The 141,977-nt window shown below is 48.3% G+C and overlaps 5 protein-coding genes and 1 long non-coding RNA gene across 8 annotated transcripts; 5 read left to right on the forward strand and 1 right to left on the reverse strand.

Annotated features, from left to right (window-relative positions):
- The first annotated feature begins 15,318 nt into the window (after positions 1-15,318).
- Positions 15,319-29,135, forward strand: CD300E (CD300e molecule). The gene is made up of 4 exons (XM_004041062.5): positions 15,319-15,470; positions 21,603-21,950; positions 25,035-25,143; positions 26,295-29,135. Exons 1-4 carry the CDS (start codon positions 15,350-15,352, stop codon positions 26,392-26,394), a joined length of 678 nt encoding a protein of 225 aa, XP_004041110.5. The 5' UTR covers positions 15,319-15,349; the 3' UTR covers positions 26,395-29,135.
- Positions 29,136-44,784: 15,649 nt separating this feature from the next.
- On the reverse strand, positions 44,785-54,295 carry CD300LD-AS1 (CD300LD antisense RNA 1). 2 transcript variants are annotated; one of them, XR_010133643.1, is made up of 3 exons: positions 54,061-54,295; positions 48,230-48,456; positions 44,785-47,008 (listed from the first exon to the last, which is right to left on the reverse strand). It is a non-coding gene; the product is annotated as a CD300LD antisense RNA 1 (long non-coding RNA). The 2 variants fall into 2 exon arrangements; XR_008680282.2 differs by lacking the exon at positions 54,061-54,295 and adding an exon at positions 53,986-54,057.
- On the forward strand, positions 46,709-59,609 carry CD300LD (CD300 molecule like family member d). The gene is made up of 4 exons (XM_004041061.4): positions 46,709-46,829; positions 50,120-50,458; positions 56,658-56,751; positions 58,861-59,609. The coding sequence occupies exons 1-4, from the start codon at positions 46,790-46,792 to the stop codon at positions 58,970-58,972; spliced, it is 585 nt and encodes a 194-aa protein (XP_004041109.3). The 5' UTR covers positions 46,709-46,789; the 3' UTR covers positions 58,973-59,609.
- Positions 59,610-72,080: 12,471 nt separating this feature from the next.
- On the forward strand, positions 72,081-79,272 carry CD300H (CD300H molecule). Of its 2 annotated transcripts, XM_019026528.4 has the most exons (4): positions 72,081-72,307; positions 75,290-75,646; positions 76,548-76,611; positions 78,619-79,272. In XM_019026528.4, the coding sequence occupies exons 1-4, from the start codon at positions 72,247-72,249 to the stop codon at positions 78,740-78,742; spliced, it is 606 nt and encodes a 201-aa protein (XP_018882073.3). In that variant the 5' UTR covers positions 72,081-72,246; the 3' UTR covers positions 78,743-79,272. The 2 variants fall into 2 exon arrangements, with proteins under 2 accessions (XP_018882073.3, XP_063562007.1); XM_063705937.1 differs by lacking the exon at positions 76,548-76,611.
- A 14,392-nt stretch (positions 79,273-93,664) lies between these two features.
- CD300C (CD300c molecule) lies at positions 93,665-97,876 on the forward strand. Its single transcript, XM_004041059.4, is given in 4 exon segments — positions 93,665-93,725; positions 94,527-94,865; positions 96,486-96,612; positions 97,729-97,876. Coding segments are annotated over 4 exon segments (675 nt in total).
- Positions 97,877-107,594: 9,718 nt separating this feature from the next.
- Positions 107,595-120,183, forward strand: CD300LB (CD300 molecule like family member b). The gene is made up of 4 exons (XM_004041058.5): positions 107,595-108,017; positions 113,237-113,566; positions 115,651-115,723; positions 116,402-120,183. The coding sequence occupies exons 1-4, from the start codon at positions 107,867-107,869 to the stop codon at positions 116,562-116,564; spliced, it is 717 nt and encodes a 238-aa protein (XP_004041106.1). The 5' UTR covers positions 107,595-107,866; the 3' UTR covers positions 116,565-120,183.
- The last annotated feature ends 21,794 nt before the right edge of the window (positions 120,184-141,977 follow it).

Here is a 141,977-nt window from a genome sequence, read left to right on the forward strand (position 1 = left end):
GACTTCAGGTGATCCAACTGCCTTGGCCTCCCAAAGTGCTGGGATTACAGGCGTGAGCCACCTCATTCGGCCCATGACATGACTTTTAGTATTTTTTGACCATGAGTCACAGTGAGAAAGTTAGTTACTTGGCAGTACTTGTATATGCATACAGAAAAAAAAAATAAAATAAAATCTCAGTGTTTATCATTATAACCTGAGATGTGCTCTGATTGATCCTGACATACCCTGTTATAGACCAAAACATGACTGAGGCAGGTCTCAGTGCATTAGAGGTGTTTAGCCAAGGTTGTCCAGGAAAAAAAAAAAAAAAACAGATCACAGATGCGTTTTCCAAAGGAGGTTTTAGGAACTTTTTTTTTTGTTTTTTGAGACGGAGTCCTGCTCTGTCACCCAGGCTGGAATGCAATGGCATGATCTCGGCTCACTGCAACCTCCGCCTCCCAGGTTCAAGCCATTCTCTTGCCTCAGTTTCCCGAGTAGCTGGGATTACAGGCACATACCACCATGCCTGGCTAATGTTTTTGTATTTTTAGTTGAGACGGGGTTTCACCATGTTGGCCAGGCTGGTCTGAAACTCCTGACCTCAGGTGATCTGCCCGCCTCAGCCTCCCAAGGTGCTGGGATTACAAGTGTGAGCCACTGTGCCCGACCGGGAACTTCAGTCTTTGAAGGGGAAAGAGAAAGCAGGAGGGAAAAAAAGGGAGGGAGGGGAGGCAGGGAAGCAAATGGTTACATTCCCATGAGGCTCTGATTAGCTTTGGTAAAACTACATTTTACACCTGGAAAGAGGAAGTGGAGGGAAAAGTCTGATGTCTTGTGCGCAGTTCAGTAAATCTGCATTTGACTTAAGAAAAAGTAAACATGTGAAGAGCGGGAGTACAGGGTTGTGCCATTGCAGCCATCTGTTTGGGAACAAGAGGAAGACAGCATTGGTGACCCAGTTCCTAAGCTTCTCTTCCCCTTTGGCATAGTGAGTTTGGGAATCTGAGATTCCAATGGTCTCTCACACTACTTGTAAGAAAAAAATCTGCTTAAGACCCACAACCAGGTTGCAACCCTCAGTTTGGACAACACTAGTCTCATCGTTTTTGCTTCCTGCCAGAAAGAGCAAATCTTCTGTGATAACAGTGTCTGGAGCCCCAGAACGGGTCACGCTCCCCTGGTAGCTGAGAAGGGGACAGGAATGACAGAGGATTTCTGCCTTCAGCCTGTCTCAGAGCCTTGATCCAGCAGGGGAAAGGAGCATTCTGACCTTTCTCCTTTTTTTAATATTAATCATTTTTTTTTTCTGGTGCAGGGAATCATAGGACTCAAATGCAACTTCCACCCATGGGGAGGTCTAATGATAACGTTGGTCTCATCTCACAAGGAGGCAAGTTTCTCTCATCTAATTGTGGAGGAAGGGCTGTCCAACAAAAGCAAGTCAGAAGGAATTCCTAACCGAGGGACGTTATGCTGGGGCCTGCACGGGTACTTCCTCTCTCTCGGCACAGACTGTGGTCTCTCACGGGACACTTGAGGTGACCTAGTTCTTCCCTGCTTAAGACCAGTGGCTGCCAGTTTGAGCACGGTGGCTCAGGCCTATAATCTCAGCACTTTGGGAGGCTGAGGCGGGAGGATCACCTGAAGTCAGGAGTTCAAGACCAGCCTGGCCAATATGGTGAAACCCCGACTCTACTAAAAATACAAAAAAAAAAAAAAAAAAAAAAAAATTAGCTGGGCATGGTGGTGGGTGCCTGTAATCCCAGCTACTCGGGAGGCTGAGGCAGGAGAATCGCTTGAACCTGGGAGGCTGAGGTTGCGGTGAGCAGAGATAGCACCACTGCACTTCAGCCTGGGTGACAGAGCAAGACTCCATCTAAAAAAATCCAAACAAAAAACAAAAAACAAAAAAAAAGACCAGTGGCTGCCATCCAAGTCCCGTCTGTGTTTGGAGAAGGTATTACTCCATTTGGCTGTAGTTGGCAGGTCAGGCCTGGCTTGGGATTTTCCAATCATCCCTATCCCTTGGCCTCATTGGAAGCACCACATCTGCTGTCACTTACACACTCCCCCATTGATGGCATGCAGTGATTTAGTTTTCCTGTGCTTATTTCCTGAGAGCAAGACAGCGGGGGTGAGGGTGGGTGTCTCAGATTTCTTTGAATAATGTGAGGTGTTGTATAAGAAACGCAGCCACATATACACGGATTTTATTTTATTTTCTTTTAGACAAAGTCTCACTCTGTGGACCAGGCTGGAGTGCAGTGGCAGGATCTCACCTCACTGCAACCTCTGCCTCAGCCTTGTGAGTAGCTGGGACTACAGGTGCATACCACCACACCTGGCTAATTTTTGTATTTTTTTTTTTTTTTTAGTACGGACGGGGTTTTGCCATGTTGGCCAGGCTGGTCTCAAACTCCTGACCTCAAGTGATCTGCCTGCCTTGGCCTCCCAAAGTGCTGGGATTACAGGAGTAAGCCACTGCACCCAGCCACCAATATCTGGACAAGGATATTGGTGAGTACAATAACCTGGTTTCCTGGTGGAAATGTACAGGGGACCATGGGAATATACAGAAGGGTGGCGTAGCCCAGCGTTGAGACGGGCTTGCAAGCGGGGCTTCGTGGACCCCAGTGGGTGAGGATGTGAATTCCGGCTTCTACTGGGCCTCCATTGATGTGCCCCTGGCCAAGAGGGGTCAAAAGACCTACAGGAAGAAGCTGAGGCACAAAATACAATTTTAAAGAGTTAACTTCAGTTGAAGTGAGGACAGCTGTCGGAGACGCACTTCCAAGTTGCCTTAGGGAGTGGTCTGCTTGGCTTTTGTTACAAGCAGGTTTTTTTTTTTTTTTTGAGACAGAATCTTGCTCTATCGCCCAGGCTGGAGTACAGTGGTGTGGACTCGGCTCACTGCAACCTCTGCCTCCCAGATTCAAGTGATTCTCCTGCTTCAGCCTCCTGAGTAGCTGGGATTACAGGTGTGCACCACCACGCCCAGCTAATTATTGTATTTTTGGTAGAGACAGCGTTTCACCATGATGGGCAGGCTGGTATTGAATTCCTGCCCTCAAATTATTGCCCACCTCAGCCTCCCAAAGTGCTGGGATTCCAGGCATAAGCCACCGCACCTGGCCTAAAAGCAAGTTTTGAAAGGCAAAAGGAAGCAAGGAGGGGCTGACAGTCTGGAGTTGTCTGATGTGAATTCTTACTAGTTCACAGAAATCACATCGGTCGGTGACTGGCTGTGCATTGTTGAGCTCGGGTGTGAGTTATGGCGTCCAGTGCATGGTGTTTACGGTGTTCATGGCTACGTGGTGTCCGTTCGTCTAGGGCCTGCATCGCAGGTGGCTTCAAGAGACAATTATTTCGCTCAAGTGGGGAGTGAGACGTGACTGCTGTCACATCTGAATGCCTCTCTGAGTCTGCCCATTTAAAAGGGCTCGCATTCCTCAGATAAAAAGTCCCTTTTCTTTCTCACTACTCCCCATGTGGCCTGGCTGAGGCCACCCCCGCGGGAGGGAGTTGGGCTTCTCACTGCTGAGCGGGGGTGGAAGTCCAGGTTCCCTACCCAGCCTTCCCTGACAGCACCTGGCAGGGGGATTGGGTGCCTGGTTACAGCTGGGTGGAGGTGGATGTCTAAGCTCCCACTCTGCCTTTGCTGGCCTGGGTGGTGGGGCCATCATTTTTTCTGGGGTGTTCTGTAGGGTAGAGGAGTCATTGTCTAAGTTCTTCTCTCTTGCTAGGTTGCTCGTTCCCTTTTTTTTTTTTTTTTCTAGAGAGAGAGGGACAGCTTTTGTTGTTGTTTTTCTGTGCCTGTTATTGTTTCTGCATTGGTGGCCTCTCCATCAGGGCTGTCTCCAAGTCTGGGATACATAAAGGAAAGAGAAAACCCAGATAACTCATTGCTACATTGTTCCCTGGACCCTACTGTCTGTCCACCTTTCAGTCCCTTCTCATGCTTGTTTTATTTTTATTTTTTATTTTTCGAGACAGAGTCTCGCTCTGTCACCCAGGCTGGAGTGCAATGGTGAGATCTTGGCTCACTGCAACCTCCACCTCCCAGGTTCAAGCGATTCTCCTGCCTCAGCCTCCCGAATAGCTGGGATTACAGGTGCCCGCCACTATGCATACCCGGCTAATTTTTTGTATTTTTAGTAGAGACAGGGTTTTGCCATGTTGACCAGGCTGGTCTCGAACTCCTGACCTCAGGTGATCCACCCGCCTCGGCCTCCCAAAGTGCTGGGATTACAGGTGTGAGCTACCATGCCTGGCCCTCATGCTTGTTTTATACCCAAGATCAGGGCTTAGTTCTACTTGGTGGGAGGGATAGGGAAAAGTCTGGCTACTTCGTCTTCGTGGAAACGTTAAGTGCATGGGATGGTTATAAGGGCCAGGCATACAAGGGCTCACATTGTTTCTGTGACGTCCTACCAGACAGCCTCAGTGTCCTGGTTCCCCTGGATATGGTGGAAGTCTGGTACCCAACTCTGGGCCTGGCCTTAGACACCTGTGCAATTTCTTACATGCTCCATGGTGACCATAGAAACCAGCATGAAGGTGAAGACGCTGATGGAAGGGCCCAGGTCCTCCAGTTGCCACCTAGAGATCTGCCTGACTTTCCTCTGTCTATGATCTGACTGAGAAATACACCTTTATTTTGTTAAGCCACTGAGATGTTAGGGTTGCTTGTCATAGCACTATCTATCCAGACCCTATATCGTTTAAGATCTTTTTTTTTTTTTTTTTTTTTTTTTTTTAGACAGAGTCTCACTCTGGGCCCAGGCTGGAGTGCAGTGGCATGATCTTGACTCACTGCAACCTCTGCCTCCTGAGTTCAAGCAATTCTCACACCTCAGTCTCCTGAGTAGCTGGGACTACAGGCATCTGCCATCACGCCCACCTAATTTTTTGTATTTTTGGTAGAGATGGGGTTTCATCATGTTGGCTGGGGTGATCTCGAACTCCTGACCTCAGGTGATCCACCTTCCTCGGCCTCCCAAAGTGCTGGGATTACAGGCATGAGCCACCGCGCCCGGCCGCAAAATACTTTAAGTGAAGAGTGCAGCTGGTCCTCAAAAGGAGCTATTGCAGGAAGAAGCCTGGAGTCTGAATTGGGGGTGGCTGGGAGTCCTCAGGTCCCCTTGTCCTCCACAACCGTCAGTGTTGTGTTTACAGCAAGAAGTCATTGCTGGCCACGCAGTGGAACGTGGGGAAGATGGCTCCGGCTGTTGCTGTTGAGTCAAACCGAGGATCCTGGCTTGGCCTTAATCTGGACTCAAGGGTCTAGACCGGGGACTCTCAGGAAGGCCCGAGGACTTACTGCATTTTCACCTGACCCAACACACTCATGCCAGGATCAAAGGGAGACTGCACTTCGGGAGCAGTTTGCGAAAAGCCTGCTCTGCTTCATGAAACAGGTTGTGATTGTAGGCTCTGGTCACGAAAGAACGCTCACAAGCCAAGCGTGGCCTTTTTGGAGAGAAATCTGTCAGGCTAAGTGTGTGTTTACCTTGGGACTCAGCAATCCTGCTGAGGCAGGCAGAGCCCAGAAAAACTCTCATGCAGGCCCTCAGAGGCCAGGCTAGAGCATGCTCAGTGCTGTGCTGTCTGGGGAGCAGGGAGCTGGGGGCAGCCCAGGTGTGCAACATGGGGGAGGGGCTGACAAGTAAACCCGGCACCTCCTGTAGTATACAAGCTCCAGTTCTAGTCAACAAACTCTACGGCCCCATGGTAACATGGATGGGGCTTAAAAACCCAGTGCTGAGGCCTGGCATAATGGCTTACACCTGTAATCCCAGCACTTTGGGAAGCTGAGGCGGATGGATCATCTGAGGTCAGAAGTTTGAGACCAGCCTGACTAATATGGTGAAACCTCGTCTCTACTAAAAATACAAAAATTGACTGGGCATGGTGGTGTGCACCTGTAGTCCCAGCTACTTGGGAGGCTGAGACAGCAGAATTGCTTGAATCTGGGAGGCAGAGGCTGCAGTGAGCTGAGATCGCACCATTTCACTCCAGCCTGGGCCACAGGACGAGATAACATAAAAAAAAAAAAAAAAAAAAAATCCAGTGCTGAGTGAAAAAGCTAAAACCAGAATGAGATCGATGGCATAAAGCTGGTTACATAAATTCTTTTTGCCCAGGCTGAAACGCAGTGGTGCAATCATGGCTCACTCCATCCTCAAACTCCTGGGCCTGAGCAATCCTTCTGCCTCAGCCTCCTGAGTAGCTGGGACCATGGGCGTGTGCCACTATGCGTGGCTAATTTTTAAATTTTTTTTGTAGAGATCGGGTCTCACTATGTTACCCAGGCTGGTCTTGAACTCCTGGAATCAAGGGATCCTCCCTCCTCAGCCTCTGTGAGCCACTGCGCCCAGCCAGTTATGTAAACTTAAACACACTCCTACAAAGCCAGCATGTATACCTGACAATCACACAAGTGTACGGATGCAGGGGAGTGGAAATGGGAAATGAGATAGAAAGGACTAAACAGAGAAATGATATGGGACAGGACTTTGCTTGGACACATTAACTCAACCCACTGCACCTGTGGTGCCCTACACAAAGCAACAGTGAAGGCAGATTCACCCGGAAAAGAATGCTGGGAGAGGGGCATAAGACAGAATGATGCAACCCAGGTACTGTGCCGCACAGAGGCAGCACCTTGACTCTGCCAGAGCTGGCTTTGCAGGGAAGCTTTATCGGCATTTTGAAGGAAGTGTAGGGGCTCCAGGTATCAAGGAAGGCAGGTGGGAGGCTGGAAGGGCTTTGACAAACACCATATATGCAGGCGTGGTGGCTCGAGGGAGCAGCTGCTATTTGGGAAATCAGAAATACTGTGCTTTGGAATGGCTGGAGCAAAAGTGTGAGCCGGGAGGATGGAAGGAGGCTGGGTCCTGCAGGGCTGTGTGAATCATGCTGGGGTCTGGATTTGATCACAGCTAAGAGGAGACAGTGAAGATTTTACAGCAGGAAGCCACTGAATCACATTTCAAAGCTTCCTCATTTTCTTTCAGCCATACCACCAACTTCTGCAATCGCCCCACACGAGTGCCTGGATTTCAGAATCTCTCTCAGTTTCTGTTTTTCTGGCAGTTGCTTCTTAAAGCTTGCTTGTGTTTTTTCAAGCGCTACGCTGGACCTGGGAAAATTCTCTCCTTGGTCATCGCATTCTCAAAGATTTCACTCACATTATTCTTCATCTCTAATGTTTTAGTCAAATCCCACCTATTTCTCTCATTTTTCAAAATGCAACTTTTCATCTGGTAATTTCAGTTTGTAGAACTTTATCTTGATTGTCTCTCAAGAGGGTTTTTTATTTTTATTTTATTTTATTTTATTTTTTGGCAGAGTCTCGCTGTGTCTTCCAGGCTGGAGTGCAGTGGCACGATCTCAGCTCACTAAAACCTCCATTTCCTGGATTCCAGCGATTCTCCTGCCTCAGCCTCCCAAGTAGCTGGGATGACAGGTGTGTGCCACCACGCCAGGCTGATATTTTTAGTAGAGATAGGGTTTTGCCATGTTGGCCAGGCTGGTCTCGAGCTCCTGGTCCCAAGCAATCCACCCACTTTGGCCTCCCAAAGTGCTGGGATTATAGGTGTGAGCCACTGTGCCCGGCCCAATAGTTATATAGTTTCTTTTTGTTGGATAATTAGGGTCTTTTAAATTTTTTACTACTATGTGTTCACATTTTCATTTTTTTTTCTTAGAATAGAATATGAAAAGTGGAATTACTGGGCGAAGAGAAAGCCCATTTTTAGAGTTCTTCTCACTTACTGCTAAATTGCTTTGCAGAATTAGAGCACTACATCACCTACAGACAGCATACGGATTCCACCACTCTGTTGCCTGCCTTTACTGAGCATTACCTTAGAAAACCTCTTGGCTAATCTGGAAAAATTTATAATTTTGTCATTTTAGTACATCCATGTGGTTGATTTTTAGTGAGATTAAGTGCTTTTTCTTCTGAATGTCAGCCATCTGTATTTCTTCTTTTGAGAATTGTAGGTTGATGGTGTTTGCCAATTTTTCTTTTAGTTTGAATATTTTTCATTTTGATCTGTATAAGCTCTTGATGTTTTTGGTAATTTTGTTTCAGTTTTTTCAGTGTTGTTGTCTTTTTTTTCACACCGGAGTAATTTTAGTTTGTTGTAATTAACTCCATCTTTGTGCTTGGATTTCAAGTTCTGTGAGCACACAATGAAGTCCTGGAGATATCTGCCCATCAACCAGGACAGGTTTTCCAGAACATCTGCCTACTCACCTCTCAGCATACTGGAGGATTTTGATTAAACAAACTCTCCCCTTTGTCCCCAGCCCTCTCCAGCTGTTGTTTCCTTTCTCTCCACTTTCCTTCTCAGAGCCTCTTATAAAACAGTGTCTGTGCTTTCTTTTTTCTTCTTCTTTCTTTTTTTTTTTTCTAATACACGGTTTCGCTCTCTAACCCAGACTGGAGTAAAGTGGTGTGATCTTGGCTCACTGCAACCTCCACCTCCCAGGCTCGCGTGATTCTCCTCCTCAGTCTCCTGAGTAGTTGAGATTACAGGCACACGCCACTACCGCCCAGGGAATTTTTGTATTTTTAGTAGAGACGGGGTTTCACCATGTTGGCCAGGTTGGTCTTGAACTCCTGACCTCAAGTGATCCACCCGACTTGGCCTCCCAAAGTGCTGGGATTCCAGGCATGAGCCACCGCGCCCGGCCACCGTATGCATTTTCTGACTCTGTTTCCTCATCTGTCATTTACTCTGTAGTCAAGCCCACCTGTCTTCTCTGCTCACCACTCTACAAACATGCCCTTGACGAGGGAATCAACAACCTTACCATCAGTCAAATCCAAATGCATCTTCTCTTTCTGCATCTTACTTGACCTCAGCAGCCCTTGACTCGGCTGAGCACTTCTTCCTCCCTTCTTTCTCCTTTCTTTGCTTTCAGACTATCTCAGTCAGCTCAGGCTGCTATAACGAAGATACCACAGATTGGGTGACTCACACAAAAGAAATTCATTTCTCCCAGTTCTGGTGGCTGGAAGTTCAAGATCAAGATGCTGGCTGAATCAGTTGCTGGTAAGGGCTGTCTTCCTGGCTTATAGACGGCTGCCTTCTTTCTTTATCTACACATGGCAGAGAAAGGGAGAGAGAAAGCAAGCTCTCCTGTATCTCTTCTATGATTCTATGATTTTTTTTAATTAAAAAAAAATTTAAGAGACAGGCTTCACTATGCTGCCTAGGCTGAAGTGTGGTGATTATTAACAGGCACTATCATAGCACACTGTAGCCTCAAACGCCTGGCCTCTAGTGATCCCCCCGCTCAGTCTCCTGAGTAGCTGAGACTACAGGCTTGCACCACTGCACCTGGCTTGTGTCTCTTCTTATAAGGGCACTAATTTTATTCATGTGAGCCCCACCCTCATGGCCTAATCATATCCCAAAGGCCCCAACTCCAAATACCGCCACCTTGGGGATTAGGGTTTCAGTGTATGAAACTGGAGGGACATAAGCATTCAGTCTACAGCCCAGACTCTCCTGGTTTTCCTCCTGCATCACAAGGTGCTCCTGATTTCACTCTCCTGACTACTACTACCTTCTTCCCCTCCCCCTCCCTCCTCCCCCCACCCCTCCCCTCCTCCCCCCCCTCCCCCACCACTTCTTCTTCTCCTCGTCCTTCTTCTTCTTCCACTTCTTCTTCCTCTTCTTCTTCTTCTTCTTCTTCTTCTTCTTCTTCTTCTTCTTCTTCTTCTTCTTCTTCTTCTTCTTCTTCTTCTTCTCCTTCTCCTTCTCCTTCTTCTTCCTCTTCCTCTCCTTCTCCTTCTCCTTCTTCTTCAACAGAGTCTCACTCTGTTGCTCACGCTGGAGTACAGTGGTGTGATCTTGGCTCGCCGCAACTTTGGCCTCCCAGGTTCAAGCAATTCTCCTGCTTCAGCCTCCCTAGTAGCTGGGATTACAGGCGTGTGCCACGACCAGGCTAAATTTTGTATTTTTAGTAGAGATGGGGTTTCACCATGTTGGCCAGGCTGGTCTCGAACCCCTAACCTCAGGTGATCTGCCTGCCTCAGCCTCCCAAAGTGCTGGGATTATAGGTGGGAGCCACCATGCCCGGCCTTGCCTCCTCTTCTTTTGCATCTGGTGCACTCTTCTGAATGCCAGCGCAGTCTCATTTTGAACGTCACCTTCTCAGAGGCTTCTCAGACCGTCCTGGGTGGTTCTTGGTCATATCACTCTGTTTAATTCTCTCAGAGCAACCATCATGACCTCTTGTGCCTTGTTTCTGCGTTAATTTACTACAAGCAGCTGGGTAGTGGGAGATAAGGACACAGATCCTGGAGCCAGGCAACCTGGGCCCTCCAATCCTAGCTTCATATGAACGCCATGATATGGTGGCTCACCACTAATGGGTCATAAGGCCTTCAGCAGGTTGATTGGCCCCTCTGTGCCTCAGTTTCCTCCTCTGAAACATGGGGATAATGGAAGTTCTACCTCACAGGGTTGTTTAAAGGATTAGAATTGCATGAGTATGTGTTTAATAATTAAGACAGTGCTAAGAAGGTTCCTGAAGGGTGCAGCCTCCTCCAGCTTATGTCCTTGAGAAACAGAATACTTTTCCCATTCTTGGCAGAAATATACTCTGTCTTTATAAACTGATTAATTTAGGAGCATCTTTTCTATATACATTAATATAGCACATCGCTGCCCTCTTTCTTTATGAACTTCTCCCTTTTATAATTCTCTACTATTCTAATCATATCAGAAGTAACCTTAAAGCTAGGAAGAATCATCTTTTAATTTGCTCACTTCTCTTATCTACGGAGGAGGAAATTTCCTGAGCTCTGAGCAGTTCCACGGGCAGCAGCTTTAGTGACAGCCTGAAGAGCAGGAGGTGAAAGTTCTGGGCTGGGGCAGTCCGGGGAGTCAAGGAAGAGAAGCACGTTGCTGTTGTTCTAGTAGTTGTTGGGGAGGTCAGCGAGAGAGAAGGGTTAGATGTTCATCAGGCTGAGTTTGAGGTGTCGGTGGAGTCAGGGTGGAGGTGTTTTGAGGGTATGGGGCACAGTAGGATTAAAGCGAGGGCAGGGAATGGAGTTGTCTTGTAGGAAATCCCATGTGTGGCTGGAGGAGCAGATAGGAGCAGCTGCTTAGAGGGCCAGGGGAAGTCCTCAGGTGAAAGCTACCTGCTTCTTCTGGGGTCCTATGGGGCTGCACTAAGTGGAACGCAGAAGAGTGCCAACTTGTCAGGCTGCCAAATGAGGCAGATGGGGCCAGGCAGGAGCATCTGTATCTTCACCAGGGCTGAGCTAGACTCTACCTGGACCCTCCCTCTGGCCTAAGATCACTCTCTAGGTTGCCTCTGCCCTGGTAAATCCTCACACCACCTAAAGTAGCTTCTGTTACCCTCAAGAAGACTAGCCCAAGAGTGCTCTGCTTTCAGGATTCTGCTTCCAATTGCCAGTGGGAACGATTGCTGGTTGCAAGTGGGGAGGGAGGGGTCCATCGTCAACACCAGAGGATGGCAAACTCCTTTTGCCAGGGCCAGCTATTACAGATTTTAGGTTTTTTGGGCTCTGCGGTCTCTGTCACAACTACTCAGCTTGGAATTGTTCCTATAAATTTTATAAAATTAATCAGGGAAGAAGGGAAGGGGAGAAATGAAAATAAACCAAACTTGCAGCACATTTGGCATTAATCATGAGGTCAGCCTGCTCTCTGTCCTCCTTCTTCATATTTGCTGCCTATTCCCCCAGAATCACACAGACCCTGTTGTAAGACTATAGTCCCCCTTAATTGTACCATAGGTAACATCTTAAGCATTGTGAGACAGTAAGTTTTCCATTTAAGATATTCTTACCAGGTCTTGTATACCAGTGAAACTACTGATGCCAGCTGGTCTAGAGGAATCCAAGAGAAGCTGATTCACCAAAGAAGGCTGTTTCCAGATCATGATGATTTCATCCATCCTACCTTGACCAATCAATGATCCCAATTTTCCAGTTACTTGCCCTCTACAATCCCCTTAAAAGTCCCAGCCCAGAACTTCTCAGGGAGATGGATTTGAGGGTCCCTCCCAACTCCTTGCTTGATTACCCTGTGATCATTAAAGTCTTTCTCTGCTGCAAACCCTGTTGTCTTGGTGTATTGGTTTGTTCCAGTGCAATGGGCATATGAACTTGTTGGTCCTGTAACAAACTCTGCTGTTGTAGCAAGAAAGCTGCCATAGATAATACATAAATGAACATGTGTAGCTGTATTCCAGTAAAACTTATTTATGCACACTGAAATTTTAGTTTCAGACAATTTTCATGTGTCATGAATAAAAAAAAAATTCCCACCATTAATAATGTGAAAATGATCATTAGCTCATGGGGTGTATAAAAACACAAGGTGAACTGGAGGTGTGGTTTTGGTGTGTGTTCATCTCTTCCATGGCCCTACAAGTCTCATCATTTGCCAACCTGTTTTATGTTGACGTCCTTGTCCACACTCCCACACGATGGGAAGTTGTACTTTGGATCTCACACCCCTGTGTAGTGCAACTTAGGTGCTTGTTCTCATGGAAGGTAACTCCTTATAACTATAGGGAGTGGAGATGCCTTGATACTCCCATGAGCCCATCAATGGGGTCTCCCCTCATCCTGTTCCATGGGCGTAATGACCCTTCATGGATCCTAGCTTTTGGCAGGGGGCTCTGCTCCCACTCCCTGTCTTGTGTAGACCTGAGGCATTGTCTTCTGTCCCTGAGTGGCTATTTAAACAGCAGCCCCTCTCCTCCTAAGGCCCAAATTCATTTTGACTGGTCCCCATTAGCCTCTTGGTATCAGATCCTGCTCACAGACCTGGCTTTTAGTTCCCTTTACATTTCTAATACCTGGAATTTCCTTTTATTGGATTTGACTTCAGTTTGGAACCAGATGATAGCTTCTGTGTCAACTCTGTCTTACTAGGTGGTCTGGAGTTTGGATTTTCTAATTGGATTATAGTGAAATGTGCCTATATTAGACATGGTGAGTTTATAGTTTTTCAACCATCAACACATGCCTTTGCTTATTCCCATTTCTTTTATTTTATAAACAACTGTAGGGATAAGATTTTCAAAAAAGGAACCAGAAGAAAACATTATAAAAGCAGAACCAAGAAGGCTGAAGATTTGTTTGGTCCTCTTGGTGGAGAGAACTGAAGCCTGCAACTGTTGTCTCTGCTGAATAAATGGCACAAGGGTTGCTACGGTTTGAATGTTCCCTCAGAAACTCGTGTTGAAACTTAACTGTCAATGTAATGGCATTGGGATGTAAGGTCTTTAAGAGGTGATTTGGTCATGAGAGCTCAGTCCTCTGAGTGGATTAATGCTGTTATCTCCAGAGTAGGTTAGTTATTGTGAGAGTGGTTTCCTGATAGGCTGAGTTCAGTCCCCTTTTTCTCTCTGTCTAGCAGGCTTGCCTGCTGTCTTGTCTTCTGCCATGGAATGACGCTTGTCAGATGCCACTACCATGCTCTTGGACTTCTCATCTTCAGAAAGCTAGGAAGGTGAACAAATTTGTTCTTTTTTTTTTATTATTATTTGAGACAGAGTTTCTCTCTGTCGCCCAGGCTGAAATGCAGTGGCGTGATCTTGGCTCACTGCAACCTTCGTCTCCTGGGTTCAAGCAATTCTCCCACCTCAGCCTCCTGAGTAGCTGGGACTACAGGCTCATGCCACCATGCAGGGCTAATTTCTGTATTTTTGTTAGAGACAGGGTTTTGCTATGTTGGCCAGGCTGGTCTGAAACTCCTGACCTCAAGTCACCCACCTGCCTCGGCCTCCCAAAGTGCTAGGATTACAGGCATGAGCCACTGCGCCTGCCAACTTTTGTTCTTTATAAATTAGCTAGCCTGTAGTATTCTGTTATAGTAGAAGAAAATGGACTAAGACACAATGTTGTGGCTACTGTCAGCTCTGCTCATTCTGGATCCCTCAAGTGTGTGGCTCATGTCACACATGGGACCAGGGTCCTGGTGTTTTATTGTTCCATCCAGGGCTCTATTCTATATATAATCTATCTTTCTTTCTTTCTTTCTTTCTTTCTTTCTTTCTTTCTTTCTTTCTTTCTTTCTTATCTTTCTTTCTTTCTATCTTTCTTTCTTTTTTTTTTAGATGGAGTCTCGCTCTGTTGCCAGGCTGGAGTGCAATGGTGTGATCTTGGCTCATTGCTTTGCAACCTCCACCTCCTGGGTTCAAGTGATTCTCCTGCCTCGGCCTCCCAAGTAGCTGGGATTACAGGAGTGTGCCACCATGCCTGGCTATATAATACTTCATCAGGTATGGTGGTACAGAAAAGATAAGAAGTTGTGCTCTTACAACAAAAGTTTGAAATATCAGATGATCCAGTAGAGTTCTAAAAGATAGTAAAGATTAGAGGCTGTGGGTATCAAAGATGGGTATCTCTGGGGAAAGAGAAGGAAAGAAATTATATTTTCAGATAGCTATGTCTTAGAGAAGAGTATCTTCTGATGTGCAAGTTGGATTAGAGAGAATGTATAGCTAGTGGAGGGACCAGATGAGAAGCTATTTCAATGGTTCAGGACTATTCTAAAGGTATTTAATATTAACTGGGCAGTTACTATGTTCCAGGCACTGTATCAAGCACTTTACTTACATTAACTCATTGATTTCCTGTGGCAACCCTATGAGAAAGAATTGTCATGAGTACTCTATTTTACAGATGAGGAGACTGAGGATGAGAGTGATTTAGCAACATGCCCAAGGTCAGATGATTAATAAATGATGGAGATGAGATTTGAGTTTGTGTGACTTCAGAATCTATGCTGTTGACCATGACCCATATACTGAACTAGGTTAATAGTGTATAACCAGGTGGAGCTTCCCTATAGGAAGTTAGAAAGTAGGATCTGGAGCCCAGGAGAGATATTGGGATATTGGGTTAGAGGAAGACGTGTGAAGTCATCCACATGGAGATAACGGTTGAGAAAGACATGGGGAGTGATCACCACAGCTCCTTAAGTAGAGGGTGTTTTATGATTCAAAAGTAGGCAGCCATAGAGAAGGGAAGCTCCTTAGATCGATGAAGTAATCCCAGATAGGAAGAAGAGTGAAAGAGGCAGGGAACAGAGTTTCCTCTGTTGGAGAGGTTTCGTAAACTGGGACTGACTTTCATGAAATTCCGAGTCATGAAATCTCAAGGGGTGACTCAAACATTACGTTCACATTAAGTGAAGGCCAACAGATTTTCCTGTTTGTGCTTGGTCCATTCTCAGAAACGTCTCTTGCCACCCTTTCTCTTCTGCTAAGTAAGGCTTAAAATTAGGAAGCATCCTTTAAAAGGCAAAAGAGGAAATAGATGAGTGAGAACACAAAGGAAACTTGGACAAGTAGAAAGTGGATGACCCAGGCTCCGTTACATACACTTGGATTCCAGCTGGGACCTAGATTTGCTGAGGACGGAAGCCAAGGAGACAGGAACATGTGGCTGCTCCCAGCTCTACTCCTTCTCTGCCTCTCAGGTGAGTGGGGCTGTGGCTTTGGGGACTTGGTTTTGCAGGGGGCAGGACAGTAGGTAGAAGAGCTGTCCTGGGTTCAAACCAGAGGTGAAGTGTCCACAGAAAAGGGAAAGATACATCCGTTCATTCACCTGTGCATCCTTCTATACATTCAATCATTCATCCACGGATCCTACAAACACTTACTGAGCACCAGATATGTGCCAGGACTGTTCTGGGTGCTGTAATTAAGAGTAACTTCTGAACTGAGGGAGTCAACTAACTACAATACAATGTGGAAATTACTGTTGTAGAGACTCATTCATGTGGTGATGAGAGTATGCAACAGGAACCCCTCACTTTGCTCTTGGAAGGGTGGGAGATGTCACTGAGGCTTCATTGGAAGTCCATCCTGCAGGATGAATGAGTTGGCTGAGTGGGAAAGGAATAGCTTATGTGCAAGTGTGAGGACATTAAAGACCATGGAGAGTTCAAGAATTAACAATAGTTCTGTTTTGACGAAGCTTAGTGTAAAGGGGTTGGAATGGTTTGTGAGAAATAATTAATGGGCTGGGCGTGGTGGCTCACGCCTGTAATCCCAACACTTTGGGAGGCCAAGGTGGGTGTATCACCTGAGGTCAGGAGTTTGAGACCAGCCTGGCCAACATGGTGAAACCCTGTCTCTACTAAAAATACAAAAATTAGCTGGGCGTGGTGATGCACGCCTGTAGTCCCAGCTACTAGGGAGGCTGAGGCAGGAGGATAGCTTGAACTTGGGAGGCAGAGGTTGCAGTGAGCCGAGATTGCACCACTGCAGTCTGGCCTGGGTGATAGAGTTGAGATCCTGTCTAAAAAAAAAAAAAAAATGCCATCCTCAACATCTACCTTAAATCCTTCCCGGAACAAGGTGTGGTGTAAACAAGTAAATGAAACTGTCCTGCAAAGGTTGGACTTCAGAAGAGAAACTCTTATTAATAGACATTCAAAATGCAAAAATGCAGGAAAACACATTTGTCTCTGGGGAAATAAATTTAGGCTAAAAATTAGAGGACATTCTTCATGTTTGCAGAATGAATTTTATGGTTGAGTTCCCTCACAAAACATAGAAATTGCCCAATGTAATGACAAGATTCTTTCTAGAAGGGTGAGTGAAAATGACAGCGATTTAAAGGAAGAAGACCAGGTAGGTGACATGGACTCAAACTCGTGGGCTCAAGTAATCCTCCTCTCTTGACCTCCCAAAGCACTGGGATTACAGGCATGAGCCACTGCACTCAACCAATGTTTGCTCATTTTGTATTTGAATTTGCTTCCTTTTTCTTTGCCCTTTCCATCTCTCTTTCCACCCCATCTCATTCCCTATCCTCAGACTCGCAATGTGACCTGCGCAGGTCCCTCTGAAAATCTTAACTGGGAAAGAGAGATGGAAAGGGCAATTCTAGCAGGAAGGGGAAATGACAAAGAGGAAGGAAGCAAATTCAAATACAAAATAAGCAAACATTGGTTGAGTGAGGTGGCTCACACCTGTAATCCCAGTGCTTTGGGAGGTCAAAGCAGGAGGATTGTTTCAGCGCAGGAGTTTGAGATCAGCCTGGGCAACATAGCAAGACCCCATTTCTACAAAAAAAGAAAAGTAAAAAATTTAAAAAGAGCAAAACTAGAATTCTATTTATTACACATTTTTATAACCTACAAACACTTCCAAATAGATGATAGAATTTAACCCTCTGAGCAGTTTTGTGACCCAGGCAGGGCAAATAGCATTGACTCCACTTTATAAATAAGATGATGAAGGGAGATCCGATGACATAAGAACTAAGTAGACAAGCTGGAAATGAAGTCCAGATCTGTGTCCTCCACAGAGCTCTTTCCATTGGCCATGGAGGTGTCAAGAATAAGGCTAACCTAGTAATAGTCACAAAATAGCTGACCTCTCTGCCACATCATCTGGTATTTCCATTCTGAACTGATTGCTGTCCAATGTTTAGTAGCTCCCATTAACCTCAAGCAACCAGCAAGCACATGTTTCAACAAATGCATAGATGCATTTATATAATTCCATCAATTATTTCCAGGAACATGCTGGATTTCCTTGAGAACTGCTAATCTTGCATTCAGGTAACACTCTAGCAGGACAGAGGAAAGTATCTTGGAATTAGCATAACCTTCTTTTTCCTTAACTTCAGGTGCCCAGGATTAGATCATGGGTCATGGAACACTCTCTCATCACTGGTCCATTCAAGACCCTCTTTTATTTTAATTATATGTAACTTAACAAACATCTGTGAGCTCACTGGCCAATCCATGAACTAGAATGCTATCAACAGCATAGATCTACCCACTCCTTCCCAATCCAATCCTGGTTCTTCTTTCAAACAACAGTAATTTGGTGTCATCTGCCAATACTTTGCATGAAAATTTGCTTTTGTTATATTTTTACATTAAGTAGAAAATTGGGCTAAGCAACCATAAGCCATGCTCTACATCTGAGGGTCTGTGATTTAATCAGCCACACCCCTTATCTCATCTTTTTCTTTCCTCTTCTTCTTCTTTTTTTTTCGAGAGGGAGTCTGGCTCTGTCACCCAGGCTGGAGTGCAGTGGGGTGATCTCGGCTCACTGCAACCTCCGCCAATCAGGTTCAAGCAATTCTCGTGCCTCGGCCTCCCGAGTAGCTGGGGTTACAGGCGTATGCCACCACACCGGGCTAATTTTTGTATTTTTAGTAGAGACAAGATTTCACCATGTTAGCCAGGCTGGTCTCACCTCCAGTGATCCGCTCACCTTGGCCTTTATCTTTTTCTTTAAGCTCACCTATCCAGGCTCTCCCCTCTGCAAGTTGCCTTGCTTTACCTCCATTTTGGAGGTGGCTTTGCTTACTGGGCTTTAGATAGTACTCTTATTCACACTGCTGCCCTACCTCTGAAATATAAGTCTTTATAAGTGACTTCCTTTTTTTTTTTTTTTTGGCCAGAGTCTCGCTTTGTTGCCAGGCTGGAGTGCAATGGCACGATCTTGGCTCACTGAAACCTCTGCCTCCCAGGTTCAAGTGATTCTCCTGCCTCAGCCTCCTGAGTAGCTGGGACTACAGGTGCACACCACCATGCTTGGCTAATTTTTGTATTATGATTATTATTTTTAAATGGAGTCTTGCTCTGTTGCCCAGCCTAGAGTGCATGGCGTGATCTAGATTCACTGCAACCTCCGCCTCCCAGGTCCAAGTGATTCTCACCTTCAGCCTCCCAAGCAGCTGAGATTATAGGCACCTGCCACTATGCCTGGCTAATTTTTGTATTTTTAATATAGACGGGGTTTCACCACGCTAGCCAGGCTGGTTTGGAACTCCTGACCTCTGGTGATCCGCCCGCCTCGGCCTCCCAAAGTGCTGGGATTACAGGCTTGAGGCACCACACCCGGCCAATTTTTGTATTTTTAGTAGAGACGGGATTTCACCATGTTGGCCAGGAAGGTCTCGATCTCTTGCCCTTGTGATCCGCCTGCCTCGGCCTCCCAAAGTGCTGGGATTACAGGCGTGGGCCACCGCGCCCAGCTGTGACTTCCACATTTTCAGAACCATCTTCTGTCTTTTCAGAAGATTAATTTGAATTGGTTTCATTTCAATGAGAAGGTTGCCTACTGGAGAGAATAGCCATCATGAATGCAGAAGGCCCTTTCTTTTCTAGGGTGACCTTCCAGATTTGCTAGGTTTGGGGTTCCCAATAGCAGTTTTAGGCTTTTCAGGATGAGATTCTGCCTCTTCAAAGGGACTGATGTTTGCCTGGCTTAGAATGGCTTGAAAAGTTGTAAAGTTTGTGAACCAGAAAGACCCCCCAAACCTGGAGGTTTACCCAATAGAGACCTGGGGAAGGAAAGAGCTCAGTCCAGAGGGAGCTAAAACTAAGTGGCTCTGGGCCCTGGAAGGGACAAAATGGTCCCATGGTTTCCTCCCTCAGCTGTGCTCTCCCCAGTGTGTGTGTGTGTGTGTGTGTGTGTGTGTGTGTGTGTGTGTGTGTGTTTGAGAGGAAGAGCGAAACATTTGCTTCCTAGCAGGGCTGAAGGAGCCCAGGTTGTAATCAGGAGAGTGGAGGACAGATTCCGGAGGAGAAAGCCTCTTTCCAGAGGCCAGGGGCAGAAGGCCAGGCCAGCTCTTATGCAATTGAGGAATTAAAGACTTTTTGGGCTGGAAGGAGCCTGGAAAGCTCTCTTGAGTCTGACTTCCTATCTGCTGCTGGCATCTTCTTGATTGGAGTGGCAGGAATTCTAGGACACATTCAGCTCTGAAGGGACTGGCTCTGATCCTGGCAGAAGAAGAACAACCCCAAGCTCTCCAGGAAGGATCCCTTTAGGAAGCAGCACAAGCAGGCCCCGGCTCCATCACCAGACTCTTGGCTGTGACAAGCCCTTTGTACCCTGCCAAGCTCCCATTGTGGGAAATGCAGTCCTGAGCTCTGTCCAGAACCTAGAAGGAGGTGCTGCTGGGATGTGCCACCTCCAGGAGGGAGCTGGGGGCAGGTGGAAGGGAGGAGGTGAGGACCAGCTCTCAAATCTCAGGAGGGGTGTGCAGCTGCGGGGCAACAGGTTCTTGGGGGAGAACGTAGGTGGGGAGCAGGGATTTGGGAATGGGAAGATTCCTGAGGGCACAGCATCCAGAGCGAGGAAGGTTCTTACGAGAATTAGGACAGCAGAGAAATGGTGAGTGCTCAGAAGGTGCAGGGTCAGGAGCCACTTTGCTGTGGTCAAGGGAGCACAGAGCGGGAAAACACAGGTTTGGAGCAGGGTTTGGGGTAGGGGCTGGGAAGGGGTCAGGGTGGGGGTGACAGGTGCTACTGAGTGTGGAAGGGACCAGGAGGGTGGGAAGAGATAGTGACAGTGAGATTGTCTCAGGCCAAGCATGGTTGGTGGGGTGAGGAAGGTGTGCGTGGTGGCAGCTCACACATCTGCCAAGGCATATGACAGACAGAGCCAGCTGCGGACAGAGTGGGGAGGAAAGGCAGATGGTGGGAGGAGGGGAGGGAAATGAATGAAAGCCAGAAGTCAGGGGCTCCTCCATCCTCAATCACCTCAGATCTAGATGTAGTTAGCTCAGGAGCCCAGATAGTCATAGGACCCACAGATGCCAGGGGCTCTTTCACAATTTCTGCTCATTCTAACGGCTTAAGCTTCCGTGGCCCCTGCGTGTATTCATCCTCTTATTGTGAACTCAGGTTACTCTGAGGGGGTGCAAAGCTCAGCCTCATCACTGTTTCTCTTTCTCTCCCTCTCTCTCACACCCACACACACGTGCACATGCACATACACTCAAGTTCAAACAAAGCATCTTGTCAGTTTTTCAGCACTTGCTTAAGATATTGGGGGGCTCTGCTGAGCATCACATCCCATAATGCCTGAACTTCTGCCTACCTACAGCCTTTCTTGTCCCTTCTCTTTGCTTCCGTATCAACTTCTCACACTTTGCCTCCCAGATTCTAAACCCCACTTTCCCCCCAGGACCCAAATCACCTCACTTGGTTACAAAGAGCAGCTTCCCTCTTTCCTCTGAATGCATGGTGACCTCTGACTCCCAAGACCTGGGGACTATTGTGGGGAAGGGTCATCTTGTGTCCCAAATTCAGGTAAAGAAGCTTATCAGGGCTTCCTTTGGGGATAACCCCTCTTCCCAGCGCCATGTTGATTCTTTCTGGAGAGTGGTTAAGATCGGAGCCGGAGAGTATTTTTCCTCCCGCAAGAACACTCTGAAAGTGGAGGAAACCGCAAGTTGTGCTTTTAAAGAATAAGCCTGAGATTCAGAAGACCCCAGAATATATGGGTCTCACTCCAAAGGGAAGTGATCTTGTATATGACCAAATCTCATGCCTGGCAGAGGCTGCAGGGCCCAGGACAAGGTGGGATGACCAGCTCCTCTCTGCTCCTGCCTCTAGCTTTGGTCTCCAGGTGCTGGGGCCCCTGTGCTGTGACTTGGTGTCCCTGCTCTCACAGGGGACAGGTTTCTGCTCTCACAGGGACTCTTTGGCTTAGGTCCTAAGCTCAAGTATTCCTCCAGGTCCCCCTCCCAGGAAACACCCAGGTCTCCCTGGCAACCTTCCCCTTAAGCTTCAGACAGATGGCTGCTGATGGGGCCATCTGGATGGAGACTTGGGACTCGGGCTTGTGTTTTCCAGGCTGTTTGTCTCTGACGGGCCCAGGCTCTGTGACTGGCACTGCGGGGGACTCTCTGACAGTGTGGTGTCAGTATGAGAGCATGTACAAGGGATATAACAAATACTGGTGCCGAGGACAGTACGACACGTCATGTGAGAGCATTGTGGAGACCAAGGGAGAAGAGAAGCTGGAGAGGAATGGCCGCGTGTCCATCAGAGACCACCTGGAGGCTCTCGCCTTCACTGTGACCATGCAGAACCTCAATGAAGATGATGCTGGATCTTACTGGTGCAAAATTCAGACACTGTGGATCCTGGATTCATGGTCACGTGATCCCTCGGCCCTGGTTAGGGTGTATGTTTCCCCAGGTAAGAGCTCCCCTCACTTTGGCAGCAGGGTTTGGGGTGCGACTGGACAAGGGAACAAGGGTGGGCGGCACACTGAAGTGTGCGTCCAAGTCTTGTCTTGTCCTCAGTCACAGTGGTGTTGGGAGGAGCCTATGGCATGGGCATGGAGAGAGGCGGCTGATCCTTCAGCCTTGGGTGGGCTTGGGGGTGCACAGCTCAGGCGCCGTCACTCCCGTAGGGCCTGGGCCTCACCCCATTATCCAGCATGGAGGAGGCCCCTTCATGCTGAGCCAAAGCTGTTTCCACCGTGCCCTTTGGGAAGCCTGTACCAAAGAAGAAACACTCCTGCACATTTGCAGCCTCCTCACAGAACATCCCCTACCATGTTGTTTTGAAATATGTCTTGCTTGGGAAGACCTTCCTGTTTAGTAGCTTCTTGAGTGGAAGCTACTCTTTCTCTTACTCCCCCTGTGCTAGAGGGCCATGGAGCCGTGTCCCAATTCTTCCTGCCCGCATCACAACTTCCGCCCTATGACTTTCCACATGCTTCCTTTAAATGCTGTGCCAGATGGCCATGCCCACCCTCTACCTGTGCTTGACAAGGCGGACCATCAGCTTCCAGGCTGCTCCCCCTCATTCAACGGAGACCTGCCAGTGCCTCCACTCCAACCTCTGCCATTATCTTGGCAGGTTTTAATGAATAACTTGGCAATCTTGCCTTGGGTTCCTTGACATTCTCAACCTTGGTGTCCTTTATTTTCTACTCTCTTCAGAATTGCAACCCATGGAAACACCTCAGAGCTTGTCATCACCCGACCTGGTCGCTGCCCAGAGTCTTAAACTCAGACATTCTATTTTCTGACAACTTTTCATCAATCAGCTCTCCCCCATCCTCATGCCATTGTCCCTATTCTCAACCTCACAGTGACCTTCTGTCTTCTGATCCCTCCATTTCCGCCAATTTATTGCCCCCATCACTCCCGTTCTGACCTCACTTCCTTCCTAGACCACTTTGAGCCCCTGCAATAGATCACATTTTCTTTTTTCTTTTATTGAGACATGGTCTCACTCTGTTGTCCAGGCTGGAGTGCCGTGGAGCGATCTCGGCTTACTGCAACCTCCGCCTCCTGGGCTCGTGATCCTCCCACCTCAGCCCCCTGAGTAGCTGGTACTTCAGGTGTGCACTACCATGCCTGGCTAATTTTGTATTTTTTAGTAGAGACAGGGTCTTCCCACGTTGCCCAGACAGGTCTCAAACTCCTGACCTCAAGTCATCCACCCGCTTTGGCCTCCCAAGGTGCTGGGACTATAGGAGTGAGACACCATGCCCAGCCTGACATTTTCTTCTCTTAGCAGCACTCATAACTCCCATATTCCATTTCCTTATCTACCTGACAAAACCGTCATCCCTGGATCAATCCTAAAATAAAGGTCACTAATCATCCCAGTTTGCCCAGGACTAAGGGGTTTCCCAAATGTGGGATTTTCAGTGCTAAGGCTAGAAAAGTCCTGGGAAAGTTGGTCGCCCTGTCTAAAATCCACCTGCTCTAGCGCTGCTGGGGAAAAAAAGTGAGAAAATGGTGCCTGTGGCTGCCAGTAGAAGTTAAGAGTTTCCAACATTACTCTCCCATACATCTACCTTCCTGAGAACACACAGGACATCAGTTTCTTTCCTTCTCCACTTGCAAACTTTCATGCAATCCACACTCATTCTTCCCCTTTCCCTTTCGGGTTGAGGACAGGCTTCCCCATCCTGTCCAAGGGTGATCCTCCTGGGGCTGGCTCCTTGTCCTGTGGTTTTCTGCCTCCCCAACCCTCTTGAACCAAATTCCCCTGCCCCCTGCCCCTTAGCTATCCACACCATCTCCTGTCCTCAGGCTCACACTCTATCATGTCTCTCACTTCCCAAAAGCATCCCATGGTCCGGCATTCGCCTCTGCTAGGTGCCGCCCATGTTTCCCTCCCTGCTGGCCTGGGGGTGGGTCAGGCTCCTCCCCTGTGCTCCCATTGCACCTGCTGGGGCTCCTTCCCAGGGCTGCTTCCAGCGGAAGTGCGTCCGTCTGTTTATGTGTCTCTGTCCCTCCAACGGGGTGGGGCTCATGCCACGTCCATCAACGAATCTCCAGCAACAGAGAGGTTGAACGCAGCTTATCGGATCACACTGAGCCTGTGTCAGGCACTGGTGAAGGGCTGAGCCTCCAGGACAACTGCTTTAGGGAGATCATGAGCTGGGAGTCCAGTGGCAATGAGGGAGTAGACTATGTCAATAGTCTGGTGGTCACCTGAAGTCCTTAGGAGGAGCCGAGTGTCAACCTATCCCCTCCCTAGGGGTGGCCTACAGTGGCCTTTCCACATGGGCCAGGCGCGGTGGCTCACGCCTGTAATCCCAGCACTTTGGGAGGCCAAGGAGGGCAGATCACCTGAGGTCAGGAGTTCGAGACCAGCCTGATCAACATGGAGAAACTCCATCTCTACTAAAAATACAAAATTAGCCAAGCGTGGTGGCATATGCCTGTAATCCCAGCTACTTGGGTGACTGAGGCAGGAGAATCGCTTGAACCCGGGAGGTGGAGGTTGTGGTGAGCTGAGATCGTGCCATTGCGCTCCAACCAACCTGGGCAACAAGAGTGAAACTCCATCTCAAAAAAAAAAAAAAAAAAAAGTGTGTCCACATGAAGGGTGCTCAGAGACCCCTCTCATGGTCTCTACGAGGCTTCTTGGGCCACAGGCTGAGCCATCTTCCTTTAGACTCCTCCTTCCCCTCCTCCTCCTGGAACTCCACATCTGGCTGCAGAAGCCCAGAGAGACCCCTGCCCTCACCCCAGGCAGAGTGGGATGAGGGCAGAGTGGGCAGAGTGGTAAGAGTCTTTCTCTGAGATGCAGAGAAAGACCTGGCACTTATTGGAGGGGACTCTCATGGCTGGTTCTGGTAAGGGCTCTTTTTGTCCCTGAGGGGTTTCACCCAGGAGGTGCCCTGGATCTGGCTTCAGAAGATCTTTCCAGCCTCTTCTGTGAGTGGGTGATTCTGTGTGACATCCATACGGGTGCTCTGAGCATGGCTGGGAGCCCAGGCACGGCCTGATGCATCATTTTCATCTCCAACAGCAATTACAGCCCCAAGGAGGACCACACATCCAGTCACACCTCCCATCTTCCCGGTGGTGAACCCTGGGCGAAACCTCAGCACTGGGGAGGTGTTGACCCAAAATTCAGGGTAAGCACCCAGGGCCTGGAGGCCATGGAGGGAGCAACCCTGGGGTGGAAGCTGGGGGGTGGGTGTGGCGCACCGTGACCTGAGATCGTCACTGTCTGCTGTTTCTCTCCATCTCTGGTCCTGATTCTCATACTCTCTGAGGCTGCATGTGGATGCTGAGTGGGAAATATCACTTGTGCTGTGAACGCCTTTCCCTATGGGGCAGCTACTGGGACTCAGGTCGAAGGTTGAGTTCAGGTGGACATGCAGCCCCTCCTTCCTTCCCCACTCCTTCCTGTCTCCTTCCCCATCCAGCTCCGGACTTGGGGTCCCAGTTCTGTGGCCCTTTTCAAAGGTCTTTGCTCAGCTGGGGATTTTGCCACCAGGAGCTCTCTGTGGGGTCTGTGGGGAGATGGGCCAGCTCCAGGCTGGGGTTTGAATCAGTTCTCTCTCCTCTCCCAAAGATATCCAGAAAGGGCTGTGATATTGCTGCTAGACCCTGAGGGGAGGGAACAAGGAGCTGGAGTGGAACAGTGAAAGTGGTGGCCAGGTGCGGTGGCTCATGCCTGCAATCCCAACACTTTGGGAGGCCGAGGCGGTGGATCACTTGAGTCCAGGAGATTGAGACCAGCCTGGGCAACATGGTGAAACCCTGTCTCTACTACAAAATACAAAATTAGCCAGGTGTGGGGGTGCGCCTGTAGTCCCAGCTACTCAGGAGGCTGAGGTGGGAGAATCACTTGAGCCCAGGAAGTCAAGGCTGCAGTGAGCCATGATTGCACCACTGCACTCCAGCCTGGGTGACAGAGTGAAACTCTGTCTCAGAAAGTAAAAAAAGTGAGAGTGTGGACTGGTTTTAAGAAGTCAGTTGATAAAGTGGAGGCTGTGAGTGGGACAGGGACAGAGAGGGTGCTGTGGAGCGCACTCCTGGAAGTGGGTCCCTCTTCTGTCTTCACTCCATCACCTCTCCTTGATGAGACCCCCCGGGCAGTCCTTGATGGAGGGAGAAGGAGGGATGGGGGCCACAGAAGGGGCTGCCTTGGCATAGGTCCTTTCCCTGGCTGCTCCTGGGTTATTTGGGCTCCAGAGTCAGAGCATGGGGAGAGGTGGGGAGAGAAGGGTTCTGGGGGTTCTCCCGGGGAAGTGACTCATTTTCACCGTGTCCCCCACAGGTTCCGGCTCAGCAGCCCTCACTTCCTGCTCATGGTCCTTCTGAAGCTGCCCCTGCTCCTGAGCATGCTGGGTGCTGTCTTTTGGGTGAACAGGCCTTAGTGGGCTCCTGCCAGAAGATAGAGCCAGGCTGACCTGAAGCCCTGCAGAGCCCCATCCCCAGGAGTGCCCCGTGCAGGGAGTCAACCTTTCAGACTGGATGCGAGAGACCTGTGGACTCTGGAGGGATTTATTGTTCCTGTGCCTCAAAGGAGGGTCCTGGCTCTTAGAGGACACTCCTCTGGAGTCCTCATTGTGCAGCTTGGGGGTCCTCCTTTCTCCTCCCCAGTCCCCTGCCTCCCTGCCCTCATGCCCTCTTCCCAAGGGCAAGAATTCCCTGGAAGTTGGCCGGGCACCATAGTGAGTGCCTATAACCCCAGCTCAGGAGGCTGAGGCAGGAGGATCGGTTGAACCTAAGAGTTCCAGGCCAGCCTGGGCAACATAGAGAGACCCTGTCTCAGAGAGAGAGAGAGAGAGAGAGAGAGAGAAAAGGATGGAGGAAGGGAGGGAAAAAATTTTCTGGAGGAGCCTGGCCCTTCATTCTTCTTGGCACAAATGCTTCTCAGGGCAGTTTCCCCCAGGGTAATAACTACCTCCTTCCTGCAGACAGGAGGCTCCCTGAGGACACACTCCTCACAGCCCCAGCCTTTAGGCTCACAGAGCTCCATCCCTTCTCTGGGACAACCCCAAGGGAGCTTGGTCCAGGCAGAGCTTGCTCATGCAGTTGCCCAGTGTCCCACATGCTCAGGGCTCCTCTCGTCTTCTGACACCCCTTGGGTCTCCCTGGCTTTAAGGCCCCTTCTCTCCCTGTAACCAGGCAGTGTATGGCTGGGCTCAGAACATCTCTGCCTGGGTGGGCCATGGATGAGCTGCTCCAGGTTAAAGTTCTGGGGCGAGTTGAAACAGTAAACGGAGAAGGAGCTGGTGGGTGCCCCTGATATCACTCCTGGAATTCCCCCACCTGGAGGTGTCCAATGCACAAGGTCAACAGAGTCAGTTCTGTCCACTTTAGAAGTCTGGCTGAGACTACCTGTTAGCAATTAACCTTTTCCACAGGCGGAGCAGACATCATTTTTCAAAGACAGGATGGAGGGCACAGAGGTGAAGGATACTTGTCCACACTTGAAGTGCACAGTGCCATCACCACTACTGGTGACCCCTGGCTCAGGAATGAGCTCAGTTGGTTTTATGAATGTTTGTCAATTACTCTGTTTCCCTAAAGTTTGTGGGGAGGACTCCCACAATCTGCCACAAGCAAGCATCACCATCTCCACTTGCTACCTACATCTGGACCGTGCTCTCCCTCTGCCCCCAGGCCTGAGCTCATCCTGAGCTAGTGATGTCAGTGTCCAGAGCACATGGAGTGACCCTCTGAGTGCCGAGTGCTCAGGCAGAGCTGCCGTGCTCTGAACTTGAGCTCTGGTGGGGCTCCCAGCTCCATCATGCATGGTGACTCGGGGAAAGATGGGGCTGGCCCAGGACTCATGCTGAAAGAGAAATTCAATCTAACAAGGCCCATATTAATTATATTAACCCAGGAAATATGTTGATGAGCAAGAAAGGAGCTTATGATTCATTTTATGAGAAGGATAAACTCCCAAGTCATTACAGCATAGGAAGAACTCTAGAGCCACAAGAGATGCTTCCTGATGTCAGGGGGTTGGTGAGGAGAATATCATGCCAAGCTGGCCAGGTCAGGGAAAGAAGGTGACATTCATGTGTGATGTTGAAGGAGGTATAGGATTTCAGCGGGGCAGGGATGGAGCAACAGGGAGAGAGAGAGGACAGAGAAACAGCATAAGTGAAAGCAGAGAGGCAGGAAATAATCTTCATAACAATGGTCACTTATAGAAGACCTATCAGCAAATGGACTGTACTGTTCACACACAGATGTTCATGGTAGGATGTGTCTAAGATTCCAACGGAGTGAAATTTTCCTGTGGCAGGCCAGATGGAACTAACCTAGAAGAACTCAGGTGGTGGCAGGTTCAGGAGGCTTAGGACTCAACTCTTACTTAAACTTTGATTAGCTATGGTGGGATGGATTTGAGCAGAACAAGATGGGATTGCAGATGTGCTTTAGGAGGACTTGCCTAGCAGATGTAGCAAAGTCTGAAAGGAAGAATCTGGGAGTCCGGAGTCTTAAGCCTGGAAAACCAGAGGAATCGGGCATCATTGACAGAAGTAGGAAAGTCAAGAGCAGGCTTGGATGATGCAGAGCTTAGTTTTCTGTGTGTTGGGAATCATCAGGCAGAGAGGTCTAGCAGATAGCTAGAGATGTGGGTAAGCAGAGTGTTAAGGGCTGGAGAGGAATGTGTGTAGAGAGATTAACTGGAGCCCAGGAAGAAGTGAAAACATGGAGGGAAGAGTTCAGAACCAAGGATAGAGCCCTCGGGGCACCTACATTTAAAGACAAAGGGTAGGGGGAAGACATTGATCAAGGTGCTGGAGCAGAAACAAACAGGTGGAAGATGAGAAGTCAAGAGCCATGAATGTTTCAAGGAGGACAGCAGAGCTAGAGAGGTGGAGGAGGACCGGGATCGAGAGGAGGCTATTGAACTTATCATTCACAAGGTCACTAATGAAGTTCAGAAGAGCAGATCAACAGAGCAATGACAGCAGAAGCCAGAAGAGAAGAGTTAAGAAAGAGTAGACAGATGGCAGACAGCAGGTGCAGGAGAAAGAAACAGTGGCTTCTCCATACTTTGAATTTTCCCTTATCCCTTACTCCCTTTTTTCCCTCTATTCTTCCTTTCTTTTTTCCCTTTATTTACTCATTCATTCAATAAACTTTTATTGTGTGTCTATGGTGCATTGTTCTGGGCATTACAGATAAGGACTTAAACTATGCAGAGTCCCTACTCCTTTAAAAGGGAAGTTTAATATGTAGACTAACAATAGCGATGCGGTGTGTTAGAATTTGTGTCAGGGCTCTGCACAGTGCTCTGTGGGGGCACAGAAGGGAGGCACTCCCATGAGGGCCAAGCGGAGAAGGAAAATTGAGGGCTTGAGTTATAAAAATAGGGCAGAAGACTGGGGGATGATTGTCCCAGACAATGGTAGGGAAGAGTCATAGAGCATGGTGGATACCAGGACCTTCAGGAGCTACGTTACCATTACCATGTGTGCAGAGTGCATGTGAGGGAGGAGTGAGATATGGGGCTGGAGCCTCAGTCTGAAAGGGCTTCATGGCAGACCAAGAAGTTTGAATTGTGTTCTGGAGGCCATAGGGAGCCCCTGGAGGTTTTAATTTTTGAAACTTTTATTTTGAAATGATTATAGGCTTAACATTGCAAATATAACATAGAGTCCTGTGAATCCTTCATCTAGTGTCCTTCAATGGTGATGTATTATATAACTGTAGGACAAGACCCAAACCAGGAAACCGGCATTGTTACAATACTGTTAGCTAGACTGCAGACTTTGTTCAGTTTTCACCGTTTTTAACATACATTGGTTTATGGATGTGTTTCTGTAGAGTTCCATGCAATTTTACAGATCCAGGTAACTACTACCCCAGTCAAAATACAGAACCAATCCGTCATCACAGGGATCTCCCTCATGCTGTCCCTTGTATTTGCACCCCTATCCCATTCCTGTCCCCTGGAAACCACTAATCTGTTCTCCATCTCTACAGTGTTGTCCTTTTGAGGACAAATGAAATTATACAGTACGTAATATTATGAGATTGACTTTTTAATTCACTGAGCCTCGAGATCCGTACAAGTGGTTGCACTTACCACAACCAATAGCTGATTCCTTCCTATTGCTCAGCAGGATTTCATTGCGTGGGTGTACAATAATTTGTTTAACCATTCACCCATTGAACCCAAACAAGACATGTCTGTGCAAGTAATGGCTGCTGGACTGTGACCTCTGAGTAAAGGATAGGTGTTTCAGGGCCTCATTTTTATTCTTGGGACCATATGGTGCCCCCAGCAGGCTTGGGAAGTGACCTTCTAAAGTGCACAGATGGGCCTGCAGGGATGCTGTGTGGGCCAGCTCCAGGCTGCCATTCAGAGGCAGAATCAACTCTGCTCTCTGGCCTTGTGACTGGGGACCAGGTGGCTTCACCCCTTCACGTCCCGCTATTCTTATATGTGACATGAAGGCGCTAAATTATGATTCTTCCACAAGGCAGTTTAAAAACATGGCTGCAAATTTCTTGACACTCCTTCCATGAAGAGTTGTGGCTTAGGTCCCCTCCCCTTGGGTCTGGGTGGGTTGTGACTGTTTCAACTTGTGGACTAGAACAGTGTTTCTCAACATTTTTTCATTGTTATCCTAAGATAACAATGAATATCCCTAAAAAGAGAATATCCCTAAATATCTCCCCTCATGAAATGTTAATACCAAAGATGTATTGTACATCCATCCATTCACCTGTCTATCTATCTATCTATCTATCTATCTATCTATCTATCTATCTATCTATCTATCCATCCATCCATCCATCTATATCTCTGTTTTGTATCTAAAAAGAGTAAAAATATTTTTCCACCCTGCAAGAACCAATATTTGCCCCCATGGGGAATGCAAGAGGGCCTCTGTATGGCTTCCAGGCCTAAGTCAGAAGAAACCCTGCAGCTCCCTCTTCAGTCTATTGAAACGCTTGCCCTCTGGATGGTCTGCAGATATTCCCTTTTAGAACCCAGCTGTCACAGAGAGGCCACATGTAGGGTCTCTGGGCAACAGTCCCAGCAGAGCTGTCTTGGATCACCCCAGCCCATGCTTCAGACTCGTGGGTGAAGAAGCCTCCAGATGACAATAGCAACCAGCCTGTGTGACCAGGGTTCACATTGCAACAACACAGGCTGTTCTCCTATGCTTAGCAGCATGCAGGCTGCTGGAGCCTGAGGTCTTGCCCTTTCTCAACACATGAACCATATGGACACAGGTAGTCAAGATGTGGCAAGTGGTGAGTGTTCCCGAAAACAAACTTTCTACTGTGTCAATAGCCCTCCATGCTCTGCCCTCCACTCTCTACCCTTCCTGCTCTGCCCTCCACGCTCTGCCCTCCATGCTCTGCCCTCTATGGCTTTGCCTTCCATGCTCTGCCCTCCACGCTGCCTTCCACACTCTGCCCTCCATGCTCTGCCCTCCATGGCTCTGCCTCCATGGCTCCTGACACTACTCTTGGCAAATCTTCAACCTCATTCAGAGAAAAGTTATAAAGCAAACCAGCACCTGTTCACAGCTGATGAGATCAAGGAGAAGAAATGAACACTAGCAAATGGCAGTTGAAGAACCCGTCTCAGGAGAGGAAGTGCTCAAGGCAATAGAGGAAGAGTTCAGATGGAAAATTCCCCTCCTTCTTAGAGAAGTTACAGACAACAAGATCTCTCCAAAAAAAGGAGCTAAGAAAAGAAATATAGTAATTCAAAAAAAAGTATTTAAAGTAAAATATGGAGGAAAAAATGAGCAGGCAGAGTTCAGGAAGAATGTAAGTGGAAGAGAATAATAATCCTAACAACTTTATTGAGGGAAAACATATATACCTTTGAAAATTAGAAAAAGAGGTGTGTTGTTATTTAATTACAAGTGAATTGGGGGGACTGACACATGAGGGCTGAGCATCCTGCATTTGCTGTTGCACAGCTCGAGAGGTGGAAAGGGCGAAGCTTGGGTTGAATCAGGGGTGGTTGGTGGTGGCTGTGCCAGTTCTGAGCCGGGTGGGGGATGGAGAGTGTCACAGGCACAAAGGGGATAGAGCCGAGCCCCTCTTGGGATGGAAAAGTCCAGACGGGCCCTGGGGCCTCTGCAACTGAACGATAGTTCATTATCTCTGACAGGGTCATCCTGGAGCCACAAGGAAAGGAGGCCTGAGGGAGGATCCATGAATGTGAGATGCAGATGCCTCCAAGGAATCAGTGTGCAAGGGGGATGTCCTTTCTTTTATCTGCTCCTGAGGCAGAGGTGGCAGAAGGCAGAGAGGCCCCGTCAGCATCCCTGTGCTGTGCAGAGCCAGCTGGGAGTGGGATTGCATTCCTGAGGCCAGGATGAGGGATATTTCATCTCTGCAGAGACCCTTGTCTCCTGGGGAACTGCAATTGCTGCTTATTACCTGATAGGAGGCCAGAGGTTCTGCTTGCCCGCTCCGAGGGTGTTGATGGTGTGGGAGCTGCGGTTCCCCGGCTGAGGCTGTGACTTTATTTCCCCCTGGAGGCCCCCTTAGCACTGCTCACTTGCAGCACAGTGCAGAGCAGGCCCACGAGCAGCAGCCCCTTCAGGGAGATCGGAAGCAGGAAGTGGATGTTGCAGAGCAGGATCCTGGACAAAGGGGTCAAGATGCCAAGAGTGAGCAGCCTCGTCCCTGAGCCAACATCTGCCACCCTGGTCAGCTGCCTGGTCCCCAACCAGGGAAGCCCCATGCAAGGGGCAAAGTCATGCCACCCAGAGGCTGAGCTTCCAGTGGCCTTCCCACAGGCTCAGTCTGGGGCCCGGCCCCTTCGCTGCCCTTGGCCGTGACTGCCCTGCCTTTAACATTATTTGCGGAGATGGCGTCTCGCTATATCCCCCAGGCTGATTTTGAACTACTGAGCTCAAGCCATCCTCCTGCCTTGGCCTCCCAAAGTGTTGAGATGACAGGCGTGAGCCACCGCGCCCAGCCAGGCCTGTCTTTGGTCTTCTTTCCCACAGTCCCTGCTGCTCACCTGTGTCCCACCAAGCTCGAGGGTCTGCTGTGTCCTGTATTCCTGCTTCTGCTCCTCTCTCTGCCTTGTGTCTCCCTTTGTCACTTCTGCCCATCTTTCAAGCTCAAATCTAATTATTATTACCTCTTTGAAGCAGAGGAAGATTCCCCCACTTCTGTCAACCTGGCTATTTATCTACTTGGTTCTCCTGGGAGGGGTCTCCTCCTGCTTGGACCCACTTTATGACAGCAGATCTGAGACCTGCTGCCTCATATCACCCACATGTTTAATATTTGGTCTAGCTAAACGAGTGGGTTCTGGGGAGTCCCCATCAGCGTGTAAGAGTCTGATTCCCCAGTCTTATTCCTCATCCACTCCCCCACACCCGGTGCCAGGGCCCTTTCCCTCAGGCCATCCCTGTTCTCTCCCCGAAGCTGGCCTCCAGCCCAGGGCATGGAAGCAGTGATGAGTCATGTGAATTTAACTCAGAGTTTTATTGAGTGAGAGCAGGCCTGCCATATTGCACATCCTAAAAATACCCTTTAAACCACTGTGTTCTTCTTGCAAGTTCCACTCCCCGTGGAGCCGCCGCACCCTTGGTCTCTCCCCGCCAAGTTTCCCCTTGTGCCTCTCCCGTCTCGCTAGAAGTCCTGGCACTGCCATCCCCACTCAGCAGAACAACCGCTCTGCAAACAGTGGAGCGAGACGAAGGCCAGGTCAGGAAGCATCTCCAGTGCCTCGCCTCTTCCGGACTCCTAGGGAACACAGGATCGGTGCTGGCAGGCTCCAGGGAACAAGACCCTTTGAAAGGAACGGAGTTGGGCTGGAGAAGGGAAGGGAGCCGGTGGAGCAGGGAAGGCAGGATCCAGGGAGAGAATGGGCCTTGACCCTGGACTTTGAGGGATCCTGAAGCACCAGGCTGTGATGCGGTTAAACAGGGGCAGCCGCATTTGCGCGGTGATGAGACATCCTATTGATCCCTCGAAAGGAGGTGGGCTTCGGATTGATGTCCACACCCATCTACCATGCTGGGAATGTGAAAGAAAAGCAAGAGGCCCAGCTTCCCGCTCTCCCGCCCTGCCCTTCCCTAGCCTTGGCTGGAGAGTTGGAGTGATGGGCACACCCCTGCCTGTGACTGTGGTAGGTAGAATAGTGAACCCCACCAACGATGTCATAACCCCAAAGCCTGTGAATATGTTTTATTACATGCAAGGGGGAGTTAAGGCAGTGGGTGGATTTGAGACTGCTCGTCAGGTGACCCAGGGTGGATTATCCTGGATAATCTGGCTGAGCCCAGTGGAATCACCAGCGTCCTTATAAACGAAAGAGGGAGGCAGGAGAGTCAGTGGAGCGATGTTCTGTGGGAGACTCCACCGACCTTTGCTGGCTTTGGGTAGGAAGGGGCCATGAGCCAAGGAACACGGGTGGCCTCTAGAAGCTGGAAAAGGCAAGGGAACAGGTCCTCCGCTGGAGCCTCTAGAAGGAACCAGCCCTGTTAACACCTTGATTTCAGCCCAGTGAGACCCATTTCAGACTTCTGGTCTCCACAGCTATATGATCATGAGATTGTGTTGTTTTAAGCCACCAAGTTGTAACAATCAGTTACAGCAGCCACAGGAAAGCCACAAAGACAGCCGCCCTTCCAGAACACCCAAAGCTTCACCTCGCTTTTGCCTCCTGGGGCTTGAGGGACTCGGTGAAGCATGGAGCCCAGAGCCTGCTCTCTGGAGCTCAGCCTGTTGCAGCTCATCAGGGAGAATCTCCTGCAGTGCTCAGGTGTAGACAGGGAGGGGAAGGCCCACTACAGACTTCACTGTTTCTCCCCTGATGAGTGCCACATGAGGGTCCCTGGTGAGAGCATCTGAAGGAGCAGTCATGGGGCAGCCTAGGGAAAGGTCTGTGGGAGCCCAGCTCTGCTCACCTGGTGAGGGGGCTGGTAAGAGCCGTGGGCTGGGTGCTGTTGGTGCTCTGGGTGAGAGAAGGCCAGGAGGCCAGAACTGTTGGAGTGGTTGTTCTCATAGGTTCTGCTGTGTCTGCTGTCCCAGGTGAAGCTGTGTCTGCTGTTCCAGGCACAGCTGTGTTCCTTTTCCCAGGCACAGCTGTTTCTGCTTTTCTAGGTACAGCTGTGTCCATTGTCCCAGGCCCAGCTGTGTCTGCTGTCCCAGGTGCAGCTGCGTCTGTTGTCGTAGATTCAGATGGTTTTCTTGGAGTTGCTGCGGGACATGCAAAGGATAGTTTTGAGGGTGACCTAGGTGGCTTCCCCGTGGCTCACGTCACCCCTTACCCCTCCAAGGATCGTGAAGCATTTAGTCTTAGCACTACAGTTGTTTCGTTTTGTATCTTTTTGGTATCTTATCTAAAATGTAACATTATTTCACTTACAAACAAACATCACTGCACCACCTGGGAAAGACTTGTGGCGAGAAGCTATGCAGGCAATTTACAAATATTCAACTTAGTCCCAGAGTCCTGCGTTGCACAGCTGAGCGTTGAGAACCACACTCTGCTTCCCTGAAGTTCTACATCAGAGCCAGCCAGCCCTTCTCTTGAGTCTCAGCCTGGGCTCCAGCAGGCTGTTTGTTGCCTGCTGTGTAGCAAAGTGACCCTCAGAGCCAGCTGCCCCTCCCTGGGCCCTGCCTGGGGACTCAGGACTCCTCTCCCCTGCAGCTGGGCAGAGCATCTGTTTCCAGCTGAAGTTTTCCTGCCTCCCCAAAGCTTCCTTATTTCACTAGGCTTGGAGGGTTGCAGCCTCCGACTCTCCCCCAGCTCCTCCTTTCCTTCCACTCATGCCTTTGTTCTCTTTTTAAGTCAATTTCTGAAACATTCTAAAACCAGACTTCCCCACTGCACACACACACACAGGCACACCACATCCGCATATACTAAGCTGAAAAGGACTTTTCCCTGCCTTGTAAATGGGCCCACAAGTAACAGATATATGATTGAGCTGCAGCATCTATGCATGTGCATGGGGAGCTGACAGTTTCTCTCGTGCCCACGGCGGAGATGACACTGGTGGCTCTGGGGGCTGGGCTGTGGAGTGAGGATGACAGCCTGACTCTCTTTCTAGGAGCCCCCTGTTGTGAGTTCTCAGTCTCCTCAAAGGCTCAGGGCAGCCAGGGGAGGCCCGTGGGAGGGCTCTGCACTATGCCGGGTTCTGTTTTTCCCTCTTTCAGGAATGGGTCAGAGTCTCCCATGCCTTCCTTTGTCCATATGTCACCAGAGGTGGGAGAGGAAGAGAGAGAGGTGGCTCCAAGGAGAGGGTCACCAATGGGCTCTTGGTCACTACATGCTTGTCCTGGAGCTGAGACTTCTGGGATTGCGATTTTCTTCCATTCCCCTCCCTGTACACCTGACAAGTCCTCCCATCAGGCTGGGGCTGCTCTGAGGGGGCACGGGTTGCCCCAAGTGACTTGCAGAAGAGAATCTGCCTTCTTTCTTACCCTGCACTGTGCCTGCCCAAGCTGACCCGGTTCTGCTTGGCTCCCTCTGATAATAGCAGATAGAGACATACAGAGATACTGAGGCTTGCTCTGTCTTCCAGTCTTTCCAGAACCTTGGTGTAACCCCTCCCCCCAACACACACACATGCACATGCACACACATAGGCCCACAAGCAAACACAGACATGTACACACAGACACACACGGGCCCATTCGTACACATACATCTATGCACAGCACACATATAGACACGGGCAAGCCCAGGCACACATACACAGGCACACACAAGCACACACAAGCCCTTGCACACACGTAGTCCCAGGACAATGTCAAGACAGCATCACTGAATCCTCTCGGGTCAGCACCAGAGTGTGGTACAGGAGGGAGCTGCTCCTACCTGGGTAAATGGTCACTTCAACTTGGACCCCAAGGTCAGTGCCTGTCCTCTCAATCCCACACCAGTAGGTGTCAGTGTCGGACCTCCAGAGCATCTTCATGGTTATGGTGAACACACGGTTTTTCTTTTCTTTTTTTAAATTTTATTATTATACTTTAAGTTTTAGGGTATATGTTTCTGATCGTCCCTGATGGACACTCGGTCTCTCTCCACTGTCTGCTCTGATCCTGTGATTGTAATGAGGATTTTGCAGGACTGCCAGTCCTTCCCGTGGCACCACTACTTGCTGTAGGTCTCCCAGCCTTGGTCATAATGACACTGCACTGTCAGTGAGTCCCATTCTGTGCCCCACACAGCTCCAGGACCACAGATGGAGAAATACTCTGGAAGACAGAACCCAACGTCCAGATCTTCCCTCCCTGGGCACTGCCCAGGGCTTCCGGCACCTCCCTGGGGACCAACCAGGAGCCTTTATCCTCAGCCCCCAAATTGTCAAATTCTCACATCTATTTGTTCCTTAATTCCCCGGCAGTATTTCTTTTGTTGTCACCCCTCTGACAAAGTTCTCCTGAGGGCTCCAACTGCCCAACACAGTGGTGTGTTCATGCGCCATCCTAGCGACCACTAAACACCCTCTCATTTTGGAAACCTTCCCTCCTTTGCCCTGAGGTGACACCCACTTCCCCACCAATCCCTGGCTCTCACTGCAGCCACCAGTTTATTTTATTTATTTATGTATTTATTTGGAGACGGAGTTTTGCTCTTGTTGCCCAGGCTGGAGTGCAATGGTGCGATCTCGGCTCACCGCAACCTCCGCCTTCCGGGTTCAAGCAATTCTCCTGCCTCAGCCTCCCGAGTAGCTGGGATTACAGGCATGCGCCACCACGCCTGGCTAATTTTGTATTTTTAGTAGAGACAGGGTTTCTCCATGTTGGTCAGGCTGATCTTGAACTCCCGACCTCAGGTGATCTGCCCTCCTCGGCCTCCCAAAGTGCTGGGATTAGAGGTATGAGCCACCGTGCCCGGCCAGCCACCGATTTATTTTAAAATCCCAGAGCTGAACAGGTAGACATCCTGGCTTCCCCCAACTCCTCCACCCACTGGCACTGCACCCCACACCCCTAAAAATCCTCTCCTGTGAGTCTGCACATGTGATAAAGTTTCATGGAAGCAAACACACCCACACCCCCCCCCCACACACACCCAACACTCACACACCCGTGCACACACTGAGTGCACAGTTGTTTTTCTTTGCCTAAGCACCATGCTATTTTTGTCTCCATACCTTTGCACAAGTTGCTCCCTTTGCCCAGGAAGTTGTCTCTTCCTTGCTTGATGGACTTAAGCCCTTATTCCCCTCCCTGAAGGGTTGGTTCGGCCCCGCCCTGGTGCCACCAGACCACTTTGTATCTGTCTCAGTTGTTGTACTTACAACCTTGAACAATGGTCTGGTCTTTGGCTCGTCCAGAGCAGAAGCTCAAGCAGGCTGATGTGTGGGGTTGACTTACATTCCAGAGAGCGATGACATCCTTGCCTTATTGCCTGTCTTCCTCCCTGTAACTCTGAGCTGCTCCATTTTAGCTACAACTCACGACAAGCTGTGGAGGCTTCTAAAATAGCCAGATGTCTGAACCCCGCCACGACTGCGTGGGTCTGAGCTGGAACCTGAGTATTTGTGCTCTTTTAAAGTTCCTCAGGGATTCATGCATTTAAGTTTGGGTATATGTGTATATGTGCATGTATATAAGTATGTATGTATCTACCTATTTATCTATTCTTTCATCTATCTGTCCACCTGTCCATGCATCTATCTGTCTCTCATCTATCATCCATCCATTTACTTCTCTCTCATCTATCTATCTATCTATCTATCTATCTATCTATCTATCTATCTATCATCTATCTATCATCTATCTGTCTATCTATCAATCATCTGTCTATCTATCTATCTATCTATCTATCTATCTATCTATCTATCATCTGCCAGGGTTGAGAAGAATCAGAATCCTGGAAGCCTGACACCATTTATGTTTTTTGTTTCTTTCCCCAACACCTAACCTAGTAACTGTCAGATAACAAAACATTCCTCCCTTTTTTTCTCTTTTCCTTCCTTCCTGCTTTCTTATATGTAAGTGCATGGATGAGTGCATTTTCCCCAGCTTGTCTCCTTCCCTCCAGCACAGACCCTCTCTGTTTCCTGCCCAGCCTTTTGGGTTCCAGTTCCTTAATCCCCAGGCCCACTTACCTGGAAGGATGAGAAGGAACAGGACCAGTGAGCACCACATGCCCCTGCCTGTCTGTGCTCTCTCCCTGGTGATGAGTTAATACCAGCTGCCCTCCAGCAACTTGTAACTGAACCCAGAGGCAAACTGCTTCCTACTTGTCTAAATCATTTTTTTTGTTTGTTTTCTCAACTGCTTCATTTTTTTTTTTTAGTTACTTCCTAAATTCATGAATTAAGAGAAACGTGGTGCTGTCTTTTTGGAGTGTGTGTGGTGTGACGATACGTCTTCAATGAACTGGGGAAGTAAATGGTCCAGGCCTGGCCTGGGCTCCATCTGCAGCTGTCTGTGATTTAGGAGCATCTGCCAACAACACAGGGCAGGGAGTACAGTAAGGCTCAGAGCGTGGATGGAAGGGATTGATGGAGGCACGCTGGCTTTGCCTCAGAGCATAGAGGGAAGGGACTGATGGAGGCGCGCTGGCTTTGTCTCAGAGCGTGGAGGGAAGGGATTGATCGAGGCGCGCTGGCTTTGCACTTTGGGAAGAACACAGCACAGTGCTCCCATCCAGCCTCACTGGAGAAACAGCCTGTGCCCCAGGCTCTTTCCAGGCAGCCCCACAGCAGGGCATCTCAAACCACCCTTCCAGCCCTGGGCTGTTATCTCTTCTGGAGCCTGACTCAGTGCTCCTCTCTAGGAAAGCTTCCTCTGGGGTCCTGAGTCACTCCAAACTGGAGGCTCGTGGTAGGTAGTTGGGGAAGGGGAAGTTGCCTTTTTTCTGTAGCCCCGCTTTGCCCTGGTTCCTTCCTCCCCATCTCTGCACATTTTCCCTGCAGTTGGCTTTTGGCCAATCTCACTGCACCGAAACTGCTTGCTCTGTTGATCCCCAAAGTGACTTTCCCAGACTCCCCCCTCTTCCTTTAGATGGTCCCCTCCCTCATCTGTCACCTGCTCCCTCTTCCTCTCCTCCTTCTTTGCTGAAGCCCCTCCTTGCTCTCACTGCCTAATCCATTCCCGCCCCCACCACCCTGCATCTCCAGGAGCCTGTCCTGATGCTCTCCTCTGGGGCCCTTCTCTCCAGGGAGTGTCCTCACCTGCACTCTAAAGTCACCTCTATGCACAAGACTGTCAAAAGCAGTTTGTCACCTGATTTCCTGCCTCAGTGCTTGGCTGTCATTTCCAGTGCCTACTGGTTGTTTCATAGAGATACCCACTTTGTTAACAGCTCAGATGTGCTCAAAATTAAATTCCGTGTCCTCTTCACTCTAAGATTGGTCTGTTACTGTGTCTGGTCCATGGCCCTGGGGCTTCCCGACTCCCTGCTGTGTTCCCTCCTTAACCCCCTGTCAGTTTAGCCTTCCTAAGACAAAGCCCATCATATCTTCACCTGCAAAGGGCTTTGCAGGGGTGGGGGATTAGAGGCAGAGCAGCAGAAAGCTTTGCCAATGGGAGCAGAGGAGGGCGTGGTGGGTCAGTTCTTGGGGAGGAAGTGGAGGAGGCCCCTGAGCAGCATCTCTTTATGTTTGTTTATTTATTTATTTTTGAGACAGAGTCTTGCTCTATCACCCAGGCTGGAGTGCAGTGGTGTGATCTTGGCTCACTGTAACTTCCGCCTCCTGTGTTCAAGCAATTCTCCTGCCTCAGCCTCCCGAGTAGCTGGGACTACAGGCATGTGCCACCACACCAGACTAATTTTTGTATGTTTAGTAGAGACGGGGTTTTGCCATGTTGGCCAGGCTGGTCTTGAACTCCTGGACTCAAGTGATCTGCCTGCCTTGGCCTCCCAAAGTGCTGGGATTACAGGTGTGATCCGGGCCTTCTGTTTATGTTTGAGGCTGCACCTTCTCTTGGGATTTTGGAGTGTCTTGGTGAGCCCTGGTGCTGCTGCCTAGAGCCAAGAACTCATGGGAGGGGGCAGGACTTCATGGACCATAGACAGACTTTCTTCCTTCCTCCCTCCCTCCCTTCCTTCCTTCCTTCCTTCCTTCCTTCCTTCCTTCCTTCCTTCCTTCCTTCCTTCCTTCCTTCCCAGTTTTATTAAGGTATAATTGGGATAAAATAAACTGCACATATTTAAAGTGCACAATTTGAAACACTTTTCTTGTTGTTTTTATGATTTTTTCAAATGTATTATTTATGGGCATTCAGCTAGTTTCAAGTTCAGGGCCATGATGCATAGTGTGCTGTGAACATTTTAGACCATGCCTTTGGTGGGCTTCTGGTGCCCTCCTTAGCAGCTTTTGAAGGGATCCCCATTCCCTTTATCTGGAGAAAAAATTGTGCTGTAGATCAGGCTGATATGGTTTGGCTGTGTCCCCACCCAAATCTCATTTGAATTGTAGCTCCCATAATCCCCACCAGGAGGGACCCAGTGGGAGGTAATTGAATAATGGGTGCGGGGTTTTCCATACTGTTCTTGCAATAGTGAATAAGTCTCATGAGATCTGATGGTTTTATAAAGGGGAGTTCCCCTGCACAAGCTCTCTTGCCTGCTGCCATTTAAGACGTGACTTTGCTCCTCATTTGCCTTCTGCCATGATTGTGAGGCCTCTCCAGCCATGTGGAACTGTGAGTCCATTAAACCTCTTTCATTTATAAATTACCCAGCCTCGGGTATGTCTCTTTTGGCAACATAAGAACGGACTAATACACACGCCAAGACCTAAGTTTAAGAGAAATGAAACTTCAGTGAAAACTCAATCCTTAGCCTCAACAAGTCAGGCTCCTGTAGGGAAAAGTAGGAACCTGAAGATGGGACATTTGACAATTCATTTGAGCCCTCGAGCCTCCCACTGCAGAGCGGCCTGATGCACTTGTTAGAAGGTAACAGCTCCCCTGTTGAAGTTGATGCTGAGGTCTCCAATGAAGCAGATGCCTCACCAGACATTGCTGCCCCCTAAGGATCTCCTTGAGGAATCTGCCCTCATTTCTCTTCCTGACCAATAACCAACGTTGAGTGTCAGCCTGGCCCACCTAGGGACACGCTGGGCTGCTAAGGGAAAAGGAGAACTAATATATGCTGGCACGAACCAGTTAGAAGAGTGTGTGTGAGAGTGGATCCCAGGGCAGTGGACTATAGTGCTGAGCCAGGAAGGGTTTTTCAACATAGAGGTACTCATCCACGCAATGTAGGAGGACTCACCACTTGCAAAGCTGGGAGACTGGTCCTAGTGCACTGCTGGGATGGCCCTGAGAAGCTTAGAAGCAATGAAACCCCACATTCAACGATGTAAAGATGTCATGGAAGGGTGGAAGAAGGGATCAAAAGGCTCAAGGAAACACAGAGCATCTTCAAGGCAGTGAACCTACTCTATAGGATGCTCTCATCACCCATTTGTCCAAACCCATAGAATATGCAACACTAAGAGTGAACCCTAATGCAAACATGGACTTCAAATGGTCATGGTGTGTCAATATAGATTCACCAATTGTAACAGATGTCCCACTCTGCTGGGGGATGTTGATAATGGGGGAGGCTGTGCCTGTGTGAGGGTAGGAGGTACATGGGAAATCTCTGTACTTCCTGCTCAATTTTGCTGTGAGCCTAAAACTGCTATAAAAAAACAAGGTTGTTTTTAAAAAGACTCACATGAAATTATTTGATTGTGTTTTCGGGTAAAATATGCTAGTTTCACTAAATTAGTATTTAATGAGTGTTATCCTTGGGATGCCCTGGAGGATACTCCAATACCAGGGAAATAAGAACTATGTTGGTGATGGGGCATTAGCATTATGGAGAAGCTCAGCAGTGGCTGTCTCTGTAGGCCAGGCTCACGGGAGGAGATGCCATTACATAACTGAGCTCCATAGGAGCAATGGGGCTGAGAGAATTCCAGAAGGGAAGAGGGCAGGTGGAGTCACTGGGCGGTCTGAGACAAGCTGAGCACTTGGACCAGGCAGCGAGTCCTGAGTAGAACCAGAGGCAAAATCAAGATCCTAGAGACAAGAGAGGCAGCCCAGTGGTTCTTGCCCTGATTTTTAGAAATGATAGAAGTGGATACACTTAGCAACCCGTGCATATGAATACTGACTCTCTGGTCTGTGTGGTAAAAGTGATCAGACTGGGGAAGGCCAAGGGGAAGCCGCTGAGGCTGTCCCTCTGCTGTGGCCAAGATAGTAAATCCCAAACCATATCACATTCTGCCAGGAACACAGAGATCAGTGCCACCCCCCAAGACAAAGAAAACAAGGCAGTGGTCCCACTAGATCTGCCTTTAATTTACCAAGGTCAATGGGCTAGGGAAAACTAAACCAAGAGCCTGGGCATAGTGGCTCACACCTGTAATCCCAGCACTTTGCAAGGCTGAGGCAGAAGGATCAGTTGAGCCCAGGAGATTGAGGCTAGCCTGGGCAACAGAGCAAGATCCTTTCTTTACCGAAAAGTGTTTTAAAAAAATTAGCCAGTGCAATGTTGCACAACTGTAGTGTCAGCTACTTGGCTGAGGCAAGAGGATCACTGAAGCTCAGGAGTTGGAGGCTGCAGTGAGCTATGATTGTGCCACTGCACTCCAGCTTGGGCAACAGAGTGAGACACTGTCTCCAAAACAAAACAAAACAAAACAAAACAAAACAACAACAACAACAACAACAAACCCACCACCATATTAAAGGAATAGCCAAATTTCCAGCTTCTGTGCCAACAGTGGCAGGTTTACTAGAATAGATGAGCATAACCTGGTGTGTTGTGTGTGACTGTTGATCTGGCAAAAGCATCCTTTCCGCCACCATCAGGAAGGAGGAACAGAGGCAGGCGCATTCGCTTGGCATGGACAACAGTATATTTTCATAGTCTTGTTCCAGGACTGTGTTAATTTTCTTCTTCTCGTAGTATTGTTCTAAGAAACCTGAATCGTCCAGCCATTGCCCAGAACATAAAGGTAGTCCCCTGTGTTTATGACATCATGCTAATTGCACCTGATAACAAGAAGAGGCTAGCAACTGGATGTGCTCCAGAGGCTGGGAGATAAACCCTACACTGGTTTAGGGGCCTGCCGTGTCAAAAGATTAGGGGTATGGTGGTCTGGGGCATATTGGGTGTACCCTCAGAGTAAAGGGCAGATAAAATAAATTGCATTTTGCAACTCCTACTTCTAATTGACCCACCTGATAAAACTCAGGGGAGGCTTTGAACTCAGAGCCAGCAGGTGTGATGAAGAGTGTGGGTCAGAAGTGGGAATGGAGACTGGGGACCCAATTGGAGCTTTGTTCACGGAGCAGTTCCACAAACATGTTTTTGTTTTGTTTTTGAGATGGAGTCTCACTCTGTCACCCCGGCTGAAGTGCAATGCTGTGATCTCGGCTCACTGCAACATCCGCCTCCCAGGTTCAAGTGATTCTCCTGCCTCAGCCTCCCAAGTAGCTGGAATTACAGGCGTGCGCTGCCATGCTGGGCTAATTTTTGTATTTTTGGTAGAGACGGGGTTTCACTATGTTGGCCAGGCTGGTCTTGAACTCCTGACCTCAGGTGATCCACGCGCCTCGACCCCCCAAAGTGCTGGGATTATAGATGTGAGCCACTGTGCCCGGCCAAACATGTACATCTTTACATATACCCCAAATGCCTGGAGGCAGGCACTGACCCCCAGGCAAAAGAGCAGGAATTCTTTATTTTAATATAATATCTGGGGAAGCCATGGCAGTGAGAATGCTGGAGCTCAACTTCAATCCTCTTCACTCTAGAGTTTAGAAGACTGCTCTCTGCCCACGCACCTTAAAGAGTAGCTTGTAAGTCAAGAAAGAATCAAGGGTTCAAATAATTTGGCATGATAAATTGGAACTGTTTTCTTTTCTTTCTCTTTCTTTTTACATTTTATTTTATTTCAATAGTTTTTGGGGAGCAGGTGGCTTTTGGTTACAAGGATAAGTTCTTTAGCAGTGACTTCTGAGATTTTGGTGCACCCGTCACTGGAGCAGTGTACACTGTACCCAATGTATAGTTTCTTATCCCTCATCCCCTGCATCCTTTCCCCTAAGTCCCCAAAATCCGTTGTATCATTCTTGTGCCTTTGTATCTTCATAGCTCAGCTCCCACTTATAAGTGAGGATGTACAATATTTGGTTTTCCATTCCTGAGTTATTTCACTTAGAATAATGATCTCCAACTCCATCCAGGTTGCTGTGAATGCCATTATTTTGTTCCTTTTTGTGGCTGAATAGTATTCCATGGTGTATATGTACATCGCATTGTCTTTATCCACTCATTGCTTGATGGGCATTTAGGCTGGTTCCCTATGTTTTCAATCGCAAATTGTGCTGCTATAAACATGCGTGTACAAGTGTCTTTTTTGGACCTAGTTTTTTGCCCAGGCTAGAGAGCAGTGGTGCAATCTGGGCTCACTGCAATCTCCACCTCCCAGGTTCAAGCGATTCTCCTGCCTCAGCCTCCTGAGTAGCTGGGATTACAGGCGTGTGCCACCACCTGGCTAATTTTTGTATTTTTAGTAGAGAGGGGGTTTCTCCATGTTGGCCAGGCTGGTTTCGAACTCCTGACCTCAGGTGGTCTGCCCGCCTTGGCCTCCCAAAGTGCTGGGATTACAGGCATGAGCCACCAGAGCTATTTTATATACTATTTACTCCTACATACTCTGAGGTCTCAGTTAGCTACACTTTATCTTGTTCTCAACTATGATTGGATAACCAAGAATCAGCAGACACTTGAGGAAGGCTCATAACATAGAGGAAGCAGACAACAAAACAAAGATGTGACCACTGAGTGGAGGGATATAGTTCAAGGAACAGAAGAGAGTTTGAAAAACATCAGTAATCAAAGAACCAAAAAAACTTTTCGAAATAAAAATACAGTCTCTAAAATCAATATTTGATCCAAGGATTGGAAGAGAAAGTAAAAGCACAAAATAAACAGTATAAAAAGCTCCCCAAATGTAGAACAAAGCCCACAGATATGGAAAATATAAAACAGGAGAGACAAAATGAATCGATTCAGGAGGGAAAGGGAGAGAAAGAGGGAAGGGACCATCTAAAGAAAGTGGGGAGAGACTGGGAAAGTCAGTTCGGGCGTCAGCAGAACAAGTAGATTACAACAGCAGCCAGGGGAAAGTGTGCAGGGATAGGGAGGATGAAATCAGGGCAAGAGGAGGCTAACGAGAAAAGGCAACTTCTCCATTCCTGACCTTCCCCACTGAGCCCGGCTTTGGCTTCAGAGTGCCTTCAGAGTGGCTTCAGAGTGACTCATGATCCCAGTGGAAGCGTTCCTGGGGGAAGGGCCAGTGGGTCAGACAGCCCAGGGCAGGAAGAGGCAATGAGATGTCTTACAGTGGGGCTGCCTGGAAGAAGCCTGGGGCATGGGCTTTCTCCAGCAAGGCTGGGTGTGAGTCCTGTGCACTGTGGTCTTCCCAAAGTGCTCCTCTCCCCGCACTCCTCATGGCCGGCCTTGTCCGTCCTCTCCTCCAGGCAGTAGATCCCGCAGCTCCTCAATGCCTGGCTTCCTCCTGGCTCCTCCTGCTCCTTGGCTCCTACGTGCACGCCCATGCAAACCTGACCAGTCCCGGACACATTTTCTTTTCCACATGCACGAAAGTTTGGGCACACCTTGCGACATACACTGTACCTTAGTCTTTTCAAAGAATGACACCTCTTTTCTCCTAATATGTAAAAAGAGAAGTAGCTACAGATGTAACAGGAAGTGAGCAAGAAACATGAAGGAGATTCGAGTAGGTTTGCGGCGTTGACTTCCGAGCTTGGATTCAAGTCCCTGAAGGGCACCAGACACCTGTGATCACCAAGGAGAGGAGAGGAGACAGGATCATGTGGCTGTCCCCAGCTCTGCTGCTTCTCATCCTCCCAGGTGAGTGTGGCTGGAGCTTTAAGGCACTGGAATGACAGTGGCTGGCCTGGAGACAGAGACGCTCTGTTCTCAGGAAGGAGACATGTCAGGGAAAATGACAGTGCCAATTCATCCATCCATGCCCATATTCATTAAATAGCAATCAAGTTTTTGTTATCTGACAGGTTCTGTGTTAGATGCTGCAGAAACAAACAAACACAAAACAAAACAAGTATAGCCTCTTGTTGGAACAGTGGTTCTCAACCCTGACTGTTCCATATAAACAGATGAATGAACAGATATCGATGAAGGAAGGAACCAATGAGTGAGTCCATTCTTGAAGAACTTTCTTTTTTTTTGAGATGGAGTCTCGCTCTGTCACCCAGGCTGGAGTGCTTCTTTCACTTAGCATGATGTTTCAAGGTTACTTTGTGTTGTAGCACAAATCAAAGCTTCATTCTTTTTCATGGCTGCATAGTATTTCACAGTGGATATACCACATTTGGTTTCTCCAGTCATTTGTTAATGAACCTTAGGGTTGTTTCTACCTTTTAAAAATTGTTAGTAATAATGTTATGAACTTTCATAGCACAGTTTTGTGTGGAGATATGTTTTCAGTTCTCTTGGGTATATATCTAGGGGTATAATTGCTGAATCCTATGTTAATTCTATGTTTAACTTTTTGAGGATCATCAAACCTTTTTCCCAAGGATTTATATTTGAGTACAGCTTTGGCTGTCATGTCAACAAATTTTGATACGTAGTGTTTTCATTTCTGTTAAAATGTAACAAATCTATGTGCTTCTCATATTATCTATACTCAGATCAAGCTTTGTAAGAAAATTTTTCCTTCCAATCTCAAATTTATTTTCTTTTAAAATAGATTATTATTATTATTATTATTAATTTTTTTTTTGTAGAGATGAGGACTCACTTTAATGCCCAGGCTGGTCTCAAACTCCTGGGCTCAAGTGATCCTCCCACTTTGGCCTCCCAAAGTGCTGGGATTATAGGTGTGAGCCACCATGCCTGGCTTCAAATTTATATTCTGTAAACAATTTTCAGATATATTCTCCTTCCTTTCCTTCCTTCTGAGACAGGGTGTGCTTTCTCACCCAATCTGGAGTACAGTGCTGGGGTCAGGGTTCACTGCAGACTTGACCTCCCAGGCTCAAGCCATCCTCCCACCTCAGCCTCCTGAGTGAGTAGCTGGGACTACAGGCATGCGGTGCGACACCCAGCTAATATTTATTTATTTATTTAGTCTCGCTATGTTGCCAGGGCTGCTCTCAAGCTCCAGGGCTCACGTGATTCTCCTGCCTCAGCCTCCCAAAGTTGTTATATTACAGGTGTGAACTACCACACCCAGCTCTTATTTCTTATAAATAACTTCCAGATGTATTTTTTCTTTAAATATTTACCTTAATTGTTGTCTTTCCATTCTGATGTAGAACTTTTTTCAGAGTGAACAAATGAAGCCCCTAAACCCATCTTTCCCCAGGAGGTCGTGTGTAGTTTCTTAGTTCCCTTCAGATGCCATAGAAAGCAGATTTGGGCATGGAGTCCAATTTCTGTTCCAGGAATTCCTTGGGTTGTGGAGCTCTGCCTGTTTATGGTGAAATTGTCTTCCGCTCCCACCGTGGTGACCCTGGTTTTTCAAGACATTCCAATGAAGTCTAAAGTTTTCATTCATCCAGGGGTAATAATAATAATAATAACAAACATAATATAGCAACATAGAGGTAGATGCCATTACTATTCCCACTTATAGAAAACAAAGGCACAGTGTATTAGTCCATTTTCACGCTGCTGATAAAGACATACCCGAGACTGAGTAAATTACACAGAAAAAGAGGTTTAATGGACTCACAGTTCCACATGACTGGGGGGGTCTCACAATCATGGTGGAAGGTGAAAGGCATGTCTTATATGGCAGCAGGCAAGAGACAGAATGAGAGCCAAGTGAAAGAGGTTTCCCGTTATAAAACCATCAGCTCTCATGAGACTTATTCACTACCACGAGAACAATGTGGGGGAAACCGCCCCATGATTCAATTAACTCCCAACTGGTGCCCCCCACAACATGTGGGAATTATGGGAGCTACAATTCAAGATGAGATTTGGGTGAGGACACAGCCAAACCGTATCACACAGAGAGGTTAATTTGCCCAGGTTCACAAAACTTATCAGTGGTAGAGCCAGGATTCAAACCCAAGCACTCTGGCATGGCCTGAGCTCTTACCCACGACCTTGGGTGTCTCTTGGCGTTTCAGAGATGACCTCTCTCCTGCCACAGGAATTGCCCCCAGGGCTTCTTCAAGTGCTCCAATGTGCTTCTAGTTCCATCTCAAGTTTATGCTGCAGTAATCACAGCTATGGTTTATTGCCAGTGCATAAATCATCAAAATCAATCGTTTCTTTAGATGGGTCTCCCTTTAGGTCAGTTGAATTTAAAGAATTTCTGACAAAGCTCTCACTTAAGGTATTTCCACTGTTTTGAATTATTTTCAAGTGAAAGATTAGGCTGACGAGTTCATGCAGGCTAGTCTTGTCCTGGAGCAAATTGTTTGAAAAGTGGAGCTAATTAGGTATGCCCTTTCCTCACCCTTTAACTGACTTGAATCGTGTCCATTATGTTTAGAGAAGAACTTATAAGATGCAGAAGGGTGTGGAATGGGTGCTGCTCTGTTTATACCTAACCTTTACTTGTGTTTATTTTAAAAGTTAGCTTTTCCTAGGAATTTTGGAAGTGGAATTTATAACAATGTATGGCGAAATGGAGATCTGTGTGATGTGGATCCCATAGCAGATAGAGACCAGTTGGCATCACTATTTGGTTGATTTCAAAGGGATTCATTCAGGGTGATTAACTACAGGAGAGCCACCAGAAACCATTAGAACCACTAGGAACAGCCAAGCATCAAGGCAGCAATCATTCTTCTGGAAAAGGGCCTTCTGCCATTTCCTCCCCATCAGACCAGTATAACACAAAGATGGTTGCCAAAGAGCATTCCTTGGAATATAAAGATTTGTTGGCCATAGGGAAAGGGAGAGGGGTGAACTGCAGGAAGCTATTATTGCTCAGTGCCAACATTTGTGTTTCTTTGGGGATCTGCAGTTGTGCTCTTCAGTGATTTTCCTGGTGAGTTTGACCCAGTGGAATTTTGAAGGACAAAGACTTGTCTTGAGTAAAATGTATTGCTTCCTTGACTGTTATAAGGCAGTTGGATTTGGCCGCTACTCCCAATGCACGAGGCTGTGGCCCTGCCCTTGGGGTGGGAGGTGACGACACATGAATTTGCGTTTTCCAGGTTACTCCATTGCCGCTAAAATCACTGGTCCAACAACAGTGAATGGCTCGGAGCAGGGCTCATTGACTGTGCAGTGTGCTTACGGCTCAGGCTGGGAGACCTACTTGAAGTGGTGGTGTCAAGGAGCTGATTGGAATTACTGTAACATCCTTGTTAAAACAAATGGATCAGAGAAGGAGGTAAAGAAGAATCGAGTGTCCATCAGGGACAATCAGAAAAACCACATGTTCACCGTGACCATGGAGAATCTCAAAAGAGATGATGCTGACAGTTATTGGTGTGGGATTGAGAGACCTGGAATTGATCTTGGGGTCAAAGTTCAAGTGACCATTAACCCAGGTAAGAGGGAGTGTATATACGTGTGTGTCTCTCAGGTCCTGCTCTGTCCTGGTCCCTGAGGTCCCACTTGAGTAAATTAACTGTCACTCAGAGTGACCTGTGACAGAGGGTGGCTGAGTCCTGAGGTCTTGCTATGGTTTGAATATTTGTCCCTCCAAAACTCATGTTGAAACTTAATCCCCAATGTGGCAGTATTGAGAGACGAGGCCTTTAAAAGGTGACTGGGTCATGGGGGCAGAGTTCCCATGAATGAATTAATCCGCTCATGGATTAAAGGATGAATGGGTTATCATGGGAATGGAACTGGTGGCTTTATAAGAAAAGGCAGACAGACCTGACCTAGCACACTCCGTTCCGCCACCACGAGGTGCCTGGAGCCACCTTGGGACTCTGCAGAGAGTCCCTGCCATCAAGAAGGCCCTCACAAGATGTGGCTCCTCAACCTCGGACATCTTAGCCTCCATAACTGTAAGAAACAAATTCCTTTTCCTTATAAATGACTCAATTCCAGATATTCTGTTATAAGCAAGAAAAAGTAGAGTAAGACAGGTCTCATAGGACCCTGAAGGACCGCTTGGGATTGAGGGGATCTCTTCAATGACCCCATGGCTCCCAGGGCTCCCTCCAGGATGGGATTAGGTCTTTCTAGGCACATTTTTTTTTTCTCTGCACAGCTCAGTGCCTGAGTCCGTTGCCCACAGATGACAGGGTGATGGTTCCAGTTTCAGCCCACAGGCCAAAGGGACCCCCTTCCCTGGTAACCAGAGACCCCAATCCCTGCCAGTGCCTTCTTGGAACTTCTTTATAGCACTAAGTCCCTGTGTCAGAAAAGGAGAAGGGCCTCAAGTCAATGGCCTTAGCTCAAGAAACTAGGGAAAAAAAGATCAAAGTAAACTCAAAGCAAACACCAGAACACAGATAATATTAAGACCACAATGAAAAATTAATGAAATCGAAAACGAAAGTAATAGGGAAAAATCAATGAAATGAGATACGTTTTCTGTGAAAACATCAGAAACACTGTTAAACCTCTACCTAGACTGATCAGGAAAAACAAGAGAGAAGATATAAATTACTAACATCAGAAATGAGAGAGGTAACATTACAACAGATTGTATAGCTACTAAAAGAATAATAAGGGAATATGTGTCGTAAACAACTTTTATGCCAATATATTCAACAAGTTAAATGAAATGGAAAAACATCCTTGAAAGGCACAAACTACCAGTCACAAGAAGAAATAGATAACTGGAATAGCTCTATATCTTTTAATGAAATAGAATTTGTCATTTGCCATCTTCTCACAAAGAAAATTTCAGGCTCAGATGGCCCTTTGGTGAGTTCAGGACCGGATAATATCAATTTTTTTTTTTTTTTTTTGAGATGGAGTTTCGCTCTTGTTGCCCGGGCTGGAGTGCAATGGCACGATCTCGGCTTACCACAACCTCCACCTCCCGGGTTCCAGAGATTCTCTTGCCTTAGCCTCCCGAGTAGCTGGGATTACAGGCATGCACCACCATGCCCAGCTAATTTTGTATTTTTAGTAGAGACAGGGTTTCTCCATGTTGGTCAGGCTGGTCTCGAACTCCCAACCTCCGTAGAGAAGGGTGTAACTGGCAGGGAATAAGCAGTAGCTGAGCAATATATTCTCCCGGTTCAAAGACCTTGTGACATTACCACTACTTGAATTTCTCCTTCATAATCAGAATCAATAACTCCTGGGACTAAGGTAATGCTCTGTAAATTAAGACAGCTTTTACCCAAAATTAATCCCATATATCCTGTTGGCAAAGGTCCCCAAATACCAGTGGGAATCTTGGTGGGTTTGTCTCCTCCCACTAACGTTACCCGTTCTCTGACTGGGAGATCGAATCCTGTGCTTCCGGGTGTTCCTGGGGAGAGGGAATCAATGTCCCTCTGGGAACCCATCCCTGAGATGGGGCTGTGGGCTGGACAGGGAATGCCTCCATTGTTTGTAGGGCCCGGGTCCAGGCCCCCTTCTCGTTTCCCGACAGGGGGGTGCCATTCCGATGAAATTTTGAGTGGCATTGACTAGCCCAGTTATTTCCTTTATTGCAATGAGGGCAAAGTCCTGGCATTTTTCTGGGGTGGGGGGCTGCATTATAAGATCCCTTCTGCCCAAAGGTCTGACGGTATTCTTTTTTGAAGTGTCCGATTTTTCCACAATTATAACATTTTCCCATTTTAGGACTTGTTCCTTGGCCGTTTTTAGATTTGTCCACTACTAAATTAGCCATTGCTTGAGCCAACATTGTAGAGCGATGAAGCTCAGTTCCCACATCTTGACAAGCTTTGAGAAAATTTCCCAAGTTTTTTGTACATCTCACAGGTGCCAGTGCACATTTACAATCTGCATTTGCATTCTCAAAAGCTAGAGTTAAGGCTAGCATTTCTGTAGCCGCAGTATGAGGAATCTGATGCTTCACTGCCTCTTGTAATCTTGCAAGAAAATGTGCATTGGCCACTCTTACGTGATATGTAAAAAAGATTGTACTGGGACCCCTTCCTCAGGAATTGTGGCCCAGGCATGTTTAGCAGCCAAGGCACGCTGCTTATAAGCAGTGTCTGGGAGTGCCATGTGATGTTCCAGGTCTGAATAAGGACAATTACCTAACAGCATATCCTCTGTAATGTCTCCGTGTCCAGCAGCACGATTCTGTCTAGCCTGGTCTGCACACAGTTCTTGCCGATTTAAATTCCATGTCAGGTATGCACTAGCAGACAAACAAGTGTAAGCCAAATGCTTTACATCAAAGGGTGGAAGGTGCATAGCACCAAATATAGATTCTAGCAATCCTAAAGTAAATGGGCTTTGTACTCCATTGTTAACTACACTCGCTTTCAATTCCTTCAGCAACTTAAACTGTAGTGGGGTGTGTTCATGAATAAACTGCTGAGGATTATTTGGATCAGGCCTTATGGAAATAGGAAAAGCGCAAGCTCCTAAGGGCTTTCCAGCTATAGCAGCAGAGCATAAAATTGTTTGTATTGGGGTCTCTATTTCTGCTACTGAAGGAGGCGGTACAGATGTTTCTGCTACTGGAGGGGGTGACACAGGACAGTTTTCATCCTCCTTCTCCTGTTTATTATTTTTAGTTTGTACTGTGGGTGGGACAAAATATTTTTTCAGATTTTTAGACTTGGAATATGATTCCTGCTGTCTAGCAGAATAAGAAGGAGATAATGGCAGGAGGACAGCACGGACTACACTCCAAACAGAAAAAACAAAAAGATCAAATTTAAGACCTTTTTGGTGAGCCCGTTTTAATCCTGGTCCTACTCTGTCCCAAATTTCTACATCAAGACTCCCTGTCTGTGGAAACCACGGGTTATGTATAGTGACCTTCTTCAGCATCTTAATTAATGTTTGAGAACTAACCTGAGCACCAGTTTAAGTAAAACTTTAAGCAAATGCACATAATGTTGCACCTCAATAGACAAATTCTGCCCCATGTTACCCTTATTCAGAAAACTTCCCATTCCCAGTACCTCTCTAGGGCACTGACCTGATATCCCAGTACCTCTTTAGGGCACTGATCTTGTATCTGCTGCCGCTCCCAGTACCTCTTTAGGGCACTGACCTTTTATTGGCTGCCGGCAGACTTGTCCCAGGGTTTCTCGTTCGTCTTGTCAGTTTCTCTTTCTCTGCTCCAGCAGACCTTCTTTGCTCACGTTCCTGTCCCGGCCACCACTTGTCGCTGTTGGTTGCTAGGGGATTGAACAAAGAGGGACGAATGCAGAAATGAAGACAAAGACAAAGAGATCTGTTTTGAAAGAAGGGGTCAGGGAGCTCCTTGCTTCTAGTGAACAAGGGCCCTGAGCTTCTACAGCCCTTTGTATTTATTAGGTAGAAAGAGCAGGGAGGGAGAGGTAATGGTTGGTCAGCTGCTTGATTTATCACAGGTACACACAATTGCTTTCTTTGTACAACAGGCTTCAGATGTTCCTATAGATAATCACAAGGAACACAGCACTTGGGGTGTGACTGCCCTCAGCACCCCTTCGGGCAGCAGACACCGTTGCCAGTTTTCCAACATCCTGCTTTCATGAGAACAGTTTTCTGTTCGCTCATATAGCCTCCAGTGGTATACTGTGTTGGTCATGACTCTCATTCTTTCGGCCTGTAACAAAAGTTAACATTACTGACCTTGACACCAAGTGTTGGAAACACTCTCGAGTACCTGGAGCCCTCATACCCTGCAGGTGGGAATGCACATGATGCAACCACCTGGGAAAAGAGTTTGCAGTTTCTTCAGACATGAAATGTATGCCTGCCAGAGATGATCCAGCCCCTCAGCACTTCCATATTTAGTCAAAATAATAGAAAGTTTTATGTTCACACAGAGACCTGTATGTGAATGTTCATAGCAGCTTTATTTGTAATAGCAAAAAACTGGAAACAATTCAAGTGAGTGGATTTTTTTAAAAATGTGAAATACAGGCTGGGCGTGGTGGTTCACGCCTGTAATCCCAGCACTTTGTTAAGGCTGAGGCAGGTGGATCACTTGAGGCCAGGAGTTTGAGACCAGCCTAGCCAACATGACAAAACCCCATCTCTACTAAAAATAAAAAAAAATTAGCTGGCTATGGTGGCACTAACCTGTAGTCCCAGATGCTTGGGAGGGTGAGGCAGAGCATTGCTTGAACCTGGGACGCAGTGGTTGCAGTGAGCCAAGATCATGCCACTGCACTGCAACCTGAGTGACAGAGAGAGACTCTGTCTCAAAAAAAAAAAAAAAAGTGAAATACTCATACAATGGAATACAACTTGCAATAAAAGGGAATGTTCTACTGATATACCAATGATAAAATAGTTACGCTAAGTGAAAGAAACCAGCTCAAAAGCTCATTTACACTGTATGATTCCATTTATATTAGATTCTGGAAAATGCCAACTCATTGATAGTAAGAGAAAATGGATCATCCCTTAGCTAAGGCTGTCACAACAAAATACCACAGACTGGGTGGCGTAAACAACAGAAACGTATTTCTCATAGTTCTGGAGGCTGGAAGTCTGAGATCAAGGTGTTGGCAGGTTCAGTTGAGCCTGAGGCCTCCCTCCCTGGCTTGCAGGTGGCTGCCTTCTTGCTACCCCTTCTTGCAGTTGCCCCTCTGTGCTCGCATGCCTTGGTGTCTCCCTGTGTGTCCTCATCTCCTCTTCAGAGAACGACACCAGTCAGATGGCATTAGGACTTACCCTAACAAACTCATTTTAACTTAATTACCTCTTGAAAGGCCCTATCTCCAAATACAGTCACATTTTGAGGTACTGGGGACTAGCATATCAACATATAATTTTTAGGGGTCCACGGTTCAGTCCCTAACACCTGGGGACAGAGTAAGGGGGAGGGCGGGCATGGGGATTATGAATGTGTTGACTGTCCTGATCATGGTGGTGGTGTTACCGGGTATACACATACATCAGAGTTTAACATATTGTTCTCTTTAAATATTTACAGTTTATTATGTGTCAGTTATACCTTGATTTAATCCCAGAAAAATGATATAAAAAGACAAATATGATGCTGTGATCTCTTATTATTAGATTGCTCCTGAAGCAAACTTTGAGTATCAAAACTCACTACACACACCGTCAGCGTGAGTAGGGTGTGGTCCAGCAGGAATTGGCACACAGCAGAGGCTGGGATGCATCAGACATAGCCAGACTTCAACAGGGGTAGGGAGGGTGAGATTGGGAAGCTGCTGGAAGACAGGAAACGGCCAGAGAGGGAAGAGCGGAGGTGGAGGGCGCTGGGCCTGGCTGCAGAGAGCCAGGAATCCCGGGCTCTCCAGAAGTGGCTCAGCGAGGGGGCCACCAGCTCAGCGGCCGAATCACTCCAGAACAGGCGGTAAGGAGTTCACCTCGGCCGTGGCCGAGACTCAGAAAACAGCTAGCCTAGCCCGAGGAGAGCGGAATGCTGTCGAGTGTGCTAAGCTGTGCCATGCAACTGATGATTGCAAATTCCCTCCTTAGTCTGCTCCTCAGAATTTCTCACATGGTAATAATTCAGTAACTTCTCTTTAGAAGATAATTCAGGTAATATTTTGGATGCTGACCAGACAGCCTTGGACCCCAAGGCAGAGGCTCCTTAATTCCCAGGTGGAGAAGCCTTAGGGCCACAGCCAGAGCTGGGCCATCCATGGAAGGGGTGAACCGTGTTCTGCTTCGTATGTTTAGGCACACAAACTGCAGTCCCAGAATGGACAACCACAACAGCAAGCCTGGCTTTCACAGCTGCAGCCACTCAGAAGACCAGCAGCCCCCTCACCAGGTAGGTGGAGCCGGGTCCCACCACTTTCGCACTGGCCTGGCCCCATGGCCTCTCCTCTAACAGGGGTTGCCAGATACAACAATAGCATGCCCAGTTACACTGCAATTTTAGACAAACAACAAACCATCTTTTAGCATAAGTATATCCCAACTATTTCATGGGCTATACTTATACTAAAAAAGCATATGTTGTTTATCTGAACTTCAAATTTAACTGAGCATTCTATGCTTTTATTTGTTAACTCTGATAACCCTGTCTTCTGGGGGTACTCAGGCTGGGACCCCCATAGGCCCCCGCTGTTTCGTCTTTGTATCAGTAAAGTCACTGCAAACCTCCGGTGGCCTGCCCCAACCTCAGTTTACCTTTGAGGAAAATAAGATTTCCCATCTAAGCGTTGGCTACATGAAGGCAAACTCTGCAGCACAGACATGAGCCACCACATGACTGAAGGTGGCAGGAGAGGGGCCTGAACATGCCCTCCCCACCTCCTGGGGTCAAGAGGGCATATCGAGGTTTGGCCTTTAGTGGGTTAGGAGAGACGTCTCTCTCATCTGCTCCTAGTTTCTGCCCAAGAACAAATATTGTTCCAGCCTCTCTCTCCCAAGACACCAGAGTAGGGGAATGGAAAATGCTAGAGGGAAAGGGGGAAGCTGGAAGCTTGGCGTTCTCACCCTCCCAAGCTGGCAGAGGGGTCTGGAGGATTAGTCTGATGCTCGCCAGCTCTGGAGGTGTCCAGAGGAGTCCCCAGAGGTCAGTACCTGTGAGCTAGCCATTGGGTTCCATCACGGCCTGCTGTGGTCAAGCCCCCCAGGTCAAGGCCAGAGCCCAAACCACAGACCGTCCTGCTCCTGCTAGAGCCCAGCGCTGAGGCCCGTGTCTCTGGCTCAGTCCTCCTGGAACTACTCCTCAAGGCCTGCCAGTTCCCTCTGCAGTCCAACTCTGTTTTGTTTTTTTTATTCACTCGATCTTGAGTTCTGCGAATGTGTCTGCAGAGCTCCACCCGCGGAGCTGGCTTTAGGACTCCTCGACTTTTTTTTGTTTGTTTGTTTGTTTCCTCCTCCATGCTTTTGTGCAAACTGATGGGACTTTAGCTGTCAGGGGACAGAGGGCAAAGGACTCCAGAGGTGTAGCAGGAGAGCCCCAAGAGTGAAGATGCTGGGAAGGACCTTTGGGGGCATTTTGACCTGTGGCCTGCTGTATAGCCCCTCCTCCATCTCCCCCAAATACCCTCAGTCCCATCTGAGGGCTCATCCGGCATTCTGGAGTTGGATATAATTTTGATTTTTCTTTTCTTTCTTTCTTTCTTTCTTTTTTTTTTTTTTAGAGATGGGGCCTCACTATGTTGCCCAGGCTGGTCTTGAACTCTTGGGCTCAAGCAATCCGCCTGCCTTGGCCTCCCAAAGTGCTGGGATTACAGGTGTGAACCACCATGCCTGGCCTGATTTTTAAAATTTATCCGTGAGCTGAGAGTGGCTTCAAGTTGCACTAAGGTGAAAGAAACAATGAAGGCCCAAGTTGGGAGGTCGAGACCCTGGGAAGTGGGTGGAGGATGGTGAGGGGGTGGAATTGATGGTCAATAAGGTTCTGGGCCTTACACATCCATAGAAAGTAACAGGGAACATAAGGAACTCCAGGGCCAGGTGCTGGTCCACAGGAAGAGGGTCAGAGCAAGGTCAGCCTCCAAGGCCTTCAAGAATATGATGTCAGATCTGATACCTGAAAGGTGGGTAGCGTTTGCACAGGCAGCGATGAGGGCGGAGAGGCCCTCTGGGTACAGAATGCAGCAGAAGCCGAGGTAAGAAGAGACAGGGAATGCTAAACCCCTTCAAGATAGGTGAGGAGGAGTTATGGGAGACCAGCCAAAAAGGCCGGATGGGAGTTGGCTGACGGGACCTTGAATGCCAGGCTGAGTTTACTGGAGGTGTAGGGAGGACTGGGAGCCTCGCTGATGAGCAGTGTGACTGTGCCCCGCCAAGGGGGCTGGCCTGGCTGGGGTTCCAGGCTTACCCTCACATAGACATTGGAAGCCAGGATCTGGGCATAGAGCTGAGAAGACCTGAGACCTCTGACCCAGGAGGCAGCTCATTTCCTGTCACCGTGTTCCCACAGGTCCCTGCTCAGCAGCACCCACTTCCTGTTCCTGTTCCTCCTGGAGCTGCCTCTGCTCCTGAGCATGCTGGGGACCGTCCTCTGGGTGAACAGACCACAAAGAAGGTCTTGAAGGAGGAAGAGTCAGCCCGATGATGAGAGTCCCAATGCCCATTGACGTCCTGTCCAGGGAGAAAGGCCCTCCCACAGAAGAAAAAACAGTTTCTTTTCTCTTCTTTTTTTCTTTCTAGAGATAGAGTCTTGCTCTGTCACCCAGGCTGGAATGCAATGGTATAATCTCTGCTCACTGCAACTTTCCCCTCCCAGGCTCAAGCGATCCTCCTGCCTCAACCTTCAGAGTAGCTGGGGCTACAGGCACATGCCACCACCCCCAGCTAATTTTTAAATTTTTTTGTAGAGATGGGCTTCCACCACGTTGCCCAGGCTGGTCTCGAACTCTTGACCTCAAGAGATCCTCCCGCTTCGCCTCCCAAAGTGGTGGGATTACAGGTGTGAGCCACCGCACCTGGCAGAGAAACAACATTTCTATGGGGAATTGACTGTGGTTCTAGAGGCAGTGCTGGCCCCAGCTTCAGGGAACAGCCCCCTAGTCCCCTGTCTCCTGCAGCCGTGCCACCTGGGGCTTTTCCCTTCTCTGCACAGTCCCTGGGGCCTGACAGAGCCCTTCTTCCTTCTGAGGTCTCCAATGCAGTAGAAAACATGAGAAGAATGCGTTTCCCCTGAGAGGCACCTGTGCCGTAGTGGACATTCGTGATCTCAGGTCTGTGAGCCACATGCAATGTTAACGGACCTGTCTTTGCATTCCGTGGGGTTCAAGTCTCCAGTCAATAATGGGTTTCAAAATCCTAAACCCACGAAAACAGAAAAACGGAACCAAACTCTGGTAATGGGCCAACTTAAGGGAAGATGAGTACAGAAGAGAGCAGAGGTTTCCGGGCTGCCGTGCCAGCTGCTCTCCTGCCACTTGTGGGGAAGGGAAGTCAGGAGATTCCTGGACGAGTATGATTGAAGATGATGGGAAAACACAGCCTCCTTTCGTCACTGTAACACTTTTCTATTAGTGTTGATTGTTACATTTTCTTACCTCTTTTAAGAGTATTGCAGTTGGCTGCTACTCTCAATTTGGGGTATATGGGGAGATCACCCATACATTTTGGGGACTGTGATATAATCCATAAACTAGATGCCAGAGCTAGAACTGTGAGCTGGGGATGGCTGGGTCCTCAGTACCGCCTGCCTGGGTCCCCAGGGTGGTGCTCAATCTTGGACTCTAATGACTGAGCCCCCTGCCCAGTGGGATCATCTGGTGGTTAGGACAGAGGCTAAATAACAGAAATTCCCTTCTGGGAACATGAACCAGGATCACCCAGCCGCCCTCTGTCAGGTCAATCTCTGTACCCAGGTGAGACCCTTATTCACTCCCCCACCATCATTCACTCAAAAAGGCCGGGCGCAGTGGCTCACTCCTGTAATCCCAGAACTTTGGGAGGCCGAGGTGGGTGGATCACTTGAGGCCAGGAGTTTGAGACCATCCTGGCCAACATGGTGAAACCCCATCTCTACTAAAAGTACAAAACTTAGCTGGGTATGGTGGCGCACACCTATAATCCCAGCTACTTGGGAGGCTGAGACATGAGAATCTCTTGAGCCTGGGAGGTGGAGGTTGCAGTAAGTCGAGATTGCACCACTGCACTCCAGCCTGGGTGATTGAGGGAGACTCTGTCACAAAAAATACATAAATAAAAATAAAAAATAAGCGAAAACATTTACTAAGCATCCACTAAGTATCAGGCACTGTTCAAGTACGAGTATCACCGAAATAAAGAAAAAGACCTGGGTAAGTGCCGTGAAGGCAGTCTACAGGCTCAAAGACAAAGGATCACTCAGCTAGAAAATGATGAAATCATGGTTATTATCCAGACTCCCCCACCCCCAGCCTCACCCTTCATGAGCTCTGCCGCTCCTCTCTGGGCTGACCCATGTCCTGTCTGCTGCCCAGGCTCTGACCAGAGCTGCTCCCAGCCCCCACCCAGCGTGGACACCCCACCAATTCATAACACTCTCTGAGCTCCCACGTTCTCATCTTGTTTTTAACAACATATTGAATCTTTCTATTGACTCTGCAGCAAAAGATGAGGACTTCTGTATCTTCCTCTTTTCCCACCATCCTCTTCCCCATACTAATATTGTCAGTATGGTGGTTTTTGTATTGATGATATTCGTTGTTGGTTTTTTTTGTTTGCTTGTTTTTTTTTTTTTTGAGACGGAGCCTTGTTCTGTCGCCCAGGTGGGAGTGCAGTGGCACGATCTTGGCTCACTGCAACCTCCGCATCCCAGCTTCAAGCAATTCTCCTGCTTCAGCTTCCCGAGTAGCTGGGACTACAGGCACATGCCACCACGCCCAGTTAATTTTTGTATTTTTAGCAGAGACGGGGTTTCAACATATTGATCAGGCTGGTCTCAAACTCCTGACCTCAGGTGATCCACCCTCCCCTCCTCTGGTAACTGTTTTTAAAAGTGCAATCTAGCCACAGTGAATAGGGACAAGAGTCAGACTGGGGAGCTCTTGTGCCTGTTCAAGAGGGAAGGCCCTGTGGTAATCAGGGAGAAAGAGGGGGGTGGGAGGGCAATGGAGAAAAGTGGACAGATCTGAGGGTCTTGGGTTAACACAATGGCTGGGGCATGAGCAAAAGATGAGCCAAGGATGTTGCCCAGGTGACTGGAGTTTGGCCTGAGAAAAAGGGGACCATGGGTGTAATTTACTGTGATGAGAAGAGGATCAGGCTGGGGAGTTTGCAGGAGGTCAAATCAAGAGTTTCCTTTTGGGGGCCAGGCGCGGTGGCCCACGCCTCTAATCCCAGCACTTTGGGAGGCCGAGGTGGGCGGGTCACGAGGTCAGGAGATCAAGACCATCCTGGCTAACACGGTTAAACCCCGTCTCTACTAAAAATACAAAAAATTAGCAGGACGTGGTGGCGGGCACCTGTAGTCCCAGCTACTTGGGAGGCTGAGGCAGGAGAATGGTGTGAACCTGGGAGGCAGAGCTTGCAGTGAGCCAAGATCGCGCCACTGCACTCTAGCCTGACTCCGTCTCAAAAACAAACAAACAAACAAACAAAAAAACAGAGATGTAATCCTTGCCCTTAGAGAATCACAGTTTGGCAGATACACGTGTTCTACCTCCTCTCAAGGTGATTTTGCCCGCCAGGATGAAGGCACAAGCAGCAAGCTGCCTAGATTACTTCAAACTCCCTTCCCAGAGCACCAGGAGAGAAAGCATCTGCTTTATCCCAGCCTCAGGTTCCTGGTTTCTGGTGTCTCCTTCTAAGCAACAAGGTCTAAGCAGCAAGGTCTAAGTGGCAAGGTCTAAGCAGCTTGGCAAGACAATTGGGACATTTAGCCTCATGACTTCTCAGCTTCAGACTACAATCACAGCTGCCGGGGAGCCATAGGTCACCAAAACCAGCAGCTCAATGTGACTGTGCTTTACTTGTCTTATTCTTGCCCTTCACGACCTCAATCTTTGTCTTTCCAATTCCTCCCCAGATCTACTAGCAAGAGGCAGTTAACCAGATCAACATCCTCATTCTTATGGTTGAAAGAATGCAAATCGATTCTCATTCTGCCATTTTCCTTTCTTGTTTTGTTGAATATCTCAAAGTTTCTCTTTCCTGTCAAGACTAGCTAATTTGCACAATTGCGTCTAAATTTACTGATTTATTTCTTTCTATAAGCTAACTTCTCTGTTCTTGCTACCCATATAAGAGATTCTTTCTCTAGTCAATACTCAATAATCAATAACATTCATAGACATGTAGTGGGAATATATTTGAATAAACACTGTGGTATTGATGGGTAAAGGGTCTAATGTAGCAGAAACTAATTACAAAAATGATAGCAAACAAATAAAGCAAAATCGAATATCCATGACAAATCCAAAAGCAATTTCCTTGGAAAGATGTTGACAAGTCTAATGAAATGAAAGATATATGATGTTGATCTCTGTAACTGAATTAACTTGGTCATCTTCCCAACAAGATCACTATTTGAGTAGAATTTCTTTTCTTTTTCTTTTTCTTTTCTTTTTTTTTTTTTTGAGACAGAGTCTCAATCTGTCGCCCAGGCTGGAGTGTAGCGGCATGATCTCGGCTCATTGCAACCTCCACCTCCCGGGTTCAAGCGGTTCTCCTGCCTCAGCCTCCCGAGTAGCTGGGATTACAGATGTGCACCACTACGCTCAGCTAATTTGTTGTATTTTTAGTAGAGACGGGGTTTCATCATGTTGGCAAGGCTGGTCTCGAACTCCTGACCTCAGGTGATTGGCCTGCCTTGGCCTCCCAAAGTGCAATGATTACAGGCATGAGCCACTGTGCCTGGCCACTATTTGAGTAGAATTTCTCACCTCATTTGCCGTACTCCCTCCTGTACCTGTGGGACCTAGTACTCCTGGGTAAACACTCTTTTTCACTGGAAGCTAGCTTGATGGTACCTTACCCCGCTTCCCTATCATCACAACAGGTGGCTCTCCCCTCTGTTATCATATTGCACTAAAATTCAAACTTTCTATCTCTTGTTGGGGGTACCCAATACCACTCCCAGGTTTAATGATTCACTAGCATAACCATGAAAAGGAGGTCTAGAATAACAAACTCCATTTTGCTCCTGACCACACCCCTACCCTGCAATATCTTTAGCATATAACCCAAACTAACTGTGGGAGGAATTTAGTGTATAGTTTAACTTTTTTTCTTTTCTTTCTTTCTTTTTTTTTTTTTGAGACAGAGTCTCGCTCTGTTGCTCAGGCTGGAGTGCAGTGGTGCGATCTCGGCTCACTGCAACCTCTGCCTCCTGAGTTCAAGCAATTCTCCTGCCTCAGCCTCCTGACTAGGAGGGACTACAGGTGTGCACCACCACACCTGGCTAACTTTTGTATTTTTAGTAGAGACAAGGTTTCACCCTGTTAGCCAGGCTGGTCCTGAACTCCTGACCTCAGGTGATCTGCCTGCCTCGGCCTCCCAAATTGCTGGGATTACAGGCATGAGCCATCACACCTGGCTATAGTTTAACTTTAAAGCAAGGATGATAATAGTCCCTTTGCAACACCCCTGAAGCAATAAGGAAGACATACACAGAGTAACAATGTTATGCTAACGATTTATAGGAGGATTGTGACCTGACCAAGAACAAACAAGTTAATGCAACCTCCTCAGCTGACGCCCAGATGTCTGTGGTCACCTGTCACTACCCGGCTCAAACTCCTCCTTGTTCTGCCTTCCCCAATATAAAAAGAAGCTTGAGATTCATGCGTTTTATGATTGCTCTTTAGGACATGAGTCCACCATCTCTTTGGTTTGCTGGCTTGTAAAGCCATCTTCCTTGCCCCAACAGCTTGTCTCTCGACTTACTGGCTGTTGCTTGGCAAGCAGTTTGAGCTTTGGACTCGGCTACACTAGAAGGACTCAGAACTCAGAAAAGCTGTCATACGCATGGTTATGGTTTATTACACTGAAAGGATATGGATTAAAACCAGTAAAGGTAAAAAGTGTGTGGTGCAAGCTGCCAGCTGTCCTCTCCCAGCGGGATTTTGCAGACAGTGTTTAATTCTCCCATCCTAGCAACAATGTGTGACAACACACACAACGTGCTCCATCCAGGGATGCTCACCCAAACCTTGGTATCCAGAGAGTTCACTGGGGTCAGTCACTTAGTCATGGAACACCTGTAGAACTGACCTCAGTGCCTAAGTCTCCAGAGATCAAACTAAAACTACATAGCTCAAAGTTCCCCCTACCCACCCAGGAATTACATTGATAGCATCAACCATCTAGCGTGGCTAGAAGCCCCCACCATAATCACATTGTTAACATGAGCTATCCAGCATGGCATCAAAGCCCTCAGATAAACAAAGACACTCTAACCAGGCAGGATATTCCAAGGGTTTAGAGCTTATCTCCTAGGAGCAAAGCAAGGGCTAAACTTTTTTTGGGAAGGTGTAGGCTTTGGACAACCTAAGCCTGCTGAGTTAATATTTTTCCTGCATACATCCCTGCAATTGTAGAAGAACTGAGTTTCAAGCAAATGGGTTTCAAGGAATGACCAAAATGCAGCAGTGTTCTACCATTGACTATAATGCATTGCTGCTGGATTTTGGTCATTACTGAGAACCTCAGCCGTTAGTTATTATTGAGAACCACAGCCATTAGTTATTACTGAGAACCTCAGCCATTAGTTATTACTGAGAACCTCAGCCATTAGTTATTACTGAGAACCACAGCTATTAGTTATTACTGAGAACCTCAGCCTTTAGTTATTACCGAGAACCTCAGCCATTAGTTATTACTGAGAACCACAGCCATTAGTTATTACTGAGAACCTCAGCCATTAGTTATTACCGAGAACCACAGCCATTAGTTATTACTGAGAACCTCAGCCATTAGTTATTACCGAGAACCACAGCCATTAGTTATTATTGAGAACCACAGCCATTAGTTATTATTGAGAACCACAGCCATTAGTTATTACTGAGAACGTCAGCCATTAGTTATTACTGAGAACCACAGCCATTAGTTATTACTGAGAACCACAGCCATTAGTTATTACTGAGAACCTCAGCCATTAGTCATTACTGAGAACCACAGCCATTAGTTATTACTGAGAACCTCAGCCATTAGTTATTACTGAGAACCACAGCCATTAGTTATTATTGAGAACCACAGCCATTAGTTATTATTGAGAACCACAGCCATTAGTTATTATTGAGAACCACAGCCATTAGTCATTACTGAGAACCACAACCATTAGTTATTACTGAGAACCTCAGCCATTAGTTATTACTGAGAACCACAGCCATTAGTTATTACTGAGAACCACAGCCATTAGTTATTACTGAGAACCTCAGCCATTAGTTATTACTGAGAACCTCAGCCATTAGTTATTACTGAGAACCACAGCCATTAGTTATTATTGAGAACCACAGCCATTAGTTGTTACTGAGAACCACAGCCATTAGTTATTACTGAGAACCACAGCCATTAGTTATTACTGAGAACCACAGCCATTAGTTATTATTGAGAACCACAGCCATTAGTTATTATTGAGAACCACAGCCATTAGTTATTACTGAGAACCACAGCCATTAGTTATTACTGAGAACCACAGCCATTAGTTATTATTGAGAACCACAGCCATTAGTTATTATTGAGAACCACAGCCATTAGTTATTACTGAGAACCACAGCCCTTATGGAGTAACAGAGAGTTCCTCTGATTTCCTGGTCTGTCTACTAAAAAGAAAACTGTGCTGAAGTGTTCATCCTCCTCATATTGGAACCAGAGCCTCTAGTACCCATCAGGACCCTGCAGGGCCTCAGTCTTGTCCACCAGTGTGGATAGCAGTGTCTGGCACAAGTCACCTGCTGGATGGAATGAGAACACATGGCATGCGGTTCTAAGATGACTCTCCTGCCTGCCCGCTCTCCCTTGACCCAGAGACAGGAGGAGCTGTATAATGTGGGTTTCCTTGATCTTAGTTAATAACAACCTTATTGCTGGGATTGGATCCTTCCAAGAGTATGTATCCACTCAGGTCTAGTGCCCATTCTAGGTGGGCACTAGAAGGTATGCAGAGAATTAGGTGCTTATAATATTGTGGAAAGGGCCGAAGAAGCAGCTCCTAAGCTTGTCCCTCCTTCCTCCCTCACATCCAGAACAGCCTACTTTTGAGGCCCCTAGGGTCACACAGGGAGCATGAAGTCTTGGTATCTGCCAAGCAACTGCCTTCCACATCCAGGCAGCTAGAGAATAATTTTATGAAGCTGCAATCCAAGGAATCTTCCTAATGGAAGTCAGATGAAGAAGTTGTCACTGCCCTCACTGCTTCTTGTCACCCAGGAAGCTAGAAAACATATCCTGGAACTCTGCTTCATGAAAGTCTCCTGTTTCTTCTAATCCTTGTTTGCCAACAGCAATGGCTAAGAGCCATGGAAGATAACCTCTGTCTAACTGGGCCTTTGAAATGGCCTCAGAGACACCTCAGTTGGTGGAATCCAATTGTCATCCAAATCCCTGATTTCCAAATGAGGAAAGTGACAAGAAGCCTCACTGTTTCTGCAAAGGTCTTGCCCCAGACAGGGCTCCTCCAGGGAGAAGGAGCACAGGTGACTCATGCTGAAAAGCCAGAACGGTGAAGCATTGGGACAGATGCCAGGACGTTGTCTCAGTCAGCTCAGGCTGCTGTAACAAAAGACCATAAACCGAGTGGTTTATAAACAAGGGACCTTTATTTATTATAGTTCTGGAGGCTGGGAAGTCAAGATCAAGATGTTGGTAGATTTGGTGTTTGGTGAGGACTCTCTTCTTGACTTGCAGATGGCTGCCATCTTTCTGTATCCTCGTATGGCAGAGAGAGTGCTATGGTCTGAGTGTTTCTCCAGAATTCATGTGTTGAAACCTATTCCCAGTGTGATGGTATTAGGAGGTGGATCTTTGGGGATAATTCAGTTGTGGGGGTGTAACCCTTATGAACAGGATTAGTACCCTTATAAAAGAGACCCCAGAGAGCTGTCTTGCCCCTTCCACCATGTGAAGACACAGCAAAAAAAAAGTACTCTTTATGAACCAGAAAGTGAGTTCGCAACAGACACTGAATCTGCTAGCACTTTGATCTTGGACTTTCCAGCCTCCAGAACTGTGAGTAATGCATTTCTGTTGTTCATAACCCACCCAGTCTATGGTATTTTAAAATGGCAGCCTAAATGGACTAAGAAAGAAAGTGAGATCTCTCTTCTTCTGATAAGGGCACTAATCCCACAATGAAGGCCCGATCCTCATGACCTCATCTAACCCTAACTACCTCCCACAGGCTCATTTCCTAATATCACCACATTACGGGTTAGGGCTTCAACATATGAATTTTTGGGGGAACTCATCAATCCATAGCAGACACCCAGAAGCAGACTTTGTTGTGTTGTTAACTTCCCCTGAAGATACTTCCTGCTATTCTGCAAACAGATATTGAATGAAATAAGACTTAGAGGGAGGCCTCTTCCACTTGCCATCTCTCAACCCATCTCACCCCTGCCTGAGTGTTGCAATCCCTACCTTGCATCATGAGAGCCAGAGGTGGGATCCCACCGAAGACCTGGGTTCAAATCCTGACCTCCCCACTTCCCATCATGACAGTTTAGTTCGTCTTTCCAGCTCCAGTCATCTTATTTAAAAGTGACCTGGCAGGGGTGTTGGGATGGGTATGCAGGATTTAAATATACAGAGTGCATGGTATGTAGAAGATCAAAAGAGGAAAGTTTCCCAGAGGGATGCCACCACCTTCAAACACCTTTGCTCAACTCCTGGGACTGAGCAGGGTGAATATTTTTATTCCCATTTCACAGATGAGGAGACTGATGCTAAGAGACTTTTGCTGATTTGCCTAAAGTCATATAACTAGTGAACAGCAGACCCTAAAATCTGAGCCAGGGCTCCCAGCTTATGGCCAGAACCTTCCTCAATGTGCTACATGGCCCACATCATCAGAGTCAGGTAGAGACCCTCTCTGAGCCGGGCTCCCTATAGCACCCCAGCCCCCATGTTGAGAAGACTCTCCCCACACCCTGCTCCCTAGAGAGCCCTGTATTTGTAACAAGATCCCAAAGAGGCATCCATTGCCCAGAGCTGGTCAGGAGGCTGCCCTCTTGGTGACGTCTCCCTTGAGTGCCAGTGGGGAGGGAGGAAAGTGGGCAGTGGGGTCCACCATCCTTGGGCACTTGCCCATTCTCACCATGATGCACAAGATACTGAGAACCACTCCCCAAATGGACTGACGTGGGGTAGTAGAGGTGAGAGAAGAGAGGCCCAATGCCTTAATACATTCCTCATCCCCTCCCCTGGAAAATATGGAAGGATCGGAGCTCTCACCCTCCAATTCAGCTCACAAGGCTGGGGCCGAGCTCTGTCTGCGTCTCCGGGTGCCCAGATTGGTCCTGCCTTTGTGGAGGCTACAGCCTCACCTGGAAATGGATGCCATGCAACAGGACAATGACAGCACAGGGACATGAGATTAAATACAGAAATAAGCATTGCAGGTAACAGGAACCCCAGAGGGAGGGGTCTGGAAGGCCTGGAGCAGGCAGGGATGCCTTCCAGGAGAGGTGTGGCCTGAGCTCATCCTGGGAGAGTGAGAAGGGAGGATGATGGTCTTCGAGGAAGCAGAAAGACAAGCACAGCCCCGAAAGGCAGAGAGAAATGTGTGGGCTACTCACACTGTCCTACACATCACATTCCCCGAGTTTGCCCTAAGAACGCACCCCTCCCAGATGAGATCTTAACTTTCTGGAAGCCCCAAGAGCTGTCCCTCAAGGGCAGCGATGGTGGGGGTCTCAGTGTGGTGCAGTGCCAGGCAGGGCCCCGGGCTCCCCACCCTCCTGTGCCGCATGGCCAGTGTTCATTATTCTCAGTCCTCCCCTAGCTCTGCCCTCCTGGAGCGGACAGCATTTTCCAGGACAGGTTTCAGAGACAGAAGGACAAGGGCCTGCTGGGGAAGGGACAGCGGCTCCAGATGTTGGCCTTGACATGGAAAAAGCCTGGGTGTCCCAGATGTGGGTCATCTCTTCAAGGAATTTGTCATCTCCTGGGGGACTCCAGGGCCCAGAGTACATCTGCTTCAGAGGTGGGTTCCCTGTGGCATTGCCATGTCCTTTGCATTTGGCAAACTGTCTGGTCCTAGCTAAAAAAATGAAACACACACAGGCTGTTTCTAAGCAGACCCTGCAGCCTCTCCCTGCCCCGACCTTGGATGAGCAAGAAGCACGGAGTCGGTGTGCTGCGGGGCACCCTTCCAGCCCGGTTAGGGAACCTCCAGTAGTGGGTTCTGTGGTTGTGGTCAGTGACTTGCCGCTTTGTCCTGTAAGAGGACTGCGCTTCTCCTTCCCACTGACTTCAGGCTTGACCCTATGACAATGAACGGTGAGCAGGAGCCGCATGTGCGCCTTCCGAGCAGAGGCTCAGAGAGCCACCCGGTGCCTTCCCTCTCCTCTAGAGGACTGGGCTCCGCAGCCTGGTGCCCAAGCAATGCTGACTCACCGCTTGCATATAGACGAGCGAGAAACAAGCTTTTGTGGTTACAGCATGCTGGGATTAGGGAGTTTTGCTATGGCAATGTGAGCCAGAAAGAGCTGACTAATACAACCCTGTGCACCCGGTGGTTTGTCCAGACAAGGATGGCGAGAATGTTTTCTGGAAAAGTCTGCAGCTGTGCGTCATCTCCTTCACAGACTCAGATCCCTTCTTCCCAAGAAAGTCACGTTGAGCAGCCCTTGACGCAGAGTCAGGGAGGGCCAGGCAAGCCTTTCCTTAGCGCCCAGAGCTAGGCACAGAGGGCGGGGCTCGCAACCGGCTCTGCAGGCTGCAAGGGGAGACACCTTTATCACTCCCAGCTCCTGCTTCCCCTCCACACACATGCACGCGCCACCCCACACACCACACATATACAACACATGTGCACACACACACACCCATACACCTCCCCACGCCCACACATGCACACACCACCCCACACACCACACACATACACCACATGTACACACACACCACCCACATCCCCCACGCCCACACATGCACACACATACATACACTACACACATCACCCCACATACCACACACATACACCACACACCACCCCAGATACCACACACGTACACCACACATGGACACACACACACCACACACACTCCCACACCCACACATGCACACATATACACACTACACACACCACCCAACACACCACACACACATACACACATACACACTACACACATCTTATCTCATACACACCACTCACATCACACACACCACACACACATTACACACACCCTACCCCACATACCATACATATACACCACATGTACACACATCTCACACCACACATGTGCACACACATACACACACTACACACACACCATCTGTGCACACACACCACACACACATGCAAACACACACACTACGTGCACCCCACCCCACACATCACACACATACACCACAGGTACACACATACACACACTACACACATCCCACCCACACCACACACACCACTCACACCACACACACGACCCCAAACACCACACACATACACACACACTACACACATCTCACACACACCACTCACACCACACATACACACACACTACACACACACCATCCCACACACCATGTACATACATCACATGTACCTACATACACACGTACCACACATACTACACACGCTACCCACACCACACACACTACACATATATCCCTCATACCACACCCATATACACACATGTGAACACACACAGAAATATGAGGACTCCAAATGCAGCAAAAAACGAACAAGCAGGAAACACATTTACTGAAACACGAAGGAGGAGACGTTTGATAACAGAATGCCAGGAATTTGGAGTTTCCTAGTTCCAGGAATCTAAGTCCCTGGGTGAGGCCTTCTGAAGCTGTGCTTGCATTTATAAATCCTCCACAGCCATTCTGTGTATATCGGGCACACTTCTGGCCAGGATCCCCCGAGTTAGCTCTTGATATATTGAAACTCTTATATGTGGTCATCTTGGGAGACAGGAAGAGCCACACAGGTCAAAAGCAAGGCTTATAGATGGTTCGCCAAGCTCTGCGTGGTGCCAGGTCTGTGGAAACAGGCACGTGGCCAAGACAGGGACCTCTGGGGTCTGCTGAGGTCAGAGCAAGAGTGAGGGGTTAAGAGGTCAGAGCCTCTGAGGTTGCACCCAGCCTATCTGTACCACCAAGGATCAGAGATAGACCAGCGGGCATCATGGGTGTGCCCCTGCCCCGTGCAGTCTCACAGGCCCGGCTCTTAGAACGGTCCCATGTTTCATGCTTGGCTGTCACCATCTTGAAATTCTTAATAATTTTGGAACCCTAGGTTTGATTTTACACTGGGCTCTGCAAATAGCTGGTCTCATCCATCCAGTGAAGGCTGAGCCATACCCTGGGGCGGCTCATGCTGGCCACAGAAAACTGGCCATTCACAGAGGGGAGGACCTGCCCAGAAAATCCAGATGGCAGCTGGCCCAGTCTCACTGGTCCTGGGCCATGCTGTGATTTGGAGAAGGGCAGGCCTGTCAGCTGTGGGTAATGGGAGGGACGTTGTCTTTACTGGGAACAGAAAGGGGAACAGCAAATGCAAACATGTTTTATTAGGAAGAACTTCAGCAAGTTCTCAAAACTGTTTCACCTGACCACACAGTGCCCCGTGGCCCCAGCTTCCTCCATACTCTCACCAGCTCTGAGAACCAAACCCAGAAGAGGCCAGAGAAGGAAACAAGAGATGTGAGAAGGAAAAAGAGCCTCAGACCCTGCTGCCACAAGGGACTTCCATGCTGGTGAGATGACCCAGAGGGCTGGGGCTGCCATGCTGCCTTCAGCTCTGCTCCTTCTCTGTGTCCCAGGTGAGCAGGGCAGGTCCTGGGTGCAGGGAGGTCTGCTCTGGCGGGTCAGGGTGAGGCAGGCATGAGAAAAGGCTGGCGAGGGGCAAGGGGAAGAAATGATATCAAGAAAGAGGGAGTGAGGTGTGCATAGAAGCTTCTCAAATCTCCTTATCGGGATAGGGTGGGGATTAAATGGTAAACTGCTTCCCACACAGTAAGCCCTAAGCAGATTTGGCAACTTTAATCATTATTACCATCATTATTAAGATCAGGAATGCCACCACGATCCATCAGAGAGAAGGGGGAATAGGGGACAGAAAACCAGTACTTACTAGGCTAATCACTGTAGTACATATCTTGTTTCCCACTATCTCACTTAATTCTTATTGCAATCCTGATGAAAACAAGAGACCAAGGCTCACTCTTAGAGGTGCAAATAATTTAGATTAAACAGTTTATAAAAGGCACAGTCAAGGTCCAAACCTAAATACTTTTATTTCCAAGATCATTGCTCCTTCTCTAATTCAATGTCAATGTCTGCTGCGCCTCCTTGTAAAGCTTCACTTACATATCTGGAGGCATATGCTGCATCCCCATGTGGGAACCCTGGGTGTCCCCACAGGTCTGGGCTGGCCCCAGGGCTGCTACTTAAATGGGCCCCCAGAAGGGTGAGACATCTGGGAACTTGTGGTCAGCCCTGGTCCGAGAGTTTCCATAAATGATGGTGGAGGGAGAAAGTCAGTTTCTTTGCAAGGCTGGGTAGGCGGGAAGCTCCGTAAAAGACGGTGGGGGTGGAGGTGGAGGAGGCTGCCCATGTTGGCTCAGAGTCAGGGTCTGGACTGAATATCCAAGGAGAGGGAGGCTCTGTGGTGGGATTCAGTGTGTGCCCCACAATGTTTTTGCTCCCTGTGGAATTAGCCCCAAATCATTAAGAGAGAAGTTTAAGGACCTGAAAGAGCAGGCTAACAGCGCCCCCAGAGCCTGAGCTGAGAGCAGCAGCAATTTCAGGAGAGGACTGGGTGCACCCACCCCTTCCTTGCCCCCAAGCCTGTGCCTGGCAGGCAGTTAGCTCCCTGGGAAAGGCTCCTGGACCTCAACACTGTGGACATTTGGGGCTGCGTTATTCTGTGTGTTGGGGGCTGTCCTGTGCATTGTAAGATGTTTAGCAGCATCCCTGGCCTCTACCCACCAGATGCCAGCAGCAATTCCCCACCCTAAGTTGGGACAACCAAAAATATCTGTAGTCATTACCAAATGTTCTCCCGCCTGCCCCCCTGCCCCCCCGCCCCCTCCCCCGCCCCCTCTGCCCCCCAGGTGAGAATCACTGCTTCAGAGAAGCAGACAGCTTTCTAATGCAGAATAGGTCAGTGGGCCACTGGAGCCTGCTTTCTGGGAAATAAAGTGAGAAAACGTGAGATAAGAAAATGAAGATGCAAAAGATAAAGTTTTCCTGTTTTTTTTCTTTTTTTGTTTGAGACAGAGTCTCACTCTGTCGCCCAGGCTGGAGTGCAGTGGTGCGATCTCGGCTCACTGCAACCTCCGCCTCCTGGGTTCAAGTGATTCTCCTCCCTCAGCCTCCTGAGTAGCTGGATTACAGGCACCCACCACCACGCCCGGCTAATTTTTTGTATTTTCAATAGGGACAGGGTTTCATCGTGTTGGTTAGGCTGGTCTCAAACTCCTGACCTCAGGTGATCCACCTGCCTCGGCCTCCCAAAGTGCCTGGGATTATCGGCATGAGCCACCACACCTGGCCAGATTTTTCTTTTAATTCACAATAAAAACATAGCAAAGCCTCTCCATCAGTGGATGGCAATATATTACCTAGATGGATGGGTGGGTAGATGAAAGATGGATGGATGGATAGATAGTAGATAGATAGATAGATAGATGATAGGTAGACAGATTACATCCACAATTCCTTTTCAGGAGCTTGGTATTTTGCCAAAACCATTTCTCAATAGCCGTTTTGTCCTGGGTTAACCACCTCCCTGTCAAGAGCAGATGAGACAGCAGCTGTTTAGGACTGGTGAGGCCCCCGAGGCAGGAAGCAGAGAGTTGATGGGGCTGGGTCCCAATCATTTGGACCCGGAGCCTGCAGAGTGGGTGGAGGAATGAGAGAGGGGACTCAAAGAGGGAGAGTAATGTCAAAATATTGGAGGGGGCAGAGGACCTGGAGAAGAGTCCCAGGACATGCCAAGGCGGGTGGGTGCTGCAGAGAATTGGGGGTGGGGAGGAAGCTCTGATGGGTGTCCCCGTGGAGCGGAGCCCTGCAGATGTTAGGCAACGGCGAGTGTTGCTGCAGGATTCTGTCCCGGGGGAAAAATCCAGGCGTAAATGTCCTTGAATCACAAGAACAATTCCTTTCTACATGGCCCCTTGATATCCCCACGAGCAGCCCCCATATTCTCTGTGACCCAGACCTGGGAGCAGGAGGCCTCATCTATATGGGCAGAGACGGCAAGTATGAGGCCCACAGATGATTTGGGAAAGGGGCAGAGCCAGAAGCCCCAGGCTTCCTCCTTGCCCTCCGTACTGGGCTGCTTCTGGTTCTTCCTGGTTCTCAATATTATTTCCTTTCCTATTTCAACCATCCGTCCGTCCATCCATCCATCCATCCATCTCTCCAGCCATCCATTTATTCAGAGTGTACTTAGTGGCTTCATTCAATCATTGGTGTTCGATGAGGACAGGTGTTTCTTCTCAGGACTGACACTTCTGGGGGACCCAGAACCTGTCTGAGGCCACCGAGGTCAAGGCTCTCCCCCTGATATTATAAGATGGCTGAGCACACCCAGGCTGGCATGGCCTCTGGAGTCTCAGGATCCCACACCGGGCATCTCCTTGGGTCTCCCCCTGCAAATAGCCCATAGCTCCCTGGTTCCCGACTCCTCCCTCTTCCAGCCTCAGGCAACACTGGGCGTGCAGAGGACCTGACACTCAAGGTTCCACTGGTCCAGACTCTTCCAGGTGAAGACGGGGAAACGGACTTGTGTTTTCCAGGCTGTCTGACTGTGAGTGGCCCCAGCACCGTGATGGGCGCCGTGGGGGAATCCCTGAGCGTTCAGTGTCGGTATGAAGAGAAATACAAGACGTTTAATAAATACTGGTGCAGACAACCATGCTTGCCAATTTGGCATGAAATGGTGGAGACCGGAGGGTCCGAGGGAGCGGTGAGGAGTGACCGAGTGATCATCACGGACCATCCTGGGGACCTCACCTTCACCGTGACCTTGGAGAACCTCACGGCAGACGATGCAGGAAAATACCGATGTGGGATTGCAACAATACTGCAGGAAGATGGCCTGTCTGGTTTCCTGCCCGATCCCTTCTTCCAGGTTCAAGTGCTGGTCTCATCAGGTAAGAGCCTCTTTTCTCAGGCATCTGAGGCCATCTCTGCAGAGCAGCCACAGAAATTTTGGCCCAGGAGAGAAGAACTGGGCCTAGTGTGGTGCATCAGAGACTCAGGACAGAGTATGTTGTGTGAATGTGTGTGGGAAATACATGTGTGTTTGAATGAGTGGGACAGTGTGTGTTTCAGTGTGTGACTGTGAGTTGTGTGCAAACATGTGAGAGTGAGTGCAGGTGTGAAGGTGTGTGTGAAAGCAGGTGTGTGAGTGTGTGAGAGAGCAGGTGTGTGTGAGTGTGTGTGAGTGTGTGAGGGAGCAAGTGTGTGTGAGTGTGTGAGAGCAGGTGTGTGAGTGTGTGCAAGAGCAGGTGTGTGTGAGTGTGTGTGAGAGCAGGTGTGTGAGTGTGCGTGTGAGAGTGTGTGTGAGAGCAGGCGTGTGTGTGAGTGGGGATGTGAGTGTATTTGTGAAGTTGCGTGAGTGCACATGTGAGAGTGTGTGTGCAGGTGTGAGAGAGTGTGTGTGAGACAGAGAGTGTGTGCTGGAGGGTAGTGGTGGTGTGTGGATACACTGGCAAGGATGGGGGTTTTGGAACCTAAGCCTAACCTTCGGCATGTTGATTTTCAGCGAGATGGGGGACACCAACATGGGAGAAGGTGGTCATCCTCTGGTCTGGGTTTATAAAATGCCCACCTGGCCCCAGAGCAGGGCATCCATTGGGATGGGGTTGGGGGGATGCTCTGTTACTCCAGTCAGGCTTTGGTCTGCCTATGGGAAGATGATGGTCCTAGAACATCTGTCCAGCTGCCTCCTTGAGCGTCCTCTGCTTTATGAAGTCAGAACCATGCAGGTACCAGGTACTCAGCTGGGAAGAGTCAGGCGTAGGGCACTGAATCTCTGTTCTTTATCCTCAGCCTCCAGTACTGAGAACTCTGTGAAGACACCTGCATCTCCCACCAGGCCCAGCCAATGCCAAGGGTAAAATGCACGTGTCCCAGTGTCTTTTGCCATGTGTGTAGCTTCTTTCCTAGGGTGGGGCTTCCTAGACACAGGTTTCCTTGATTATTCACCCACTCAACATTTATTTATTTATTTATTTTTTGAGACAGAGTCTCGCTCTATCGCCCAGGCTGGAGTGCAGTGGCACGATCTCGGCTCACTGCAAACTCCGCCTCCCGGGTTCACGCCATTCTCCTGCCTCAGCCTCCTGAGTAGCTGGGACTACAGGCGCCCGCCACTACGCCCGGCTAATTTTTTTTTTTTTTTTTTGTCTTTTTAGTAGAGACGGGGTTTCACCATGTTAGCCAGGATGGTCTCGATCTCCTGACCTCGTGATCCGCCCGCCTCGGCCTCCCAAAGTGCTGGGATTGCAGGTGTGAGCCACCGCGCTCGGCCAACAGGTGTTTATTTGTTATGTGCCAGAAACTGATGGAGATTCTAGAGATGCAACAGTGAACAAAGGGGCAAGATTGTGCTCTTGAGGAAGTTGCAAATAGGTAGATTCAGGCAATGGCCAGATGGATCGATAGATAGACAGGTGGACAGACAGATAGATGGATAGATAGATAGATAGATTGATAGATAGATAGACAGGTAGGTGGATAGATAGACAGATGATAGATATGATATGAAAGATGATAGAGATGGCTGGCTGGCTGACTGGATAGACAGATGGAGATGATAGCTGGCAGAGAGAGATATGTAATAGAGACAGAGAGATGATAGATCAAGGAAATATGTCAACGAATGATAATTACTGTGGAGGAAAATAAAGCAGGTGTAAAGAGATAGGGTGCCAGGGTGTGTGGGAAGCTGGTGGGGAGTGATTTGGGCTATCAAGGAAATACAAGATGTTCCACAGAAACAAAGAACAAAGGGACTGTCTTAGTTTGGGTTTCCCCCAAATCAGGTCCTGAGACAAGGACTTAGGAGCAATTTGTTAATTGAGAGGTAATCTCAGGAAGTACATTGAGAGAGCAGAAAGTGAGACCAGGAAAGGGGAAGGGCAGTGAAATGTGCTGTAATGAAGGGGTTATCCCTGTAGTAACTGGAGTCACTGGAGATTAACCCCTCTGGGCACCCTATGAGAGATTGTGTAGAACGTTCCTCAGAACTGGAGACAGAATCTTCCAGGCAGCAGGCACTCTTGGGGGCATGAATTCTGTGGCCCATCTGGCCTGCTCTGCACAGGAAAATGTGTGCACTCCTGTAGATAACCTCAGGCAGAGATGGGGAGCTTGAGCTGGGAAATCCTTGGTGGGGCCAAGACTGCCTGCAGCTGCCAGGAGCTCAAGTGGGCAAAGGTGATATGGGGCAGGGCGCCAACAGGGTTTGTTACAGGGACTCGTCTTAGAGAGGATCAGGGAGGGCGTCAGACAAGCCCTGCAGGTAGAGGGCTGGGAAGGTGGAGAGATGGCACAGCGGCCCATTTTGGGGAGAGAATGCAGCATTTGAGGAGTTGGAATGGGGGCAGTGTAGTGGGACCCACAGAGCGAGAGGACTGGCCACGGGCTGAGCTTGGAGAGGTCACTCCTTGGGGTTGAGACTGTTAAGCAGTTTAAGCAAAAGAGCTGTTCTTGTGATCATATTTAATTTGAGTGAAAATGGTTGTAAAGGAATATTTCATCCTTGAGGTTGTTCCCAGCAAGAGCTGAGTTCCTGCGGGCATCAGTGGCTGAGGGATCTGTTCAGGAAGTTGTTTCTGGGAGCCAGTTCCTGCCTGGGTTAACATATCTCTCTTCTTCTCTATCCCTCACCTTCCGGCATCTGTTGGGTCTTGACACTCAAGGTTAATTCTGAGCTGAATGAAGGTCAGGAGCCTGTGACCCTCAGCATGGGGCTGCCTGACCCTGGTACCCACCAGGCTTGATGCTGACATTGGGTTTGAGGGCACAGGACGAGACCTCGAGGGAAGGCAGGGGAGAGGCAAGCCTGGGACTCCCCGGAGAAGGCAGCTTACTACTAGTCACTCTCTCCATCTCACAGGTCCCTGCCCAGCAACACCTGCTTCCTGCTTCTCCCACTCCTGAAGGTGCCTCTGCTCCTGAGCATACTCGGTGCTATCCTCTGGGTGAACAGGCCTTGGAGGACTCCTTGGACAGAGTCATGAACAGGAGAACTTGCAACACCCCATGCCCATTGGAACCCTGTCCAGAGACACAGCCCCTCTGACTGCAAAAAGGACTTCTGACCCTGACCCTCATATTTCTTTCCATCTTATCACCGGACACTTTTTAAAAGTTAAAAAAAAAATGTAGGCCGGGTGCGGTGGCTTACACCTGCAATCCCAGCACTTTGAGAGGCCAAGGCAGGCGGATCACTTGAGTCCAGGAGTTTGAGAGCAGCCTGGGCAACATGGTGAGACCTCATCTCTACAAAAAAATACAAAAATTAGCAGGGTGTGGTGGTGTGTGCCTGTGATCCCAGCTACTTGGGAAGCTGAGGCAGGAGGATAGCTTGAGCCCCGGAGGTGGAGGTTGCATTGAGTTGAGATTGTGCCACTGCACTCCAGCCTGGGTGACAGAGGGAGACCCTGTCTCGGATAAACAAATAAATAAATAAAATATATCACATACACAAGAGTATGTATATGAGGTATCTATACAGTTCAAGGACTAAAAATAAACATGTGTACCCACCTTTCAGCCTAGGAAATCAATCATTATTAAGATGTTTGAAGCCCCCCCCATATGCCTCTCCCTGACCTCATAACTGTCTTTCCCCTACTGTCAGGGTTAAATACTATCTGAATATTTCTTGGGGTAATCACTCCCTTGCTTTAGTGTGCTGAGCAAGGACATGGTTGTTTTTGAATCCTGCACAGAGGAAATCATACTGTTGCAAGTTCTGCTCATAAACCATATTGAATTTTTTTCCTTTCCTGACAGTAGATTGTAGGGAACTCCCTACAAACAAACAAACAAAAACAAAACAAAACTGTGATTGGGCCATCAACTGGTTCAGTTTAAGTTGGTTTACTGTTATATGATGGGACCCCTCTGAGTTTTTCAGGGACCAGGTTAATGTATTGAGGACATGTTTAAAAATGTACCTGAGGCTGGGCATGGTGTCTCCCATCTCTAATGCCAACACTTTGGGAGGCTGAGACAGGATGATTGCTTGAACTCAGCCTGGGCAACATAGCAAAACTTCATGCCTACTTAAAAAAAAAATTTAGCCAGGCATGGTGGCACGCACCTGTAGTCCCAGCTTCTCAGAAGGCTGAGGCAGGAGGAATGCTTGAGCCTGGGAGATGGAGGCTGCAGTGAGCTATGATCATACCACTACACTGTGGCCTGGGTGACACAGTGAGACCCTGTCTCAAAACAAAACAAAAAAATGTACCAGGATTTGTTTTAACCAGATATGGTAAGGCATGCAGATACAGAAATGACTGTCATAAAGAAATAAGTTTCTACTCAAAGACCCCTAGAAGCAGGAGGTGCAGTGTGCCATGCAGGGCCACATGGGGAAGCACGAGGGCGGGTGAAGGGGCAGAGAGAGAGAGAGAGGAAATGTATGTGGGAGCCTTTATCATGGTTTTCAGAGGAAGTGATAGGCAAGGTAAGGTAAGCAAACAGCAGGCTTCGGAGTGTGTAGTTTGAATTATTCTGATGGGCTAGGATACAAGAGTGGTCTCTAGTTGTCTGGTACCTGGCCCTGGGGTGATTTAGGGCAGGGGAAAGAAAATATCCCAGACTGCAGGAGCCTGCTGAAAGGAAGCAGGTGGGGGCATGGAATAGGGAGTGGTTTGGTTTGCATATCAAAGGCAGACTTGCAGGCCAGTTGTTTACTTTCTCTAGGAATTAGCCCTGGGAGAGAGTTATTTGGATGGATATATTTGCCTATCTGAGTGGCTAAAATAAAAAAATAGTGACTATGTAGCAGGAAGAGCCACAGACAAAACCCCTCAGACACCGAGTTAAAGAAGGAAGGGGTTTATTCGGCTGGGAGCATTGGCAAGACTCCTGTCTCAAGAGCTGAGCTACCTGAGTGAGCAGTTCCTGTCCTGTTAAGGGCTCACAACTCTAAGGGGGTCTGCATGAGAGGGTCCTGATTGATTGAGCAAGCAGGGGGTACGTGACTGGGGGACGCATACACCGTTAATTAGAACGGAACAGAACAGGACAGGGATCTTCACAGTGCTTTTTTACGCAAATAACCGATTAGGTCAGGGGTCTATCTTTACCAGGCCCAGGGTGTGGCGCTGGGCTGTCTGCTTGTGGATTTCATTTCTGCCTTTTAGTTTTTACTTCTTATTTCTTTGGAGGCAGAAATTGGGCATAAGACAATATGAGGGGTGGCCTCCTCCCTTAACAACACCAAATGCTGAAGGATGTGGTGAAACTGGATCACTCCTATGTGGCTGGCAGGAATGTAACATGGTGCAAACACTCTGGAAAATAGTTTGTCAGTTTCTTACAAAACCAACCATGCAAGGACCGTATGATCCAGTGAACGCATTCTTAGGTATTTATCTCAGAGAAATGGAAACTTATGTTCACCCAAAAACCTGTGCATGAAAATTCACAGCAGCTTTATTCATAATAGTCCTGAACTGGAAGCAAGCCAGACGTCCTTCCAGGGGTGAACGGTTCAACAAATTGCAGTTCATTCCTACCACAGAATGCCACTCCAGCACTAGAGAGGAGCAAGCTATTGATGTACGCAACAACTTGGATGAATCTCGAGGAGGTTATGCTGAGCGAAAAGCTCCAATCCGCAGTTTACATACCGTATTGTTCCATTTCTATAACACCCTCAAAATGACAAAAGTACAGAAATAGATGACAAATGAGCAGTTCCCAGGGCTTGGCGATGGGGGATGTGGAAAAAGAGGGATGTGGATATGAAAAGGCCACTGCTTGGACAATGTTTAGTTTCAGCTTAAAAACTCTCATCTCACCCTCTACAACTGCCTCTCCCCTCCAGCCTCCTCTAACATGTCCTCTGGCTCATGTCTAAGTGGATTTGTCACTCGTGTTTGGGAAGTCATTACCCAGGAAAAGGCTCCTCTCCTGACCAATCTAACCCAGCCCTCTTCACATCTCTCTTATTTCCTTTAAACACCCTTTGCTGGCAACGTCAAAAACATGCTGTCTTTTGAAAACATAAACTTCTTGCTCTCTGAGAGCTGGAAGTCTGGGCAGAGATGAAGTGTACCTTGTTGAGACCCTTCTCCTGTGCCTAAGCCACCTGTCAGCCAGGAAGCTTGCTGGTGGTGGGAGCTCTGGCCCAGACCCTTACGATGAAGAGTTGACTACAGCAGGTGGGATGGGCACTAACAAGGAAAAAGGGGTGCAGGGGCAGGAAGGGGGTGTTTCTTATCCCCACAGCTGCCTTCCCTCAGACCTTTCCTGGCACTGATTGTAGTTAGTGCTTCAAAGAGCTGCTTCCCTTGTTCACAGATAGTAAAAGGCATTGAAGATTGTCACCAAACCAAGTTCCAGCCTAGGTGAACATGTTCAGTAGGGACACTGGGTGTCTCTTCCTCTCCCAGAAGTAAGGTATTAGACATACCTGAGGCCGGGCGCAGTGGCTCATGCCTGTAATCCCAGTACTTTGGGAGGCTGAGGCAGGTGGATCACCTGAGGTCAGGAGTTCGAGACCAGCCTGGTCAGTATGGAAAAGCCCTGTCTCTACTAAAAGTACAAAAATTAGCCAGACATGGTAGCAGGTGCCTGTAATCCCAGCTACTCAGGAGGCTGAGGGAGGAGAATTGCTTGAACCTGGGAGATGGAGATTGCAGTGAGCTGAGATTGTGCCACTGCACTATAGCCTGGGTGACAAGAGCAAGACTCTGTCCCCCCCCCCAAAAAAAGACATAACTGAGACTAATTTATAAAGGAAAGAGGTTTAATTGACTCATAGTTCCACTTGACTGGGGAGGCCTCACAATCATGGTGGAAGGCAAAGGAGGAGCAAAGTCACATCTTACACGGTGGCAGGCAAGAGAGAGAGCATGTGCAGGGGAATGCCTCTTTATAAAACCATCAGATCTTGTGAGACTTATCCACTATCATGAGAACAACATAAGACCGGCCACCATGCTTTATTTACCTCCCACCAGGTCCCTCCCATGGCACATGGGTATTATGAGAGCTATAATTTGAGACTGGAGGGAGGACACAGCCAAACCATAGCACCCACTCTCCTTGCTTGGCCTGCTTGGTCTGAGGGGACCCAGCCACTCGTTTTTTCTTCCATTTCATCGTGTTGCCCTGTCCCCATGTGGTCTTTATGTACTAGCCACAGTGTGCATCCCTCCCCAGGGCCTTAACACCTGCTGTTCCTCCCCCTGAATCCCTTCCCCCAGATCTTCTTACCTCTGGCTCTTTCTTATCCTTTTGGTTTCACCTCTGATGTTGCCTCCTCTGAAATGCCTCTGATCACCCTTTGCAGGGATCACCCCGATTGTCTTGATTATGGGTCCCTGTTTATTTTCTCCACAGTTTGCCGAATGCTGTTAATGTTTTTCCTTCGGGTGGTTTCTATCCATCTCCCTTTACATCACAGCAGCATTTGGGCCAGCTTCATTCACCACGAATGCCCCAGCATCCAGCTACAGAGTGTGGTGATGAATGTTGGCATTAAAGAAAATACTTGCTGAGTGAATAAATGAATAAGGATTGGATGTGGCTGCAGAGACTGGCTCTGGGCAAGTGTGGCCCAACTATATTAGATATCTGCTGGTAAATAACAAATTCCCCCATGACTTCATGGCTGAAAACAGCAAATGTTTATTATCTCATGATTTTGAGAGTCGTGCATCTGGGAGTTGCTTAGCTGGGTGTTGCTGGCTCAGGATCTCTCTTTCATTAAGTTCTAGTCAAGATGTTGGCTGGGGCTGCAGTCATCTGAAGACTGGACCAGGGCTGGAGGATCTGCTTCCAACATCGCGCATTCACGTGGCTGGTGGTGGGAGGCCTCAGCTCCTTGCTCAAAAGAGCTGCTTGTGAGTCTTCAAGACACAGCCACCAGCTTTCCCTGGAGACAGTGATCCAAGAGAGAGCAAGGCACAGTACCGTTGATGGCTTATTCTTGGAAGTCATAGCACGTGGCTCATATCTATGGATCACAGAGGCCCACCCAAATACCATACGGAAGGAGACTCCTCAAGGGCGTGGGTGTCTGATCTGGGTGGCTGTTAGACACAGGTAGTCATTTCCTCAAGTTTTGCTGAGCTGTACATTTACGATTTGTATTATTTTGTTTGTATGTTATACTTCCATCAAAGAATTTAAAAACCAAAACATGAGATTATACCTCTGAAAGTTTGCTTGACTTTCTTTTTTGGTTATAGTTTATTGATCTTTTTTTCCACCTAAGAAAGAGTTAATCTGTCCTCCTTCCAGCTACCTCGCCAACAGCTCTGAGAGAGTAAAGAATCTGACCAAAAGCATACAGTGTAAGTGATGGTGTCAGCATTTCTCTGGCACTAATGCCCTAGAGTCTCTTCACTGGACCAGGACACTTAAGAGGACAGAGTGGCCCAGGGATGGCAAAAGGGACAAGCAGAATCCTCAGACCCAGGAAACAGAATGAGAAGGGTGCGTTAGGCGGAGGGGGCCAAGGCGACCCAAACTGAGAAACTCCAGGGAGTCATTGTTTTCGAAGTCCTTCCACCCATCACTCTCTCTCCCTCTCCTCTCACTCCTCCAGTGCCTTTTGCTTTTCAGGAAACACTTCGAAACTGAAAGCAGTCTGTGCTGGTCCCTGGCTGTGCTGACAGGTTGAAATTTACAACAGGGAACCAGTGCAAAGACAATGGTGATGTGAGAGTGGACATTGGGCTTTAGGTTTGAGTACGTGTGTATGTGACCCTGTGGGAATTTCTTTCTTTTCTTTTTTTTTTTTTTTTTGAGATAGACTTGCTCTGTCTCCCAGACTGGAGTGCAGTGGCTCGATCCCAGCTCACTGCAACCTCTGCCACCCGGGTTCAAGCGATTCTTGTGCCTCAGCCTCCCGAGTAGCTGGGACTACAGGCGCATGCCACCACGCCAGCTAATTTTTGTATTTTTTGGTAGAGACAGGGTTTTGCCGTGTTGGCCAGGCTGGTCCCGAATTTCTGGCCTCAAGTTATCCACCCGCTTCGGCCTCTCAAAGTGCTAGGATTACAGGCATGAGCCACTGTGCTCAGCTAATTTTTGTGTTTTTAGTAGAGATGGAGTTTCACAATGTTGGCCAGGCTGGTCTCAAACTTCTGGCCTCAAGTGATCCGCTTGCCTCAGCCTCCCAAAGTGCTGGGATTACAGGCGTGAGCCACCGCACCCTGTGGGAATTTCTTTCTTCAACTCTCAAGCCTGCACATAAGGACCTGATTCAGGAAGATCCACACAGAAACTCAGGAAGACTCTGGCTGGGGAGGTCCCCCTCTCACATGCAGAGTGACCTCTCCATAGACATTGCCCGGAGTTGATTAATTGTTTGGGTTTCAAGTCCTGCCATAGAGAAACTTAGAAAACAACGCCTAAGGAGTCGACAAGCTGCACATCCAATATCATAGAGCCACCCACTGAGGAAATTGAGTCTCTTTCTCTTTTGCAAAGGAAAAAATAATTAAGCAAAGATTAAAGCCCAAAGTGAATGTCTTTCCTTGGACTGGAATCAGACATATCTGTTTTATTCCTCTCTGGCCTTCAGGGCCTCCCTAAGGTCCAGAGGGGCCTGGGCCACTTCTATTTTTGAGAGAGAAAGAGAGATGAAAAAACAAGGTTACAAAATTGCGGTATATTTTAAATGAGGGAAGTTCACAGATCAATTTCTTGGTACACAAAAAGCAATAAAGTATAATTAATTGAGCTCTAAAAAAGAAGATTGTGGCTGGATGCAGTGGCTCACGCCTATAATCCCAACGATTTGGGAGGCTGAAGTGGGAAAATTGCTTGAGTCCAGGAGTTTGAGGCTGCAGGGAGCTATGATTGTGCCACTGAACTCCAGCCTGGGCAGCAAAGCAAGACACTGTCTGCAGGGGGGGGGCGGATAATAAAAGGACACGTATAAATGTATGGGTTCAATACTTCTGCCAACCAGCCCTGAAGTTTGTGGAAGGAAAATAAATCTCCAGACCCCACAACCACCAAGCCAAAGGGAACAGCCAAGCTGGGAACTGTTTAGAGCAAACCTGCCTCCCGTTCTATTGCTAAAAAAGATAGCTACTAAGATTTAAAAAAAAAAAGCTACATACCTCCCTCACAATTCATTCACAATGAAATTCCTTGCGGACAAAGGACAGATGTAACTCAATGTCATCCCTTTACTCTCTGAGATAAATGTATATCTGATTGCTTCCCTTGGAAAGGCTAATCAGAAACTCAAAAAAATGCAACTCTTTGTCTCTTATCTACCTGTGACCTGGAAGCCCCCTCCCACTTTGAGTTGTTTTGCCTTTCTAGACCGAACCAACGTACATCTTACATATTAGGTTGGTGCAAAAGTAATTGTGATTTTTGCCATTAAAACTAATGCTGCCCAGGCTGGAGTGCATTAAAATTAATGGCAAAACTGCAATTACTTTTGTACCAATCTAATATACTGATTGATGTCTTCTGTATCCTTAAAATGTATAAAGCCAAGCTATGCCCTGACCACCTCATGTTGTGAGGACTTCCTGAGGCTGTCATGGATGTACCTTTAACCTTGGCAAAATAAACTTCCAAAATTAATTGCGACTTGTCTCAGATACGCTTTGGTTCACAAGTTGTATAGATAATCTAACTTAGGTCTGGCATTGATTATAGTTAGTACTTCAAAGACTGCTTCCCTTGTTCACAAATAAGAAGCATTGAAGATTGTCACCAAACCAAGTTCCAGCCTAGGTGAACATGTTCAGTAGGGACATTGGGTGTCTCTTCCTCTCCCAGAAGTGAGAAGTTCAACGTGCAGTGTGTGTGCTGCTTCTCAATACAACGGAAGCCATGGGCCAGAATCAGATGTGTCCTCCTCTTTCCTGCCTGGATCCCCCCTGCCCTGGGCACTTGTCTTTAGGGATGAAACTTGCTCTGGTTGGAACTGCCCATTGAGCTTCAGATCCTGGTTGCACCTTGGCCCCTGGTCCCTGGCCCCTTGAGTCTGGGTGTGCCTGCACCGGCCCAGGGAGCTTCTCTCCTGAGCTTTCTGCAATCTCCCATCTCCAGCCTCAGACTTGAGACAGGGCTGGACAAGGAAGCAGATAGGGAAAGAAAGCAGAAGTGGGGCTCAGACCCTGGGAGAGGGGACTCCACCTTGTCCTACCAGAGCCTGATGCAGTGAGAAGTGACATCTGAGAAGTGACCACCAGGGATCGGGCTGCTCGGATACCGGCAGCTCTGTTCCTCCTGAATGTCTCAGGTGGGTGGGTCCTGGACACGGAAGTAGGGACATGGAGAGAGGGCAGGAGGACAGAGGAGCATCAAGGAGCTGTCAGCAGCTGCCTCACCAGCTGAGTGCCAGGCTCCAGGGCACAGCGCAGGTGAGTCATGTTCCACTGCATCCTCGACAGAGAAGGCCCTGGGGGAGAGGTGCCTGTGATTGTCATTGCCACAGCTATCCAATCCGAAATGCCATCTTGATGAACCACACATACAATCACAGATGCATGCACGTGCACACACAGGCATGCACACACAGTGTTTTCCCAGTCCATGCCCTTCCTGTCTCCATGGAAACCCCCCTCCCTGTTCCCACCTCTGCAGGGAGGGAGCTACTCACCCCTCAGTTCAGATTCCTGGGTGGACAAGGGCTGTCGGCCTGCAACTGTCTCCTCTACAACCCCAGGGTCCAAGAGGCCCTGACCCCAGAACATCCCTGACCCAGGCCCATCTGAGGAGAAGCTGGGACTTCGGCTTGTGTTTTCCAGGCTGTTTTGCTGTGGGCGGCCCCAGCACCATGACAGACACCGCAGTGGGGATCCCTGAATGTGCAGTGTCAGTATGAGGAGGAATACAGGACTTTCAACAAATACTGGTGCAGACAACCACTTTTTCTACTATGTGACAAGACTGTAAAGGCTGGAGAGTCAGCAGAGGTGAGGAATGGCTGAGTGTCCATCAGGGACCATCCTGCAAACCTCAGCTTCACGGTGACCCTGGAGAGCCTCACAGAGGAGGATGCAGGTGGATATCTGTGTGGGGTCAATAGACTATTGCTCCAAGAATTTCAAGATCTTGTCTTTCAAGACCTCATCTTCCAGGTGGAGGTGTCGGTGTTCCCAGGGGAGCCCCCTTCACTCAGCACCAGGCCTGTCTGAGTCTAGGGCTGGTCGTTCTGTCCCTGAAGTGAGAAATGGGACACGAGTGTGTGAGGTTGCAGGCAGTGACTTAGGACACAGTGTCTGTGTCTGCGTGCATGGGTTTGCTGTGTGTGTGTGTATGCACAGGTGTGTGTGTGTGTGCACGCATGCACAGGTGTGAGTTGTGTTTGTGGTGTGTGTGTGTGTGCGTGCCATCGTGGTGTGTGTGTGTGTGCATGCACAGTTGTGTGGTGTGTTTGTGTGTGTGCACCCGTGTGTGTGTGTGCTGACATGCACAAAAGCACATTTGCACCTGTTGTTCGAGACTCCTCTGTGTGCCCCACCCTGAAAGTGTCTGGCCTTGTGGGGCCACCAGCCTGGCTGACATTTGGGGTTGAGTGGACTCGGGTCCCATCATTCAGGGAGGGCCCCACTGACTTCCTGTCCTTACTTCCAGCCTCACTCCAGCCACTGCCATGCCCAGGGCCCTGGCTCCGCAGTCACTCTAGGTCACGCTTCACAGAGTGAATGTCACCCCTCCCTCCTTGGCTGGGATGGGGTCTGCAGCCAGGTCTTCTTTCCACAGACTCTCACGTTCCCCTAGAGAGCAGGTTGACTCTTGCCTCTGAAAGTGCTCATCTGGCTATGAAGAATGTGGGGATAAGACTAGGGAGGGGCCCAGGGCCCTGGTCCGGCCTGCGTGTGGCCGTGGAACGTGTTGGACTCAGGGCATCTGTCCAGCATGTACTGAGTGATCGTGTCTGTGGAAATCAGAGCTGAACAGGTGATGATGAGTGGGAGACTCAGGCGAGGTCACCAAGACTGACCTGTGATGCCCCTGCAGCCCTGACCGCGGCCTCCAGTCTCAGAGCTCCACGGGCACCTCGGGTCCTCCCGTTACCTCCCAGCGTGCACCTGGCCCAGCTCTACCAGACAGGACAGCCCTGATCCCAGCCCACGCCCAGGGTAAGGTTCATGCCCCCAGGACTGCCACGTGGGCAGCCTTCCTGTAGGCTGGGAGAGATGGGATGGTTGTGTCTCTCTTCTTCTGGCCCTTTCTTTGCTCATGCCTCCCACACCTAATGTGAAGGTCCTACTAAGTGCCAGGTGCTCCTGTCAGGATAGGGTCACAGCAGGGAACCACCCAGCCACAGTCCTGCTCTGGTGGAGTTTGGGTTCTACCAGGTGGCTTCACACAGTGAACAGGTCAGCACAGTGGCTGACAGACAAATACAGCAAAGTTTGATGACTGCTGGGAAGAGATATTTGTGCCTTGGGTTTGGGGAGCATGTGTATGGGTGTTGGAGTCGCTATTTCACTGACAATGATCAGAAGAGGGTTTGTGGATTAGAGGACATGAGCGTGGAGACCTGCAGGGTTTGGGAGCAGGGCACTCTGGGGTCTGGGGGAAGAGGGGTCCAGGCGGAGGGAGGAGCGAGGCAAATGTCCTGCAAGGGAGTCCTGGGACCCGGCCAGGCCAGGGCAGGGGGCAGATGTTTTGGTGCCCGGTGACCCCGGCCCTCTCCCCTGCCTCCCTTGCAGCCCTGGCCCGAGTCTCATCCTGTTTGATGAGCCCAGTCCTCTGAGGAGCTGAGAGCTGAGCTGGGCCATTCATTCATTCCTTCAACAACCATGAATTTTACAGGCTGATGTTCGCAACCAGAGGGCAGGTACCAGTTACTTGTGAATAACATGAATAGTCCTCACCTTCTTGGGAAATGGTGGCCATACAGACATCGGACTACATGACTGATTCCATGCACCAGTGAATAACCCCGGGAAGTAGAGATCTTGTGGGTGTGGTTGTCACCTGGATCCCTCCCTGTCCTCATGCACCATTTTCACGGCCATGTGCTTCCTTATAGGCAGTCCTGAGACTCCAGGGACTCTCAGGCTGAAGGTCAGGGTCTAATGGTCTCTTTAGAGGAGTTGTCATATACAGAGTTTGTCCTTACAGGGATTTGTGCGGCCATAGGACCTGGGTTCACAGATAGGCAGAAGGTGGAGGGCACCTGGGCTTCCCCTGGGGAGATGACTCACTGCCCATCACCGTGTCCCCACAGCTCCCTGTTCAGCAGCCCCTACGTCCTGCTCCTGGTCCTGGAGCTGCCCCTGCTCCTGAGCATGCTGGGTGCTGTCGTCTGGGTGAACGGACCTCAGAGAAGCTCTAGAAGCAGGCAGAGTTGGCCAGAGGGTGAGAACAAGTAGCATCTACTGTCCATCAAGGCCCTGCACTGCGACAGAACTCCTCTGCGGGACTGGAATGACCTCCTGACCACTCCCTCCCGGGCTGCTCTCTCCACATCTCCTGGAATTCTCTGTGAGCCTCCTTCAGCCTTTTCCCTGTGCCTGATCCATGCATCACACGTGAACCTGATGGACGCAGACGCCCTGAGCTGTGACTCCATGTCTCATGTGCACGCCCTGGCCAGCTGAACCTCGAGCTGTCACCAACACCTCTAAGTGTCTGATGTCCTCTCTGCACCTTTCCATTTCTCCAGGACCTTGGCATTGCTTCCTTCACCGTTTTCACAGGGAGGAGCAGGTCCAGGACTCCCCTGCACCTTTGCCACCATAATGGCCCACACTCCCCGGGTCCAGGAGTGCAGAACATGTGGCTGCTTCCATTTGCTGAGTGTGTCAATTCAATGATGCTTTCGAACTTTAAGAAATGACAGTACATAGATTCTGGACCTATCATGCCCTCTAAGTCAGACCTGGGTGAAAACTCCATTGTTCCCTGATCTCCACAGGCCTTTGCTCAGAATAGTGGACCAAGTCCCAGGCTGGGCCTCTCAGGACTGGGGTCCCTGCAGAAGAGGATCCAGGACTCCCCCCAAAACCTGACAATTCCGTTCCTTATGTAGACACATCCTGGCCAGTGTCTTCTGGTCCCTCCGGGAGGGCTGGTAGAAGATTATCAGTGTGAATTGTGGCATGGTAGCCAGGCCTTTCCTTCCTCCTTCCTCAAGGGGACCTGACCTCCCCTTCATTCCAGGGCTGTGGCTTTTAACTGACTCAAGTATGGAAATTGGTTGAGGGCCGTGACTTCTTAATGTGGTAGTTAACTGAGTCTTTTGCTCACTAGTGCAGACCACGTCTGCTTATACAGACAAAGGAAGACGTTATCAGCTGACCATCGTTTCGGTTCCAGGTATGCCACACCCAAGACCCCTGTGAGGCAGATGATTCCCATGAGTCCACCAGGTCAAGGAGGGCCACGCCTGGGGGTCCTCACCTGTTTTTCCATTCAGCAGATACTTATGGGAGCTTCTGGTGTATCAGACACTTACCTGGCATTGGAGTCCAGCCGTGAACACCCAGGCAAGGAGCTCTGTTTTCATTGAGCTCATATTCCAGGCGGGGGATAGAAATGATAAACAGATGCAAAAATACATGCACAAATTCCAGAAGAAATATAAAAGTTAGAGATGAAAAGAGTCACGGAATGAAATAAGAGAAGTGGGGTGACTGCTGTGCAGGAGCTGAGGGGGACTGTGGTGAAGCCCCTCTAATAGGCGCTGAGCAAGCAGGGATCAGGAGAATGGAGGGGGTGAGCGCCAGGATCCCTGGAGGAGGAGCTCTGAGGCAGAGAGAGGAGCAGTTGCACATGTCCTGCCAGGGGCAGATGCCTCCCTGGGTCAGGTGGGTTTAGGGCCTCCAGACAGCATTTTCTGTCTCCTCCCCAGCCTGGGCAGGAAATGGTGCACCAACTTTGGATGACTAAGTCCTCTGAGGCAGTGGGACATCAGGATGTCATGCATCCATTCACGCATTCATCATTTCAACAGCCAGATTGTTAAACTGCACTTGGCAGACCCTGGAATGATAGCAGGCACAGCTGTGAATGAGACAAGAGGCTGCACCTGCTCTCAAGGGGCGGCCAGCCTAGATGGGAGCAGACATTGACTCGCCAACAGAAAGACTGAGGAATATGAGAGGGAAGTGTGAAATGGGTCATGAGGACCCCTAAAAAGGGAGCCACCATAACCCGGGAAGGTCAAGGAACACGCAAGCAACCTTGTCGGCTGGAGCCAGGCAGAGGAGTGGGAGGTTGAGGGTCTGGACAAAGGCCCAAGTGAGGAGGGTGGCAGCACCAGTGTGAACCTGGATCCAGGAGGCTGGAGACACCTACCAGGTGCTGGGGCCTGCCAGGACCTGTGTGCACAGGCCAGGTCAGGTGGGTGTCATCCTGTGACAGCAGGAGCCATTGGGAGTTCAGCAGCGCCTCCCCAGGGCCACGTGTGTGTGTCAGGGATCACATTGCTGATTCTGTGGAGAATGAAAGGGGTGGGTATGAGCAGAAGGGGAGACCAGGTCAGCCCATGGCAGAGCCGGGATACTTCAAAGCCAGGCCCAGGCCAGACCTGAGCACTGGGCTAATTGGAGGCCCTGGGATTGCACTGGGCTAGAGACAGTCCCATGATGTGAGTCTGGGGGCATCAACACCAATGACCCCAGTGCATGCTGTGTCCCTGAGAGTGTAAATGGAGGGAGGACAGGGCAGGTCGAGGGTGCAGAGACCCCTTCGTGGTGCCAGGTTTGCCCAGACTCCCATCACTCTCCACTCAACCTCATGGCTGTGTGCACATACTGGTGCTATTGACTCTGGTAGGAAGAAAGGAACAGAAATCTGTAGGAGGGTTGGGAGAGTCAAGGAATATGCTTAAGGCATGAGAAGGTGGAGAAGGAGTGATGCCCTCCAGGACAGACAGGAGGCAAATCCTGTGTCTGACTAGCCTCCTTGCCCTTTCCAGGGTAAAGACACCCTGAGCCCATCATGTCAGGAGAACCAGCCATGCCGAGTGTGGATAGACCTGGGTTCCCACCTCCTGGGAAGGCCTGTCCGCCATGTCTGTTCCCTGGGAGGCACCTGACCATCACAGTGGACCCAGGATAGACACCAGCAGCCGCTGCTCATGACGAACTGTCCTCTCAGTCACCAAACCCCCCTCCGTGTGCCCTAGGGTGTGTGCTGGCTCAGTCTCAGCCTCATATCCTCCACAAAGTCCCACTTCAGCATCTTCACATGTCTGAACTCTCTCTCTATTCTCAGTTCTCTGCCCTGATTCCCACTGGGGCATGGATTTTGGCAAGAAGACAAGATGGAAAAGGAGGGTCTCGGGTGGGTGATGCCGCTGTGTGTGTAGGTCTGGGGGCAGGGGCACAAGAAGAAAACTCCCCAAGCCTGTGGGATTTTAACCTGGTTGGGGACTCAGCACCAAAAAGGGACATGCAGATGGTGTCTGGGTTCATAGCGCTAACTTCTGAGGCCAGAAGAAGAGCTGGGGTTCTTAGGGGCAGAGGTCTCTGCGGGGACCTAGCTGAAGATTAAGGGACACAACCTCTCTCTGGTCACCTCCAAGGCTAAAGAAGGTGGCAGATTTAGCCTCCAACCACAAGATTGTCCATCCTGACCAGGAAGTGACATGTCACAGAGGGTGGAGCAGCCCATGTGGTAGGAAATGGCCCAGCTTGGCTCTGCCTTCTGCAGTGTGAATAACACACTGAAGCCAGAAGCTGTGGGCTGTGGGGAAGTGGCTGCATCGCCACCCAAGGGACTCTGGACTTTGCCAGACGTCGGGGTTGAGAGGAGCCACTAGCACCATCCCAGAGCTGCCAGCACCGGCCTCAGCCCAGGCGGCTCTCTCCCTGAGCTTCCTGTACCCTGACCCTCTCCAGCCTCAGACCTGAGACAGGGCTGGACAAGGAAGCCGAGAGCAGAAGAAAAGCAGAAGTGAAGCTCAGATCTGCTGGGAGGAGACTACATTTTGTCCCCTCCTGGGGTCTTGCACAGTGGCAGGTGACATTCGTGTTACAGGAATGACTGCCAGGGCCTAGGCCTCGTGGCGGTCTTCAGCTCTGCTCCTCCTGCTTGTCCCAGGTGGGTGGGCCGACCCTGGACTCGGGGAGCTCTGTCCTGAGTGGGAGAGGGCAGGGAGGGGTGCAGGCGCTGGAGTAGTGGTCATAGAGGGGAGCAGGGGCAGGGAGAGGGGAGGAGGGCAAAGGAGCACCCAGGAGCGGTCAGCAGCCCCCTCACCAGGGGACAGCAGGCGGCAGGGCACAGCACGGGGGAGGCCTATTCCTCTGTGCCCGAGACAGGAAGCCCTGGTGGGAGGTGATGCTGTGACTGTCATTGCCAAAGTTATCCAATCACAAATTTTATCTGGGACGATCACACACACAGTCACACTCACACGCACACACGGTCACACTCACACAGTCTCACACACATGCACACACAGTCACATTCACACACAGTCACACTCACACAGTCTCACACACACATGCACACAGTCACACTCACATGCACACACAGTCACACTCACATGCACACACAGTCACACAGTCACACTCACACAGACAGTCACACTCACACAGACAGTCACACACACAGAGTCACACTCACATGCACACACAATCACACTCACATGCACACACAGGCCCGCACACACCCAGTGTTTCCCTAGCCTTGCCTTTCCAGTCTCCATGGAAACTTCCCATGCCCTTCCCACCTCTGCACAGAGGGATCCTCCCACCCTCAGTCCCTGTTCCTGGGTGGACAAAGGCTGCCTGCCTGCCATTGCTTTCTCCACACGCCCAGGGTCCATGAGGGGCTGACACTGCGGCACCCCTGACCAGGCCCCTCTGGTAAGGAGACAGGATTTTGGCTTATATTTTTCAGGCTATTTTCCTCTGAGCCACCCCAGGACCGCGGCGGGCCCCGTGGGGGGATCCCTGAGTGTGCAGTGTCGCTATGAGAAGGAACACAGGACCCTCAACAAATTCTGGTGCAGACCACCACAGATTTTCCTATGTGACAAGATTGTGGAGACCAAAGGGTCAGCAGGAAAAAGGAATGGCCGAGTGTCCATCAGGGACAGTCCTGCAAACCTCAGCTTCACAGTGACCCTGGAGAATCTCACAGAGGAGGACGCAGGCACCTACTGGTGTGGGGTGGATACACCGTGGCTCCGAGACTTTCATGATCCCATTGTCAAGGTTGAGGTGTCCGTGTTCCCGGGTGAGCCCCTCCTTTTCTCAGCACCAGGCCTGCCTGAGCCTAGGGCTGGTCATTCTGTCCCTGAAGAAAGAAGTGGAACAGGAGGGTGTGAGCCTGGGGGTTGGTGACTCAGGACACTGTGTGCCGCTGTGTGTGGATGAGTGTGAGTGCGTCTTTGTGTATGGGTGCCTGCATAGGAGTGTGGTGTGGTTTGTGTGTGTGTGCACCTGCATGTGTGTGTTGGGAGGGTGGGCACCCACAAAAGCACCCTGGCCCTGTGGCTGGAGACCCCCCGCTGTGGGCCCTCCCTCACGGCCTCAGGCCTGAAACTTTCCTGGGTGGGGTCTGTGAGGCCACCCCTGACTCTGGGGTCCTTGCTACCTCCCTGTATTGCCAAGGGCCGGATCCATACTGAAGGGTGCCCACGGTCCCGCCTGGGTCTAACTCGCTCTTCCCCACGGGGAATTGGACCCCCCCATCATTGGCTCCTCTCACTCAAGGCTGCCCCTGCCCTGGGGCCTGCATGGATGCCGCCCTGTCTGGAGGGTCCTGAGGCCGCAGCCTCACAGCCCTGTCCTGGGAGCTCCTGCAGCAGCCACTGGAGGACACAGGAAGGAGCCCCAGAGCCCTGGGTGGGGTTCTCATGCTCCTGGGAACCACATCCTGCCCCTGAGGCTGACCTGTGTGTCCCCCTTATTCTCTGGCACCTTTTACCACAGGAGGGAACCCCAGAAATTGCCCCCTCAGGCAAAGGGACCTGTGGATGGAAATAAGCTGAGACTGGCATGGACCTGAGGGCCCTTTCCCAAGCCGAAGGTCATTCTTCCCTCAAAGGCCCCCTCCTGTCTCACAAGACACAAACCCAGTGGCCTCAGTGTGGTTGCTTTTCCATCGTTTTCTTCTGACAATGTCCCAGGTTCCTCGGAGCATCTTCTTGTTCTCCATTTCCCCGGGGGCGACGTGTCCCTCCTGCGCCCTTTGTGTCTTCCTATCTAGGAGTGAGGAACTAAGATCCCACCTGAGGGCGCCAGGGAGAGGAGGAAAGGGCCCTTATCCAGCTGTATTCACCACGGGCCGCCGCCCAGGCTTCACCGGGCATCCCCTGTCTAGATCTTTCTTCCTGGGCATTCGCTCCCGCTGAGAGGATGGTCCAATGGCCTTGTGGGGCCGCGGCATGGCTGCCATTTGGGGCTGAGTGGACTCGGGTCCCATCGTTCAGGGAGGACCCCACTGACTTCCTGTCTTCACTTCCAGCCTCTCTCCAGCCACTGCTGTGCCCAGGGCCCTGGCTTCGCAGTCACTCTGGGTCACCCTTCGCAGAGTAAACATCACCCCATTCCCCCAGGTCACCCTGTCCCTCCCTGGCTGGGGTGAAACCTGGAGACCCGTGCCTTTGCCACAGGTGAGCAGGGCAGCTCTCACATCTGAAATGGTGTCCTGGCTCTGCAGTACCTAGGGATGGGACAAGGAGAGGCCCAGGACCCTGGTCAGGCCTGGGTGTGGCCGTGGGGCATGATGGATGCAGGGCATCTGTCCAGCACATCATTGGTGACCTTGTCTGTGAAAATTGGAGCAGAACAGGCGAGAGTAAGCGGGAGACCCATGTGATGTCATCAAGGTTGACCTGTGTTTCACCCACAGCCGGGACAACCACAGCCTCCAGCCCCCAGAGCTCCATGGGCACCTCAGTTCCTCCCACGAAGCTGCCCGTGCACACCTGGCCCAGCGTGACCAGAAAGGACAGCCCTGAACCCAGCCCACACCCTGGGTAAGGTGCCTGCGCATAGGACTGGGCCACGCTGGCAGCCTCCCCACTGCGTGTGATGTTTAGGGGACTCGGATGTCCCTTCTTCCAGTCCCTTCTTTGTTCGCACCTCCCACACCAAACGTGAAGGTTCTATTAAGTGTCAGGCACTCCTTTTGGGATTGGGTCACAGCAGGGAACCACACAGCCACTGTCCTGCCCTGGTGGAAGTTGAGTTCTACTGCGTGGATTCACGCATTGAGCAAGTCAGCACAGAGGCTGATGTACAAATACAGCAAAGGGTAATGAATGCTGGGATGAGATGTTTGTCTCTTGGGTTTGGGGAGAGCGTGTGCAGGTGTTGGAGTTACTATTTCACTGACGATGATCAGAAGAGGGTTTGAGAATTAGAGGACATGAGCACAGAGACCTCAAGGGTTGGGGGCTGGGCACTCTGGGGTCTGGAGGAAGAAGGGTCCAGATGGAGGGAGGAGCGAGGCAAATGTCCTGTGAGGAGCCTTGGGACCTGGCCAGGCCAGGGAAGGGGGCAGATGCTCTGGGGTCCAGTGGCCCTGGTCCTCTCCCCTGCCTCCCTCGCAGCCCTGGCCAGAGTTTCATCCTGTTTGATAAGCCCAGTCCTCTGAGGAGCTGAGAGCTGAGCTGTCCGTTCATTAATTCCTTCAACAACCACTGAAGTTGTAGGGCAGATTATTGGAGACTCCGGGTAGGCAGCAGGTACTCACTGTGAATGAAACAAATGGTCCCTGCCCTCCTGGAAACGCTGTGTACAGGAGAGTTGACACCAAACAAATAACCCTTTGTGAATTCCGGGACCCCAGCTGGGTAACCCTCCATGGGGAGCACAGAGGTAGACAGCTGCGTCCTGGACACAGACCCTGCCTAGATCCCTGGCGTGACCTCACGTCCTCTCATGGTCCTGCCCTTCCTGTGTCACAGTCCTCAGGTCAATCCAGGCTGAGGGTTAGGGGCCGTGATGCTGAGACGGGATGGACTGTCCAGGGGGGTGCTTATGTGGTTGGCTGTGGTCACAGGATTGGGACACAAGGGTCAGGGGATGGTGGAGGGCACCTGGGCCTCCCCTGGGGAGGTGACTCACTGCCCGTCACCGTGTCCCCACAGCTCCCTGTTCAGCAATGTCCGCTTCCTGCTCCTGGTCCTCCTGGAGCTGCCCCTGCTCCTGAGCATGCTGGGTGCCGTCCTCTGGGTGAACAGACCTCAGAGAAGCTCTAGAAGCAGGCAGAATTGGCCCTAGGGTGAGAACCAGTAGCATCTGCTGTCCATCAAGGCCCTGTGCTGCAACACAGCCCCTCTAGGGGACTGGAATGACCTCCTGACCACTCCCTCCCCGGGCTGCTCTCCCCGCATCTCCTGGAATCCTTTCTGAGCCTCCTTCAGCCTTTTCCCTGTGCCCGATCCTCATGTGTCACACGTGAACCTGACGGACATGGACGCCCTGAGCTGTGAGTCCACGTCTCACGTGCACGCCCCGGCCAGCTAAGCCTCGGGCCATCAGCAATACCTCTGAGTGCCGGGATGCCCTCCCTGCACCCTTCCATTTCTCCAGGAGCCTGGCATTGCTTCCTCCACCGTTTTCACAGGGAGAAGCAGGTCCAGGACTCCCCTGTACCTTTGCCACCATAATGGCCCACACTCCCTGGGTCCAGGAGTGTAGAATATGCGGCTGCTTCCATTTGCTGAGTGTGTCGATTCAATGATGCTTTCAAACTTTAATAAATGACAATGTGTAGGTTTGGGATGTATCAGGCCCACTCAGTCAGACCTGAGTGAGAAATCCATTGTTCCCTGATTTCCACAGGCCTTTGCTGAGAATAGTGGACCAAGCCCCATGTTAGGCCTCTCAGAATGGGGGTCCCTGCAGAAAAGGATCCAGGATTTCCCCCAAAGCCTGACTATTCCCTCCTTCAGGTAGACACATCCTGGCCAGTGTCTTTAGGTCCCTCTGGGAGAGCTGGTAGAAGATTCTCAGTGTGAACTGTGGTAGCATAGCCAGGCCTACCCTTCCTCCTTCTTCAAGGGGACCTGACTTCTCCTTCATTCCAGGGCTGTGGGTTTTAACTGGTGCAAATTTGGAAATGGATTGAGGGCTATGACTCCTTGATGTGGTAGTTAAGTGAGTCTTTTGCTCAGTAGTGTAGACTATGTCTGTCTATACAGACGAGAGAAGATGTTATCATTTGCCCACCATTTCAGTTCCAGGGTCGCCATGATGACCTGGCCAACACCCAAGACCCCTGTGAGGCAGATGATTCCCATGAGTTCTCCTGGTCAAGGAGGGCCTCGCCTGGGGGGTTCTTACCCTTTTCTCCATTCGGCAGATACTTATGGGAGCTTTTGGTGTATCAGACACTGACCTGGCATTGGAGTCCAGCCGTGAACACCCAGGCAAGGAGCTCTGTTTACGTTGAGCCCATATTCCAGGTGGGGGATAGAAATGATAAACAAATGCAAAAATACATGAATATGTTCCAGAGGTAATGTAAAAGACAGAGGTGAAAAGAGCCACGGAGTAAAATAAGAGAAGTGGGGTGACTGCTCTGCAGGAGTGGAGGGGTCTGTGATGAAGCCCCTCTAATAGGCCCTGAGCAAGCAGGGATCAGGAGAAAGGAGGGGGTGAGCGCCAGGATCCCTGGAGGAGGAGCCCTGAGGCAGAGAGAGCAGCAGGTGCATGTGTCCTGCCAGGGGGGCATCTTAGACTTGGATCTGGAAAACACAGGAAGCAGATCCCTCTCTGGATCCAATGGCTCCAGGGCCTGCAGATAGCATTCTCTGTCTCCTCCCCAGCTTGAGCTGGATATGGCACACCAGCATCAGACAATTAAGTTTTCTGAAGGCAGGTAAGACTCGAGAGAGTCATGCATTCATTCATTCAACAGGCAATTTGTTGACTTGCCCTTGGCAGACCCTAGGATGACAGCAAGTCACAGCTGCGACCAGGACAAGATACTGCCCTGGTTCTCCATGAGCTGCCAGTCCAGACGAAACCCACGAACAAAACAGTGATAAAGACAAGAGGGAAATGTGAAATGGGTCATGAGGACCCCTAAAAAGGAAGCCACCATAACCCAGGAAGGTCAAGGAACACGCAGGCAAACCTGTCAGCTGAGGCAGGCAGAGAAGTGGGAGGCTGAGGGTCTGGACAAAGACCCGAGTGGGGAGGGTGGCAGCACCGAGGTGAACCTGGAGCCAGGAGGTTGGAGCCACTTGCTGGGTGATAGGGGCTGCCAGGACCTGTGTGCAGAGGCCAGGTCAGGTGGGTGCCATCCTGTGACAGCAGGAGCCACTGGGAGTTCAGCAGTGCCTCCCCAGGGCCGTGTGTGTGTGTCAGGGGTCACACTGCTGATTGTGGGGAGAATGAAAGGGATGAGTAAGAGCAGAAGGGGAGACCAGGTCAGGTCCCCATGGCAGGGCTGGCTACTGCCAAGCTGGGTCAAGGTCAGACCTGAACACTGGGCAGGTGGGAAGGCCCGGGATTGCACTGGGCTGGCAACAGTCCCATGATGTGAGTCGGGGGCATCAGCACCAATGACTGCAGTGCACACTGTCCCTGAGAGTGTAAATGAAGGGAGGGCTGGGCAGGACAAGGGTGCAGTGACCCCTTCATGGTGCCAGGTCCACCAAGTTTCCCCTGTCACTCTCCGCTCGGCCTCTGGTGCTATTGGGCATGATAGGAAGAAAGGAACGGAAATCTGTAAGAGGGTTGGGAGAGTCAAAGAATATGCTTAAGGCATGAGAAGGTGGAGAAGGGGTGATGCCCTCCGGGACAGACAGGAGGCAAATCCTGTATCTGACTAGCCTCCTTGCCCTTTCCAGGGTAAAGACACCCTGAGCCCATCATGTCAGGAGAACCTGCCATTCTGAGTGTGGACAGACCTGGGTTCCCGCCTCCTGGGAAGGCCTGTCCGCCATGTCTATTCCCTGGGAGGCACCTGACCATCACAGTGGACCCAGGACAGACACTAGCAGCCGCCGCTCAACAACCATGAATTTTACAGATTGATGTTTGCAGCCACAGGGCAGGTGCCAGTTTATCTGTGAAGAGGACTAGACAGGGCTCCTGCCTTTGTGGGAAATGCCATCTGGAGAGGAGCAGGCATTCGACAGATATCGGGGTTATTGATTCCTGCACCTCTGAAGAGTCTGCTTCTGCACACAAAGGGCTTTGGTAGAGATTCTTGTGGATTCAGGTCCTACCAGGTCCCTGGGTGTCCCCTCACATTGCTGCTATGGCCCTGCCCTGCCTCAGCCCACAGCCCTGAATCTCAAGGCAATTCTTAGGGTGATAATTAGAGGCCATTGGTCTTATGTGTCTGGCTGCTATGTCCAGGTTAGTTCTTGATTTTTGTGCCCACAGTACCTTGGCACTGGAGATAGGGGCAAGGTGGAGGGCACCAGGGCCTCCCCTGGGGAGGTAACTCACTGCCTGTCACCGTGTCCCCACAGGTCCCTCCTCAGCAGTGTCCACATCCTGCTCCTGATCCTCCTGGAGCTGCCCCTGCTCCTAAACAAGCTGGGGGCTGTCCTGTGGGTGAACAGGGCTCAGAGAAGCGCGGTGGGGAGGCAGAGTCAGCTGGATTGTGAGAAACAGTAACTCTGATGTCCATCGATACCGCGCCAAGCAACATACTCCCTCTTACATATGGGAATGGCCTTCTGACCAACAAATCCATGTTTCTATCAGAAGATTTGGAGGCTCTTTTCTTGTGATGTATCAGACACACAAAAGAATACATGCACTTTACGCCAAGAATACTCTTTAACCCGTGTGTGCCCACCATCCAGTTTAAGTAATAGACCATCATTCATACTCATGAAGCCCCAAACCGCTTGCTGATCTTATGCAATTTCTTTTCTATCCTTCTCTCAGAAAACCACATCCTACATTTTATTTTATTGTATCTTTTTTTATAGAGATGGGTCTTACTATGTTACCCAGGCTGGATTTGAACTCCTGGGCTCAAGCAATGGTCCTGTCTCAGCCTCTGGAGCAGCTGGGACTACAGGCATGCACCACAGCACCTGGCTCACATTCCGATGGTTATGTCCATCATCATCTTGTTTTAAGGGATTTGCCACATACATGCATATGGATTTCCAAAGGGTATGTTGTTTAGCTTTGTTTATTTTTGAACTTTCTGTGAATAGTATTAGGCATTTTTATTTCTAAGCAATCAGACTTTATCTTTCAACACTTTTTTTTTTTTTGAGATGGAGTCTCACTCTTTCACCCAGGCTGGAGTGCAGCGGTGCGATCTCGGCTCACTGCAACCTCTGCCTCCCAGGTTCAAGCGATTCTCCCGCCTCTGCCACCTGAGTAGCTGGGACTACAGGCGTGTGCCACCACGCCTGGCTAAATTTTTGTATTTTTAGTAGAGAGGGGTTTTACCATCTCCTGACCTCGTGATCCACCCGCCTCAGCCTCCGAAAGTGCTGGGATTACAGGTGTGAGCCACAGTGCCTGGACCATTCAACACTTTATTTTTGAGATTCATCCATGTTGATGTGTTGATGCACTGATGGGTCGCTTCTTTGTACTGGTCTGCATTCTGTTGTATGAGCATACCGTAACTCGCACATCCCTCTTTCTTAAACAGGCGTTTAGGTTGTTTCTTTTCTTTCTCTTTTTTGTGCTCTTCTTATTTTCCTCCTTCTCTTTCTCTATCCTTTCTCTCTCGTCTTCTCCTTCCTCTTCCTCCTGCTCTTGTCCCTCCTCGTTCTCCTCTTCCTACTCTTTCCTGCCTACTTCTCCTCCTCCTCCTCTTCTTCCTTCTCTTCTTTTTTTGTTGCCATTACTTATAACATTATGAACATATATCCTAATTTTGTCTGTCCAAAAGTGTCTCCTACAGTAGAGTTCTAAGGGAATAATTGCTAGGTTTTGCTGCATGTGTGTAATCAGCTCTACTAGGCAAGTGCAAATTATTTTCCAAAGTAACTGCACCAATTTTTGCTCCTTATCAGCAGTGCTCCTGCTTGAATCTTATCAGACTTTCTAAATTTGTTCAAGTTCATGGGTATGAAATGGTATCTCATTGTTTTAATTTGAATTTCTCTGCTTACTAATGTTAAACTCATGCTCATGTGTTTTTTGGTTATCTGAATTTTCTCTTTTGAGAAATGCCTCTTCTAATCTTCATCTACTTTCTGTTGTTTGTCTGTGTTCTTTTTTTTTTTTTTTTTTTGAGACGGAGTCTGGCTCTGCTGCCCAGGCTGGAGTGCAGTGGCGTGATCTCGGCTCACTGCAAGCTCCGCCTCCTGGGTTTATGCCATTTTCCTGCCTCAGCCTCCCGAGTAGCTGGGATTATAGGCGCCCACCACCACGTCCTGCTAATTTTTTGTATTTTTAGTAGAGACGGGGTTTCACCGTGTTAGCCAGGATGGTCTCAATCTCCTGACCTCATGATCCGATTGGTAGAAGTTCTTTGCAAGTCTTTTGTTAGTTACCAGTGCTCCACATATACTTTCCTGGTTTATTGGCTTTATGATATCTTTTGAGAAACAGGATTTTCACTTTAATGTACAAATTATTCATTTTCCTTAATGGTTTATACTTTCATCTTGCTTAACCAATTATGGATACTCCCAAATTAAAAAAAAATTATCCTATATTTTCTTCTAAAAATTTTTAAATATTCCCTTTCACAGGTAAGTCCTTGACCCATTTCTAAATGATTTTGTTTCTAGGCTGAGATAATAATCAATTTTTCTGTCTTCCATTTGGATAAACATTATCTACATTTTCCCAGCAATCTGCAATGCAACCCCTGGCAGGTATTTATTTCTATGTCTGCTTGGACCTTTTTCTAACCACTCTATTATGTTGAATTTGCCTAATTGCTTATTTTGGAACCAAAACAACATTGTTTTAATTACTATAGCTGTATTTAAATGTCTTGTTATCTGGTAAGGCATGTCACTATACATTGTTCTTTGATATTGGGAATGTCTTTGCAAATATTGGCCATTTCCTCTTCTGCAGAAATTTTAGAATTAACCAGTCAATGTACTAAAAAAGAAAAAAAATTATGTTGAGACTTTAAATGTAAATGTATGAAATTTATCTTTATAATAATTTCTCTGTCTATGAACATGGCATGTAATTCTAATTATTTATGAGCTTTTAAAATGTCTTTTAATAACATTCTATTATTTTCTCCTTGATATTTGCTCATATATTTGTTAAGTGTAATTCTGGATATTTTATGTTTTTATTCTTATTTTGTGGCTTTTTTTTTTTTTTTTTTTGAGACAGAGTTTTGCTCTTATTGCCCAGGCTAGAGTGCAGTGGTGCAATCTCGGCTCACTGCAACCCTCTGCCTTCTGGTTTCAAGTGATTCTCCTGCCTCAGCCTCCCAAGTTGCTGGGATTACAGGTGCCCGCCACCATGCCCAGTTAATTTTTTTGTATTTTTAGTGGAGACAGGGTTTCACCATGTTGGTCAGGCTGGTCTTGAACTGCTGACCTCATGATCCATCTGCCTCGGCCTCCCAAAGTGCTGGGATTACAGGCATGAGCCACCGTGCCCCGCCCCATTTTGTGGCATCTTTTATTGCATTTTCAAGTTATTCATTGCATGCATGTAGATAAACAATTGATCCTTACTGATTATATATATTTAGCAACTGCAAAAAATCTTAGTAATTGTTTTCAGTTTTATATGTAGATAATCAATTAATCTAGAATAATTTAGAGCTTTGTTTTTCTTTCTAATTCTCATGTCTTTTGTTTCTCTTTCTTGTTGTATTGTGCAGGCTAATCAAAGTGTTGAATCAAAGTAGTGATTTTGAGCAATCTTGTCCTCTTCCTGATTTTAAAGGAAAGATTTTGCCGTGGGCTGTAACGGGTTGCTTATAGGTACCTTTTAATTCCTAGTTTATCATGAAAAGTAATGGATTTCAGATAGTGGTTTTTGTGCATCTACATGATTATGTGGGTTTTCTTCTTTATTCTATTAATGTGATTCATTATATTAATTTTTTTAGATGAAGCCTCATTCTGTCACCCAGGTTGGAGTGCAGAGAAGACGATCTGTTACCCATCTAGAAAGAGAAGTGAGAATAAAAGCATTATTTTAGTCTCCTTCCTTTCAGTATGTGATCCAGGTTGGAGAACACAGTAGGGGGCGTTCCCCCAACTATTTTCTTTCCCTGGTTCCTGGATCCTGGCACCCATTTAAATGTGCTGGCCATGACTGCAGGCGTGACCCTCCAAGCCATGGCACCAGAGAAACTAGACTTCTGGGCCCAGTTACACTTCCCCAAGCACCTTAGTCTTTTGTCTTTTATTTCTCTTTGACCTCCTGTGTGACCTGTGTGCTTCCCTAAAAAACAAAACAAAACAAAACAACAATTTTAAGAAAAACTATGGGCCAGGTGTGGTGACTTATGCCTGTAATTCAGCACTTTGGGAGGCCGAGGTGGGTGGACCACCTGAGGTCAGGAGTTCAAGACCAGCCTGGCCAACATGGTGAAACCCTGTCTCTACTAAAAATACAAAAATTAGCCACACATGGTAGCGGGCACGTGTAATTCCAGCAACTTGGGAGGATGAGGCAGGAGAATCACTTGAACCTGGGAGGTGGAGGTTGCAGTGAGTTGAGATCATACCACTGCACTCCAGCCTGGGTGACAAGAGCAAGACTCCATCTCAAAAAAAAAAAAAAAAAAAAAAAAAAAAAGAAAAGAAAAGAAAAAAAAAGAAAAACTACATAATTGGGCAAAGCCTCTTTAAGGGAGGGGGCGTGCTAGATTGAACTTTATATCTTGCTATTATTATGGCCTGTGCTAAAGCATTTACCCTTAGAAAAATGGTTCTGGTTAACTTCTGGACTTAAAAATCCCCTTACTAATTAAGTACCATCTTAATCGGAGACAGAATAGGTGCCTTAAAGGGATGTAGGAACCGAATGGCCATTTTCCTGCCAATGGGACAATATTGAGACTAAAATTTGGCTATGGAAGACATCTTAACTCCTAACTGCTAAAGGCAGAACTTTCCCATTTCAAGAAGAGGCCTAGAGCTTGATTTCTTTTTCTTTTTTCTTTTCTTGTCTTTTCTTTCTTTCTTTCTTTCTTTTTTTTTTTTGAGACCGAGTCTCGCTCTGTTGCCCAGGCTGGAGTGCAGTGGCGCGATCTCAGCTCACTGCAAGCTCTGCCTGCCGGGTTCACGCCATTCTCCTGCCTCAGCCTCCCGAGTAGCTACAGGCGCCTGCCACCACGCCCGGCTAATTTTTTTTGTATTTTTAGTAGAGACGGGGTTTCACTGTGTTAGCCAGGATGGTCTCGATCTCCCGACCTCATGATCCGCCCGCCTCGGCCTCCCAAAGTGCTGGGATTACAGGCATGAGCCACCGCGCCTGGCCGAGCCTGATTTCTAATCATGCAAAAAGAAGCTGCAGTTTGCCATGAAAAAATATGCTTTATGTAGAGGATTTCTATTTCTACTAGGTGGCACTGTTGGCTTAGAAATACTATGTGCTCACCAGAGACGTGGTAGTGAGTAACCTCACCGTGGGAGAAAGGGGAGAACTCTGTTCCTAGAAGACTGCAAGGGCATCTTCCTGATTTTGCCTAACAGGATTACTTTCCTAGGCTGTAAAACTCGCTACACATTTCACACAGAGAAAGTGTAAGAGACCGCAGATAGAAAAGGACGGAGAGTTTTGTGACAAGATAGTTGAGGATTCTTTGCCAACACCCAGAATGGGCCACCAGAGGCTGGGTCCAGTCCAGGGGCCTTTGAATCATGCCAGGGTGTGCTCTGGCCAGAAATTGTTAGTTGCCGTAGAACTTTTCCCAGCCTTGCACAATGGCGAGGTCTTCCCGTGAAAAGAAGCTGATTTGAAACATGGCCAACATTCCCAATGACCCTGGGGTGTTGGGGGGTTCTCCGTGTTCTCACCAGCAAGCCTCACATTCGAGTCTTCAGTATGGCAGCCAACACTAAGTGTATGTACCCGGCTGACGGATGCCCGTTGACTTATTTTATTTTAAAATAGAGGCTAAGAGTGCCTCGGAATGACAGAAGAGATTTTAAGCTCACTCCCATACTTACCACTCCGATGAGTGTCGTACCTTGGATTCCCGGCCAATGCAACAAAATGGTATGGCTCTGATGACTGGAGGAACACTAGGGTCCTTGGTCTCCCGGTGGTTTGAATAAAACAACATGGACACACGTGGAGTGGTTTTAAGGAGTGGAGAATTTAATAGACAAGAAAGAAGGAAGGAAGAGGCTCCCCCTGTTCTGAGACTGAGGGAGGCGGGCTCCAAGCTGAAAGAGTGAACCTCGAGTAGGGTGGAAAACAGCCAGTTATATGAGGAGGCTGGAGGAGGCGGTACCTGATTTGCATAGGGCCCAGGGGATTGGTTTGACCAGGTATGTCATTCAAGCAGCCCACGAAAAACTAGCCTTCCTACCCTAGCCTTTTAATATGCAAACGCAGGCGCCATGATGTTCTACACACATGGGTGTGTGTAGGGGCAGCCATGTTGCCAGGCACATGTGGGGAAAAGAAGAAGAGGCGGGAGTCTCCATGTTTGGGTGGACCCAGTTTCTAATGGCCTGTATTTGCATATCAAAGCTTGCCTGCCCAGCTCTAAGAGCCAGGGCTTTTCTGCTAGACAAGAAACATTTATGGAGCTGCTTTAAAAGAAAAAAAAAATCTTCCCAAGCACCTCTTTTCCTCTCTATCTACGTAAAATAATTTCTTAATAACTCCTATAACAACAACAAACATTATGAGCCCAATTAATAGATACAATAACTGAGGTACAGAGATGTTGATTGCGTTGTCCACAGTCACGCAGCTTGTAGGTGGTACTCGTGGGGTTAGAGCCAGGTCTGTCTGACCCAACAGTCTGCATGTTTATGCACTTGGCTATAACACCTGAACAAATGCATGTTCAGGTGTGCCCAGCATGACCCATCTGACATCTGAGTTGGGTGTTCACTGTGGTATAGAACAGCTCTGAAATTGACTCCCAGAGTGTTATACCCCTTGGACCCAAGGCCTGCTAGGCCAGATGCCCCCCACCCCACCCCTTCTGCAGACGTATCTCCCCCTACCCTAAAGACCCTGCACAGTCCCCTCCCTCCTCTTTTTTACATAGTGACGATGCTCAAGCCCTGTGCTGCAGCCCTGCCAAAAAATGACACCTCTTTCGTTGAATAATTAAAAGCAGGAACTACCCACTCTATAAAAGGAAGTGAATGAGTAAGAAAGTCAAAGGCGGTCTAGATGCACAGAAGGTGCAAGCCAGAGCTCAGGCAGAACTTCCAGAGTGCATCTGGGATCTGCATTTGCCACTGGTTGCAGATCAGGCGGACGAGGAGCCGGGAAGGCAGAGCCATGTGGCTGCCCCCTGCTCTGCTCCTTCTCAGCCTCTCAGGTGAGTGGGGCTGGGGCCTTGGGCGCTTGGTATGACAGGGGCAGGGCAGGAGGCAGAGGGCATTTGTCCTTCCACATCCAGGGAAATGAGAGGTGGCTTTGTGAAGTCATTCGACAAAGGTGCACTGGGGACTGACATCGTGTGCTTCGGGGCCTGAGGACATCAAGAAAAAAGAGGAGGAGAACTGGCCATTAAAGAAGACTCCAGGCTTGAGGCCGTGGCTCACACCTATAATCATAACACTTTGGGAGGCCAAGGTGGGAGGATTGCTTGAGTCCAGGTGTTTAAGACCAGTTTGGGCAACATGGTGAGACCTCGTCTCTACAGAAAATGAACAAAAATTAGCTGGGCATGGTGACAAGTGCCTGTAGTCCCAGCTACTTGGGAGGCTGAAGCTGGAGGATCCTTTGAGCTCAGGTATTCAATTCTGCAGAGTTATGATCGCACCACTGCACTCCAGCCTGGGTGATACAGCGGGACCTTGTCTCAAAAAAAAAAATAAAGTAAAAAGACTCCAGATGGCTTAGTGGATGAGACATACACATAAAGAATGAGCAATTGCAGGACACAATAAGGCATTGGTGGAGGTGTGTGCGGAGGATGAAGCAGTTCTCTCTGGTGACTAGAGAAAGACTCACAAAGCTGTGCACTTGATGTGCCTTGTAGAAGGAAGGTCAGTCTCTGGAGCAGAGCTGAGAGGAGAACACTCTAGAGAGTTGGGTGTGCGTGTGTGTGTGTGTGTGTGTGTGTGTGTGTGTGTGTGTGTTGGGGGACCTGTGCAGAGAGATGGAGGCTTAGAAAGAATGGTGGATTCACGCAGAGGGAGCTGTCAGTGTGCAGGATGTCTTGGAGGTGGCGAGTTGGATATGAGGTTGGAAACACAAAAGACAAGATTATGAAGGCCATCCACGCCAGGCTCAGGAGCTGAGACTTTCAAAGAAAAAACTTCTCAAGAACCCAAGTGGAAAGTGGGAAGGGCTAGATGATCTTCTCCTTGGTGGACACCTAGAGGGCATTAGGGGACAATCTAGAATTTTACGCAGGGTGTGCAATGTGTGTGGGCCACACAGTTTTCTCCTGGTGCCTAGGGACTGACCATCTGGCACAGATAGAGCAGTCCACAGAGGGACAACAGGAAACAGCATGGCTGGGGAGTTCTGAGACCCCACTCCAGTCCTGGCTGGACTTCAACCCTTCAGCCCGTTCAACGGGGCTCTGCTCCAAGCTGATGGCTGCCCTGTCATTTCCATCTCTATCGTTCCTCATACCAACTCTTGACAACATATAGAAGCCTGATTAATAGTTCCAGCCATCATATTCTGTGGTTAGAGAAACCCCCAAATATTTTTTTAAATGGGACTAATTACATCGTGAGCCCTTTACAGTTTGAATGACTGAAGCTGGGATCGATGACGCTTTGTTCAATGCAGCAGCATCTCTTTTCTGCTGTTAGTGATTGCTGACAAATCCAATTTATGTTTTTGGGTATTTTGTTTTTGTTTTTGTTTTTTGTTTTTGAGACGGAGTTTCACTCTGTCACCCAGGTTGGAGTGCAGTGGTGCAACCTTGGCTCACTGCAACCTCCGCCTCCCAGGTTCAAGTGATTCTTCTGCCTCAGCCTCCTGAGAAGCTGGGATTAAGGCACCTGCCACCATGCCTGGCTAATTTTTGTAATTTTAGTAGAGACAGGATTTCACTATGTTGGTGAGGTTGGTCTTGAACTCCTGACCTCAGGTGATCCACCCACCTTGGCCTCCCAAAGTGCGGGAATACAGGCATGAGCCACCGTGCCCGGCCCCGAAAAGATTTTTAGATGCTCAGGGCAAGTGCAGCTGATGAGCAGGAGGAGACAGTCTCAGTACCCAACTCAGGCAGCAGTATGGAGAGGAAAGCAGAGGGAGCTGTCAGTGTGCAGGACATCTTGGGGGTGGCGAGTTGGATATGAGGTTGGAAACACAAAAGACAAGATTATGAAGGCCATAATCCTCAGGAGAGGAGAGTTGGGGAGGATGCTGCTGAGGCTGGGAAGACCTCTCCAGATGCCACTGCCATGATCCAGGCACAGATGAAGTTCTGACCTGTTGATGAGCTGTCACTGACAGAGCAAACCCCAAATGTCTGGTGTTGGACATACATCCAAGTCTTCTTTTAAATTTAAAAATAAATAATTTTTTGAAGACAGTGTCTCACTCTGCCACCCAGGCTGAAGTGCAGTGGTGGGCGATTATAACTCACTGCAGCCTTGAAGTCTCAGGCTCAGGCGATCCTCCCACCTCAGCCCCCCAAGCAGCGGGGACCACGGGCATGCACCACCACTCCTGGCTAATCTTTTGCCTTTGCAGATGCAGGGTTTCACCATGTTGCCCAGGTTAGTCTGGAACTCCTGGGCTCAAGCGATCCTCCTGCCTCAGCCTCCCACAGCTTTGGAATTACAGGCATGAGCCACCTTGCCCAGCCTACACACATCCGAGTCCTATTACCACCTTCAAAGTAGAGCGTAGCATGACTGTCTTATGAATAAGGAAGTGAGACTTGCAGAGGTTAAGCAACTCTGCCAGGGTTTCCCAACTAGTTCAGTGTCAAGTCTTTCTGCATCAAAGCTCACACTCTCTCTGATGTCATGCTGTCCTTGTGGCCTGCGATGGCAGAGACTGAAAGAAGAAAAGAAAAACCTGAGGAGCATCTCTAGGATAGAGCTGACTAAACTGGCTACCAATCAGCTCGGGGGCTGAAGGAGAGGACAGCATGAAAGAAGATGCCAAGCTCTTCCTGAAGGCTGGGTGGTGGAGCTGCTGGTTTGAAGAGAATCAAGTTGGTTCTGCTGATTGAATGCCATGTTAATTTCCAGTGGCTGCTGTAACAAATTAACATGAAGTCTATGGCTTAGAACTGCACAATTTCATCATCTCATTGATGCTTCTGAAGACCAGAGCCTGGCGTGGTCTTACTGGTTAAAATTGAGGTACAAGTAGGGTTGGGTTTCTTTAGAGCAGTGGTCCCCAACCTTTTTGGCACCAGGATCCGGTTTTGTGGAAGACAATTTTTCCACAGCAGGAGTGGGGTGAGGATGCTTTGGGATGATTCAAACGCATTACACTTATCGTATACTTTATATTACTATTATATTGTAATATATAATGAAATGATTGATTATACACTGCACCATAATGTAGAATCAGTGGGAGCCCTAAGCTTGTTTACCTGCAACTAGATGATCCCATCTGGGGGTGATGGGAGACAGTGACACATCATCAGGCATTAGATTCTCATAAAGTGTGTGCAATCTTGATCCCTCACACACGAAGTTCACAATAGGGTTCTCACTTCTACGAGAATCTAATGCCGCCGCTGATCTGATGGGAGGCGGAGATCAGGTGGTAGTTTGAACAACGGGGAGTGGCTGTAAATACAGATGAAGCTTCGCTTGCTTGCCCACCGCTCACCTCCTGCTGTAAGGTCCGGTTCCTAACAGGCCATGGGCTGTTACTAGTCTGTTGTCCTGGGGTTGGGAACACCTATTCTAGGGGAGAATCTGTTTCCCTGCATTTTCCAGCTTCTAGAAGCCATCTGCTTTCCTTGGCCGGTGGCCTCTTCTTCCACTTCAAAGCCAGCAACAGACCATCTTCCAATCGGACTCTCCCTCAACCCTCTTTCACTTAGAATATCCATGGAGATTATTCGGGATACTCTTCCTGTCTCAAGGTCCTTAACTTCATCACATCAGCAGAGTCCCTCTGGCCATGTCAGGGGACATATTCGCAGGTTCTGTGTATGAGGATGCCAACAGCTATGGGGGACATTATTCTACCAACCGCAAATGCAAAGTTCAAGAAAACTAACACAGCTTCAAGGAGAAGGCCCAAGCTGTGAGGAGGCGGCATCTGCCTGGGGAAATAGACCTGGCTCTTCCCACCCTGCAGAGACCCCTGGCCTGGGCCTGAAGCTCTGAGGCCAAGAGACAGTCAAGAGAGGCTTCCCCTGTGATTCTCTGCCCGTTTATCCACTTCTGCGTGATCAAGAAACCCGTGTCATTGCCAAGGAAAGAGCCTATCTACACACAGCCTAACTGGAGTCAATCAGTGGAGGCACGGACTGCCATTTGATTATGCTCACCTCTAACCTGTTCAGCTTTCACCAGGCCTTTGTTACTCTTGCCACATCCAATTGCTCCACTAGAAAAAAATACTGAAGGAGAGTGTTCAGGGTGGGAGAGGAAGTGCATTCAGTTCTGCAACGAAGGAATCTGGGGTGGAGACATCCAGCATGTCTTTGTAAATGGTGGGCTAGCTAAGGGGAGTCTGAGCTGCAAATATGGATTTGGGAATCATCAGGAAACAGGTAATCATTAAAGCCATGGAAATGGAGAGACTCCCTCCATGGAGGCTTGTCAGGTGAGACAAGATGAAGGCTGGAGAGGGAACCCTGGGTACCCCCGCAGTGTGCTGGGGCTGGCTTGGGACATCTTTTCCCAGCTCTGTGTCCAGTGACATCACATGGATTACCTGACATCTGCCACCGTGGGAGTATTTACACTACGGAATTTGGCAAATATTAAAACCAGATTTTTTTTCTTTTTCTTTTTCTAGACAAGAGTCTCACTCTGTTGCCTAGGCTGGAGTGCAGTGGTGCGATCTCAGCTCACTGCAACCTCCGCCTCCCGGGTTCAAGCAATTCTCATGCTTCAGTCTCCCGCATAGCTGAGACTACAGGTGACTGCCACCACGCCCAGCTAATTTTTGTATTTTTAGTAAAGACTGGGTTTCACCAGGTTGGCCATGCAGGTCTTGAACTCCTGACCTCAGGTGATCTGCCCACCTTGGCTTCCCAAAGTGCTGGGATTACAAGTGTGAGCCACCGTGCCCAGCTCCTTAACCAGAGATTTTTTCCCCCAGAGGGCTGGTTGTTAAATATTTGGCTCCGATGAAAACAGCATTGAGAGGACAAGGAAAGAAGGTGGTAGGAGACCATGGTGTCACATGCTAAGCAGGTCTAGAAGCTGGTGGGGGACTGGACTGAGAGGGAGATGGGGATGAGGAATCGGGTGTGCTAGAGACACACTCGGGACTCTTAAACACCAAACTGGCTCAGGCAACAGGAGCTGTATTTTAGGATTCTGTTTTTCAGGCTGTTTCTCCATCCAAGGCCCAGAGTCCGTGAGAGCCCCAGAACAGGGGTTCGTGCTGGTGCAATGAGCTGTATCTTGGGATTCTGTTTTCCAGGCTGTTTCTCCATCCAAGGCCCAGAGTCCGTGAAAGCCCTAGAGCAGGGGTCCCTGACGGTGCAGTGCCACTATAAGCAAGGATGGGAGACCAACATCAAGTGGTGGTGCCGAGGGGCGCGCTGGGATACATGCAAGATCCTTACTCGAACCACAGGGTCGGAGCAAGGAGAGAAGAGTGACCGTGTGTCCATCAAGGACAATCAGAAAGACCGCATGTTCACTGTGACCATGGAGGGGCTCAGGCGAGATGACGCAGACGTTTACTGGTGTGGGATTGAAAGAACAGGACCTGACCTTGGGACTCGAGTGAAAGTGATCATTGACCCAGGTAAGAACTTTCTCATCTACACAAGGAGGCCCTGGAGCTCAGGGCTGGGAAAGTCAGTGCTCTTACCTGCTCCCCCCCAAGGCTGAAAGGGAATGATGGTGAGCCTAAGAGAGAGAGAGAGACAGACAGACAGACAGACAGGCAGACAAACTGACTGGGAAGGAGGTGACAGACACTAAGGGAGAGTGGTAGCCAGCATCGCTCTGCTATCTCAGTCCCTGAGGTCTCTCCAAGGAATCCAGGTGGGGCTTGGGATGGGGGTGGGAATGGGGACCTCAGCTTTGGTGACTGGTGGCCCAGCCCTGCTCATGACATGGCAGAGAGGGAACCTAGAGCTGCCCAGGGGGTCCTAGTAGTGAGTCTCACTAACTGCACCAACCCAGAGTAGCTCTGGGTGTCTTACAATACCCTCCTCTTAGGTCCCCAGCCACCTGCTCTGCTACTTTATCTGGCTGTGTAAGATGAGCATGGGGTAAGAAAGCCCCAGGGAGGTGCATGGGTGACAGTGGACGCTTTAAAGCAAAAGGATGGCTTCCATCACGGGCAACATCAGGGACCACTCTGGGTGCCCTGGCTTCTCCTCCATGCCTTGGACTCCACTGACAGACTCTGGGGTTGTCCTGCTGCTGTTGCTGGAGTCTGGGAAGCAGCCCCCAACCCCCACTTCCACCCACACACCCCTACTCAGTACTTCGTCAGCTCAGTGTCCACTCGGGTCCATTTGGTGGTGATGTGGAAATAGACAATGCCGGCTTTAGAACAAGCCTGTGTACTGTTGGGGTTGGGACCAAAGAGGCACATGGACACAGTGGCTGCAGCTGAGTAAAGAGGAGTCCAGAAAGGGTCAAGCAAGACTTCCCCCGGGCTGCCAAGTAGGGGAAACCCAGAATATCTATGGGGGTGGAGAGGGGATTGAGCAAGACATGCAGGCGGTACAAAGAGACAAAAAACAGTGGCCAGTGTGGAGCTTTAGGGAGAGAGATGTTCCGGAGTCTTGGGTGGGGGATCTACAGGGGTACCAGCCTGTAAGACGATCAGGGGCTCCATAGGAACTGTTGTGATTGGAATTACCTGCAGCTCAGAGAGGAGCCCACCTAGTGTGGCCAAAGCCTGGGCCTTTTTTGTTTTGTTTTGTTTTGTTTGTTTTTTGAGACAGGGTTTCACTCTGTAGCCCAGGCTGGAGTGCAGCGGGGGAACTTGACTCACTGCAGCCTCGACCTCCTGGGCTCAATCGATCCTTCCACTTCAGCTTCCCGAGTAGCTGGGACTACAGGGGCACATGACCACGCCTGGTTCATTTTGTATTTTTTGTAGAGATGGGATTTCACCATGTTGCCCAGGCTGGTTTCAAACTCCTGGCCTCAAGCAATCTGCCTCCCATGGTCTTCCAAAGTGCTGGGATTACAGGCGTGAACCACCGTGCCTGGACAGCCTGGGACCTTTGAGAAGAATTTGCTGGGGCCGAGGACTGAAATAAAAGATCACTGTTGGGTCATGGATACTCAGTGCTGGGCTGGGCTCAGGGCCCCCCCGACCAGACTGCCCCCAACAAATTGCCTATATAGTTGCTCCTAAAAATGTTCCGTTTCTCATAGTCGATGTTCTCTAGTTAACTGGAGTGTGCCCTTTTCTTCATGAGCCTTCTGGAGTCCCCTTTCCCTTTTTCTGGACTACCCGAATTTCTGGACAGCCCATTTCCAGAATCTTCTCTCCTTAAGCCCTGCTCAGGCACCACTCCAGTGGAAAAGACCAGAAATTTATTTCCCCATCCAATAGTCCCACTTGCAGGATAGGTGGAAAGAAAGTATGAAAAAACCTCTCTCTCCCAGAATAAACTACAGTGCTTACTCCTATTTAATTTTTAATTTTTCTTGCCACATCTGAACATGATGAGGAAAAATGTCTGTGTGTTGAGATTGAAGTGACTCAGTAGAAGCATGAGGGGCTGTAGCAGGAGAGAAAAATCCTCCTACTCCAGGGAAAAGGGTCTTCTGGTGAGGGCTGGCAGGGTCGCGTGGCTTTGTGACCCATGCACGAGCTCCCAACTGTGCTAATAACCCATGGCTGACTTTGCCTGTGTCTAGAGGGAGCGGCTTCCACAACAGCAAGCTCACCTACCGACAGCAATATGGGAGTGTTCATCGGCTCCCACAAGAGGTGAGTCATGTGGTTCTTTCTCCTGCCCCTACCTGGGGTCCCTCCTAAGGGGAAGCCAAGCCTGGGAACTCCTGCCTGTCACCAAATGCCAGCACCTGTTCTAGCCAGAGTCAAGGCCCCAAGCCCACCCTCCATCTCTCTCCTGCCCCCATCACTGCAATCCACCATCTCCCCACTCTAGCTCTCACCAGAAAACCGCTCTGCAGAACTCTTCTCAGTGAGCATCGTTCTCCCAGTCAATCGGTCAACCTTGCGTTGGTGGCCTCATGGGTGCCAGGGGGAGATAAGATACCACCCTCTGTGGTGCAAGACATCAAGGGACACAGAGCAGGAAGGGTGATTTACCAGCCTGGAGCTAGCATTAGCAGGAACAGAGGCAGGAAACACAACCTGCATTTGGTGACCTCTGGTGCTTCTGTTGAGCTGAGGTGTACTTTGGGCAAAGAGGGTCCCAGAAGGTGATGTTAGAAAGGAAGACGGGCCCCATGCAAAACCAGCCAAGGTGACTGTTGGAGGACCCCTTGAGGTTGAACCAAGGAGGAGGTTTACAGGGATCTTCAGAGTGGGGCTGCCCGGCCCAGGGTCACAGGCTTTGGCTGGTGGCTCACAGGGTCAGGGGATGGGAGTGACATGGCCTGGGGATGCCCAGGGCTCTGACCACTGCATCATCTTCCCCAGGAACCACTACATGCTCCTGGTATTTGTGAAGGTGCCCATCTTGCTCATCTTGGTCACTGCCATCCTCTGGTTGAAGGGGTCTCAGAGGGTCCCTGAGGAGCCAGGGGAACAGCCTATCTACATGAACTTCTCCAAACTTCTGACTAAAGACATGGCTACTTAGAGAGATGGATCTGCAGAGCCTTCCTGCCCTGGCCACGTTTCCAGAAGAGACTCGGGCTGTGGAAGGAACATCTACGAGTCCTCGGGATGCAGTGACTGAGATAGGGGCCCTGGGCCTCTGCCCTGGCCTTGGAGCTGGTGGGCACCTCCCTGTTCTGCACAGCTCAGGAACTTAGCCGGGTCCTCTCCTGAGCCACCATCACCTCCTGGGGTTCCAGCACCTGTTCTCTTGGTCAGGAGCTGTAGAGATGGAGCTCGAGCACTGGATGACTCTGTCCCCACTGCTGGAATAACTCAGGCACAGAGCATGGGACCAAAGTACAGAAAGAGGTTGGGGGAGACCCCCCAGCCCTAGACTTCTATCATTCCGGAGACCAACTCAACACCGTCTTTGCCTGAGAACCTGATATATCCGTTTTTTTAAATTTTTTTTTTTCTAGCCAAGTTGGGTTTTAATGACTTATGTTCATAGGAAACCTCTCTGATCCCACACACAAAGAGGGTGATTCTGGGATGAGTTCCTGGTTCTAGGGCATGAGGGGCTGGATGGACCCTGTCCCCAGGGAGGACATGGCTCTGAGTCCACAGGGCTGAGGAGGCAATGGGAACCTCCCTGGCCCAGCCCGGTGCTTGGCCTCCCCCTCCCACCTCTTCCTCCTCCTAGATCCCCAAGCTCCCTGCCTATTCCCCCACCTCCGAGGGGCTGCAGCTTGGGAGCCTCCTCAGCATGACAGCTTGGGTCTCCTCCCCAAAAGAGCCTGTCAGGCCTCAAGAACCACCTCCAGGTGCGGAGGGCAGTAATGAAAACCATCGCAGGAAATGGCACCCTCCCTTTTCAGTGGTGTTGAAATCATGTTACTAATGAAAACTGTCCTAGGGAAGTGGTTCTGTCTCCTCACAGGCTTCACCCACGGCGATGAGGCCCTTGAATGTGGTCACTTTGTGCTGTATGGTTGAGGGACCCTCACACCAAAGGGACCTTCCCATGTGAGACGTGCTCCCGCCCCCACCTGCCCACAAGCAAACACACCACACATGTTCAGCATGTTGCCCTTTGAACACCCATGAGGACGCCTCCAACCTGCTCTTGGTTCTAATAGGGAGTACTGACTGTCAGCAGTGGATAAAGGAGAGGGGACCCTCTGGTCCCTAGCATGGCACCCAGAGCCTCCCCTCTTCTTGTCCTTCAGCCAAAGAGAAACTTTCTCTGACTTTGAACTGAATTTAGGTCTCTGGCCAATGATGGGCCTGAAAATTCCATAATGGCCAAAGAGGAGAGTTCGAGCCCGGCTAAGATCCCCTGAGTCATTCTGTGAGGGACCAAGATCCACAGTCCACCAGCCCCAGGGCCCTGCCTCCTGGAATGCTTTCCTGGATCCAGCCTCCCAAAGATCCGACCAGACCCAGGGAGGGTGGCACCGCTCCGCGGGAGGGAAAGCCAAAGCATGGTGCTTCGCCAGCTGGACTCAGGGGCGCGGGGACATTGGCGCTTGTCAACGTGATGTCATTCTTTTCCCACCATTTCTTCCTGTTGATATTCAATGAATCCCTCAATCTCTCTGGAGCTAGTGTGGCTGGGTTGTTATTCTCGTGGCTCTGTTAAGGAGAATCCACTGGAGTAAAGTAGGCATCTATTGTCTGTCTGCCCAACTACCACCCACCATGCACGCCCTTACACCACCACCCCTTGTACACATCTCTAGGAAATACCCCTTGGGGTTCCAACACAAGCTGACAAGCAAGGCTTGCCTAATACGCCCATTCTCTGGGGTAGGGAGAAAGACGGAAGTCAATAAATGAGTCACTAGTGCTGGCATTGCATTTTCCAGCAAATATGTTTCAGTTGGGAGCTTGGAGCCAAAGCCGTCATGCCCTTAAATAGCCACAGACCATGAGGATTTGGCATATGCTGATTTTCACACTTAATGGAACCAAAAGTTAGTGAGGCCGGGCGTGGTGGCTCCCGTCTGTAATCCCAGACCTTTGGGAGGCTGAGGCAGGTGGATCACCTGAGGTCAGGAGTTCAAGGCCAGCCTGGCCAACATGGCGAAACTGCTGTCTCTACTAAAAATACAGCAATTAGCTGGGTGTGGTGGTGTACACCTGTAGCCCCAGCTCCTCAGGAGCCTGAGGCAGGAGGATCACTTGAACCCGGGAAGTGGAGGTTGCAGTGAGCCGAGATCGTGCCATTGCACTTCAGCCTGGGCGACAGAGGACAGAGCGAAACTCTGTCTCAAAAAAAAAAAAGTTAGTGGGCAGGTGTGGATCTTGCTCTTTTAAGAAAAAAGCACAGCTTTTCCTTCCCCATGAGGCCCTTCCCACAGGCCTTTACTTCTGAACAACTGCATAGCCACAGAGGAAGTTCAGAGCCGAGGGCAGCTGGCTAGGGGCAGTAAAGAGATAGCAGCGGGAAGGGCCCTCACCAGAGAGGCAGACATGGGTTCCTTCTTCTTCCCCTTTTTAAAAATTGTGGTAAAAAATGAACAAACAAAAAACACCTAACATGAAATCTGCCCTCTTAACAAACTCTTAGGTGTGCAGTAAAATATGATTGATTATATGCACATTGTTGTACAGCAGAGTTCTAGAACTTTCTCACCTTGCATGACTAAATCATGCCCATTGAGTAGCAACTCCCCCTCCCACTCCTCCACCAGCCCCCGGCTGCCACTATTTTACTTTTTGCTTCTATGAGTGTGACTAGTTTAGTTACCTCATGTAACCAGAACCATGCAGCCTTTAACCTGTGACTGTCTTATTTTAGTTAGCATAATGTCCTCAAGATGCATCCATGTTGTTGAACACGGCAGGATTTCCTTCTTTGTTAAGGCTGAATAAAATTATATTCCATTGTAAGATAAAGAATACGTGGCACATATACATAATGGAATACTGTTTAGATGTAAGAAAGAACAAAATTCGACTGGGCGCGGTGGCTCACGCCTGTAATCCCAGCACTTTGGGAGGCCGAGGCAGGCGGATCACGAGGTCAAGAGATCAAGACCATCCTGGCCAACATGGTGAAACCCCGTCTCTACTAAAAATGCAAAAATTAGCTGGGCCTGTTAGTGTGCGCCTGTAGTCCCAGCTACTCAGGAGGCTGAGGCAGGAGAATCGCTTGAACCCGGGAGGTGGAGGTTGCAGTGAGCCAAGATCGTGCCACTGCACTCCAGCCTGGCGACAGAGCAAGACTCCGTTTAAAAAAAAAAAAGAACAAAATTCTATCGTTTGTGGCAACATGGATGAGCTTGGAGGACGTTATGTGAATGAAATAAGTCAGGCCCAGAAAGAGAAATACTGCATGTTCTCAAGTTGATCTCAAGACATAGAGAATAGAACAGTGGTTATTAGAGGTGGGGCAGTGTGTTGGGGGTTAGGGGATAGCCAGAGATTTGTTAACAGATACAAAAGTACAGCTGGATAGGCGGAATAAATCCTCGTGTGCTATAGCACTAGGGGATGTCTATAATTGTCAACAACTTATTGTATATTTTCAAATAGCTAGAAGAGTAGATTTTGAATGTTTCCAACACAAAAGTGAGGTGATGGATATGCTGATTACCCTTATTTGATCATTACACATTATATACATGTATCAAAATATCACAATGTGCCCCATAAATGTCCGATCATGTGTCAATTAAAAATAGTAATAATTTTTAAAAGAAAATAAATACAAGAAAAAACTGTGTTCTCAGCCTACTTTCAAGCACATTATAAAATATTTTTTTCTCATCCCCCACTAAAATATTATTCCATTGTGTATTAGCCTGTTTTCACACTGCTGATAAACACATACCCAAGACTGGGCAATTTACAAAAGAAAGAGGTTTATTGGACTTACAGTTCCACATGGCTGGGGAGGCCTTACAATCATGGTGGAAGGCAAGGAGGAGCAAGTCGCATCTTACGTGGATGGCAGCAGGCAAAGAGAGAGAGCTTCTGCAGGGAGACTCCCATTTATAAAACCATCAGATCTCATGAGACCCATTCACTACCACCAGAACAGCATGGCAAAGCCCTGCCCCCATGATTCAGTCATCTCCCACCAGGTCCCTCCTACAACATGTGGGAATTATGGGAGCTACACGATGAGATTTGGGTGGGGACACAGAGCCAAACCGCATCACATTGTATGTACATATCACACTTTCTTTATCCATTCATCCATTGATGGACGTTTAGGCTGTTTCCATCTCTTGGTTATTGTGAATAATGCTGCTTCCAATGAACATAGGCATCCAGATAGCACTTTGCAATCCTGTTTTCAGTTTTTCTGGATAAATACCCAGAAGTGGGACTTCTGGATCATATGATAGTTCTATTTTCAATTTTTTGAGTAACCTCAATACTATTTCCCATAATAGCAGCTACACCATTTTACCTCCCCACCAATAGTGCACAGGGGTTCTAGTGTCTCCACATTCTCACCAGCATGTTGTTTCTATACATATATATATATACACATTCTCACCAGCATTTGTTGTTTCCGTTGTTTTTTACATGTTGTTTTTATACACACATATATACACACACACAATGGCTATTCTAACAGGTGTGAAGTGATATCCCATTGTGGTTTTAATTTGCATTTTCCTGATAATGAGTGATGTTGAGCATCTTTTCATGTATTTATTGGCTATTTGTAGATTTCCTTTGGAGAAATGTCAAGTCCTTTGCCCATTTAATCGGGCTTTTTTTTTATTGTTTTAGGAGTTCTCTCTATATTTGGGATATAATTCCTTATCAGATATGTAATTTGCAAATATTTTATCCAATTGTGTGAGTTGCCTTTTTACTCTGTTGATATTGTCATTTGGCGCACAAATTTTGAAATTTTAGCCAGACACGGTGGTTTGCACCTGTAATCCTGGCTACTCAGGAGGCAGAGGTGAGAGGATCACTTGGACTCAGGAGTTTGAGGCTGTGGTGCGCCATGATCATGCCAGTAAATAGCCACTGCATTTCAGCCTGGGCAGCATAGCAAAACCCCCAGCTCTTAAAAAAAAGATATGAGTCAAAAACACATAATTTAAATTTTCATGAAGTTCCATTTGTCTGTGTTGTTGTTGTTGCCTGTCCCCTCAGCATCATGTCTATGAAATCGCTGGCAAATCCAATGCTGTGAAACTTTTGCCTTGTGTTTTCTTCTAAGAGTTTTATGGTTTTAGATCCTACATTTAGGTCTTTGATCCATTTGAGTTAATTTTTGTCTGTGTTGTTAGGGAAGGCTCCAATGTCATTCTTTTGCATATGAATTTCCAGTTTTTCAATTATTACTATTTTTTAAAAAAATCATTTCCCTTACTCGCAAGTAGGTAGTTTCTAGTCCAAGATTTTATCTGGGAGGTAGTGCCTTTGAGTATTCTGATCGTTAAGTGGAGTCTCAGACACAGCGCCCATTTTGGGTGGTCTAAGCCTATTGCTCCCCCAAGCCCTGCAGTTCATCCCCTAAATACTAGCCTCTCTGTAAGGTCAGCCACTGATCATGGCAGCCTCTGCTTCCTCTCTTGTTTCACTGTTAATTGCTGATTTGGGGCTTTTGGTTTGTTTGTTTGGCCTTGGTGGTGTCCTTGGGATTGGTTGATACAAGTTCCTTCTTGCTCTGTGGTCATGGCCTCAGCACTGTCTTCATCCTAAGGCAGCAGAGAGAGATCTCTGAAGTAGGCAGCAGAGAGAGATCAGCCCAGACACCAGACACAAGGACTTCTGAGGAAGAAAACCAGACCACTGATCCCAGAAGTTTCCCAGAGTCCCCACCCCCATCACATCCCCTCGATGTCTCATTGGCTGCTTCAGACTCTGGTGACCACCCCTAGCTTAATTACTGACAAGGTGATTGGGACCAGCTTCCAGCTGGGACTATCCTCCCCTGATTCACATTTGGAAGGGTGGATGGCCAGACCTGGTGATGGCTCCATCCTGGAGTGGAGTTGGGTAGGAGGAGACAAAAACGCCTGCTGCAGAAGTCTTGCTGGACCCCGCTCCATTCTGAGCCTCCTCCTGGGTCTTTCTGGACCACTGTGCCTCCATCTTTGTGAATACAACAAGCTCCTGCCCTCACACCCTCTCCTGAGGCAGGTTGGAGGGGTCTCTGTGGGCTGCAGCATCAGGAACTTGACCCTTTCTCCCCCTCCTCAGCTTCTCAGCTCCATCTCCTCCAGGGCTACGGCAACTTTCTTTCTGCAAACAGAAGCCTCCGCGAGGACACAGGCTCCTCACAGCTGAAGTCCTGTGCAAGCCAACATCCCCCACCATCATCCTTTTGTCTCAGTACTAACCCAGGCAACTGTACCACTGGCCGAAAAAAAAAAAAGTACTTTAATGGTTAATACTGAATGTCAACTTGATCAGATTGAAGGATGCAAAGTATTGTTCCTGGGTGTGTCTGTGAGGGTATTGTCAAAGGAGATTAACGTTTGAGTCAGTGGAATGGGAAAGGCAGACCCACCCTCAATCTGGGTGGGCACCATCCAATCAGCTGCCAGTGTGGCCCGAATAAAAGTAGGCAGAAGAACATGAAAGACTAGATTGGCTAAGTCTTCCGGCCTCCACCTTTCTCCCATGGTAAATGCTTCCTGCCCTTGAACATCGGACTCCAAGTTCTTCAGCTTCTGGACTCTTGGACTTACACCAGTGATTTGCCAGGGGCTCTTGGGCTTTCAGCTACAGACTGAAGGTTGCTCTGTCAGCTTCCATACCTTTGAGGTTTTGGTACTTGGACTGGCTTCCTGGCTCCTCAGCTTGCAAACAGCCTATTGTGGGACTTTACCTTGTGATTGTGTGAGTTCATTTTCCTAATAAACTCTCCTTCATATATATCTATCTATCCTATTAGTTCTGTCCCTCTAGAGAACCCTGAGTAATACAAGTACTAAACTTTATTTAGCTGCCAATTTCTGTTCTAAATCTATGTTTGTCAGGGAACAACTGGTCTGCAAATGCTAATGGCTTTACCTTGGCTCTCCTTCCTTACTTACTCACAAGCAGGTAGTTTCTGGTCCACCATTTTACCTGGGAGGTAACACCTTTGAGTATTCTGGCTGTAAGTGGAGTCTCAGACACAGCTCCCCACTTTGGGTGGCCTCAAGAACACACCCAGGGATGGAATGTTCTAACCTCAGGGCATCCTCGGGGGCATCAATCAAAGAGAGATGGGGCCACAGGCCTGAGAGCAGGAAGCCGCAGAATTCTCCAAGGCACTGCTCAGCGCCCCCAGTCTGGAGGTCCCCTGTGTGTGGATATAGAATCTAGTGTGACCCTTTGACAGAGATGCCTCGTTGAGCCTTTGTGTCAGAGACACCACTTTTCATCCATTAATGATCGGCCGTTTATCATGATGCAAGAGGAGGAAGAGAAAAGAGGGGGTTCCAGCAAGGCCAGAGCAGCCAGAGATGGTGAACGATGTCACCCAACATCTGGCTCCCAAGTTTATGCAGGAAGAAGGGGACGTTTTGTGTCTTCTGGGGTTTCCTTTGGTAATGTGTCCCTGTGGTGGCCCTTGGTGTGCTATGATGAGCCACCTGCAGCAGTCAGCACTAGGAAGCCCCAGTAGAGATTGTGTTACCAGCGTGGCAGAGAACTGACAGCCTCTCCCCTGCTTGGTGAACAGGTGCTCCCCCTGGAATCATATGACATCAATCACCCATCATATGATCACCCATCATGTGACATCACCCATCACATGATCATCGATCACATGACATCACCCATCACATGACATCACCTATCACATGACCACCCCTGCATGACATCACCCATTACATATCACCCATCACATGACCACCCCCACATGACATCACCCATTACATGATATCACCCATCACATGACCACCCCTGCATGACATCACCCATTACATGATATCACCCATCACATGACCACCCATCACATCACCCATCACATGATCACCCATCACATGACATCACCCATCACATGATCACCCATCACATGACATCACCTGTCACATGACATCACCCATCACATGACATCACCCATCACATGACATCACCCATCACATGATCACCCATCACATGACATCCCCATCACATGACATCACTCATCACATAATCACCCATCACATTACATCGCCCATCACATGACATCACCCATCACATGACCACCTGTCACATGACATCCCCATCACATGACATCACTCATCACATAATCACCCATCACATTACATCGCCCATCACATGACATCACCCATCACATGACCACCTGTCACATGGCATCACCCATCACATGACATAACCCATCACATGACATCAGGCATCACATGACATCACCCATCACATGACATCACCCATCACATGATCACTTGTCACATGATCACCTGTCGCATGACATCACCCATCACATGACATCACCCATCACATGACATCACCCATCACATGACACCACCATCACATGACATCACCCATCACATGACATCATGCATCATATGACATCGCCCATCATATGACATCACCCATCACATGACATCATCCATCACATGATCACCCATCACATGATCATCCATCACATGACATCATCCATCACATGATCACCCATCACATGATCATCCATCACATGACATCACCCATCACATGACCACCCATCACATGACATCACCCATCACATGACATCACCCATCACATGACCACACATCACATGACATCAATGTCCCATAGATAAGCAGAACACTAAATTGATTCTGTAGAGTGAATATGGGATGGAAAAATCCAACTCTAATCATACCCTACTCACCAAGCAGGAAAGACATGCATAAGCTTCACCTGAAAGTCTTATTTTAGGGCATTGTCCTGTAATCCCAGCATTTTGGGAGGCTGAGGCAGGATGATTGCTTGAGCCCAGGAATTTGAGACCAGCCTGTACTGGCAAGACCCCCCATCTCTATAAAACATTTAAAATAATAAATAAATAAATAAATAAATAAATAAATAAATAAATAAAAACATAAAAACAAAGGCTGTGATTACAGGAGCAGAATATTTGGTAATGGAACACAAAGAAAGACAAAGGCCAGGCAGGCCATTCGAGGCATCAGTTCAAGTCCATGCCCATGAGCTGCCTCCTGCCTGCTCAGGCAACCTCCGAGGCAGTTGAAATCAGAAAAATAGATGAGGGTCACAAGCATTCAGCTTCCTTGAAAGGAGTGTCCCCAAAATAAATCACTTGAGTTATTGTAGGGTCTCAGTCTCTCTTCTTGTCTGGATGGTGGTCGGGTTCTAGATTTGCAGGAATGAGGACCAGACCCAGGTAAATTCACCAAAGTCGTATCCCAAGAGGAGATCTCCCAACCATGGCCTTTGCATCGTTTAACTCATCAACCTCAGAAGCACTGGGGGGATTGACCCAACCACATGAAACCAGGTTTCCATGGCCCATTTTAGAACGTAGAATCATCCCCAGGGGCACAGGAAACATATGTCCATCTGCTGGGCCCCAAGCCCAGCACATTCTCGTTGACTCCCACCTCAATGTCACCACTTCATGTCCTCATTAAATCCCACAAGAGGGAGGTTAGAAAGAAGTTCTGAACTTTTTCTGACCTCCCTGCAGTGGGATGAATTTGAGACTCAACACAGGCAGTCGGGGGAGGGAAGAGGAACTTATATCATGGGTTGATAACAGCACTGCATGACTTGTGCACTCGCTGCATTTTAAAGGCTGGCAGTACCCCATTTTCACAATGTCCATCTCATCTGTCCTCCCTGACAGCTCAGGGTGGTAGGCCAGGCTAGTCTTGAGTCCACACTGGACCAGGCTGTAAATAGACTTGAGTCACCTTATTTGAGCTGAGTTCCTTTATCCGTGAAGTACCCTTTGAGTCATCCTTCGGGTACACCCCCTCACCAACCTAAACCTCAGTTTTTATAGCTGCAAGACGGATGGTGCATGACCTCCTCTTCCCCTTTCAGCCCCAACTTTCCATGACTCTGAGTCAGTTTCCATGACTCCCAGTTCAGGCCATTCTAGTCACCAACCAGGCTGGGCTGCCTCAGCCAGCACAAAATTTGAAGCTGGGGGGACTTGCTGCTTCAAAATATCTATAGAGAGTGGCTTTTTCTAAAGTCAACCTCTAAGTCTCTGTCCCCAGGAGGAAGGATGTTCGCAATGACAAAGGGTGGAGGCAAGTATTGGGCCCAGTACTAGGGCCCCAGTGATGGGTCCACATTTGAGATAACAGGGAGGCCGGAAGCTCTGCCCTTAGCACACCTTCCTTGCCAGGTGGAAGCTCCCAATGTAGGCTTTGGAGGTCTGTTCCCTCAGGCACATGGACTCAGGCTGTGCTTCATGCGTTGGTCTGGAGCCTTAGAGCAGGCCTGGAAGAGGCTGTGTCTCAGATTTGTGTTCTCCAGGATGTTTCTCACCCAGCATTTTGGACACTGAGCATCTGATTGTGAGGATGGAGTCTGCACACTGAATGCGTGTGATTCTCTGGTGAGCAGTGTAACTTGAACCCCAGTGGAAGACTGCCAGGCCATGGAGGTGTTGGCAGCAGCCTGGGACTTCAGCTGAAATGTGGCTCAGGCCACAGGGCCAGTCAGTGCTAGAAGTGACGAGAGGCCAAGCATACCCCAGAGGCTTCGTGGGGGCTGCACATTCACAGTGACCGTTTTGGGTGCCAACCCTCATTACTGTGGATGAGCAGCATGGGAACCTCTGAAGCTGAGGTCCAAGTGAAAGCAGGAGTTTCTCCCCAGTGAGCGATGAAGTATGAGGTTAGAAGACTCTGGGCTTCTGCCCCTTCCTTCTCTAGGATTTTGGGAGAATCCTAGACTGCTGCCTAAATCCCTGTTCTTTCCCTCTGAGGCTTTTCTCCTCCACTCCATGGCTGGCTGCATTAGAATGGGTGAGAAAATGAGGCATCCTAAACCTTTCAAGAGTAAGATCGCAAAGTCCCACTCAGGCCCAGGGACGTCCCTTCCTTGTCCCATCAGTCTCATCCTGAGCCTCGTTCAGGATTCTGGGCCCACCTTCCCCTGCCCCAGAGGCTCCTAGGTCTCTCCAGAGGAGCAGAGACTGGTGAGATCTTCAAATCCTAATAAATGAGCCCCCAGGTTGGGGTGTAGATGCTTTGACAAGTGGGCAAGGAAGATGCTGGGGTCTGGGGTTTTTCAGGGCCCTTGGATAGCACCAAGCAGAAGCAGCTGCCCCCTAATAAGAACATCCCTTCTAGGCCTCTCTCCTGTATGTGGCATCAACCTGAAAGCCCCTTCACATTAGGGGAAAGCAACAGGTTGCACATAGTCCTTGCTGGAATGCAAGTGACCCAGACTGGGTGACCCATCCTAGCAGTGTAAACCTTAATAGCTTGCTATCATATTGGTAAATCAAAGAGCAGTGATCAAAAATCAGGAGGAGGTGGAGCCAGGTGGCCGAATAAAAACCTCCAGCAGGCCAGGCACGATGGCTCACACCTGTAATACCAGCACTTTGGGAGGCCAAGGTGGGTAAATCACTTGAGGCCAGGAGTTCGAGACCAGCCTGGACAACATGGTAAAACCCCATCTCTACAAAAAATAGAAAAATAGCTGGGTGTGATGGCGCATGCCTATAGTCCCAGCTACTGAGGAGACTGAGACACAAACATCTCTTGAATCTGGGAGACAGAGGTTGTAGTGAGCCAATATTGTGCCACTGCACTGTGCCTGGGTGACAGAGCAAGACTATCTCAAAAAAAAAAAAAAAAAAAAGAAATCCATCCCCCCTACCACAGGAACACTAAATTGAACCACTATCCATACAAGAAAACACCCTCATAGGAACCAAAAATAAGCTTGGATGCCAGCTTGGCCACAGGGGGTAGAGCACCAAATGGGCTCCTGGGGTCCCTGATCACAGGCGTTGGGTCCTGGATGACATTTCTGGACCTGCCCTGGGCCAGAAGGAAGCCCGCTTCCCTGAAAGGAGAGACTCAGGACTGGCAGCATTAATCACAAGCTGACTACAGACCTCATGGGCCTTGAGTGAGCGTCGGCAGTAGTCAGGCAGTACTTGCTGCAGGCCTGGGGCAATGGTGACCACGGGGAGAGACCCCTCTGCTTGAGGAAAAGGGAGGGAAGAGTGGGAAGGACTGTGTCTTATGGCTTGGGTACCAGCTTAGCCACAGTAGAATACAGTACCATGTAGATTCCTAAGGTTCCTGGCTCCAGGCCCTGGCTCTGGGATGGCATCTCCAGACCCACCTGGGGCTGGGTGAGAACTTGCCACCCTGAAGGGAAGGACACAATCTTGGCTGGATTTGCCACCTTCTGATTGTAGAGCCATTGGGCCTTGAGTTAACGTGGGCGCTAGCCAGGCAGTGGTCACTGCAGGCCTTGGGTGAGACCCAGTGCTATTTTGACTTCAGGTCTGACCCAGTGCAGTGAGTGATGGTAGCCATAAGGGTGCTTTTGTCATACCTCCCCCAGCTCCAGGCAGCTCAGCACACAGAGAGAGACTCCCTTTGTTTGGAGGAAAGTAAGGGAAGATAACAAGGGTCTCTGTCTGGTGATCCAGGAAGTTCTCCTGGGTCTTACCCAAGACCATCAAGACAGTACCTCTACAAATCTGCAAGAGCCACAGTGTTACTGGGCTTGAGGGTGCCCCCTAAAGCCGATATGGCTGCCGTGACCAAAGACTTAGATCACAGTACCCAAGTCCTTTTGAATACCTGGAAAACTTTCCCAAAAAGGATTGGTACAAACGAGCCCAGACTGCGAAGACTGCAAATACTACCTGACTCTTCAATGCCCAGAAACTCTTCAATGCCCAGACCCTAATGAACATTCACAAGCAAGACAATTCAGGAAAACATGTCCTCACCAAACAACCAAATAAGGCACCAGGGACCAATCCTGGAGAAACAGGGACCTTTCAGACAGAGAATTCAAAATAGCTGTTTTGAGGAAGCTCAGTGAAATCCAAGATAACTCAGAGAAGGAATTCAGAATCCTATCACATAAATTTAATGAAGAGATTGAAATAATCAGAAGGAATTAAGCAGAAATTCCAGAGCTGAAAAATGAAATAGACACACCAAAGAATGCATCAGAATCTCCTAACAGCAGAATTGACCAAGCCAAAGAAAGAATTACTGAGCTTGAAGACAGGTTATTTGAAAATACAGAGTCAGAGGAGACAAAAGAAAAAGAATGAGAAAGAATGAAACATGTCTACAAGATCTAGAAAATAGTCTCAAAAGGGCAAATCTAAGCGTTACTGGCCTTAAGAGAAGGTAGAGACAGATCAGGATAGAAAGTTTTATCAAAGGGATAATTACAGAGAACTTCCCAAACCTAGATAAAGATATCAGTGTTCAAGTACCAGAAGGTTCCAGAAACCAAGCAGATTTAACCCAAATAAGACTATCTCAAGACACTTAATAAAAAAACTCCCAAAAGTCAAGGATAAAAAAGGGGTCCTAAAAACAGAAAGAGAAGAGAAATAAGTAACATAAAAGGGAGCTCCAAAATTTCTGGCAGCAGGCTTCTTGAGGGAAATCTTACAGGCTGGGAGAGAGTGGTATTTAAGTGTTGAAGGAAAAAACTTTTATCGTAGAATAGTATATCCAGTGAAAATACCCTTCAAACATGAAGGAGAAATACTTTCTCAGACAAACAAAAGTTGAGCAATTTTATCAACACTAGACCTGTCCTACAAGAAATGCTAAAGGGACTTGAGGTCAGGAGTTTCAGACCAACCGGGACAACATGGTGAAACCTGTCTCCACTAAAAATACAACAATTAGCAGGGCATGGTGGTGCATGACTGTAATCCCAGCTACTTGGGAGGCTGAGGCTCGAGAATCACTTGAACCCGGGAGGCAGAGTTTGCAGTGAGCTGAGATTGTGCCATGCACTCCAGCCTGGGTGACAGAGCGAGACTCTCCATCTTAAAACAAATAAATAAATAAAAATAAAAAAAGAAAGAAGTGCTAAAGGCTAAAGGGAGTTCTTCAGTCTTAAAGAAAAGGATGTTAATAAGCAGTAAGAAATCATCTGAAGGTACAAAACTCACTATTAAGAGTAAGTACACAGAAAAACAGATTCTAACCCCTGAAATTGTGCGTAAATCACTTATATCTTGAGTAGAAAGACTAAAAGAAGAACCTATAAAATCTATAAAAAATAATAACTACCCTTTTTTTTTTTTGAGATGGGGTCTTACTTTGTCGTCCAGGCCTGGAGTGTAGTGACATGACCTTGGCTCACTGCAACTTCTGCCTCCCTGGCTCAAGTGATCCTCCCACCTCAGCCTCCTGAGTAGCTGGGACTATAGGTGCACACCACTACACCCAGCTATTTTTTGTATTTTTAGGAGAGACAAGTTTTTGCCATGTTGCCCAGGCTGGTCTTGAACTCTTGGGCTCCAGTGATCTGCCCACCTTGGCCTCCAAAAGTGCTGAGATTACTGGTGTGAGCCACCACACCCAGCCTAAAGCAACATTTAAGACATAGAGAGTATAATAATGTATCAATAGAAACAACAAAAAATTAAAAAGTGGGGGGATGAAGTTCAAGTGTAGAGTTTTTTTCTATTAGCCTTATATTTGCTTGTTTGTTAGCTTGTTATTACAATCAGTGTTAAGTTGTCATCAGCTTAAAATAATGAGTTATAAGATATTATTTCCAAGCCTCATGGTAATATCAACTCAAAAACGTACACATACAACAGATACACAAAAAATAAAAAGTAAGAAATTAATACATCTCACCAGACAAAATCACCTTCACTAAAAAGAAGACAAGAAGGAAAGAAAGAAGGAAGGAAGGAAGAGAAGACCACAAAACAACCAGTAAACAAGTAACAAAAGGGCAGGAGTAGTTTTTAGTTATCAATAATAACATTGAATGTAAATGGACTAAACTAAACACTTCAGTCAAAAGACATGGAGCAGCTGAATGGATTAAAAAGAAAAACTAGACCCAAGATCTGTTGCCTACAAGAAACACACTTTGCCTATAAAGACATAAGTAGGTGAATTAAAGGAATCGAAAAAGATATTTCATGCAAATGGAAAACAAAAAAGAGTATGAATAGCTATACTTATATCACATTACATAGATTTTAAGACAAAACTATAAAAAGAGACAAAGAAGAACATTATATAATAATAAAGAAATCAATTCAACAAGAGGATATAGCAATTGTAAGTATATAAGCACCCAACAGTGGAGCACTCAGATATATATAGCAAATATCTTTATAGCTAAAATGATATATCCTCAATACAATAATTGCTGGAGACTTCTACACTACACTTTCAGCATTGGACAGTGCATCCAGACAGAAAATCAACAAAGAAACATTGGACTTAATCTGTACTATAGACCAAATGGACCTAATAGATATTTAAAAGAACATTTCATTCAGCAGCTGCAGATACACAGTCTTCTCCTCAGCACATGGATCATTCTCAAGGATAGACCATATGTTAGGCCACAAAACAGGTCTTGAAATATTCAAAATAATTGAAATCATATCAAGTGTCTTCAGTGACCACAAAGAATAAAACTAGAAATCAATAACAAGAAGAATTTTGAAAACTATACAAAATATGGAAATTAAACAATACGCCCCTGAATAACTAGTGGGTTAATGAAAAAAAGTAAGAAGGAAATTTAAAAATTTCTTGAAACAAATGAAAATGGAAACACAACACACTAAAATCTATGGGATACAGTGAAAGCAGTATTGAGTACCTACATCAAAAAAAAGTAGAAAAACCTCAAATAAACAACCTAATGATGCATCTTAAAGAACTAGAAATGCAAGAGTGAAGCAAACCCAAAATTAGTAGAAGTAAAGAAATAATAAAGATCAGGGCAGAAATAAATGAAATTGAAATGAAGAAAATGCAAATGCAAAAGATCAATGAAACTAAAATAAATGAAATTGAAATGAAGGAAATACAAAAGATCAATGAAACTAAAAGTCATTTTGTTGAAAAGATAAACAAAATTGGCAAGCCTTTAGCCTGACTAAAACAGAAAAAAATAGAGAAGACCCAAATAAATAAAGTCAGAGATGAAAAAGGAGACATTACAATTGATATCAACAAATTAAAAGGATCATTAGAGGCTACTATGAGCAGCTATATGCCAATAAATTGGAAAATCTAGAAGTGGATACATTCCTAAACACATACAATCTACCAAGATTGAACCATGAAGAAATCCAAAACCTTAATAGACCAGTAACAAGTAACAGGATGCCATGATAAAAAGTCTCTGAGCAAAGAAAAGCCTGGGACTCAACGGCTTCCATGTTGAATTTTACCAAACATTTAAAGAAATAATACCAATCCTACTCAAACTATTCCGGAAAATAGAGGATGAGGGAATACTTCCAAACTCATTCAACAAGGCCGGTATTACCCTGACACCCAAACCAGACAAAGTCATATCAAAAAAAAAACAACCAAAAGTACAGGCCAACATCTCTGATGAATACTGACGCAAAAATTCTCAGCAAAATGTTAACAAAACAAATTCAACAACACATTGAAAACATCATTTATCATAACCAAGTGGGATTTATCCCAAGGATGCAAGTATGATTCAGCATATGCAAATCAGTGTGATACATCATATCAACAGAGTGAAGGACAAAAGCCACACAATCATTTCCATTGATGCTGAAGAGGTATTTGATAAAATTCCACATCCGTTCATGATTTAGAAAAACCCTCAAAAAACTGGGTATAGAAGGAAGATACCTCAATGTAATAAAAGCCATATATGACAGAACCACAGTTAGTATCATACAGAATAGGCCAAAATTGAAATCCTTTACTCTAAGATCTGGAACAAGACAAGGATGCTCACTTTTACCACTGTTATTCAACATAGTACTGGAAGTCCTAGCTAGAGCAATTGGACAAGATAAATAAATAAAGGCATCTGAATTGGAAAGGAAGAAGTCAAATTATCCTTGTTTGCAGATAGGATCTTATATTTGGAAAAACCTAAAACTCCACCAAAAAGCTATTAGAACTGATCAACAAATTCAGTAAAGTTGCAGGACACAAAATCAACACACAAAAAATCATTTGCATTTCTGTATGCCAACAATGAACAACCTGAAAAAGAAATCAAGAAAGTAATCTCATTTACAATAGCTACAAATAAAATAAAATACCTAGGAATAAATGTGAAGAAGTGAACGATCTCTACAATGAAAACTCTAAAGCACTGATGCAAGAAATTGAAGAGGATACAAAAAAATGGAAAGATATTCCATGTTAATGCATTGAAAGAACCAACATCGCTAAAATGTCCATACTACCCAAAGTAATCTACCCAAAGATTCAATGCAATTCCTATCAAAATATTAGACATTTTTCACAGAAATAGAATAAATAATTCTAATGTTTATATGGAACCACAAAATACCCAGAATAGCAAAAGTCAACCAGAGCAAAAAGAACAAAACTGGAGAAATCACATTACCTAACTTCAAATTATACTACAGAGATATGGTAACCACAACAGCATGGTACTGGCATGAAAACACACATAGAACAATGGAACAGAATGAAGAACCCAAGAATAAATCTACATATCTACACTAAGCTCATTTTTGACAAAAGTGCCAAGAACATTCACTGGGGAAAGACAGTCTCCTCAGTAAATCATGCTGGGAAAATGGTATATCCATATGCAGAAGAATGAAACTAGACCCTTCTGTTTTTCACCATATACAAAATGGATTAAAGAGGCCGGGTGTGGTGGCTCATGCCTGTAATCCCAACACTTTAGGAGGCCAAGGCAGGCAGATCACTTGAACTCATGAGTTCAAGGCCAGCCTGGGCAACATGGCAAAACCCCATCTTAAAAAAAAAAACAAAAAAAACAAAAAACAGCTGGGCATGGTGTGTGTGCCTGTAGTCCCAGGAACTGGGGAGACTGAGGTGGGAGGATGGCTTGAGCCCGGGAGATAGAGGTTGCAGTGAACTGAGATCATGGTACTGTACTGCAGACAGGGCGATAAAGCCAGACCTTGTCTCACAAGAAAAAGGGGGTGGGGATTAAATACTTAAATCTAAGATCTCAAACTGTGAAACTACTAAAAGAAAATACTGAGGAAATTCTCCAGAACATTGGACTTGGAAAATATTTCTTCAGTAATACTCCACAAGCACAGGCAACCTAAGCAAAAATGGGCAAATAGGATCACATCAAGTTAAAAAGCTTCTGTACAGCAAAAGAAACAATCACCAAAATGAAGCAACAATCCACAGAATGGGAGAAAATATTTGCAAACACCCATTTGACAAGGGATTAATAACCAGAATATGTAAGGAGCCCAAATAACACAGTAGGAAAAAATATAATAATCTAATTAAAAAATGGGCAAAAGATCTGATAGACATCTTTCAAAGAAGATCTACAAAAGGCAAACAGGTATATGAAAACGTGCTCAACATCACTGATCATCAGAGAAATGCAACTCAAAACTCAATGAGATTGTCACACACGTCCATGTGAAGAGACCACCAAACAGGCTTTGTGTGAGCAACAAGGTTGTTTATTTCATCTGGATGCAGGCAGGCTGAGTCCAAAAAATGAGTCAGCAAAGGGTGGTGGGATTATCGTTAGTTCTTATAGGTTTGGGATAGGCATAAAAAGTACATTCTCAAGGGCGGAGAGAATATTACAAAGTACCTTCTTAAGGGCAGGGGAGAATATAGCGTATCAGTTAGGGTGGGGCAGGAACAAATCACAATGGTGGAATGTCATCAGTTAAGGCTATTTTCACTTCTTTTGTGGATCTTCAGTTGCTTCAGGCCATCTGGATGTATATGTGCAGGTCACAGGGGACATGATGGCTTAGCTTGGGCTCAGAGGCCTGACATTCCTGTCTTCTTATATTAATAAGAAAAACAAAACAAAATAGTGGTGAAGTGTTGGGGTGGCGAAAATTTTGGGGGGTGGTATGGAGAGATAATGGGCGATGTTTCTCAGGGATGCTTAGAGTGGGATTAAGGGTGGCATGGGAACCTAGAGTGGGAGAGATTAAACTGAAGAAAGATTTTGGGGTAAGGGGTGATACTGTGGGGTTGTTAGAAGTAGGATTTGTTGCATAGAATTATTGGTGATGGCCTGTAGTGTTTTGTATGAATTGCGAAGCTAAATGGAAGACACAAGGTCCGAATAAAAGAAGGAGAAAAATAGGTATTAAAGAACTAAGAATTGGAAGTACCCAGGACATCCAATTAGACAGTGTCCAAGGGGGTTCAACGTAATTATTTGCTTGGTTAGCGAGTTTTTGGGCTCTATCCTTGAGTTTTCTTATGTTGTCATATACCAGGCCAGATTGATTTAGGTAAAAACAACACTGTTCATTTAAAAATATACAGAGTCCCCCTTTTTTCAATAGTGAGTAAGTCGGGGCCTCATTGATTTTGGAGGAAAGAGAAATGTAAATCCAGCAATTGTTTGTTAAAGAAGGATTAGAAACAGCTAGGAGAGAGTGAGTGAGATTGATAGTGTGCTGGAGATAGCTGCGAAGAGGTAGAGGGTGGCATAAGAACGGGAACAAGAATAAGAGTGAGTATAAAAGTAAAGAACAGGACTTCATAAGGGTGAGAACATTGGAGTGTGTCCTGTCAGCAAAGATCATCTATCCACTCCAAGAGGGAGTCAAGAGTGGCGGACTGGGGATAGATTTTCACAATGGAAAGGAAATGAGAGGTTTTAAGAGGCGGGCTAATGGCTTGTAACCTACATGGAAGAGGTTATGAAATGACGACAGGAATAGAATGGGCCAGTGAGGCTTGAAGGAGATTTTTTTTTTTTTTTTTTTGTCTAAAAACCATCTGCCTTGAGTGGAGAGGGATTGATAGGTGGAAGCTTCAGTGGGACAGTAAATAGGAGTGACCAATGAGGAGAAAAACTGGCCATGAGGGACAGAAGTTGGAAAATTAGCTGCCTCTTTAGCTACTTATCAGCATAAGAGTTGCCCTGAGCAATGGGATCTGATGCCTTTTGATGGCTCTTGCAGCGAATGACTCCAGCTTCCTTTGAAAGTAAAGCAGCTTTAAGAAGAGTTTTTATTAAGGATGCATTAATGATGGAGGACTCTTGTGTAGTGAGGAAATTTCTTTCTGCCCATGTAACAGCATGGTGGTGCAGGATATGGAAGGCATATTTAGAGTCAGTATAAATATTGACACGTAGTCCCTTTGCAAGAGTGAGGGCCTGAGTTAAGGCAATGAGTTCGGCTTGCTGAGAGGGAGTGGAGCAGGGTAGAGCAGTAGCCTCAATGATAGATGTGGAAGATACTATAGCATAGCCTGCCTTTGCTGATGAGTGGTGATTAGGCCTGGCGGAACTGCCATCAATAAACCAAGTGTGATCAGGGTGAGGAACAGGAGAGAAGGAGAGATGGGGAAATGGAATAAATGTCAGGTGGATCAGAGAGATAGAGTCATGGGGGTCAGGTGTGGTATCCAGAATAATGTGGGAGGCTGGATTGAAGTCTGGGCCAGGAACAATGGTAACTGTGGGAGACTCAACAAAGAGTGAGTATAGCCGAAGGAGCCGGAGGGCAGAAAGTATATGCGTCAGGTGGGAGGAAGAAAATAGATTTTGGAAGTTATGAGAACTGTAGGGAGTGAGTTGAGCATAGTTTGTGATTTTGAGGGCCTCTAAAATATTAAAGCAGCGGCAGCCGCTGTATGCAGACATGAGAGCTAGGCTAAAACGGTAAGGTCAAGTTGTTTGGACAGAAAGACTACAGGGCGTGGTCCCAGCTCTTGTGTAAGAATTCCGACCACACAGTCCTGTACTTCAGCTGTGTGTAATGAAAAGAGTTGGGATGAGTTTTTTAAGGAATGGAAAGAGGAGTGGGGAAAGGATTTAGGATCTATGGGGTCAGCTACGTTTATCTAGAACAGAATAATGGGTTGCGGAGGGAGGTATTGAGGATAGGAGAGTATACGGATTTGGCATCATGGGGTCATAGGCAAGACAATTTGGTTGATAAGATGCAGATCCTGAACTAACCTGTAAGACTTTTCCGGTTTTTGGACAGGTAAAATGGGGGAATTGCAAGGAGAGTTTATAGGCTTTAGAAGGCCATGCTGTAGCAGGCCAGTGATAACAGGCTTTAATCCTTTTAAAGTGTGCCGTGGGATGGGATACTGGTGTTGAGTGGGGTAAGGGTGATTAGGTTTTAATGGAATGGTAAGGGGTGCATGATCGGTCACCAAGAAGGGAGTAGAGGTGTCCTATACTTGTGGATTAAGGTAGGGAGACACAAGGGGATGATGCGAAGGAGGCTTTAAACTGGGGGAAAGGGCAGCAATGAGGTGTGGCTATAGCCCAGGAATAGTCAGGGAAGCAGATAATTTAGTTAAAATGCCTCACCTAATAAGGGAACTGGGCAGGTGGGGATAACTAAAAAGGAGTGCGTAAAAGAATGTTGTCCAAGTTGGCACCAGAGTTGGGGAGCTTTAAGAGGTTTAGAAGCCTGGTCGTCAATAGCCACAACAGTTATGGAGGCAAGGGAAACAGGCCCTCGAAAAGAAGGTAATGCGGAGTGGGTAGTCTCCGTATTGATTAAGAAGGGGATGGGCTTACCCTCCAATGTAAGAGTTACCCAAAGCGTCTGTGATGGTCCAGAAGGCTCCCAAGGCACCTCATAAATATATACACCTACTATGACCCAGAAAAACTAAAAATAAAAAAAGCTAAAAAAAATCAAGGGTCTCACTAACAGGCTCATTTTAACTAAAAGGGGGCAGCAAGGTGGACTTTTGAGCTAAGCAGTATTGTGGTCAGATACTGAGTGAGTCACTTAACCTTCTCCCTTCGCTTCTGACCCAGCACAGTGACACCTAGGACTACGCATGGGACATGAGGGGTTACTCAATCAGTGACGTAGAGACAGCTGGCTAAGTCTTATACAAACTCAAGTTCTGTTCATACCGCACTCTGTAAGCCAAAATAGTTTCAAATGGATCAAAGATTTAAATACGAAGAAACTACACAAGTTTTAGAAAAAACTGAAATCTTTCTAAAGTTTTAGACTATTTAAAACTTTTAGAATAAACTGAAAACTGAAAATATAAAATGAAATTTACAAAAGTTTTAGAATAATGGGTGAATTTATTAGAATCTTGAAATGGAGCGTCCTAAGGAAAACTCAAACTTTATAAAGCAAACGATTGAGAAATCTGACCTCAGAAAAAAGATGAAACATCACTGGGTGAAAACACCTTTGAAAGTTTTTAAAAAAATGACAAGCTATGGAGGAAATGTTGCAGGCAATTTGACAGAGAGCTTATTTTCTTAATTTACAAAGCACTTGGAGGAACTCAGTAAGATAGATTAAAAGCTCAATGGCAAAATGGGCAAATGGATAGTTCACAGGAAAAAAAAACTAAAATGGCAAATAAAGGAATGCAAATTCTGAAAATTATAAGATATTATTTTCTTCTATCAGACTGAAAAGAAAATAGAGTGTGAAAATATCCAATACTGGCGAGAGTGTAGGGAAAGGGACATCGTTGAGTGTTCTTGATGGGAAGGTAAGTGGGTGTAAGGTACATGGATGTGCTTTGGTTAAGAATAGGTTGGCCAGGTGCGGTGGCTCACACCTGTAATCCTAACACTTTGGGAGGCTGAGGCAGGTGGATCACCAGAGGTCAGGTGTTTGAGACCAGCCTGGCCAACATGGTGAAACCCCATCTCTACTATAAATACAAAAAAAAAAAAAATAGCTGGGTGTGGTGGCTCGGGAGGCTGAGGCAGGAGAATCGCTTGAACCTGGGAGGCGGAGGTTACAGTAAGCCGAGATTGCACCATTGCACTCCAGCCTGGACGACAGAGTGAAACTCCGTCTCAAAAAACAAAAACAAAAACAAAAACAAAACAGGCAGAGGCAAACATCAGGGCCAGCGTGACTGAGGGAGTCTGGCGCGCAGGCGCATAACTCCACTTGTTATGTAATCTGTTTGTGTAAGTGGCTCAGAGCCACTATTGTCTGTAAAAGGTATAACTGCCCTGCTGATGCTGTACATGTGGTTTGGCATGGCTTGTGCCCGGAGGCAGAGAGTGAAACTGCTGACCCCATAAGGGAGAGCCAGGCTTGTAGGTCAGGGAATGCAGCTGTAAGCCTGGGAATGGCAAGAGCCGCAAAGCTGGAGCAGGCAGCCGAGATAAAGGTGAATTGTATGAGAAACCTTCTGATGAAACTATCACAAGGACAGAAAATCAAACACCGCATGTTCTCACTCATAGGTAGGAATCCAACAATGAGAACACTTGGACACAGGGTGGGGAACATCACACACCGGGGCCTGTTAAGGGGTGGGGGGCTGGGGGAGGGATAGCATTAGGAGAAATACCTAGTGTAAATGATGAGCTGATGGGTGCAGCAAACCAACATGGCACATATATACCTATGTAACAAACCTGCACATTGTACACATGTACCCTAGAACTTAAAGTATGAAAAAAAAACTGCTGATGAAAAAGCTGCTGAATAAAACCATATTTTACCTGCCTACAGCCCCCTAAATATTCCTTCCGCAATTCGCCACCCATCCACCCACTCCCCTCAGACCTCAACATGGGCTGGAACCTGACGCTTGGCGTGACAGTGGGCAAGAGCTTTTTGAAGGAAAATTTGTCAAGATCTATTAAAAAAAAAAGTCAATTCATGGACCTTTTGACTAATGCTCCACTATTGGAAATTTCTCCTAAAGATACACTCGGATAGGCCAGGCGTGGTGGCTCACGCCTGTAATCCCAGCACTTTGGGAGGCTGAGGTGGGCAGATCATGAGGTCAGGAGATCGAGACCAGCCTGGCCAACATGGTGAAACCCCATCTCTACTAAAAATACAAAAATTAGCTGGGTGTGGTGGTGCACGCCTGTAGTCCCAGCTACTTGGGAGGCTGAGGCAGAAGAATCGCTTGAACCCGGGAGACAGAGGTTGCCGTGAGCCAAGATCACACCACTGCACTCCAGCCTGGGCAACAGAGCAAGACTCTGTCTCAAAAAAAAAAAAAAAAAAAAAAAGATATACTCAGATATATACCAAGATACAAGTACAAAAATATAAGAACATGGTCTGGGATGACATAAGAATGTGTGCATCTGTGCATGTGTATACACACGCAGTCATACATGGGGCCTTGTATGACACACAGATACATCGGCATGCATTGTGCACCTACGGCTCCAGTCCCTCCCCCAGCGCCTGACTCATACAGCCAATAGGGGGCTTGTCATCTTTATTTGAGCATCTGTATGCCCTGACAGAGTCCCTGTTTCCTCTCCCCAATCCCACCCCAAAACTGCTGCTCTCTTAGTCTTTCCATTTCCGTAAAGGGCCCCACCTTTACTGCCCGCCGAATTGCTCAAGTGAAAACCATAGAAGTCACCTGCAATTTTTATTCCTTTCTTTTCATTCCCTCCCACATCCAATCCTTCAGCCTGTTGGGTTGGCTCTATGGCCAGAATGCATTCTGAGCTTGTCCACCTTCTCCACTGGCCACATCCACCACCCCATTCCAAGGTGCCATTGTGTGACTCCCTTGCTTGGAATTTTTCAGAGTTTCCACTTAGGACAAAATCCACACCTTTGCGTATTAACCCTTCCCTGATCTGACCACTGCCTGCCTCTGCCTTTCTGCGTCTGCCTCCCACCAAGCTCCCCGCATTGTCTACTCTGTACTCATCTGGCCGGCACCCTAAGCCTGGGACACACTAGCCTTGTTCCCCCTCAGAGCCTTTGCCTGAGCTGTTTCCTCTGCCGGGAATGCTCTCACTCTATATTATTGTATGGCTGGCTCCTTCTCAAGTCTCAGCTCAAATGTCAGAAAGTCCCTCCATGACCTCCCTATGCAAGCAGCCCTTCCCGCCTCTCATCACTCTCAGCTGTACACAATTCAGATCTTCACACAGCAGTTCTGTGACGATCTGAACGAAGCTTGCTTTTGTTTTGTTTGTTCTGTCCACTGCCCGCTAAGATACGAGGACCAGACAGAAGGGGCCTCATTTATCTTCTTCACTGCTATGTCTCTGCTGTATAGCTCCATGGTATATAGTAGGTATTCAATAAAAGTCATCAAATAAATGAGTAAATAACGGAATGAATTAAAACTGTGGAATCACATATAAAAGAATGAGGTAGATTTGTGTGTACTTGTATAACAAGGTCTCTAGGACATATGCAAAAGTGAGGTATGAAGAATTATGAGCCCCCCCGCCCACTTTTTTTTGGAGATGGAGTCTTGCTCTGTCGCCCATGCTGGAGTGCAGTGGCGCGATCTTGGCTCACTGCAACCTCTGCCTCCTGAGCTCAAGCGATTCTCCTTCCTCAGCCTCCCAAGTAGCTGGGATTACAGGCGTGTGTCACCACACCTGGCTAATTTTGTATTTTTAGTAGAGACAGGGTTTCACCAAGTTGGCC

Source organism: Gorilla gorilla, chromosome 4 (genome assembly GCF_029281585.2).
Source record: "Gorilla gorilla gorilla isolate KB3781 chromosome 4, NHGRI_mGorGor1-v2.1_pri, whole genome shotgun sequence".
NCBI classification, from domain to species: Eukaryota; Metazoa; Chordata; class Mammalia; order Primates; family Hominidae; genus Gorilla; species Gorilla gorilla.

What these genes read in the sequence shown, in the direction of transcription:
- CD300H (XM_019026528.4), top strand. Translation starts at nt 72,247, where the DNA reads ATGACCCAGAGGGCTGGGGCTGCCATGCTGCCTTCAGCTCTGCTCCTT. An exon ending in GCTCCTTCTCTGTGTCCCAG is followed by an intron (nt 72,308 to 75,289) that starts GTGAGCAGGGCA and finishes TGTGTTTTCCAG; the next exon opens with GCTGTCTGACTGTGAGTGGC. An exon ending in TCAAGTGCTGGTCTCATCAG is followed by an intron (nt 75,647 to 76,547) that starts GTAAGAGCCTCT and finishes CTTTATCCTCAG; the next exon opens with CCTCCAGTACTGAGAACTCT.
- CD300E (XM_004041062.5), top strand. Translation starts at nt 15,350, where the DNA reads ATGACCCAGGCTCCGTTACATACACTTGGATTCCAGCTGGGACCTAGA. An exon ending in ACTCCTTCTCTGCCTCTCAG is followed by an intron (nt 15,471 to 21,602) that starts GTGAGTGGGGCT and finishes TGTGTTTTCCAG; the next exon opens with GCTGTTTGTCTCTGACGGGC. An exon ending in GTGTTGACCCAAAATTCAGG is followed by an intron (nt 25,144 to 26,294) that starts GTAAGCACCCAG and finishes TGTCCCCCACAG; the next exon opens with GTTCCGGCTCAGCAGCCCTC.
- CD300LB (XM_004041058.5), top strand. Translation starts at nt 107,867, where the DNA reads ATGCACAGAAGGTGCAAGCCAGAGCTCAGGCAGAACTTCCAGAGTGCA. An exon ending in GCTCCTTCTCAGCCTCTCAG is followed by an intron (nt 108,018 to 113,236) that starts GTGAGTGGGGCT and finishes TCTGTTTTCCAG; the next exon opens with GCTGTTTCTCCATCCAAGGC. An exon ending in TTCATCGGCTCCCACAAGAG is followed by an intron (nt 115,724 to 116,401) that starts GTGAGTCATGTG and finishes CATCTTCCCCAG; the next exon opens with GAACCACTACATGCTCCTGG.
- CD300LD (XM_004041061.4), top strand. Translation starts at nt 46,790, where the DNA reads ATGTGGCTGTCCCCAGCTCTGCTGCTTCTCATCCTCCCAG. An exon ending in GCTGCTTCTCATCCTCCCAG is followed by an intron (nt 46,830 to 50,119) that starts GTGAGTGTGGCT and finishes TGCGTTTTCCAG; the next exon opens with GTTACTCCATTGCCGCTAAA. An exon ending in ACCAGCAGCCCCCTCACCAG is followed by an intron (nt 56,752 to 58,860) that starts GTAGGTGGAGCC and finishes GTGTTCCCACAG; the next exon opens with GTCCCTGCTCAGCAGCACCC.